The sequence below is a fragment of the Ammospiza nelsoni genome, chromosome 17 (assembly GCF_027579445.1).
Source record: "Ammospiza nelsoni isolate bAmmNel1 chromosome 17, bAmmNel1.pri, whole genome shotgun sequence".
NCBI classification, from domain to species: Eukaryota; Metazoa; Chordata; class Aves; order Passeriformes; family Passerellidae; genus Ammospiza; species Ammospiza nelsoni.
Window position 1 is genome coordinate 17,176,503 of NC_080649.1, and position 140,765 is coordinate 17,317,267.

The following is a 140,765-nucleotide window of genomic DNA, read 5'->3' on the forward strand; positions in this document are numbered from 1 at the left end:
GGAGTGGAACTCCTCCTAGACCTGTGCAAAACCAGCCCCCAGCTCATCTCCACTAACATTGCCCAAGTATGTAGGGTATCTTCACTGCTCCTTTCCTTTAGCTCCTTTCCTCAGCCTGTAGCAGCAAAGTTAATTCAGTGTGTCTTGGCACTCTGTCCTGGCTGTTTGGGACACGCTGGTCCCTCTCACTCAGACAAATGTAATTCAGGTCCAGGCTTCAGGACAAGTTATTTCAGTCCAGCTGTATTTGTCTGGCAGGTGCCTATTGATGCTGTTCATCTGATGATGGCAGAATTTTCTGCTGTTGTAACTGCTGCTCTCTCCTACTCCCAGCTGGGTTAAGTGAAGGGAATCTAGCCCCTGAAAGCATGACAATTGTTCTCTAGACCAAAAATGGATTTGCATAGGGAAGAAAAGTATCAGGATGGGTTGGTTTAAACCCAGTTGTTTTTTTTTGAAGAATACATCTATATACTCCATCTTGTCTTACACAGGCACAGCTCTGGCTACTCATTTCCATCCTTGTTCCTATTCCTCTTGGTAAAGACAGTGCTCACCCTTCTTGGGGGTCTTTTTTTCTCTTTGGAAAAGGAGGAAAACAGCTAAGGACTCATCTCTGCTTTCTCCTCCCAGCAGCTGCTTTTTCCCTTTCTCCAGGGAAAGGTGCCTGACAATGTGGCTGTCAAGGGACTGAACCTGCTCTAATGAGAGCTGTACAGCACATGACATTTCAGAAGTCCACCTGTTACTTAGAGAAATGGTCTGGATCCTGGAAGAGTTGATCAGAGCCTTGCACTTCTCCAGACACTGCCTCTGAGACAAACAAAAGAAAACTTAGATCTCTTCCGGCCATAGTTTTGGCAAAATCATAATTGCCTTCAGTACTTGAGGCAACTGTATAGAAAACTGGGCTTTGTAAACATCTGCTTCCATTCAAAGCAAAGGTACTCTTTAGCATTATTAAATGGAATTGATTTAATGATTTATAGATGGAGAGAAATACCATAGGAACCATTCAGTCCCCAGCCAAACCTCCTAAAAACAGAAGAAAATCTTTGAACCAGCATGAGGCTGTGCCACCATTCCAGTGAGTGGCCCACAGGAAAACAGTGAAATTGTGCAAGCGAGTGCTGACCTGACAGAAAGGATCACTTTCATCTTTGACATTGCTGACTGCTACAGCCACTCTTCAAACAGGGGCATTTGAATCCAGCTTTCACATTGCTTGCTCTCTTCACAGATTTTTGATTATTTTGTCCTGAGAATATCTGACAGCCACAAGAAAGTGAAGCAGAGGGTGCTGGACGTGCTGGCTGAAATCACAGGAGCCCTGAAAGATGCCTTGAACCCGGTGATCATTGGTTTGGTGGAAAGAATAACAAAGAACCTGAACTCAAAGGATCGCAGGGTTCGTGGGGCAGCTGTGAAAGCACTGGGAGAATCCATTGCTCATTTGGGTAAGGCTGAGCCCTGGCAGGGACTCTCCTCAGCTTCGTCTCTGTCTCTCCTGCACAAGAGAGCGCTGAGTGCCTTGGCAGCTGCTCTTGTCTGTGGAACACTGCAGCTGACACCCACCAGAGGCTGTGCAGGTGCCGTCCTTATGCACCATCCCCAACAGGCTGGAATGGGATCAGCATTTCCCAACAGTCCCAGGAGCCCTTGACTCTGTGCTGCTTGTCTGAAGAGCAAGTCCTGGGCTACAGCTCTGCTACAGTTCAGGGGCAAATGGGGTTTGGAGTTTGCTTGGGCCCCGTCTGACTTCCCAAATGAACAGCTTTGCTGTTGGCATGAAGGGACACTGACCCATCAGAGCTTCTGCAGAGCAGCCACCTGGAAGGTTCTACATTAGAGGCATTAGCTGCCTATTTTCCACTTTTCTTCTTTGTCTTCTGTTTTCAGAGGGGAACTGATGATTCACCAAGTTCATTTCTTTAGAACAAACAGGTATAAACCCAGCTGTCAATGATGCCTTGTTCCATATGTTGTTTTGCATGGGGCAAGATGGCCACAGCAATTAACTACATAGGCAAGGGCTGCTCCAAATTCCTTTGCCACACAGATTTATGTCAGCTCTGAGAATGCTGCACTGGGGAAATATGCCTGAAAAAAGGAGTGTTGAAGAGGCAGGTCTTCAAGGGGAGCTTCCACTTTCTCCTCCCCAGCTGCCCTGTGAGCTCAGGAAGTGCCTGACTCAGTGCCTTTCTGTGTCCCAAGTATGGGGCTCTTCCTTTGTGCTCGGGGATGCAAAACCTTTTCACTGCTTCTATGTGACTGAACTCCTGAGGTCCCTGATGTAAAATGTTTTAACACAGCTCCTGCTACAGCAGACAACTTTGGATTTACAACTGTGAGAGGAGAGCATTTCTTTTGGAATTTAAACCCTGCCAAGTAGGCTGGAAGGAAAGAAGAAAAGGATTCAAAACCCAGCAGAAATGTACTTTATTTCATAAAATGGGGTTGGCCCTGCCCTTTCTCCTATGACCTGAGCAAAGTGAGCAGAAACGTGTGTTTCCCTTGTAGATAAAGTGTCCCTGCTGAAAGAGTTCAGCTACCAATGGAATCACCTGAGTGGCCAAGCCCTGCTGGATGTCACCGAGCGTATCACAGGTTTGGCCTCCCCTTCTGAGCCCAGAGCTCTTCCCAGGGAGCATTTACAGGGAATGCCTGTGAGCAGACAGCAGAGCAGCTCCTCCAAACCAGGAGGTGCTGAGCGTGTCCCTGCTGCCCCATGGCCAAGGCAGGTGGGTTTGGCAGGTTTTCCCTGGCTGCTGCAGGGCTGGGCAGCACCTGAGATGGGGGCAGCGCTCGGCCTGGGGCTGAGCTCTCACTGGGGCATCTCAGAACCACCTCCAGCAAAGGGAGGGCTAAAAATGCCCCAGCTGGCTCCTCTCTGGGGAGCTCAGGGACATCTGTGATCTTTGGGGGGAAATGGTGGCCAATGCTGTTTCAGGGCATCTGTTTGTTTTGTCCTCACAGAATTCTTGTTTTTCTCTTGGAAAGTTTTGAGGCTGAACCGTGCAGGGCCTGGGGGTCACAGCTTAGGCCAGAACTCAACAGAGGTACCAGAGGCACGGGTTTAGTGCAAGGCAGCCTCTGGGGCACAGGGACAGAAGCAGAGTGCTGAGGCTCCTGCCTGTGCTGCCAGAGGGGCCTTGGACTGAGCCTTTCAGGGTGTGCAAACAGTGTCTGCCCGGGTCAGCACTGTCCAAAATGCTACAAATGCAGCTGATAATTGGTTCCTCAGAGGAGCTTGCTATGTCAGCAAGAGCCAAGGAATGGAAAAAGGATAATCTCAATATATAGCAGAGAAGATGATTGATAGCCTTGCTTCAACTGGGGCGAAATCCACTAATTTTGCCAATTTCTTTGAATGTAAGGTTTAATACACTTTGTGTCTTCATTAGGAATCGCTAAAGGGCATGTTCTGAGATTGGGAATGTCAAAGGCCCTTTAAAGAGCATTTGAATAAAGTAGATCTCCAGCAATAGGGCATTTAGTTTAGCAGTTCTTTTGATCTCTTTTTCAAATAAAGGAATAAACCATAAATTAGGACTACTTTAGAAAAAGCAGATGTTCTCTCTGAGATTTAGCAGGACCGGACAGCTGTTCCTCACATTCAGTAGTCACCGATGTCTTTAATTGCATTTAAACTGAAATGAATTCCCATTTTAAAATGGGTACCATAACCCTTTCCTGCTTAGCAGAATTGGTTTTGGGTACTTGCAGGAGCTCTTTCAATGTTGATGTCTGCTGGTGGATTAACAGCATAGAGAAAATGAAGTCTCTTCCCCCACAGAATATTAAATGGCTGCTAGATAACATTTTGTCTGATCAGAAAATAGGAATGGTCTGCAGAGCATTTCAGGTTTTCATCTCTTAGCCAAATCTGCCTGTTGCAAGGAGCCTGTTGCTAGTAAGCTTTTGTCTATGTTTGATACAGTTCAGTTAGGAAAATGGGCAGAGAGATTTCAGATACAATGTGAGAAAACACTCGTGTTTTGGTTACCTTTCAGTCGCCTGTGTAGCATTTTTCTTTCTCTATGCCCCTATTTGAGTGGACATGATAGAAAAAAATGCCATTAAGATTGAGAGGGGAAATGGCATTAAAATGTGGAGATGGCCAAATGCCAAGGCAATGGGGTCTGGGTAATTCTCTAGACATGCCCTGAGGTTTGAAACAGCTCTTTGTTGGAAGCCCCAAAAGCATTCTGCCAAAGACCCCAGCTGGCCACTGATGTTTCTCATCCAGCTGTCAGGCAGCAGCCATCTCTGGTGGGCTGGAGTTTTGAGGTGTGTTCTAATCCTGCCCTTTGCTGTGTGCCACTGAGCACAGGGAAGAGCCAGATTAGACATTTGGCACTTGGCATCAAAGGTACAAAAATGGAATCATCCCTTTTATTAGAAATCTCTCCATTTCCTCTCTATGGTGCATTTCCAAATCTTCAGTGTGGGTTTAGACAACTTCTTAATGGAAATCAAAGGCAATTGGACATTTCATTCATTGTTCATGCAGAGATTGTGAAATAATTTAGTAAAGGTAGGAAGTCTGCCGCAGGGACAAGGGCTCTGGTTGGAGCAATTAGTGCTGAGGGGTTGGTGGTTCTGTTTCCAGGATGATCAGCTGCTTTACCCCTTTCTGGACCAAGGGGCTCTGGGTGCTGTTTTGCTGCTCTTGGCCAGAGAGGCTGGCAAGAAGCAGAAGCAGAGGCAGATCCTTGTTGCAGGGAGGCTGGTGGGTAAGGAGCTGTGTCTCTGTCCCGGCAGTGCTTGTGCAGGGGGTTCATGCCAGGAGCCCTGAAGTCGCCCAGCGCGACGCCCTGCCCGTGCTCTGGTCCTGCCTGGAGAACAAGGCGCTGCCTGTGCGGAGCGCCAACGTCCGCACCGTGGCCACCAAGCTGGCCTCTGCCCTCTGCAAGGTGATGGGCACCCAGCTGAAGGAATGTGCTGCCAGCAAGCCTCCACATGTGCGGGAAAACCTCTCCAAAATGCTGGGCTGGTGAAGGCGAGATGTTCTCCAGAAAGCTGAGGAAGCGCTGAGTTGGACACCTCTGGATTTGCCTTTTGAGCTGTGCCAAAAATGACAAAATCCTAAGGAAGGGTGTGCATCTGCCCCTGCTCTCTCCATCACATTTCCTAGTCATGGCATGGGGGGCCTGGAGCAACTCCAGATGGAGGACAAGGTGAAGGCAATCATGGCTCAGCCTCACACAGAGGTGAGGGGGGAGCTGGGCCAATCTCTGCTGGCAGGAAGGGTCTTGTGGCAGCCCAGAGAGGCTGTGCACATTGCCAGGGAACAGCTGTGCCCTGCATGTGCCCCTGCAATGAGCTGTGCTGCTGCCAGTGCCCCTGGAGCTGTGGGGCTGCTGAGCTGTGGGGCAGGCAGAGGAGCAGGAGGGTGCATGTGCAGCTGAGCCATTCCTGGGGAGCACAGGGCTCTGGGCTCCCTGCTGTCCCAGGGCAGCCCAGAGGCCAGGCTGGGCCTGTGCCAGCTCTGGGCAAGTGGCTCAGGGTTTGCCCTGGCCTGCCTCAGTGTCTGCCAGCAGGAGCATGTTTCCCTGTGCAGCTGTTTACACATCTCCAGGAAATGTGTCCCATGAAATACAGAGCTTCAGATGCTTTAGGTTTGAATGGTGGCCTCTGCTAAACTTTGCCTCTCTGTTAAACTTTGTGTCTCCATTTTGCACATCTGGCTGGTTACAGTCTTACCGAAAAGTTTTCTCTGGACACTTCTGATATTCTCTCACCCACAAAGTCCTCGCCTCCCGTCCAGAAGAGCTCTCTTTCCTCCCAGCTCAGGAAGAAGCTGCCGCCTGTATGAAGAGTGTTTGAAGAATAGGATTGATGTCTTAGGCTTCATAGTTACAGCTGTACATATGTTCTGATCTTTAGATACAGTTCTGAATTAATGTGTTTTGATTGTATCTTTAAAATTTGATGACACACTTTTAATTGTATATATTTTATTTTGATGATGAAAAAAAAGTAAAAAATAAATAACATTTAAATAAACCAGGAGGAGAATGTGAGACCATGACCTGCTAGCCTAGAGATTATGGGAGTGCAGCTCACTCGATGTGCCAGTGTCTCACCACATCCTTTCCTCATTGGGCCTCTCCTCTTCCTCTTTGGCCATGTTTTCATTGTGTCATTTGTGCTGCCGTTTTAAACTTGTCATTGTAACAGGGCCACACATTGACATGTTTGGGGGACAATGGATCCAAAAGATCCTGTCTAGTCAAAGGTTTCCTACCTAGGTGTGTTCTGTGCTCACTAAAGGCCTGAGCAAAGAAACCAAGAGCAGTGTGCCCAAATCCCAAAGCTTTGCTCCTTTGCAATCTCCCACAGATCTGGCTCACAGGTGTCTTCAATCACAATTCCATAGGTAAGAAGAGGTCATGTATTTCACTGGGAAATGATGCACTGCTTTGGCAATCACCTGTATGTATATTTACCCGGGACAGCAGTGCAGCTGTGTTGTTTGCACCTTGTTTGCAGAAGGATGAGTGCCCTGGGAGGCCAATAACAAGTGACAAGGGTTCCTCAAATCTGCACTGCAGCCTGGGCGCCATTCAGCCCAGAGCTAGGGGATCATTTGTTCCCAGGGACCAGTGCTTGCCAGTGGAATGAATTCCTACACAGCCGGAAGAAGCAATTCTGGATTCAGCTCCAGCTGTTGGTGGGCTGCATGATCATTGACAATGCTGCCCTTCCAGAAATTATTCTGCAGTTTCCTTTCATAGTAATTTGAAGCTTTTAAACTTCACATTTCAATGTGATTTACCTTAGGGAAAAACACTTCTGGGCCCGGTGCAAACTTAAACCTTTTGACAGCAAAGTCCTCAAGGTTGCCAGCTTCTGATGTCACACAATGTCACCTGGCTGCATGTGTTTGCTTAGCTCTGGGTCTAGTCCCGGCCTAGCAAAGCCCAGGCAGGGTGGCACATTGCAGGGAAAATTGGTCCATGAGCTTCTGGGGTTGCCATCAGCAGCAGAGTGAATGTGCCCTTTGGGGATTCCTCTGGAGACAAAATTAAGGACCTACTCCATGCCACAATATTCTCTTAGATCTTTCTAAAATATCCTGGAAAAGGCTGTGAAACTTCACATCTCCTTGCACAGCCACTGTTTGAATAGGGGCATTTTTGTCCCTCCTCAAAGTCATTGCTCTTGCACACCAGAAACATGAACATCCACCAACAGGAATGATGCATGGTCCTGCTGCTGCTGCTGCAGAGGACTGGGCAGTGCAGGCCTGGGTATTACCAATATGAGCACTTAATTAGCATTTCATGCCCCTTCAAGCTGTCCAGATCCCAGGGCTTTTTGTTTCAAAGCAGCCACTGCACCATCTCTAGGGAAGAACAGGAAATGGGAAATAGCGACTGCCAGCCTTGCAGGGGTGTGGGGGAAAACCTGAAGTGTCTGCATCAAAAGATGAATGTGAAGAGTGTAATTGCCAGAGCAAACGCTTTGTTAGGATAGCAGGAGCAGTTCTTTACTGCATGCTTGCATGAAGATCATTTGGGATCTCTTTTTTATGTCTCATGCAGAAAAGGGACTCTTAATAATACCATGCTACTTAAACCAGATTGGGATGTAGCTCTGTAGTGGTTCACAATGAAGCAGACAGCCTGCTGTGTCACTGCCAGCCCTGCTGAGCCTGCAAGGGACTGTAGTGTATCCCATGCCTGTTTTGCCTCCAAGCAAAGCTTGGTTTTCCTTATTAGTGTGGAGTAAATACAAGAGTAATAAAATGGACAATTAAACTGGCCACTTTGGAGGATATGCTCATGCTTTTGCATGTCAGTCCAGTACCTCATGCTCCCACGGCTTGTTACTCATCATGAAATATTTTAACAAAAAAAGTCAGCTCTCATGTTACATCTGAATAAAACTGCATCAGATCATCAAGAATTCTGCTGTCAGGAACAAGACAAGAGCCTTCCGACACTCACTTGCAGCTGTCCTGGATTGCTGCAGCCCTTTGTGCAAAGCTGCTGCAGACAGAGTGTTTGGAGTTGGTTTGGGCCTTTATGAAAGATCTGTGGAGCAGTGTGCAGGGCTCTCCTGGCAGGAAACTGTTTGTCCAAGCCCAGGGACACGGTGCCGGCAGGAGCGGAGCGGCCCCGCTCCCAGCCCGAGAGTCTGTGAGCTGAGCCACGCCGGGGAGACAAGGCAGCGAGGGGCTCCAGCCCAGCTGCTTCACTGCCCTGCCCGCTCCATGGAGCTCTGCCGTGGGAGAAAGCCGACACTGGATGAGTCCCTGAGCTTCCATCAGCTGCTGGAACTGCTCCGTGACAGCTCCTGTTCTTCCGAGAGAGACCCCGGCGCCTTCTTGGAACGCGTGTCATGGGGGATTCTGTTTGATAATAAACTGTTGGGGGTTTGCCACTTCCATCCATTAGTAATAATTTCCTATTGCTGGAAAGGGATTGTTGGCACACTTTAGAGGAGACGACTTATTGCACAATATCCTGTTTGAAGTTGTCTCAAACTGTGTGAGACAGATGGCTTCACACAGGAGCATCCCCAAGGCTGCTGAGGGGAAGGCACAGAGGAAGACAAACCCAGTATTTCTGAGGGAACTCCTTGACACAAACCCAACCTGAGCTGTCAAACAGCAGACCTGATGTTTTGAGACATGGGCCAAAGGGGAAACCTTTCAGTGTGTTTGGTCCAGGCTGGGCTATGCTCGAGGCAAAGGTGTGTCAGAGTGTTGGATAATACTCTTTTCTTGACCTAGAGATGGGGCAACTGAGAGGTGTTTTAAAAACTTTTATTCAATCTTCAGTCTTATGAGAAGGGTGAGACAATACAGATGTTATAATTCATGCCATCACCATCAGAAGCCAGCTACTTCCTAATTATAATACATTATAAGCGTTTCTTGGTCTTTCAGCCTTTTGCCATGCCATGTTGTAGATGCCTTAAAGCCAATGATTTAAAAATACTCTTTGTGGGTCCCACTACAATGCATCTTTCATAGCTCTGTTTTTCCAAAATCTTATTTGCAAGGCCATCTTTTGAAACTTTTTTCCAGCTGCATTCCTCTCTCAACAATATCTGTCCTATTCCATGGAAATTTTTAAGTTACCATGTGGGATCTCAGCACCTCAGGATGGAGGTGCAGAGAGGCCGAGACCACCCTTGGGGGGCTCGGGAATCCTGGAATGTTGCCAGAAGTGTCTGGTGGCAGGATTTTGATCCTACACAGGAGATGAGACCTGTATGAGGACTGGGAGGATTCCACTGGGTGAATGGTGAAGGGATAAGTTAGTTAAAGTGTAAAACACAGGGTTTAGGATTTTGGTACAGGGGGGTCTAGAGAAGTAAGATGGAGGAATTGGGGCGTGTCCTGTCCTTCTTCTTCTTCTTCTTGGCCTCCATCTTCTGTGGTGGTGGTGGCACTTTGGGATTGGTCATTACTAGAAGTGCACCGGTTAATAAGAGTAGAAAGTATTGGAGAAAAATTATAAATATTGTACACGTAACTTAGGGTATAAAGATAAGTGACCGCCCGGGGGCTTGGGGAGTGTGCCCATGGCTGACTTGCTGTGCAGACCTCTGTCGGGCTGAAAGAAAATCTTTTAGATAAACAATTAATAAACACCAAGACCGAGACAAGATCAGAAGTCTCTCCTCGTCCTTTGAAGCGTCGGCTCTCCAAGGCCATCCCTGGGCCTTTCCAGGCCACCTAAACAGCAACACAGAAAACCTTACATTACCATTTTATGTCTCAAGATTTATATACTGATTCATACTTTCTGGGCCTTCTATTAGGCCCTAAAAACTTTCTACAAACCCATTTCCCACATCAATGCACTTGGCTCCTTCTCTCCTCATTGTGCCTGGCAAGCACAGGAGCCCAGAGCTCCTGCAGAACCCATCACAGCACTCAGTGGGAGCAAACTTGTGTCCAGTCCTCACCCGGAGCTGCGGTGCCCGGCATTCCACCACACTGGAATGAGGAACTGTTCCTGCTCTTTCAGAAGGAGCTAAGGAGCTTTGGCCTTCAGATCAATTGTCTGCAGGCTCCTGCAGTGCCTGGTGCTGCTCCCTTGCCAGCGGCACCCCAGGCCAGGGGGGCACATCTGGGCTGCTGTGTCTGGCTCTGGGGCTCCCTGTTCTGGGCAGTGAGGAGGAGCTGCAGAGGCTCTGCAGGACTGACAGGATGGGCTTTGGGGCTGGCAGGAGAAGCTGAGGGACCTGGGCTGCTGGAGCTCCTGAAGAGGAGGCCCAGGGCTCGTCCTGCAACTGCTCCAAGGGTGGTTTCAGAGAGCCCCAGAAGCAGCAAGGGTGGAACAGGCCATGGAGATCATCAAGTCCACCCTGTGCCCTGACACTGTCCTGTCTCCCCTGGGCCTCCTCTCCTCCAGGATAAACAACCCCAGCAGCTCCCTCAGCCACTCCTCAAAGCTCTTGTGCTCCAGACCCCTCTCCAGCCTTGTTGCCTTTCTCTGGACACGCTCGAGCCCCTCCATGTCCTTCCTGAATTGGGGGGCCCAGAAGTGGACACAGCACTCGAGGTGCTGCCCAAGCAGTGCTGAGCACAGCGGAAGAATCCCTGCCCTGCTCCTGCTGGCCACACCATTCCTGATCCAGGCCAGGAGCCATTGGCCTTCTTGGCCACCTGGGCACACTGCTGGCTCATGTCCAGCCTGCTGTCCATCAGTGCCCCCCGGTCCCTTTCTGTCTGGCTGCTGTCCAGCCACTCTGGCACCTTGCTAAAGGAGGGAGGCAGGGAGGGAACGGGTCCAGATCCAATCCTTCCTGAAATGTGGTGTTTGCTGGCACTGCCAGTTCCCACATCTTGGTATTTCCCTATTCTGGTACAGCCCAAGTGCAGCAACTTGCTGGCAAAGAAAGCCAAAACCAAGCAAAGACCTGGTACCTACAGCAACCCAATCTCGGGTTTGCTGACACCGCCAGTACCCAGATCGGGAATGGTTCAGATGCCTGCACAGCCTAATTCCAGCAGTTTGCTGGCACAGAAAATTAGCATCTAGCAATTTCTCAGTGCCAGCAAAACCTGGCTGCAAAAAATGCAGCAATTTTCTGGAAAGAAGGCCAGAACCCAGCAGCTTCCCGGCGCTGCCACCAGCACCGCCCAGGTCTGGTGTTTGCTGGGCAAGTGCCCAAATCTGGAAATTTCCCAGGGCTGGCACAGCCCAAGTCCAGCAATTTGCTGGCACAGAACGCCAAAATCTGGCAATTTCCTGATGCCAATACAGGTGCCCAGACCTGGTGTTTGTTACCACTGCCAGTACTCAGATCTGGAAATTTCCCTATTCTGACACAGCCCAAGTGCAGCAATTTGCTGGCACAGAAATCCAAAACCTGTGGCAGCTTCCTGCTACTGGCTCTGGCACCACCCCCACATCTTGTGTTTCATGTAACCAGAACCCAGATTTGGAAATTTCTCAGTGCCAGCAGAGCCCAAATCTGGCAGATTTCTGTCGCCGGCGATGACACCACCCAGATCTGGTGTTGGCTGGCAGCGCCAGCGCCCAGATCTGAAAACTTCCTGGTGCTGGCACAGCCCAAGTCCAGCGATTTGCTGGCACAGAAAGCCAAAATTTGGAAATCTGCAGGTTCTGGCACCAGCATCATCCAGCTCTGGTGTTTGCTGGGACCACCAGTGCCCAGATGTGGAAATTTCCCGATGCCTTCACAGCCCAGGTCTAGCAATTTGGTTTTAGCTAGCTTAGGAAGCGAAGTTCCTCGGACTGTGACTTGTCTTTCTCTTGGAATTGTTTAAACCTGCTCTGGACTGAAAACCCAGACAAACACCGGCAGCAGCTCACACCTGTGGCCCACCAAGCTCTGGGACGCTGCATTCCAGCACCAGAGGGACTTAGAAGAGACCGAGTGAGCCAACTACAACCCACAAAAAGGACTTTCTGAATGTGCCATCTCTTCAGCACTGTCAGAGGTTTTATTTAATATTATTCATTTTTCATGCTTGTGAATACTTTACTTGTTAAATAAACTGGGGTTTTTTTCACTTTTCTCAAGGGAAGTCTTTTCCTGAACTAGTAGGGGGAGGGGCCGCTTGAACTTGCTTTCTAGACAGACCGAATGAAACGATGCAGGTTTTTGGAGATTTCCTCCCAAAATTTGCCCTAAGCCAGCACAAACAGTCATCATGCAAATTTCACCAGTGCCGTAATTTCCCGGTGGCAAATCTTGTGACAGAAGCTTGACCTTGTTCTCCATGAGAGATTCTTGGGAAGAGCAGACAGGAGAAGATTCCTGGAAAACTGAAACAGCTTTCCAGAAGGGAAATGAAAATGAAAGAAACAATCCAAGATGTTTTCCTCTATTTATTTCTATGCTCCCCTTTTCTATGTTGCATCCCAGTAATTCCAGATGCACCTGACCTCTAAGATTGGTGACTTAGTGATTTTTAGACACACTAAAATACTATGAGGCACACACAGTTTCCCTTCCCCTGTTTTTACAGGAAAGCAACACTGGAGGTGTCAGTGCAGTGCTGGGCTCAAGTAGGAATCCTACCCCAAGGGAAGGTGGCCCGACAGTGTTTGACGCTCAGCAAGGACAATGCACAGCAGCGAGCGAGGGGATCGCTGTGCCAGCGTGCAGGAGTCAGGGCTCTGCATCCGGGCTCAGCGCTGCAAAGTTCCCGTGTTTGGGCAGACGGAGGGGCTGTCCCCGGGGCGCGCGGGGCTCGAACGTGGGGCTCGTGGGGCGAGCGGGGAACGGACACGGGGACGAACGGCCCCGGTGCTTCAGTTGCAGCGGCGGCAGCGGCGGCAGCAGTAGCGGCGGCGGCGGCGGCGGCAGCGGCGGCAGCAAAGAGATATTTTGATTACTCTCTCTCTTCTCTCTTTCTTCCTCTCTCTCTCCCTTTCCCGCTGTCGGGCACCCTTCTCTCGGGGTCCCTTGTCCGGCGTCCCTCTCCTCTCCCCTCCTCCCTCTCCCCTGCAGGGCCGGGCCATGCCCCCGGCCCGCCCCCGGCCCCGGGCGGGGCTGCCCCGTGCCCGGCCCCGGCCGTCCCGCCGCGGTCTCGCCTCCGCCCGGCTCTGGCCGTGCTGGCGGTGGCGCTGCTGGGCGGGCATCGGTGCCTGGGGCGGGGGCGGCACCGCCGCCCTTCGGCTCCGCCTGGCCCGAGCCCGGCCCCGGACCCGACCCCGACCCCGGCCCCGGCCACAGCCCCGGCGCCGGCGCCGGCCCCGGCTCCTCCCGGGGCCCGCGGAGCGCACACGCGGCGCGGCCGCTCCCGCCGCCTCCACTGCGGCTTCCCCGGCCCGAGCTCCGCCGCTCGGCAGCGCGGCCGCCGGCCCCGAGCCTCCCGTGCCGCATTCCCGGGAGCGGACGCCCGGGCATGGCCGGCCCGGGGCGGGTGAGGGGCGCTCGGGGGCCGTTGCTGGCCCCGGGCCGAGCGCTGACAGCCGCGTCCCGCCCGCAGGGACGGCGCAGGAGGCCCTGCAGGAGCGGTACCGGCTGGGATCGCTGCTGGGGCGCGGCGGCTTCGGCAGAGTCTTCGCGGCCACGCGGCTCTCGGACGGCGCCCCGGTGAGCGGCGGGGCCGGCGGCGGGCGCAGGAGGAGGGGATGGAGGAGGAGGAGGGCGGAGGGCGGAGGATGGGGCTCGCAGTGCGGGCGGCGAGCTCACCCCGCTGCTGCCCTTGGCTTGCAGGTGGCCATCAAAAGGGTGCCACGGAACCGCGTCCGGCACTGGGGCGAGCTGGTGAGTGAGCGGGGCCAGCAGCCGAGGCTGCCGGCCGGGGAGGAGCCGGGGCCCGGCACGGTGGGAGCCGCCAGGACGCCCCGAGGGAGAGCGGGCGTGGGGCCAGCGCAGGGTGCAGAGCATCCCGGGCTGGCTGAGGGCTTCCCCAGGCCTGGCACGGCATCGGCCCCACTGACGGCGTCGTGCTCCTTCCGCAGCCCGACGGCACCAGCGCACCCCTGGAGGTTGTGCTGCTGGCCAAGGTGTCCACTGGCTTCCCCGGTGTGGTCCAGCTGCTGGAGTGGCTCGAGCTCCCCAACTGCATCGTGATGGTGCTGGAGCGGCCAGAGCAGTGTCAGGACCTGCAGCGTTTCATTCGGGCACGGCGGTTCCTGCCCGAGGAGGAGGCGCGGGAGCTGTTCCGCCAGGTGCTGGAGGCCGTGCGGCACTGCACCAGCTGCGGGGTCCTGCACAGGGACATCAAGCCAGAGAACATCCTGGTTGACCTGGACACCGGGCAGGCCAAACTGATTGACTTTGGCTGTGGCACCTACCTGCAGGACACAGTCTACACTCACTTTGCAGGTGAGCCTACACAGGGCTGTGCTCCCGCTGCTGACATCTCATGGCCCAACATCTCCCAGCCCAAGCTGGCTGTGGCAGCGGGGATTCTCCCTTTTGCTGCCAGTCAGGGCACTGAATCTTCAGCTGAGTTGCTTTAGAGCGGGGCTGGGTGGGCAGCCATCTTCCAGCCCTGCTGGCAGCCTTTGCCAGCCACTCTGCCCAGGACTGGGACTGGGCTGGGGCAGCCAGCCCGACCAAAGCAACCGTGGGTGGGGGTAGCAGAGAGGGAGGGCGGAACCTGTGCCCCAGCCACTTTGGTGTGCAGATGAGAGGAAGGGCTTGGACTGCTCCACTCGCCCTGTTTCCCTTGGCTTCATAATATTTTTGGGGCAATGCAGGCAGGGAGGATATGGGCAGGTTTTTTCCCCAGCATGGAGTGGGTTTTTCCTTTGCATGTCATGGTCGGGCCTAGCCAGGGCTGCCCTCTTCCAGCACCACAGGCTTCTTTTCCAACCCTAACTTTGTGCACAAGTCCCAGGTGCTGGCGAGAGGGCAGTGGTCACCCTGGGTGCCCCTGATGCAGCCCCTGCAGGCGCAGGGATGCTGGGGCCAGGCTCTGGGAGCAGCAGCATCCCCCTGATGAACTCCATCTGTATTCCATAGGAACACTGTCGTACAGCCCCCCGGAATGGAACGACTTTGGCTGGTACCATGGCGAGGCAGCTACCATCTGGTCCCTGGGCATCCTGCTGCACCAGATGGTCTGCGGGGAGCACCCTTTCAGGAGGGGCCAGAACCTCAGCTGGGGCCAGCTCCCGCTGCCACAACGGCTCTCTCAAGGTGGATCCTCTTGTCTGGGCACGGGGGGAATGCCAGTGCTGGGAGCCAGCAGCGGGGTCGTGGGCATCCCGCTCTGGCAGCTGCTGAGGAGGTGGCACATGTCCTGCTCTCCTCCAAAACAGGGAATTGATGGGAAAGTTTAGGCCCAGCTCTGAGCACATCCAGCATGGCCTGGGCATGGGAATAGTGGGGCAAAGCAGACAGGAGCCTTCTCTGGCTGACCTTCAGTTTCTGCTTTTTCTCCCCAGAGTGCAAAGACCTGATCAGGTGGTGTTTATCCGTGAACTCCTTGGACAGACCCACACTGGAAGACCTGTTCTGTGATCCTTGGATGTGGGATATTCCTCTGCCATAGAAGAAGGGAGAGAGCCACAGGCACACTTTGATCCAGAGCCCTGGTAAGTTCCTACTCCACATGTGCCTTGGCAGTCAGAAGCAAAGGAACCCAGAGCTTTTTGTGCTGCCAGTGTCACTGCACCGGGGTCATGGGATGGGAACACGCAGCCCTTGTGCTGGAGCTGAGCTGCTCTGCCCAGCACTGGTGGCCGCCATCCCAGCTGGTTTTGCTTGTCCTGGTTTCCTGACAGCTGGGGCCCTGGGCAGAGCCCTGAGAGCCTGGTCTGCCCCCAGGGAAGGAGAAGGAGCCCCTGGAGAAGCTGTACCGGGTGGGGATGCTGCTGCTGCTGCTGCTGCTGCTGCTGGAGACAGCGAGGGAGACATCAAGGATGACAAGCTCTTCCTCAGCCTGGCCACGGGAGGCTGAAGGTGATGGACTTTGATTCTGGCACCTTCTTCAAAGCCAAACTCCACAGGGAATTTGCAGGTGAGTCCCCACCCAGGGAAATTCTGCCAGATTTGGGCATTGCCCAGCATGGCGGGGAACCAAAGGCTCCCCCTTTGCTGGGGCAGATGCAACTCATTCTTCAGTGGCTGCCCAGCTGCTTTTGGCAGGGCTGGGGCATGGGCTGGGGTGGGTACGAAATGGGAGTGGGCTCCTGGCCCTGCCAACAGCCCCCAGCACCCACTGTGCCCCGGGCTGGGGCTGAGGCAGCGAGCCCGACACAAACAAACCCCATTGTGGGAGCAGAGGTGGGACTCCAGAACCTGTGCACAGCTGCTTTGCTGTCCAGGCAAGGAAGGGCTGGGCTGCTCCACTGCCCTTGTTTGCTTTGGGGTCACTGTGATTTTGGGGGGCAGTGCAGGGGGGAAGAGAGAAAGTGTGGGTTTCTCACAGCCATGGCTGGGTTTTTCCCTACCATGTAGGGGTTGGGCCTTCCTCAAGGGCCTGACAGAGATAAGAGTTTTTACCGTTTTTCTTTTTTTCCCTTTTTGTCTCCAAACTCTTTTCAATAATGTGTTGTTTGTTATTCCAGAGGAAGCATTTGAGGTGGTCCAGTGTGGATGGGGAAGTGCTTGAGAGCAGCTGTGGCGTGGATGGGCCATGCCCTTGGAGAAGGCTGAGGCCATGGTTTGGGAGCAGCTTTTCTTGCAGCCGTGGCTGGCGTGAGGTGGGTCCCTGTGTGCTTGGCAGGGTGGGATCAGAGCTTTTGGGAGCTGGCAGCGAGCACAGGAGCATCCTGCTCTGGGCAGCTGCTGAGGGCTGGATGTGCCCTGGCTGGCTGCAGGCTGGGCACATGTGCTGCCCTCCTGCTCTGTGCCAAAGGCAGCAGGGATGGGCAGCTCTGGGCACAGCTCTGGGCACAGCCAGCATGGCCTGGGCACCGCAGGCCTTGGCACAAGGGCACAGGAGCCCTCAGCTGACGGGCGGTTTCTGCTTTCTCCCCTTGCAGCCGGGCTCTGCGGGTGCTGAGGCTGCTCTGGGCTCTGCCAGGGCTCTGCTGGGCTCAGCCCTGGGCCCAGCTGGGCTGGCTCTGCCCTCACATTGCTCTGACAGCTCTGCATCAGACGAGCCCGTTGCGAGCACAGCGCCTGAGCTTTCTGCTTTGGCAGGTGAGTGAGACTCTGCTGCAGGCCCAGAGATTGCAGCTGGGGACACACATCCAATTGGCAAGGACCCAAACTCTCCACAGTCCCAGCTGAAGGTTGGCATCTGTACAGGGTGTTTTGTCTGTCCCATTCTTCCTTCTTGACTGGCTGGAATTGTGCAATTGCACTTTGTTCCTCCTCTAGCAGTGCCACGAGTGGGCCAAAGCTGGCGAGTGGACCGTGCTCCTGAGGCAGTGCAGTCTGGAGCTGGTGGATGGAGAATTGCCCTTCTGCACTTCCAAACCAGAGCAAAAAGCCGTAAGTGGGACTTTGTGACTCTAAGAAACTCCTGGCAGTTTCAAAGGGAATGTGCAGCTCATTCGCAAGGTGAGAAGGAAGGTCATCTTCTAAAAGATTTGGGCTTTGACAGAGTTTCCATTCCCAGTCCTGCTTGGAGCTGGAAGGGCACAAAGCAATTTCCTCTTGCTTCGAGCACAATTTCAAATACCAGTGTTGGGAACAAAGCCCAAAATCTTTTAAGAGGCTGCTGAGGTCAGTAAGATGGATCCATGCCATCAGCACATTTACAATGTAAAGAACTGAGTTCTCTTTTGAAAAAGATCATTTATCTCTTAATGCAAAGAATGTATCTTTGCATTTATGTTTTGGTTTTTTCACTAACATTGTGTTATGTTTTTTCACTAACACTTGGATTTTACTCTTATCTTTTACAATTTACCTATTTTTTTCCTTTTTCCTTTTTTTTCCCTCTAAATAGAAAACATGTCTTACAAAAGGAATGTCCTTTGCTCCTGGTTCCCGTGTGGAGCAGCTCCCTTCCTGCTGGCTGAGCTGCTCAGGCAGAGCCCGGCAGCTCCTGGCCCTGCAGGGCTGAGGCTTTTCCCCGTTGCTGGGCACAGACTGATGGAGCAGCACTGCTGAACACGGGCACACACAGAGGGACCAGCAGCAGCTGCCTTTGGTCACCTGAGGCTCCAAGGCCCAAATTCTGAGGAGCCAGAGCTGGAAGAGACTGGCAGGATCTGATCCCTGACTCTGGGCCAGGGCTGCACAAATGACCCCACAGCAGCAGCAGCAGCAGCAGCAGCAGATGGAGCTGACTTTGAGCACAGCCCCTGCCCCTCTTCCCTCCCGTGTGCAGCGGTGTCACAGCAGCCTGAGGCACCTGGGAGCCCCCAGGGCCAGCAGGGACTGGAGATGGCAGCCCTGGGCTCCTGGAGGCTGTGCAAGGAACGGAGCTGGGCACTCCCTGTGCATGGGGAGCTTCCAGATGGAAAAGGCTGCTGTGCCCAGGCAGCTGCAAGGGCACAGAAAGGAGGCTCTGGATCACTGGATCTGTGCCAGTGCCACAGTCCTGGGCAGCAGCCAGCGAGCCCTGGGGGAACAGAGAGCACAGCAAGAGGGACAGAAGCAGGCAAGGGCAGAGACTGGAGAGAGCCAGGCCTGGGAGCAGGAGCAGCTGCTCCATTGCACTCTTGGAGAAAGCTCTTGGCTGGTTCAAAGCGCTGAAAGGCGTGAAGGGCAGAGAGAGGCCACAGCAAACAATGCTCCTGTTTGCACAGCCTCCCCTCTCCGTGTCCCAGAAGGAATTGCATGGACTGTGTTCTTCTCTCTGAGCCATCTCGTTCAGCATGAGCAGCTCAGCACCAGGAGCTGAAGCCTCAGGCCACAGGAGCTGGGCAAAAGGGAACTTTTGGAGCAAAGGAATGCTGCTAAAATAGCCCCAGCTGAATGCAGTGGATATAATCATGGAATCACAGAATCCTTTCTGTTGGAAAAGCCCTCTGAGCTCACCCAGTGCAGCCGCTCACCCAGCAGTGCCAAGCCCAGCACTAAACCACGTCCCTGAAGTGCCAAGGCCTGGACACGAGCCCTGAGTGAGGCCTGGACAGCAGGCCCTGAGCCAAAGGTGGCCTCTGGATGAACCTTCCAAGCAAAGGTTATCTTTGTATCTGCTCCCTAATGAAATGTGCATGGTTTTTAGCACTGAGATAGATGTAGCCACTCATTAGTGAAACATGGATTGGCCTTTGTGTATTTAGAAGCCAGACAAGGCCATGAAATCTGACATCTGGCCTTGTTTGGGGCTGTATGGTCAAAGTCACCTCCCTTGGTTCCTCCTTGAGCCCTGGCCAGGCTTTGGGAGGGACCCAAGAGGAGGATGAAAGCAGATGTTGCCACACTAGCAGTGCTGTCAGTTTGTTCATTCAGCACTGTCAGAGCTGGGCCCTCTCCCAGCGGGGTTGGAGCCTCACCTGGGGCTGGAGGCACCTGCAGGAATTCCCAGTGCCCAGGAGTGGCTCTGCAGCCCTTGGCTGTGACAGCTTCCCCAGCTGCTGTGTGGGTCTGGGGGATGGTAAAGGCTGAGGGTAAATGCTGCTGGATCTTTGTTAATCACTGCTGCAATCTTTGGTGGGGATGGTTGGGTGCATTGCTGAGCTGCTCCTTTTGTGATTCTTTGCTGCTCTGAACTGCAGGAAATGACACTGTTTCCTTCAGCTGGAGTCTGTGTCTGTGGTGCTGACCCTGCCCACTGGTAAAACAAAACGGGCACAGTCTGGCCAGATGCCAACAAAATGTCACTTGTTCAGTGTCAATGTGAGGAATCAGTCCCATCAGAAATTGCCAGCTGGGAAGCCCTTCCCTGGAGTTCCCTGGCTCTGGAGTGGGCTGAGGTTGGAGCCCTGTGGGAGTAGTGGGGCAGTCGGGTAAAAGAAGCTGCACCCCTGGATGGCTTCAAATGCATCCAATAATTGCATATGGAAAAGGAAAGAGTACATAGGAAACAGCACCTTCAGAAGGAACAATTATGGTTGGAATGCTCCCACATGGAGCAAGAGAAGAAGGTTTTAGTCTTGAGCTCTGATGCATTTGTGCAAGTGAAATATCTATATACATAATAATTATATATGTATTTATAGTATAATAAGACTTCAATATATCTATTTTTATATATTTATTTATGTCTGTATCTATCTATATTTCTATATCACTATCTATGTATAAAATTATATAATAATGTGAAATAGTGCTGACAATACTAATTTGGTAGCTTTGGCTGCTCAGGGATGTAACACTAAATACTCTACAGAACAGGATTCGCCAGGACCCTAATGTCAGTGGTCAACTTTTTGAGATTGTATACAATGAAAAAGGGAGAAAGGGAGGAAATTGGCTATTTTTGCAGGGTTTGCTGATACTGTGATGCAGAGTGCTTTGTCTGTTCTTGTGAAAAATACAGTGATTTTGCCTGCGGGGTTTTTCATGTACCAAATTATGCACAAGCTGCAGGATTGGTTGCATGGGTGAAGGGGTTGTTAAAAGAGCAGTTGGAAAAATGAGGAGATGGGAACCTTTGCCCATGGAGAACCCATCTCCCAGATGTGCTCCATGCCCTTCACAATGGCCCACGGGGGAAATGGAACCCCCTGGCTGTGCACGGCTGCCCCCAGTTTGCAAATCCAGCCATGGGCAGTGAGACTTGGGCTGCCTGGGAAATTGTTCTGGCTGTGATGGCCCCTGGCAGGGCCAGCCCAGAGGCTGCAGGGCTGGGCCTTCATGCATTGGAATTCATTAGGAAAAATTCAAAGCAAATGAGAGCTATCAATACTGAAACAGGAATTCAGATTCCTTCAGGACACTTTGATTTGGTAACTGCTCCCTTGGAGCTTGGCCTTGCAAAGTGTTCCTGTCATGGCAGGAGGAAATGATGCAGAATATCAAGGAGAAATTACAGTAATTCTGTAAACAATAACAAACAAGATTGGATTGTTCAACCCCATGACAGGGTAGCACAATTACTGATTTTGCAATTTTAAGAACGATTGTGAAAACAGGAGATCCACCTCCAGTCACCACCATTTGTGGAGATAAAGGGTTTGTGGGCAGCAGCCCTAATAATGGAGCCAGAGTGTGGGTCCAGAGGCCAAAAGGCCCTCCCGAGGCAGCTGAAGGAGCAGCTCCTAGGAAAGACAACTCTGAGTCCTGAACCCTGGGCAGGAACAATGGGAATGTGTCCCTGCAGCCAAGGATTCTGTGTGAGAACAAGTAGATCTGCCAGGATATGGTTTTACACATCCTGCCAGAGCAGATCTCCCTGTTTCCCCCAAGGGCCCCTTTGGGAAATGCTCTGATCCACCCGGCTCCATGGGAAAGCTGCTGTGACACTGAGGGACTTGCACAGGAATTCCATCCAGGAGCCTGGGTGCCCCTCAGGGACTGGGACCCAGCCCCTTCCAGCCAGAGGGGAAAGGGCCCCCCAGGCCTTGTTAGCCACAGACAGCATGGGAAAGCTGAACAGCAAAGGGCCTGGGGGCATTATTCTGGAATTAAAAAGGTGCCAGCTCCAGGCACAATAGAATTCTTGTTCCTAACTCAAATGAGATTGAAAAAATAAGAATGAAGAACAGTGTCACTAAAGTACTACTGATGTCTGTAAGGTGTACGTTTATAATCAGCCAGAATCTTTGTCTGCCACAAACACCTCTGGTGTTTCACCAAGGGATTGGTCATCAAAATGTAATGATGGGTTATGATGTATTGCTGAGCTTCTTTTGTAATTCTTTGCTAATGATGATGAGCTTTGCTGAGCATATCCTTTTGTAAATCTCTGCAGCTGTGCATGATATAAATGACACAATTCCTTCAGTTGGTGTCTGTGTCTTTGGTAGTGACCCTGCCCACTGGTGAAACAGGGCCCCCTCTTGCCTAAGTGTTCCCTGGGAAGGCAAAAGCCCTCCCTCCAAAATTCCCCCCTTCCTCCCTGTTCCCCCCTTCACACCCTGAGCATGATGTGCTCTGCTCTGGGCTATGCCGGGGGTCAGTTGGGGTCCCCTGTCCTGGCTGTGTCCCCTGCCCAGCTCCCCCGCAGCCCCAGCCCCTCCCCAGCGTGGCTGGACGAGGGGCAGGACAGGCCTTGGCTGTGCTGCAGCTCAGCAAGAACAAAACCATCTCTGCGTGCTGAGCCCGTGCTCAGCACCCGGCCCAGCAGTGTCTCAGTGCCAGGGGCTGTGCCCTCAGTCCCTGCCAGGGGTTTCCATGGCAACTGCCAGGCCAGGTGACCCAGGTGTCCCCCCAGTGCCGGTTGCCATGGAAACAGTGCCCAGCCCTGCCCCTTTCTGTCTGGCTGACCTGGCCTTTGGCCCTGGCAGTGCCGGTGGCTGCTGGTTCCTGGTGCCAGAGCGGCCAGCGCGGCACAGGGCAGGTGGCCATGGCACAGCCCCCAGCAAGGGATCCCCTCTGGCTCTGGGCACTGACACCAGCCCTGAGCAAGGGACCAGGGCAGCTTCCCATGGCCATCAACCATCACAATGGGGCCGGGCATTGGTTGCCATGGCACCAAACCAAGGACCGGTCCCCGTGGACGTTGCCATGGCACCTGGTGGCACCAACGAGTGTCACTGCAATTGTACCTGGAACAGCCCTGGCACCGCTTTGTCCTGAGGGTTGCCATGGCAGCTGAGGACAGCAACAGCTGGGGCTCTGCAAGGGCCCTGGGGCAGAAGGGAAGGAGCAGCAGAGCAGGGGCTGATCCATCCCCAGTGCGCTGCACAGCCCAGGGCAGCATCCCAGAGCGTCCTGATGGAGCTGCCAACAACATCCCCCCTCTGCAGCCCTGGCCTCTCCCCCAGCTCACACAGGTGCCCCATCCTTGCAGGCACAGACACGGCAGCACTGGCTCAGCAGCCCCTGTTTGCATTGCACACAGCAGGGGCAGCACCACCATGCTGTTGGTGTGGGGACATGAACCTGAGGGAGCTCAAATGCCATCAGCCCCTGGGGCCAGCAAGGGCTGGGGGACACCAGGGAAACCACTCAGCTTTGTCCTGGCCTCTGCACTCAGCCAGAAAGTTTGTTCCCATCAGCTGGGAGTTTTCTGTGCCACTGCAGATGCTGTTGCTCAGTGCCAGGGCTTCCTGGCAGCCACTCCCAAAATGCCCTGAGCATTTCCCTTGCTTCACCTTGGCTTTCTTTACTCTTCCTGATACAAATTTCTTCTAATTCCCCACCCCAGGGGACACAGAACTGGAAACAGCACTCGAGGTGCTGCCCAACCAGTGCCCAGCACAGGGAAAGAATCCCTGCCCTGCTCCTGCTGGCCACACCATTCCTGATCCAGGCCAGGAGCCATTGGCCTTCTTGCCCACCTGGGCACACTGCTGGCTCATGTCCAGCCTGCTGTCCATCAGTCCCTGCAGGTCCCTTTCTGCCTGGTTGCTCTCCAGCCACTCTGTCCCCAGCCTGTAGTGCTGCAGGGGTTGTTGTGGCCAAATTGCAGGACCCGGCACTTGGACTTGTTAAACCTCACCTTGTTGGATTTGGGCCCTGGATCCAGCCTGTCCAGGGCCCTGTGCAGAGCCCTCCTACTTCCATCCTCTATCAGATCCAAACTCACACCCAGTTTGGTGTCATCTGCAGATTTGCTGATATTGGACACAATCCCCTCATCCAGACCATTCCATGCAGACATTGGAATCCACGCTGGCTGGCTCTGACCCCTCGGCCATCCTGTGGGTGCCCTGTGATGGCACTCAGGGTGATCTGTTCCATAACCTTGCCGGGCACCCAGGTCAGGCAGACAGGCCTGGAGTTCCCCAGCTCCTCCTTCCAGCCCTTCTTGGGGATGGGCTCACACTGGCACCTCCAGTGCTCTGGGACCTCCCTGGTGAGCCAGCACTGATGATAAATGATGGAGAGCAGCTTGGGGAGCTCATCCACCAGCTCCCTCATCCCCCTGGGATGGATCCCATCTGATCCCACACACCTGTGAGCATCTGAGTGGCTCAGCAGGTCACCAACTGCTTCCTCCTGGATTCCAGGGGCTGTTCTGCTCCCTGTGCCCATTTACCAGCTCAGCAGAGCACTTGTCCTGAGGACAGCCTGCCCTAATATCGAAAATTGAGAGAAACAAGATGTTAAGTAGCTCTGCCTTCTCCTTATCTTTAGTTACTATATTCCCCACTGCATCCAATAAAGAGTAGAGGTTTTTCTTACCCCATGTTTTGCTATTAATTTAATTAACGCCCACTGAAGGCCAAAACAGAAAAGAAGGACTTACAAACACACTGGAATGGAAACACCGTCAAAGGAAATCCAATTGGAGGAGAAAAAAATAAAATTTTGGGAAATTGAGTGACTCAAAGGAAATGGCCCGGGATTATATCAGGTGCAGAGCAAAGGAGCAAAACATGCCAAAACTAAGCTCACACATGTTGCAAAAACAGGGGAAAAAGTCAAGTCCCAAATTTTCTTTTTTTCTCCTCCAATTGCAATTCCTCTGATGGATCTCCATTCCAGCCTGTTTGTAACTCCTTCTTTTCTGTTTTGGCCTTCAGTGGAGATCAATTTTGGCAAGCTTTGCTGCATATGCCTGCACTTAATGGCGTATGGCCCGCCTGCATTTTGATGGCTTTGACTTTGGGAAAGATTTTTTTCTTTTTTTTTTTTTTTTTAAGTATCCATGCCATGTCCCTCATATTATGCCCCCTAAGTTGTGTCTTCCTCCTTGACTTTTTCCCCTGCTTTTGCAACATCTGTGAGCTTAGTTTTGGCATGTTTTGGTCCTTTGCAATGCAGCTGATTTCCTCGCAGCCTATTATTTTAAGACACTAAAATTCCCAACTTTCTGCTTTTTTCAATTGCATTTCATTTGAACCTATCTCCTTTCCAGAGTCTTTGTAAGCCTTTCTTTTGGGATTCGCAAGATTCCTTTTCCCTTCCCGAAAGGAAATTTCATTTGCTTTCGGGAAGAGAAAAGGAATCTTGTGATTTCAATGGGGACTAATAGAGGAATCTTTGGTGCATGTCTTTGCCCTTGATGGCATGCCATGCCTTTTGATGGCTTTGACTTTGGGAATGATTTTTTTCTTTTTTTTTGTTGTTTCATGAACTGTCCATGCCATGTCCCTCATATCTTCCCCCCTAAGTTGTGTCTTCCTCCTTGACTTTTCCCCTGCTTTTGCCACATCTGTGAGCTTAATTTTGGCATGTTTTGCTCCTTAGCAATGCCCCTGGTATAATCCCGGGCCATTTTCTTTGAGTCACTCATTTTCCCAAAATTTTCTTTTTTTCTCCTCCAATTGCAATTCCTTTGGTGGTATCTCTATTCCAGCATGTTTGTAAGTCCTTCTTTTCTGTTTTGACCTTGCTGGGACCAGCCTTTTTTGCCTTATTCCCCAGTGACCTGGCAGAAGGGACGGAGTGTTCCCTCAGCATTTGCTGATGGGACAGAACTGGGAGCTGGGGCTGAGGCATCACAAGCCTCTGCTGCCCTTCAATGAGACCTGGACAGGCTTGAGAGTTGAGCAGAGAAGGACTTATGAAGTGTCATTGGGAAAAGCCTCTAGAAGAGCTTCAGGCTTTGTAATTACCAGGCAACAGAAGTGTTTTAGTATAGTGGAGTCTATAACGTTTTCTTTTAATGTCCACTCAGGAAAACCACTGCTTCTCTGTATGTTCTTTGTATGTACATCAAGAAAGCCTTTGAGAGAAACATGAAAGAATTCAAAAACTTCCCCTGATATTATTTGAATTTTCACGATTTTCTGGAATGCCGGGAGAAGTGTAAGGATGCTAGAAGCAAAGTGAAAGCAAATCAATAAATTTTTAAAGAATCAGAACTATTTCTAGTTTGTTCCTTGAAGAAGTTGTCAAACAAAGTCACTTTTGCAATCCTTTGAAAGATCTTATAGGAAAAATCATTGGCCAAAAGTGCTGCTCTGTGTTTCTGAACAGCAACATGCATTTTGTGTTGATGCAAGGTTTGTACCAGGGTTTGGGGTTTTTGTGTGTGTGTGCTTTGAATGCGAGTCTTTGCAGGACTATTAATAATTAGACCATGTACTGAAGAGAACATGTTACTGTGTTGTGCTGTTCAGTGCTGAAGAGGGTTGAGACAGAGCAGGTAGCTCTGTAGCTCTGTGTCTGTGTGTGACTTGCATGAGCAGCACGGGAGCAGTGCCCAGGGCCTGGAGAAGCAAACGGGTTCCCGGTGCTGAGGACAAGGTGTCCAGAGCTCGGGATTGTCTGGCCAAGCTCTTCTGGCTCCTTGTGCTTCGAGCCCTGGCCGGGAGCCCTGCAGAGCCCCAGGTGCAGCTTCCTAACTTCCCCCCTCTTCCTCTGCCTCCTCCCTGCCTCCAGGGTAAAGGCACCCCCTGGCATTGCACTGGCTGTGCCTCCCTCCTAGACCAGTGAAGGGATCGTTTCCCAGCCAAGGTGGCTCTCCCATGGAGACAGGAAAATGGGCAAACTCCTGCTGCCCCAGCATCAGGCAGGTGCAGGGTGTCCTTGCCTGTCAGCCCCTGCCCTGCTTCCCAGAGATGCCACTGATTGTTCCAGAAGTCATGGATCTGCATTTCCAGGAGCATGTTTGCAGAGACACGAAAGAGAAAAATTGACAAGAATTGTTTGTGCTTCTCTTCCTGATTTTTTCCAATGTATTTTCTAGTAGGAAAGCATGGACCAAACTGGCAAAGTTCCTATAATGTAGGAAAAGCATCCTCCTGTATTTGACTTGAGTTGAGGACAGTTGCAAGCTCTCCTGTCAAATGTACACAGAAAATTCTCAGTGAATTTGCTGTCTTTCTGCTGAGTCAGTATAAAAGATGAGGTTTCTCAGAAGCTTAATACTAATTTTTCCATTTATATGGAAAGTCAAAGTTGTTAGTTCATATGATGGCAGGATAACGGAGGCAGCTGTGGTGGTGTCCAGGTTTATCTCCTGTACCCAATGGTGATCAGCAGCAGCATCAAATCAGGTTCATCTTAGTTTTCTGCAGACAGGTCTTGATGAAAACATCAGTTCACGTAGAGCAGGGTTAGAATCCCTGCAGTGCAGTTGACTCCGCACGGGCTCTCTGGGCCACCGCCTGCCAGGGGCAGAGATTTCCCTTGGCCGGGGCCGGAGCCCTGGCGTGGCAGTGCCTGAACAGCACCTCCCTGCCTACAGTGCCACCCTGGCTGGCTGCCCCAGGGCCTGGCATTTGACCCTGCACTTGCTGCAGGAGTCCCGGCCCTGCTTACACCCTGAGCAAACGCTCGGACCCATCTCAGAAGCTCGGTGCCCGAGGGGGCCGCCACAAGTGGTTGCCAGGGACCTGGGGCCATGGCTGCCCTGATTTTGGGTACACGGCGCTGATGTCAGAGTGGCCATTGTGACCTGTGCCACCAAGGCCACAAAAGGGAACGCGGGGCTCAAGCCGAGTGTCAGTGCGACCTGACAACGGGAGGAGAAGGTAGGGCGGGGATGTGGCTGCCCAGGGACCAGAGGGGCCCCACACCTTGGGGCTCTGGGCCTGTGCTGCAGGCTCACCTGCCTCTCCCTTCCCAAAATCACAGAATCAGCGGAGGAACAGCCAGAGGACACTGCAGTGTTCCTCAAGGCGACGACGGGAGGAGAAACAGACAGGAGCAGGGCTCACGCAGGGCTGAGCAGGGAGTAGAGCCTCGTGGCTCTGGGCCTGTTCTGCAAACTTCCCCCCCCTCCCTTCTTTCTCCCATAGAGAGAGAGGAACAGCACCTCGAAGTGACCACGTCCCTCGAGGAGACAGACTCAACGTAGACAGCCGCCATGTCTGACAGAAAGCAGGAGGGTCCTGGTGCCAGGGAGCCAGGTGAGGGCAAAGCAGCCCTCTGACAGCCTGGCCCAGGGGCTCTTGTGGTAGCAGGCAGCGTGGGGATCAGAGCAGAAGCAGGGGGAGGGAGGAGCTGCTCAGCCATGCTGGGGCTGGGAGCCTCCTTCCTGCCCAAGTGGGACCCAGCTGGGCCAGGGGGCAGCTCCTGGGACAGCCGTGCCCACAATGGCCCCTGCTCTGCAAGGCCTCCAGCCCTGCCCATCAGCCAGGCAGGGACAGAGCAGCCTTGGGGCCGATGCTGCTGCAGGTTCAGAGCCCCGCAGAGCTGCTCATGCCCGGTGCCATTGGCTCTGTCCCCTGCAGCCTGCATGCTGTGTCGCCGTGCCGAGGCTGACCCGGACACGTGCGGTGACAAACTGCAGAAGGGTGGGCTCTGTGCCCACGTGTTCTGCATGGTGAGTGGCTCCGGGCGCTCCCTCCACCTTTGCAATGGGCAGCTCCTGCCGCCCTCTCCTCATCAGCTTCTCCCCTTGGCTGCAGTTCTTCGCCACTCTACTATTTCAGCAAGAGACGGACCGCGGGGGACTCATGGGCTTTCTCCCTCGAGATCTCCTAATTGCAGTGCGGCGGGCGGCACAGAAGGTGAGAGCCTGACAAGAGCAGGGAGATTTGTGCCTGGCGAGGTTTGCCAGAGCTTAGCCCAGACTGCAGGGAAGAAAGGCCGGCCCAACAGCTGGGACAAAGTCTGGCTCCCAGCAGCTCTGGCACAGAGGCCCTGCCACAGGAGCCTCCCTCCTCCAGCTGGTGGCTCTGTGGGCTGGGAGCCGGCAGTGGCCACGTCCTGCGCCCTGCCTGAAGCCCTGGGGCTGCCCGGGGAGGCCTCGAGGCTGCTGCTGCTGCTGCTGCTGCTGCTGATGCAGCTGCTTGGCTCTTTCCAGCACTGCTGCGTCTGCGGCCAGAGCGGGGCAACCATCATGTGCTGCAGGGAGCACTGTGACAGATGGTTCCACCTGCCCTGTACCAAGGAGGGCGGCTGTGTCAATGTATACGTTACTCCGTTCAGGTACCTCATCTCTCTTTATGGCCACCTCTGGGGAATGATCCAGCATTTCTCACTTTCCCCATCCCTTTGCCCCCAGCTCTTTCTGCCCTGAGCACCGTCCAGAGCAGGTGGTGGAGGCGATTCCTGAGCCAGACACCGTTTGCCTCATCTGCCTGGAGCCTGTGGAGGACAGAAAGACCTTCACAACCCTGGTGTGCCCAACGTGCAAAAGGGCCTGGTTCCACAGGGACTGCATCCAGGTAGGAGCCCTCCCCTCAGCCCCGGGGCACAGCAGGTGCTCAGCAGCAGCAGCAGGGCCTCACTCACCCTGCCTGTGTTTGCCCTGCAGGGACAGGCCTTGCGCGCTGGTGCTATGTATTTCCAGTGCCCCCTGTGCAGAGACAGTGGGGAATTCCCTGTTGAAATGTTCATCCTGGGGATCCGAGTCCCCTTCAGGTTGGTGTCCTTCTGCCTGGCCCACCAGCCAGGAGGGTGCAAGTGCTGTGCTGTGCCAGGCCCTGCCCCAGGAGCCCTGGCCCCGCTCTGTCCCGTGAGTCTGGGCTTCAGCTTCACCCCCAACTTGGAAAAGTGCTGGAGAAAGAGCTGGGACACCCCGGACCTCCGTGAGGGAGAGCAGCAGAAATTCATCATCTCTTCCTTTCTCCATCAGACAGCCAACATGGGAGGACAACGATGCCTTCGCAGATCTAGGAGTGAGGCACGGCCAGTGCAACGCCAAGGATTGCCTTTACCCCGGAGGCAGGGAGAAGGCAGAGGAACAGGGGTAAGTTGGGAAGCTGCACCTGGGGCTCTGCAGGGAACCTGTGTCTCGGCAAGGGCTCAAAGTGGGAAGAAGCAGAAGTGCTTGGCTAGACAACCACGTGCTGGTACACTTTGTTCTCAGTGCTATGAGCTTGTTTGCCTCCCCAGGCCCTGGCAATTGCTCCTGTGCTCCTCCTGTGCTGCTGAGGGCACCCACAGGCACTGCTCTGGCCTGAGGAACAGCACACAGAGATGGGAGTGTGACAGCTGTGCTGGGCTCGGAACATGTATGAGTCAAAGTCCCCGGTGTCCCTGGGCTGGGGGCAGTGCCCAGGCCGGGCTTGGCAGAGTGCAGCATCCACTGCTGGAGGGCTGGGGGCACTGCTCTGGCCTGGCCTGGCCGGGGCCTGGGTGATCTTTGACATTCCTGCTTGCCCTTACAGCCTCCAGGGATGAGTCAGAGCTCAATGGCCCCAGGCCGGCCAGACAGTCAGGACTACAATCTGCTCATGGCTGGTCAGAACCTGAGGCCATCAGCCCCAGCTCCCACAGCCCTGTGCCATTGGTGCTGGTTTCCCCACCTCCATCTCCAGAGACGGGCAGCCACAGCAGGCCCCAACACGCAGCATGGCAGCAGGCGCTGCCATCTTCCTCACTGGACACCAGCAGCATCAGCAGATCAAGGGCAACGTGCAGCACGTCCCCTGACCCTGAGGACAGGGTCCATTCCAGACGTGCTGGGCCCGGCCACAGGAGAAGCTCCTCTCGCCGGCAAAGTTGCACCCAGAGTCCACCTGTCCGGTCCAGGAGTCGCCGTGACAGGAACAGTAGGACAGGGCCAAGGGCTGAGAGGCCCAAGCAAAGGGAGACACCATCACAGACATCCCCCAGATGCAGGCGCTCCCGCCAGCAAGGCTGGGCCCAGAGTCCACCTGTCCGCTCCAGGAGTTGCCATGACAGGAACAGAGGGACAGGGCCAAGGACTGAGAGGCCCAGGCATAGGGGGACATGGTCAGGGCCATGCCCCAGATGCAGGTGCTCCCGCCAGCAAGGCTGGGCCCAGAGTCCACCTGTCCGCTCCAGGAGTCGCCGTGGCAGCAGCAGTGGGACAAGGCCAAGGACTGAGAGGCCCAGGCGTAGGGGGACATGGTCAGGGCCATCCCCCAGACGCAGGCGCTCCCGCCAGCAAGGCTGGGCCCAGAGTCCACCTGTCCGCTCCAGGAGTTGCCATAACAGGAACAGAGGGACAGGGCCAAGGACTGAGAGGCCCAGGCGAAGGGAGACATGGTCAGGGCCATGCCCCAGACGCAGGTGCTCCCGCCAGCAAGGCTGGGCCCAGAGTCCACCTGTCCGCTCCAGGAGTCGCCGTGGCAGCAGCAGTGGAACAAGGCCAAGGACTGAGAGGCCCAGGCAAAGGGAGATATGGTCAGGGCCATCCCCCAGACGCAGCCGCTCCCGCCAGCAGCGCCGGGCCTCGACTCAAACTGTGCGGTCCAGGAGTTGCCAGGACAGGAGCAGGAGGACAGCAGCGAGTGCTGAGAGGCCCAGGCATAGGGGGACATGGTCGGGGACATCCCGTAGGAGCAGCCGCTCCCACCAGCGACGTCAGACCTCAACTGGGACCTCCAACAGCAGCACGTAGCGCCGTCATCTTTTCTTTCTAGGCCGTGTGTTCCTTGCCGGAAGTGAAGGGGAGAACGGTCAGTGCAGGGACCCTGAGATGTGCAGCTCTGTGGGCAAACCCAATTAGTTCTTGATGTTTCTACTGGCAGGAAGAAGTCTGGGCTAAATACCTTGATTTCTGTGTAACTGTATTCAGTGAAAAGTCACTTAAAGATGTGGCTAATTAGAAAGGACTCTTGTTCCTGCCTTTAGACTTCAACCTCAGATGTTTCCCCACTGCTTACCCTTGATAATGAACCACTCCTTAATGGGCTTGGATATGCTTAGGGAGACATTCAGAGCAAGGTGGCTCTTAGGGAAGCTGTGTCCGAAAAGGACGTGTGCTGTGTTGCTATCCTTGAACAATCTCATTTCAGTAAAGCCAAAAAAAGAAGAAAGAGAGTGAGACACTGCCTCATGTGTCTGAAGACAACTCCTACACCATTGCTGCGGAATTGAAAGAGGCCTTTCAAAGAACAAACCAGAATAGACGGTATTTCCTCCGTCTATTCTGGTTTATTCTTTGAAAGACCTTCAAAGAACAAACCAGAACAGACTGAGGAAATACCCTGGGACAAAGAGGATGCACAGGACTCTGCCCCAGATGACCATTTGGGACCTTTGCCTGAGGATGACGCAGCTCAGGAGACGAGTTACTTCAAGTTTTCTTCTTTCTTTGGAGTCACAGAGGAGCTGGGCATCAAAGAAGGTAACAGCAGAACCCATCTAACAGTGCCATTGCTAAGGAAGAGCTTCTGGCAGGCACTGTAGGGCAATATGGTGTAAAAAAGGTCAGGATGCAGGGGATTTTCAGCAACAGAAGTCAGTAATTAGGCAGAAGCATTTTGATCTTCATTTTTGCTTGCCAGGGTTGTGGTAGATTATTGAGAGGTGCCTCATGCTTGCATCTCAGGAATTCTGAAAGGCATGCTTTGAGAAGGCATTGGGGGTTTTTGCTGAGTGGTGAAAAAGCTTGTTCTCATGCCCTGAATTCCTCAAACAGGGAAAAAGGTGACACACCAGTCATATCAAGTTTCATAGGAACTCACAAGGCTTTTAAGGAAATGTGCGGTAATGTAGAGGGAGGAGCAAAGTCCGAGAGCTGGCCCCAAGATCCATGAACATTCTGTTTGTTACTGAATTCTACTCTTGGACCTTTAGAAAAAGGAAATGGAATGACACATGATCATTGGGGTGTCCTAACCTTAGATAAAATGAGGCCGTCTGAAATGAAGATGAAACAACATTAACTCGAGTCCCAGTCATGTAGGAGAGAAAAGAAACCCCGTGAAGTTACCCAAAATATTAAAAAACCCAACACAACAGTACAAAGCAATGAGCCCCCCAGACTTGAGCTGAACTGAGAAGGTATTCAGTGTCTTCTGAATGCAATGAGAAATGTTTAAGAATACATAAGGGATCCCTGGAACAAAGTGGAAAATACTGGAGCAGAAATGTAGCTTAGAAAATCTGGCAGGGGCAGACTCTGTCCTTCCTAAATCTCTCTTCTCCACTGTAAGTATTTCACTTGAAAGGAGGCATTTTTCCTGACAATTAGAGCAATAATCTGGTTTTGACTTTTTTTCTCTATTGGTGCTGTCATTGCAGAGCCTCACGCGCTTGGGACAATAAAGCCGGTAAAAGCCACATGGCAAGAGGATCCACGTTTCCAGGACAGCAGTTCTGAGGATGACGATGAGCCTGAGATGTCAGAAATTGAACAGGACCAAGAAATGCAAGTTCCATTTCTCTTTGTTGTCTACTTGGCTGTAGTAGTTGGATGCTGTGGGAATATTAATAGCAGCACTCAGGGAATGGGAAACTGACATGTCACACCTCTGAGCAATGAAAGTCATCTTGGAAAACCATTTGTGCTGAACAGAGTCAAAACTCCCAGCAACCCATTGGATGTGAATGTGAATATGGAAAGAAAGAGCAGAGCACAGGAAATTAACTGGGTCATTTTGGTTTGACCAACTCCAAACTGAGTTTGGCCAAAAGCCAAAGACACAGTCAGTTTTCTCTTTAAAAGAGGATTTGGAAAATAAAAAGATCTATTTGGTTTCTAGGGAATAAAGCTTTTCAGTGTATGGCATTTCTCTGAAGCACTACAGGATTAACTTGTGTTCATGAAATTTGATAGTACAATTTAGGATGCTCAAATCCCTTTGTCCTTTTCTAGGTTTCTTTCTTTACCATGCACAGGAAGTGCTAGAGTTTTGTTTTTTTTTGTTCTCCAAAGATGATGAACACCTAAGAGGTATGATAGAATTTCTTTGTGCTCTTTTTTTTTTTTTCCTTTTAAAGCCTTCCTGTAATTCAGTGAGGAGGAAAAAATGCTTCCTAGTTGTCAAAGTTTTCTAGTCAAAATTTGCCACCCTCACTTGTGATCCAAGTTATGGTAGAATCCCGTGAGAAAGTCCTGGCAAAATGAAGGTCAACCAGATTTCTGGCTTTCTTTTCTTTCAGACAATTACCGAATAGGAATCTGGACTTTTAGAGTTTACCAAAAACTTAGTCACTTGACAGCTTACGTAGACATTTTGGATCCTTTCAGGTATTTAAATCATCTTTATCTTTTTCCTCTCTTTCTGGTGTTACCGTTAGGAATGTTGAGTGTTCTTGTCAGCCACATATGTCCCTGTGGTTCTTTGTTCTAATGAATCTGGGGTTTCGCTTCTGAATCCAGTGAATTTTGTATTTAGAAACAAAGAAAACAACATCCAAAGGAAACATGCACAGTCCCCAAAACCTGCACAGGCCACCAAAACAGTTGCTGGTTAGATTTTGTAGAATAGAATCTTAAGACAAGCATAAAGGATGTGCCTTCCATGAGATTGATTCCATAACTCTGCTGAAATGCACTGCTGTGTTCACACAGTTCCCGGCCTGCAATCTTCCAGGCAGCCTGATTTACAGCGTGTGTTGAAATGGAGAGCTCAGGCCTCAGTTCTGGGGGAAGATGTGGGGTGCTGGTGCTGAGCTTCTAATGCAACAGCTACAATTTCAGTGCAATTCAGATTGCAGCATGTTGAGGAAAAGTGCTGCTGCCTTTGATTGTTCTTAGCACACCAGGCTGCAGTAGGGAACATTTCTGCTGGAGCCAAGGTGTGGTGGGGGAAGAGAACAGGAGGGATGTGAGGATTTCTGATTTTAGTGCTGTGTTGGTCAAGATTGTTAGAAGCAGCAGCACAATCACAAGTGTTTAAGGCTATTAATTGGTTGTTTCTTTTGTGCAGAGGGTCCACAGTTATTTTATAGATTAGTAGAAGTCAGTGAAGAAAAAGAGGGTTAGGAAGACAGACGTAGATTATTGCTTGAGGTGAGTATGGAACATCTGTTCCCTGGTAAGTCCAGGTGAAAACTGAGCATGGGGAGGGATTGCAGGTATGAATGTGCATGCAAAATTAAGTCAGGACCTCGAGAAGAGCTTTAAATTTGTGATGAACAGGGAAGATAAGATTTTATGTAGCGGTGTGTATAACATCCTGTTGTGTGGTCCAGTCAGGTAAACCACTACATCTTTATATGTTACAGGAACAGCTACTTAAGTGTATGTAAGGATAGTGAATGTAGAGACTTCTCCTCATAGTGGATTCAAGAACTTCTCTTTAGAATTTGTTAGATTTTCATTATTTTCTGGAATGCCAAAGGAAGCATTAGCATACCCTACAGGAAGTGCAAGCAAACCAATAAAGTTTTTACTGATTAGAAGCGAGTCACGTTTGTTCCTTGAAGGAGTTGCCAAACAAGGTTACTTTCAAAATGCTTTCAAAGGTCTAACAGGGATCAATATCAGCAAACCCTGTTAGGTCGTGTTTGGGAGCTGGGGCTGAGGCTCTCGTGCCCTGGGGAGCCACGGGAAGGCTCCAGGCCTGAGTGTGCGGCCAGGCCGGGGCCATTGAGCTGCAGCCCATCCCTGGTGGATGCAAGGGCAAGCAGGAATGCCAAGGGACCCCAGGGCCGGGCCAGGCCAGGCCAGAGCAGTGCCCTCAGCCCTCCAGGAGCGGACGGGCTCTGCCAAGCCCAGCCTGGGCACTGCCCCCAGCCAAGGGACAGGCGGGTGCTGTGCCCGAGGACTGGGCCCAGAGCAGCAGAGCTGTCACAGCCCCAGCTGGTTCTGGTCTGCGTGCGGCCCAAGCAGGGCCCGTGGGTGCCCTGGGCAGTGCAGGAGCAGCACAGGAGCAGTTGCCAGGGCCAGGGGAGGCACAGGGCTCAGCCTCGGCACGGCGACACAGCATGCAGGCTGCAGGGGACAGAGCCAATGGCACCGGGCATGAGCAGCTCTGCGGGGCTCTGAGCCTGCAGCAGCATCGGCCCCAAGGCTGCTCTGTCCCTGCCTGGCTGATGGGCAGGGCTGGAGGCCTTGCAGAGCAGGGGCCATTGTGGGCACGGCTGTCCCAGGAGCTGCCCCCTGGCCCAGCTGGGCCCCACTTGGGCAGGAATGAGGCTCCCAGCCCCAGCATGGCCGAGCAGCTCCTGCCTCTCACTGCCTCTGTTGTGATCCCCACGCTGCCTGCTGCCACAAGAGCCCCTGGGCCAGGCTGTCACAGGGCTGCTTTGCCCTCACTTGGCTCCCTGGCACCAGCGCCGTCCTGCTTGCTGCCAGACATCGCAACTGTAAGCAGATAGTCCCTTTCCAGGAATGACGCAGTCACCTCCAGGTGCTGATCCTCTCTTTCTGTGGGATAAACAAGAGCTTGGGGCGCTGCCATGGCAGGGCTTCCCTCAGCTGTCGGCACTTCCAGCCCGGCTCTGCCAGGGGCTCTGGCAGCGCCACGGCGCACGGCAGCTCTGGCATGGCAGCTCTGCACTGCAGCCTCGGCCAGCAGCCAGATCTGCGGGCTGGGACTCCGCAGCGGCCGCACGCTTCTCCCAGAGCCCGAGCAGCGGCGGCTCGCTCCCAACACCGAGCCGGGAAGGCGTCGAGGGACAGCGCGGGCTCGGCTCTGGGCACGAACCGCCCCGCCCCTCACACCCGCCCGCCCTTTCCCGCCCTCTGGCCCCGCCGCGCGGCGCCCGCACTGTCATGGCGGCTCTCGCCCACAAGGCGGCGCCCTAAGCCCTGCAATGGCGCCGCGGACCTTCTGGCGCTCTGGAAGGCGCGGGCCTGGACCTGTTGCAAACTGGGCCCTACGTCCCATTTCCTGAAGAAAACATGTCCTGTCATGCCTGGGCTGTCCATGCTTCCAAGCCTGATCAACAGGAAGAGACATTTAACCTGTGACACACATAGCAGCCTACAAGCTCGAAGTGATGGCCAGGTGTTAGAAAAGCAAAGTAGTTGTTGCTAGAATTGTCTTTAAGACTCAGGGCTGGGCCCGTTTCACTGATCTCAGACCCAGAGGGAGGTTGACAAAGCTTGGGAAGAAGGATGCCCACTGATAGTGGACACAAAGGATGCAGAATTTAGGGGCCATAAGGACATCTGCTAGAACTGCCAAGTTAAGGAAAACAGTCCTAAAGTCGTCTCAGCAAATATGCTGAGCTGAGCACCAGCTGGGTAAAAAAGAGTGTGATGTTTGCAGGCAATGGGACTTTGGCACCCAAATTATCCTGGGCCTGGCCATGGGATGGTTCTGGTCACCAGAACACATGAAAAGACAGCATAATGCAAGCCCTGGGCATTGTGCTTCATAGAACCCAGACAAAAAAGCTGGGAAGACTGTGCTGGATTCTTGTGTGGTATCTACCCCTTCTGTTCCTTCTTCTTCTCAAAATATATTGTAAGCCTGACTTAAAAAACTTACTTAGAGCCATGGTCAGTGCCATATTCTGAAAACTTACAGCTGACTTACAGGTTTAGTATCTCACAGAGCAGGTTTGAGGCCCTGGAATTGGAGGGACAGACAAGTGATGAAGTGGGCAAAAGTCCTTCTGGAATAGAGGAGCACCTAGGGCAGGTCAGGCAACACCATGCATGGTGAGCACCTCTGTTCCAAGGGAAGGCAGGGTCCCTTCAGGCCTTCCCAAAAGCATCTCAAGGGAAGGTTTCCATCTCCCCTGCCCTGTTTCCTTGACTTTAGCTGAATCTTTCTCTCACTGAAAGACAGGAAGCTCAGGTGTGTTAGGAGAATACTGTCAGCATTGGCAGCGGTGAACAGTCAGTGTGAAAAACACCAATCACTTGTTTTTAAAATTTTAAAAGTTTAATAGTAATAAAATAGTTATAAAAATAGTAACACAATTAGAGTAATAACAATTTGGACAAATTGAATTAAGACAATATGAGACAATAAAAACAAAGAGTTACGGATGTTCGGGTACCTTTTTCTGGGCATCAGGAGCCTGAAAAAGGACCCCCATTAACAAAGGATTAACCCTTAAGAACAATAGCCTGTTGCATATTCATACACTTCATACATGATGCATAAATTCCATTCAAATACAGGATTCTGTCTGGTCACTGTCAACTTCTTCCTTCTAATCCTAACAGCGCCTCCAAGGTGAGAAGAAGTTTGTTTCTTCTGATAAGAAGGCAATAAATTCCCTTTCTCTGAAAGATCTAGGTGTCCTGTGGCTGCTATCTCGCTGCAAGCCCTTTCTGTTAAACAAAGCATCTTACATAGCATAGTTTCTATTTTTATAACCTAAAACTATATTTAACACAGTGCTTAAGAAAATTAATACAGCATTGCTTTCTAACACAACACATATAATATTCATTTTAATATTTGCGAAAAGCCAATCATAAAATACATGCATTTTTCACAATCCCCACTCCTGTTCTTTGTAAATCATTTGGCTTGAGCAATATTTTTTTCCTACTTATATCTTCTGGACTATGCTGGTAAAATAAAACACGGGATTACACAAGAAAGAAATATAAAAACAGTTGTAACACAAATGAAAGATCGTAATTTCTTCTAATACATTACCCCACCAGCTAGATTTTAACATTGTTTTCTAATTTTTGGACTGGTACCTGGGTTATTATATGCATATATATTTTTCTTTTTGATTTCTTTTGCTTTTGCTAGAATGACTTTTCTGTGGTCATCAATTTTCAACGATCTGATATATTGAACTTTCCACAAACACCCCCTTCTTTGGCCAATAAATAGTCTAAAGCGAACCTTTCTGATACCCTACTTTTTTTGTTTGGCTTAGCTGACTTAATTTTAACTCTAATGCCTGGGCAGCCTTATTTGCTATCATTTCTATAACTGCTTGGAGTCTTGTAACACAATTCAACAGATAATTTGGAGTCAATACAGAGTTAGATTGCTGTGCTGGTTTTACCTTTTCCTTTATTATTTGGGTTTTTTTTTTCCAAATCTTGAACCGCATCTTCAAGATTAAATTTAAAACAAATCCATCTCTCTCCTTTTGGACATTCAGTTCTAAATCTATTGCCACTTTTTCTTAAGTTTCTTGTAATCCAATAATTTACTCTGTTTTGCCTACAAGTTCTTAATTTGGATGGGTTATAACAGTGGCTGTTGACATAGGTGTGTGTAATAAAGGAGGAACTTTGGTTTCTTTCTATGTGATGCGTTCTGTAGCATTTGTGACACAATCCTGCTGGTATCCCGAAAGGGAAAAGGCAACAAATGAGTGCCAGAAACAGGAATAACAGAGGGCCAGTACGGCTTATACTCCCACCTCCCATGCCTGTGAGGCTGCAACCCACAGCAGGTGTATTTGATCTTCTCGGTGGCAAAATACAGAGGCCAATCTGGTCTTGCCCTCTATTTCCTTGTCACTTTCTCTTAACTAATTGCTAGGCAAATTGTTTTTGACACTCTTTAACTGTGGTCTCTTACTGTTCCTCAGGTATCTCTCATTTAACAGGCACTAATAATTCCCATCCACAAAACCAAGTCAGTACTTTAACACTTTTTGCAATAAGAGCATAAATTTTGCGCATCACAACACTAATTACTCTTACAATTTAAGCATTTACTTATAACCCACCTAGCATGTCCAGTATTGGAATGAATCAAGTAAAGTTTACTGATGGAAATAGTAATTCCCCTTCTCCCTTGTACAATTCTAGGGCTAAGGTCAGAATACAAAAACATTCTTGATCTTTCTATCTGAGGTATTCCTCCCCCAAGGAGATGTTTTATTCAGGTAGTGCTCAAAACCAGTGATATAAGCATTATCTTATTTCTTAATTCAGTGTAATTCTTTGTACATTTTTTGGATCATTTGGGTTTTCTCAAACCATTACCACTCAGTCCCCATTGGAAAGTCAGTTCAGTATCACCCGGTTTAAATGTGATAGTCCCTTCCTCAAGTTTCTTCACAAGTCCTTTGATTCTGCTGGCATGAATTCACTCTCTTTCCGTGATTTTGATCGTTGCTTCAGTAGTACCTGGAAAGGACTTCTTAATAGCATAGTAATAAAAGAAAGATAATACTGCATTAACTTTTACTATTCGCTTTCCTTCTAAACTTTCTGGGTTTAGCTAAAAGCTTTCTCTACAGCAGCGTCTTCTTCTTCAGGAAAAAAGCCTTCTCGTTAACGGCAAACAAAACACACAAAAGAAAAAAAAACCAAAAAACTTATTACTTAAGAAAAACAAACCGCTATGTGAGGTTTGGAGAGTCATCAATCTCCGCTTTGATTTTATCTTTGAGTGCTAGCCCCTCTCCCCCTCTCTTCACGGCCTTGCTGTCAGTGCTGTTCTTGGCCCTTCCCCCGGTGCGGCCCCTTGGCTGCAGGGCCGGAGCCGGGGAGAGCAGCCCCGGGCATGGGGACCCTGGGGGCTGCCCTGGGTCTCTTTTGCCCTCTCTCTCTGTCTCTCTTCTTCTCTCTCTCGGCCCACTTCCCGGGCCGACGCTGCCATCCTGGGCTCGGGACCCCGACAGTCTGGGAGCCCCCCGGTAGCTCTGCCCCGGAGCCAGCCCGCTCCTGGCCGCAAACCTGTGTCCTCTGCTGCCAGCACCGCCCGGGGCACCTCCATGGATCGGTCCCTGCCGCAGCCCCCGAGACCCCGCCGCTCGTAGGGAGCGCTCAGACACCTTCCAGCCTTGACAACCCCAAACTTGGCGTGCCCAGGTGCTCCTGACAATCTTTCTCTTTCTCTAGGCAACTTATCCTCTTTTCTCTTCAAGGAGGGCCCGTTCTGCTAAGGCTTTTCCGGACCCCAGTGTGGCATTGAATAACCTCTTAACAACCATGTGTTAAGACACTTCTCTGCCTTTCATGCAAAAAACTTACATTCACACTTCTGCTCTCTTCGAGCACCAAGATGTCATCACTTCACATTCTAACATCTCAGAGTTTCCTAACTACTTCTCTACTTCAACTTCTCTCTTTCTTCTCTCTCAGTTGTAACCCTTATGGGGTCGATATTTATTCTTCCCCTATTTCTTTCTCCAGCCCAAACTTCTTTGTTGATTTTTTTTTCTTCATCCTCTTGGCTTAATTTCAAAACTCTAGCTGTCATTTTCTTATTTTCTAATATAACTCTTACTCTTAATTGCACTTGTAAGACTCTTCCCAATAAATTGCTACCTGCCCCTGGGACCAATAACACATCTCCCATCTAAATTTTAGTTTCTTCCCTCAATTACCACATCTTTAATGACCAGAAATGTAAAACTTCCTCTTTTTGCCCCTGTTACTTTCACTATATGTTTGCTCACACTATAACCTTTTGGAACGTTTAACAGGCAGGTTTTCTCTGCCCCTGTGTCTATAACAAATTCCAATTCTTCTTCTTGGGGACCCACTTTTAAAGTTATCACAGGCTCCTGATGGTATTTGTTCCCCCCCAAAAAAATTAGAGCCTATGACTTTTTTTTTTTTTTTTTTATGGGCCCATTTCTTTAAAGATTTTCAGATCTTCTGCTTACTTAGGACCATTTTCCTTTTTCTCTAAAGTTTGTTTATCTATTTAGTTGGAGTTTTTTCTTTCCCCTCTAAAAGCTGTCTCTCAAAAATCTTTTGTTTTCACATTTCGCCTTTGATATGCTGTCTCATTTATTCTCTTGGTTATGTAATTACAATAACTGTTCATGTGTTTACTCCCCTCCTCATTATTTTAACCCCATTCAAGAGGTACAGCTGGCATTTTGTCTTCTCTGGGGGTCCCTGTGGATTATCGTTTTCTTAAGCTTTTATTTCAGTTGCTCTGATTAATTGCTTTTCTTCCTGAGAAAAATATTATTTTCATTACCAACCACATCTCTTCTCAAGTATACATGTTTGGACCTAAAAGTTGGTCTAATTGTTCAGCTATGCCTATGGGATTCTCCAAATATCTCTTTTATTTATTTCTTAAAATTTCAGACCTCAGACAAAGTCAAAGAAGCATTTACAAACTCTGATCCATCACCCCCCTTTGAGAACCTCTCTTAATGGAAATAGACCAATCTCTTTATCCCATTCTTTTTGGATTTTTATCTTCTACAGCCTTTCTCACGTATTTTTAGGAAGAATCAGGAGAGGGCTTTCTTCTAACTGAATTTTTAGTGCTTCAATAAAGTGATTCCTTTAGAGAGTTTCCCTGAGCAGCCGGAGTTGTTGTTACCAAGGGAATGGAGATCAGGGCAGGACGGGGAGACTCGGCCCAGCTCAGGGTCTGGGGGCTCCAAAGGCGGGGTCTGCAGCCGGGATGGCCCGAGGGGATCAGCACAGCTCAGGGTCTGGGGGCTCCAAAGGCGGGGTCTGTGGTTCGGATCGCCCGAGGGGCCGTTCCGGTGCAGGCCGAGCTGGAGCGGGGATCGCCCCCTCACGGCTCACGGTGGCTGATCCGGCAGAGACAAAGCCGGGACTGACCCCGGCTGCAGCGGCGGGAGCCGACGGAGTCAGGGCAGCCGGGGATGGGACAGACGGGACCCCCTCGGTGCGATCAGCGCGGTAACCACGGTGCACACGGCAGGACAGGCCCCCAGCCCCGGCAAGAACGCGGGCCAGGCGGCCGGACCGGGACAGACGGACCGGGACAGACGGACCGGGACAGACGGAGTGTGCCGGAGCCGGCACAGGGGCTGGGAGGGCTGGTGCGAACGAGTGGGGGAGCGAACGGGAATGGATGAGGTAATTTGTTCTCAGCTCTATACTTTCCCCGTTTTGCTTTTTGGATGCTTTGAAATGGTCGACGAGCTAACTGACGACCTTCTCATAATGTTTTTCTCATCACCCTTTTATTTATCTTTTGGCAAATTATACGTGTTTCAGGTACTTGTTTTTTTTTACTCTAAAAGTCTCAATGCACCCATAGTTCTTTTTAAAAAATGATCACACCTAGCCTGTGTATCCCACCGGGCTTTCTGCTACTCCCTCGTAAGCGTTTTATTATCTAATTGTCTTCCATATCAAGATGTTTCTATTTCCCCGATTTATCTTGTTTGCCACGGTCTTGTTTTAATTCCCCCCCCCCCTTTTTTTTCTTCATTTGGAGTTAATATTAACTCTTTCAGCTCTATTTTCTGCTGCATCTTTAGCTTCTTGATCTGCCAATTATTTATTTTATTTCTTCTTATTTCTAGGTCTTTACCTTTTGGTGTCCTTTAATATGTACTATTGCTATCTCTCTTAGGTAATTTTAATGCCTCTAAAACCTCGAAAATAAGTTTCTCGTGTACTAACCTTTTTCTTCTTTAATTAAGCAATCTCCCTTTTAAAATTTTTCTTAAGGTATGTGCTACTCTAAAGACATACCTTAAATCAATATATAACTCTTTTGTGTTAAATTTTCTAATGCTGTTTTTAAGTATATAATTCACAAGTTTGCATGTTTTTTCTCATCAACTTCTGCATACCCTGTATTTTGCAATGAGTTGTATTTCTGTTTGTTAACATAACTCCCAAAGTGCTGTCTTGGGGTATTTCTGTTGGTAATTTTTTTCTGCTTTTCTTTTCCTGTATCCACCTTACTGAATTTCTGTCTCATTTTTCAGTTTTCTATCTATTCGTCCCCTGCTTCTGTTTTTCACTTTTTACTAACAACTTAAATACCACTTTTCTTTCAACTACTTACACCCAGAAAAAAACCCTTTTTCTCACACTGCTTTTCAATACAATCCACCTCCCTCCAAGGAGATATGGTAAGGCTTAAAATGCACAATCGACATTACCTATACTTTCATTCATCTACATTCACTCACTTTTATTTCTCATTCACTTTCACACATTCCTTCACACTCTCAAGACACAAAGTGGATCCTTATTGCTAGAAAATCACAGGTCCTTGTGGCCCCCTCTTTTGCTTTGGGGTTTACCTCCAGGTCTCAGTGTCACCAGGCCCCCTAGAAGGGCCCTGACTCTGGCTGCCTCTGGTGTCTGTTCACCTGTGAGGCTGTCTGCGTGTCTTTCACACTCTTCAGCTACGGCCCCTCACACGCCCAGGGAACGCTAGCCTGGTTCGCAGGTCACTCACTCCTCTTCGGCCCAGAAGCCCCCACCCACCCGGGAGCTACAGCCTGGTGTGCAGGTCACTCACTCCTCTTTCCGCTGCCTCCCCCTTCCCACCCGCCCGGGAAGTTGAGGCTGACTCTGTGTGTGTCTCACTCTCACACACCACAAAACAACAATAAGGTACCTTTTACTTTCACATCACCTATTACAAGTTTAGGTGTTACTGGCCAGTCCCGATGCTATTGGATATCCCTCAACCCAGCTGTGTTATCCAACCTCAAATGCTCTTGGGCAATTTTTCCCTCAATCCTGCTGTGTTGTCCAACCCCAGATGGTCTCGGGTAATTTTCCTTCAATTCAGCTGTGTTGTTCAACCCCAGATGCTCTTGGGCATTTTCTGTCCCTCAACCCAGCGGTGTGGTACAACTACAGATGCTCTTTGGCATTTAATTTGTTCTGCTGTGTTGTCCAACCCTGGATGTTCTTGGGCATTTTTTTATCCCCCAATCTAGCGGTGTTGTCCCACCCTGAGTGTTCTCGGGCATACCCTCACTCTGACAGAATTCTGCTCAACCCTGCTCTCGGATGCTCTTGGAATATAAGTCCCTCAACCCAGCAGGTCCTGTTTCCTAGTGGATTGGGCTAGGAAACCTTGCTCCCCACCTCCGAGGGGTCCAACCCCTCCCTGAGACCCAGTCCCAGTTACTCCGGGGGATTCTTTCACTCTCTTATGAGTCGCTTTGTCTCTTTACTGGCCGCTTTTCCAGCGAAAAGTCGGAAACGCAGCATGGGAGACTCCGCACTCACTGTGCAGGTCTGGGACAAGCAGCCCTCCTCTCATTCACACGCATTCATCCCCCGTGCCTGTCCCCCCCAGAAGTACTTACCAATCCTTTTCCTTCCCGGGTTCTTCGTGCGCACTACTACTCTTAGGGGGCAAATTACAGCAGTTGTAGGGAGCCTTTTCCCGTTCTCTTTGTTTTATTGTCTCCTTTTGTCCACAGATCGTAACCTGCGTCTGTCGGTCACTTCAGGGGAAGCAGAGCGAGGCTGCCAAAGAGGGCAGGGCGCGCCTTCCCCACTCTGACTCTCCTAAAGCACCGGCAGCGAGGTGTTAGCAACCATCCTCTGCTACCAAATTGTGAAAAACGCCAATCACTTGTTTTTAAAATTTTTAATGTTAATAAGATGGTTATATAGTAACACAATTAGAGTAATAACAATTTGGACAAATTGAATTAAGACAATATGAGACAATAAAAACAAAGAGTTACAGACGTTCGGGTACCTTTTCTGGGCAGCACGAGCCTGAAAAAGGACTCCCGGTAACAAAGGATTAACCCTTAAAAACAATAGCCCGTTGCATATTCATACACTTCATACATGATGCATAAATTCCATTCAAACACAGGATTCTGTCTGATCAGTGTCAACTTGTTCCCTCTAATCCTAATAGTGCCTCCAAGGTGGGAAGAAGTTCGTTTCTTCTGATAAGAAGGCCATAAATTCTTTTTCTCTGAAAGATCTAGGTGTCCTGTGGCTGTTATCTCGCTGCAAGCCCTTTCTTTTAAACAAAGCATCTTACATAGCATAGTTTCTATTTTAACAATTTTTATAACCTAAAACTATATTTAACACAGTACTTAAGAAAATTAATACAGCATTGCTTTCTAATACAACACATAATATTCATTTTAATATTTGGAAACGCCAATCATAAAATACAGGCATTTTTCACGCCACATTTCTGGACATCAGGGCTCCCTGCACCCTTTTCCTGGCCATCCCATGGCTCCCAGCCTCCAGACTGGCCATTGGCTTGACCCTGGGATGCCCTGGAATGCCTTGGTCCCCCATTCCTGCCTTTTCCAGCCCCCAGCCCCAGCTTTGTGCAAAACCAGAGACCCCCTGAACTCCTCATTCTCAAACATCCCCGGTGTCCCCACCCTGGTCTCCCCTTTTTGAGAAACACTGGACTCCCCTTTCCTGGGCTCAAGGACCCCCTGGAACTCCCTTTTACCTCTCCACATCCCTGCCCCTGTCTCCTGTCCCTCAGTTGTCCCCTGTCCCTCGGCTCTGTGGGGCCAGGGACAGCAGCAGGACCCAGGGCAGCCCTGGGGGAGAACAACCCTGAGCCCCAGCTGGACCAGTTCCCCCCAGGTCACTCCCAGCATGGGCCCTGTGGCTCCCAGTCACCCCCAGGATGGTCCCAGTCACTTCCAGTTACACTCAGGATGTTCCCAGTATCATCCCAGTCACTCTCAGCATGATCCCAGTATGATCCCAGGTGTTTCCATTCACCCCTACTATAGTTCCAGGCACTCCCAGTATGGTTCCAGTCCTTCCCAGTATGATTCCAGGATGAACCCAGTCACTCTCAGTACGGTGCCGTTTGCCCCCAGTATGGTCCCAGTCACTCCAAGTCACCCAGTAGGATTCCAGTCATGTCCAGTAGGATTCCAGTCAATCCCAGATACTCCCAGTATTATTCCAGTGACTTCCTTTATGGTTCTTTTGTGATTCCAGTCACTCCTGGTCACATCCCAGTTGTCCCTAATGTGTTTCCACTCACTCCCAGTTGCTCCCAGTAGCTTCCGGTATGATTCCATTTGCTCACAGCCACTCCCAGTCACCTCCAGCATGATTACAGTCACTCCCTGTATATCCCAGTTGCTCCACCATGGTCCAAATTGCCCTCAGCCTGCTCCTAGTCACTTCCAGTATGATTCCAGAAGGATCCCAGTCACCCTCAGTGTGGTGCCAGTTGCTCCCAGTATGATCCCATTTGTCCCAGCATAGTTCCTCCCAGTGTGATCCCAGTTGCCTCTAGCACAGACCCAGTCCCTCCCAGTATGATCCTACTCTGATGCCATGATGATCCTAGTTGCTCCTAGTATGGTCTTGGTTGCTCCCATTTCCTCCCAGTCTGATCCCAGTTGCTCCCAGTGGCCCCTGTGTTATGTTTTGGAATGGGAGGAAATTTAGGGAAGTGATGCAAAGTTTTTTGTGTATCTGACAGTCTGTTGAGCTGCTGAAAAGCTAGACGTGCTTGTGTGAAACCCACATGGTAAAGACCAAAAAATTCAGAAACTTTTTTTCTTTGTTGGTTGGCAGGGAGCTGCTGGGTTTGGCTTCTCTCTGGGCTGGGCTGGGCTGGGCTGGGCTGGGCTGGGCCGGGCTGGGCTGGGTTGGGCTGGGCTGGCAGTCTTGCTGCAGGCGGGGCTTCTTTTCTATTTTCTGGGCTGCTTGCTGGCTTCTCTCTCCATGGGCTCTGGTTTGGCCGGGCTGGGCTTCAGCAGCTGCCGGGCAAGGAGACAGGGGAGGCTGCGGAGCTTTAGCCAGAGCAGGGCTGGCTGTGGCTGCGAAGATCTCGCTGTCAGGCTGCTGCTTCTTCTTCTTAGCGTGGCTGAGACCAGAGACTTCTGTGGCTGGTGCAGAAAACTAAACACTAACTATAAAGCTGATCTGAACACAACTGAGCCACAGCTTTCTGTTACAAGTTATTGGTGGGTTAGGTAGGCCTCATGCGTGATGTTAAGTTTTTCAGTACTTCAGTCTTCTTCTGAGTGAGAGAAAAAAACAAAATGCAAGTATATAAAAAACAATATGAAGACACTCAAGTCAATAAAGAAGAAGTTCAGTCTTAGATGAGAGGGCTGAGAAGATGCTTTGTTTTTAGAGCTGAAATCTTCTTGTAAGCTGTAAAGGAGAGGAATAGTGGATCTGTTTTTACTAACAATCTGTGGGTCTGCTCGTAGATAAAACTAGCTCTGGAAGATAAAAGAAACAATGGGAAGGATTCCACTGATCGATGAATGGAAAAAGATATTTGCTTTTACAAATACACTTTAGGTTTGCAGATAAACGAAATAAGCCATTGAGAAATGAAAGAAACAATGGGGAAGAAAAACCCCTAAACTCCGTAAGAATTAAAAACTAAAAGGGAGGGTTATACATTAGAGGGAAATCTTCGGTGTCAGGCATATCAGGGCATCTGTACCTCTCAAGCACCTCAGCCAAGGGGAAAGAGAGAAGGGAAATGTGGCCAGGAAATTAGGATAAAAAGAAGGCTGCATCCTCCAAAAATTCAAGAGATCCCAGGGGAATGCCCCATGGCCTCTCCCTTTCTTGGAATAAAGCCAGAAAGGACTCCTCTGTCTTCTTTGTGAACATAAACCTCTGGTGTTTCTGGATTAATTTTCCTAACAACAAGAAAATACTCCTTTTCTTCATAACGCATAAAACTATAAGGAGATTAAAGTATTCAAATTGATATCAAATAAAGGCTTCTATGTTAAAGTAAGCAGACGTTAAAATAGCTGTAATTCCATGAGAAGTTCGAACAGAGAAAGAGTAGTCTTGTGCTTCAAAAAACGAAGAAGGGGCTGGGAAAAGGTTGAGTTGGTGCCAGATAAAGGGGGGGGTCTCAGTACTGAGCAAAGGGGTAAAATGGCATCTGGGTTCTCAGGAATGGAGGTGCCAGGGGGGTCTCAGGGTCATGGGAATGGGGGGGGTGGGCAGGGACGTGGAGAGGTAGAAGGGAGTTCCAGGAGCTCCTTGAGCCCAGGAAAGGGGAGTCCAGGGTTTCCCAAAAAGGGGGGACCAGAGTGGGGACACCCGGGATGTTCGGAAAGGGGGAGTTCAGGCTGTCTCTGCCTTTGCAGAAAGGTGTGCCTGGGAAAGGCAAGAATGGGAGACCAAGGCCTTCCAGGTTGTCCCAGAGTCAGGCCTACGCCAAGTCTGGAGGCTGGGAGCCATGGGATGCCCGGGAAAAGGGGAGCAGAGGGTCCTGATGTCCAGAACAGGGGGATTCAGGGGGTCCCTGTGCAGGCTAAGGGGAGCAGGGGGGTCCCGGTGCTGGCAGTGGCGGTTCAGGGTCCCGGTGCCGGGGGTCCCACTCGCCCCTGGCCCCCCAGGAGCGCCCTCAGCCCCAGCGCTGGAGCCATCGCGCTGCTCCTCCTCACTGCCAGTGTGATCCCAGGATGATCCCAGTAGAACTGAGTCACCCAGGAGCTGCTCCCAGGATGATCCCAGTACAGCCCAGTCACTCCCAGTCCTGGCATCCCCCCAGGCCTCTCTGCGTTCCGACCTGTCCTGGCTCCATCCCCGCCCCTGCCGGGGGCTGCGAGGGCTGCGGGAGCGGAGGAGGACGAGGAGGAGGGAGGGAGGAAGAGGCGGAGCGGGGGAGGAGAGGGGGAGCCAGGCGGCTCCGGCGCTGCCTGAGCTTGCAGCAGCCTCTTGTCCCCTCCTGTCAGGGAGTTGTGCAGAGCCAGAAGGTCCCCCCTGAGCCTCCTTTTCTCCAGGCTGAGCCCCCTTCCCTGCTGCCTCAGCCCCTCCTGCTGTTCCAGCCAGGGTCGGATACTAGTGCTGCAAAGAGCAATGTACAGACCTGGCATAGGTGCCTTTGTCACCACATTTTAACCTTTCATTGGTTACAGAAAGACTCTTGGGAAGCCCCAAACTGCAGTCAGTCGCTGCAGTGACAATGTCCTTTGCAAAGCCCTGCGGCCCGGCCCGGCCCCGCACTCGGCGCCGCGGTTGCCCGGTAACCGCGCCCGGGCCCTCAGCGCCTGTGACAGCGGCGCGGCCTCAGCTGCCTGAGAGCGCGGCCCTGGCTGGGTGTGCGCAGCCTGGGCTCCTGCAGGCGGCTGCACCGGGCCATTCGCCGGGTGAATTGTCGGCGTAGAGAATTGCTAAAGGTGCAGAGCATTGGCCTCTGCGAAAAGCTCCGCAGCGTGCAGAACACTGGTGTCTGCTGGGGAGTCCTGAATTTCACTTGAAGGTAAAGACCGACTAAAGTTGAACTTTTTGGTTTTGTTTCATCTGTGCTCTGAAAGAGAATGCCAAATGGAAATAGAGGATGTGATCTTCTGGCACAGTACTTCAGTGACATGTACACCTGAGAGGATGAACAATAAATGGACTACTGATTGTGCTTTTTTTTACTGAAGAAATGCAACATTTTCTAAAGATAGTAGTCTATACATTTTTTTTTCCTATGGTTAGTGCTTAAACTGCTTAAAGGTGAATGAGTTCTGTTCAAGTTTCAGTGGATTTTTATCATCTGGGTTTTAAAATTTTTAGGGAGATGCCTCTGTATTGAGGTGCAAAGGAGACCATATGCCAAAGTCAATGGTCTGGATTTTATGGAACAGTAAATGTGAGGGAGAAAGAGAGAGAAAGAAAAGAAAAAGTGGGAGGGGGATGGAGGTTGGGAAGGGGGGGAGGAGAAAGAGAGTGACAGAGAGAGGTTTAGTAGAAAATATCACCATTCCCTGGATCCCATTGGCCTACCATTAAATCCTCTTCTGGTCTTCTGTGTGGTGAGGTCTGGCAAAATTTAAGACTCCAATGGATTAATGCAGATTTGGGCAAGGTGATACCTTGCCCAGGTACCTCCCAGGAGTGGGGCAAGTTGGACTGTGTCTCTTGCTACTTTCAAATAATATAAAATCTTTAGCACCCGTATATCCTTTGAGTCTGCCATGAGTTGGGTTCTGGATTTTCAGATTTGTTCTGTTAGCTTGCATGCCCTGCAGTCGTCTGGTGCGAGGCCTCAGGAATGGGTCTGGAGGCACTGTGGAGGTCTTTGCTGGGAGGTTTGTGTGCAAACCTGGCCTCAGCAGAAGAGTCTGTGGCTCTGACTTCCCCAGCCTGAACCCAGACAGAGCTGATTTTCAGGACAGCTGCTGGGTTTGGCTTTGTTGTGGATAGGTTTTTCTCCTCAGCCTTGTTCACTTCTCCCCAGACCTGAGCTAATGTCACCTTGATCTTGTCTCAAGTTCCCTTAGGCAGCTTAACTCACAGTGCCAAGTTCCAGTCAGGAGGCATTTTCAGGGCGGGGTGGGCTTGGGTGGTCGCAGCTTCTTTATAGAGTTTTGTCACAATGGGCAGAAAGTCCTTTAGAATGATATTTAAGCCATTAGCCATAACATTCCAGTCTCTCATTAGTCTCTCAGCTGTGAGGAGCAGCTGAGAGAGCAAGGGTGCTTTAGCCTAAAGAAGAGGAGGCCCACTCTAGCAATTTTTGAGTAATATTTTCGAACAGCTTTGTCTGTTCGAACTGTTATTAATGTTCAGATTTTTAGCTCCAGATCTCAGTATGATCTAACTTTGAATTGCACAAGGTAGCCATAGTGTTCAAAAAAAGTCCAACTAGAGGCCTAACTATACTAGCTGCTTACACCAAACAAGCACTTAGCTACTTTCAAGTAATGTAAGATTTTTAGCACCAGAATATGCCTTGAATCTGCCATGAATTGGGTTGTGGATTCTTAGAGTTCCATTGTTGCTCCTTCCAGTTTTGTTGAGGCATTGTCGCTCACCTGCGACATCGTCCCTTGGAAATGGTGTCTGGATTGCCAAAGAAGACACCGACCCCTCGTCTTTTGTCCAGGGAAGGGCTGAAGCCTAATACTGTGAGTACCCCCTGGGGCTGTGTTAAGGCTGGCACTGCCCTGGTGTCCCTGCTCTCCCTGCCCCTGTTGTCCAGCAGTGCTGTGAAGCTGCAGAGCCCCTGCCCAACCCTTTGTGCTGTGCTGCTGTTGGTGGGGCTGTCCTGGTGCAATAGGGAACATTGTGGGATGCTTCAGCTGTGTCTTGCCTGGCTGTGCCAGCAGAGCCAAGTGAAACCAATGTACAGCTGAAGGCCTGAGCATGTGTTCTGTCCCTTTCCCTGTGCCACAGGAATTCCTTCTGTCAGGCTGGGCACCACTCACCGGTGCTGCTCTGACCATGCTGCCCTTGGGCACCTGGGCATGCGGGGGGGGGGGGAAGCTCAAACTCTGCCCAAAGCCTTGAGAGCCACGGCTGGTCCCAGCTGGAAGAGCTTCCAAAGCAGCTGCTCTCTCCCAGCTCCTGTGTGGGCACAGATGCAGGCCTGCAGGCAGCGCTGGAGCCAGGGCTGCAAAGGTCCCTTGCTGTCTGCAGCTCACTTGGCTGAAGATGCCCCACTGCTGAGGCTCTGTCAAGGAGATGCCTCTGTTTTCTTCTGTGGAGGGCTCTGTCAGCCCAGACAGAGAAAACAATTCACAGGGAGAACTAAAACCTAGAGACATTGCTGTGCACCTCACTCTTGGTACAGCGTTCCTTTCTTGCATCTCTTGGACTCATCCAGCAGCAATATCTCCTTGCTGTGAGTTCTGGGTGTTGTGCAGGGATGGAGTTCAGGCAGTTCTGAGAGCTCCTCCCCATTCTCTGGAAAGGTCACTGCCTCAATCCAATGAAACGTAAGAGGAAACAAATGCCCAAAGAGCAGAAGTCCCCAACCATGTCCCATCCAGTCATGGAGAAGCCAATGGGACAGAGCCATATGGCTGGAGTATGTGTGTTCCACTCTGTATTATTAATTCACTGATGCTAAGTATTTCAGCAGGAAACTCCCAGGGCTTCCAGGAATGTCCTAGTGGCTGTGATCACAAGTTATTCACCAGTGCCACTTGTTCAAGAAAAGCCTTTCTGAACAAGCACAACTCTGAGGCTCTAGCTGGTTTATTTTTGCCTTTCAGCTGCTTCCCTGTAAGTTCCAGAGGGAGAAGTTTCTCAGCAGGAAGAAGGAGGCCAGCACTGGGGGGAGTATTCTGCCCAGAATTGGCCCATTTCTAGACAGGAGTGAGACTCGCCCAAAGGTAGCCTTTTCCTGCTCTTTTCCTTTCTGTTTCACATGAAGTTTGAAGAGGGTGTGTGCTTGTGACAGGCTTGCCTCCAGCAAAATACCTCAGTGTCCAGGTCCTGCTGTCATTGCAAGGGGCTGGGAGTGGTGGACTGGGAGTCCTGATCTGCACTAAGCCAACACAAATACCCTCTGCTGAAGCTGCTGGGGTGTGCTGGAGTGCAGCTGCCATTGCTAAAACAATGGGAGGAAGGCTGGGGACACAGAGGCCCAAAATTGCCCTTTGCCATTCTCCTGCTGAAGGAGCCACCTCTTGCTTTGGTGTGGTCACCATCAAATGCTCGGGGTCACAGGATTCCCTGCAGAGTGGCAGCGTTGGCCTTTGAAGGCCAAGGATCTGCAGGAATTCCTTCAGATGGAACAAAACAAATTGCATTACTGCTTTGGGCTGGAACAATGTGTTGGAGCCTGATGGGGTGTTAGATTTTGCAGGCTGCCAGATGTACAGGGGACTGGCCCTGGGCAGAGGGGAGTGGATGTCCTTTGTCTGGATCAGTGCCTACTCAGAGGTGTGTTTAAAGCTGCTTTTCTGGCAGGACTAGCTCGGTATAAAGCACAGTCCAAACGGGTAGGTGACTGAGGTGGGCTGTTGAGCAGGAAATTGGCAGCAAGAGACACAGAACACAATCCAGGTTAAGGATTGTCCTGGAGAGGGGCCTTGGGAACACCTCAGGGAAGGGCACAGCTAAGGGACAGTGTGCTGCAGCCACTCCCTTCAGTGGCTTCAGCGGAATGTGTCTGCTGTGAAGTCACAGAGGGGGAGACCTGCTTGTGTCTCTGCGGTGACAGCAGTGTGGCTGGAGAAGGCAGACAAAGCAGGGCAGAGTTTTCTCCAAGCAATGTCTCTGCTCCAGAAGCATTTGCTGTTGTTGTGTCATTCCAGACGTGCCTCTACAATGACATGAAATAAGGTTGCAGTAATGACAGGAAAGCACCCATTTACAGGCCATTGAAAAAGGAGATACCAACTCTGCTTTTACCCAAGTTGCTGAGAAAATAACTGAAACTTATCCTCATTCAGCATTCACCTCACTTGTCTTTTTATTTTCAGCTCATTTGTCTTTTTATTTTTGCCTTTTCCTCTCTTTGGAGCACACTAACTTTTAAATACAATGAAAAGGAACAAAATCATCAAAGCAAAAGAAAAGTGTTTCTTAGTAAGGATTCAGCTGAGCTGGGGATGTCTCCCTCCCTGAGAGCCAAGCGCACACACACACCCTCTGAGAAAATGGCAATCTTTGTATCCCCTTTGTACCCGGCTGGGGCAGTCCCTGTGCCCTTTGCCATTGGATGGGTACTCAGGAGCTTCCATTCTCTACTGAGCACCAACTTTTCTGTCCGCTCCCTTCTCGTCCTCCCTCCTTTTGGTCAGGTCTTCAACCCTGCCCCTCTCACTGTGACACTCAACAAACCAACCTGAACAAATGCAAACCACAAATAACACACAGAACCAACAAATTCCATTCTTTTGCTTAATAACCTTTTGGCTTCAGCCAAATGTCACCTCATCTCTCACACCTGCTCTGGTCCTGTGCTCTTCTTACTGAAGTCTAAGTTCTAGAGCAAAAAAGATATTTGCAGTTGTGTGGGCCTCGGTTTCCCTGTCCCAGAGTAAAAGACATCCCAAATCCTTTCCCATGGAGTCTCCTGTAAATTCATGGGTTTTACTTACTCCATGAGTGCTCAGTCAGTGCCCCAGAGCTCTGTGACCGCATGGGCACAGGGCTGTGTTTTAGGAACGTGCTGCCTGGCATTCTGGAGAAAGAAACCTGGAGAAATCCATGCCAAAAGAGCAGCTTGGCTTGAGCCTGCTCTGTGTGGCCCAGCAGCTGTGGATGAGCTCAGAGCAGAGGTGGGGGAGCCACTGTTTGCCCAGTGTGGGCTGGGCAGACGTGCTCCCTCAGAGTCTGTACTTCACTGGGGATCAGTGGAAGATTCTCCTGCATGAACCTTCCTCACAGCAGCTGAAGCTCTCCCTGCTCTCTCTCCTCTCCAGCTGCCATCAGCTGCCCCAAAAGAGAGCTGGTTTGGGGTTTCCCCACCAGAGCTGGTATTTCAGAACTTTGTCGCTCGGGAGGTGTCGGAAATGGTGCTGTCTCTCATGAATAAGGAAAAGGTAAGTGCTGGCACCCAGAGCTTTAACGCTGTGCTGGAAGAGGAGAGTGCTCTCATTCCCTCAGTGTAGAGCAAAGCAAGTTATGTGCTGCAGCACATGCAGAAGAAAATGTCTCAGCACCTTCTTCTGCAAGATGGTGGAAATCTTCCTGTGCTGGGAATTGTCCCCAGATTTTGGCCAGGCGTTGATGGTGTCTATCCCAAAGGAGTTTCCTTCTCTTGAAAGCTCTGGATTGACTGGAATGTTGAGGGCTGTACAGTTCTTACCTGCTCTCATGCTTTGCCTTGGGTCTATAGCACACCCTGTGTGTCCTTGGTTAATCTTGGCTCCTGGTAGGAATCTCTGCCTCTCTCAGCCAGTTTGGCTCCCTTTGTGCAGCTCACAGGCAAAGCTCAGGGGCTGAGCCTTCTGCACTTTATGCTGGAATCACTTCTCATTAATGGCATTGGCCCAGCAGGAACCGTGTTCTGCAAGAGCCCTGCAATCAGAGTGATGGAGCAGAAGCAGTGAGAGGCCTTCAGGTGCCACTTGAGGCTCCTGCTCAGCTTCATCCAGCTCTGCTCAGCTTTTCCAAAAGCAACACAGTGCTCTGCTTTCCCTTTGCAGAAGCACAGCACATCCAAAGCCATGTGCTCCTGGAGGTTTCCACCTTCACCTGAAGAAATTGGCATTGTTTTGCAGTTTCCCAAGAGAGCTGAGAGGGAAAAGTTGAAAATGTCAATTGTGTTCCACTGTAAAGAGGAAAACTTGAGACCATTTGAATTTCAGTCAGGGAAACATTTTCTCAAGTGAGGCTTGTGCCAAGAGTGGGCTGGCAGGAGGAGAGAGGAGGGAGTCCAAATCATCTGGTTTAGACTTTTGGAGAGCATTTTGGTGCTCAGGGGTTGATGATATCATTGTGCTAGAAAATGCATGTGTGCTGTGTCTGTGTACCCCAGAGGGCCGAACCTGGCCTGCTGGTTGCAGGCAGGAATGCCCAGCAGCCCAGCTTGCCTGCACAGGCAGCAGGAAGCCCCGGAGAGCCAAGATTGGCTTTGCATACTGGAACCACACTGTCAGTCAGTGCTGGTCCTGTTTCTCCAGGCAGAAAATGCCTCTGAAGCCCCACGGTCAATAGACACCGCCTGTGTTTCTGTCACTTTTGGCAAGCTGGTTGCTCTCATGGTTTTATGATTCTTGCTTGCTGCTTTGCTGCCCATTTAAATTCTCTTTGCCATCTTCTTGTTTTAGGGATTGTCTTGCTGTGTTCATTCCTTCTTTTGCTTTTCAGGTTTGCTTTTATTCCCAGTAAGACCACAGTGTTTGGTCTCCTGTCTTGCTGCTCTGCCTGCCTGACTGTATCCCCAGAAGGTCCCTACCCAAACCTGATCTGCTGGAAGGGAATTTCTTCCTTCCCCCACAGAAATGTGCTGGTTTGCTTTTAGGTAGCACATTCCCCCTCAGGAACATGACCACTTCATGGCTGTGTGCAGGCAGAAGCCAGCAGGTTTTTTGGCCTTGTTGAACATGCAGGTGACTTGGTTCAGGTGCTGTGTCTCCATCCTGCTGGTGCTGACCTGCTCGGCCCTTCCTTCCCAGCAGGCACTGCCCTACTGCCCCTGGCCAAAATGCTGGAGCCAGAGAGAAGGGATTCAAGTTCAGTCTTGTGAATGATGTGCCTGTGCCTGCTCAGCTGGAAGTGCTTTGGAAAAGGGGCAGGGGAGGGATGTTAGCAGGGCATGGACAGGTCTCCCCTTGTCCTGTTTCCACAAGTGGCAAAATCATAATTTCATGTCTTTGCTGCAGTTTCTTCACGTGGTGAAGGTCTCCATGGAGAGCTCACCTTACTTCCAGCTGGTGAGCTCCAGCGATGCGTACCGTGCCGTGCCGCCGGGCGCCTCTGCCCCTGTGCGCATCCGCTTCACCCCCAGCAAGAACAAGGTGAGGCTGGAGGAGCCAAAGCACACAATGATCTCCACAGCCATTGTTTTCCCTGCACTCTGGCTCCAGCCCATTGCATGCTGTGAGCTGGGCTCCAGGTGTGGGCAGACAGCCTGCAGCCAGTCACACCTTGGCACTGCTGGCAGGCACTGCAGCCAGGCCTGACAGGCTCTGCTTGCCCTCCCTGCACACTGCTGAGCATTGCCAAGGGAAGATGCACGGGAAACAGGATGAAAATGACAGAGGGCTGTTGATAGATGTTGGGCCATCTCTAGGTCCAGTGGAAGGGGTTTCATTCTGATGGAAAACACCGGAGGAACAAAGAGGTCAGAGAGCTTTCCTCCTTCCTGGACTGCCAACAGCTTCCCTGCCTGCCCCTGGGCTGGAGCACAGCCAGTGCTTTTTCACCCCCTCTGTTGTGCAGCCTGTCAGCTGTGCTGTCCCAGAGCACAAGTGAGCATGGCACAGCTGCAGGGCCAGGGCAGAGGATGTGCTGTGCCCGTGAGCCCGGCCTGGCACAGGCACACTGGGCCCTGGGTGCCCTTGGTCAGCAGGAGGTTGCTGAGCTGCAGGGCACTTGGACACCTGCCTGAAGGAGCTGGTGTAGGGCAGGTACAAGCTGCAGGCAGAGCTGTGAGCCCAGAGCCCGTGGCAGTGACACTGCTGGGGCTCTGTCTTCATGCCTGTCCCTGTGCTTGCTCTGTCAGCTGGCACCCATTCCGTGCCAAAGGTGCTTTTGTGGGGAGGTTTGAACAGCAGTGCTGAGGCCCTGGCAAGTCTGATCTCAGTGCTGGGATCTGGAGGGTTCATGTTCTGATCTGGAGGCTTGTTCATACAGAAGGGTTGAGGGCATGGCATGGAAGGGAGGAAGCCTTGCAGGGAAACAAAGAGAGGCCCTTTCCAACAGCATCCTGCTACCTCTTAGCACCGTTCTTCTCCTGACTTGGTTGGACAGGCAAAGTTAGAGGGGAGTTATGAGCCAACTGATGTTTCTGCACCAGGCCAGAGGTGCAGGATGTCTTTGGGTGCAGCTGTTTTCTCCTCTTCCTTTTGCTGCTAAGAGTTATTTGAACACTTTGTCCTATTCTCAGACAGTGGGAATATAGAAGCCTAAAGAGCAATGCCCTGTATTCCCCAGCTCCATGTTGCTTAGAAGGGGCTTAGGAATTCTTTAACATCATTAAAGTTTAGAGTAGAAATGATGGTGGCCTAGGGCTGTTATCTGTATGACCCAAGTGACACAAGAGCTGAATGCCACTGAGACGGATTTTGCAAAGTGCGCAGGTGCCTTTAAAACGTGACATAGCAGTAGAACTTAGTGTTCATTTGAGGGTGCAATAGGTAAATGGATGCCCTTGAAGGGGTATAGGAAATGGTTTTTCTTCTGCCATGGGGATGGCATTAAATGTCCTGTGCTGAGCCAGTTTCTTTTCCTGCAGGATTATTGCCACGAGCTGGTGTGCCTCACTGCAAGGGAAAGGATCGTTGTGCCAATTCGGGCCATTGGTGCCCGAGCTGTGCTGGACTTCCCTGCCCAGCTGGACTTCTCCAAGTGTCCAGTCAAGGTCAGCACCCAGCAGACTCTGCTGGTGCACAATGTCGGTGCCCGGGCAGCTCGGTACCAGCTGAGCACGCAGAGGTGAGGCAGCTCATCTGTCCCTGTGCAAACAGCTTTGGGTGAGAGCAGAGTTGGGAAAGAGCTACAGAAGGAACCAAGCACCGGATCTGCTGCCCTGCAGCCTGGCTGGAAGTGAGCAGGATGGAAGGCATCTGCTCTTGCTTTCAGTGGCCTTGGAGCTTTCTGTGTCCCAGATTTCCTGGAGGCTGCTGGAACATGTTGGGAGCTGGCTTGCACCCTGCTGAGCACAAGCAGCTTCTGAAATGCTTCCTCAGCACTGTCAGCCAAACAGAGCCATTCTCTGGGGGGCCACAGGCACGTGGCTTTGCAGTGGTCCTGGAGGGGACCTCTGGAAATCATCTGAGCAAAGACACTGCTCAAAGCAAGAGCAGTGTCTGGGGGTTGCAAGGTGCCATTGGGAGACATGGACCTGACTTTAGATGCCTTACAAGAAAACAAACATGTCAATGGACCTAGTATAAAAGCAGAAGAAAACAACCTTTTAAAACCCCCTCCATACCTTATCTTTTCTGCCTGTCAGGTGCAGTAGTGATTCATTGAGAGGATGGATCTAACAGGATGAGAAGTGTCTTAAGGAGCAGCTGACAATTAACAGAGAAAAGCCCAAAATTTAGCTTTCCAGGCCCATCTCTTGACAGCGATTTTAATTTGGTTCTTACAGTGTCAGGGATGTCTCCTTCACAGCTCTTCTAGCTGTGGGCTCAGGGAACAGTTTAGTGGTGTTGGCCGAAATTCAGAGGAGTTAAGTTTAGCTGTGGAGCTTGTGTCTTTGGGTCTTGGGGAGCCAGGTGTGTGTGAGAGATGACTGCTACAGCAGGGACAGAGGAGTCTGGTGGGTAGAGCCCAGGGATGGAGGTGATGCGGGGGCTGATTTGCACTCAGTTTTTCAGTCCTGACACCTGAGTCCTGAACTTGGCTGGATCCTCTTCTCCTGATAATTTGAAAAGAAGAAGACACCTTCTTTCTCAGGCAAGCCCTGAAGTCATCCCTGGAATGTTATTCCCATCCTGCCACCTGAAGGCAGGAGCATGTAAGATGGGGCAGGAGTGGGAAGGGAATGGAATGGAAGGTAGTGCTGAAGCCTGGCCAGGGATTCCCCTAACTGGCAGCTTGTCTATTGCGGTGAAATTTCTGGCCAAAGACTAAGAACAGAATGCTGTGCCTTGCCCCCAGCAGGCCCTGATCCCCCCAGCCCCAGCAGAGCTGCAGCAGTGCTGGCATCAGCCCCGGGGCAGATGCAGGAGCACGAGCACTGATCTGGCTCTGGGGCTGCTGGGGCCTTGTCTTTCCTCCCCTCCCTCCAAAGTCTCACGTCCAGCACATGAACATTGCTGGCCCAAGGCTTCTCCATCAGTCAGCAGTGATGTCCTCACCAGTGGCAATGGGAACAGGTCAGCCCATAATTACAGCAAGAGGTCCTGAATGAGCAGAACCTGAAGCGAGTTCATCAGCTGTTACTACTGACATGAACAAAGTTCAGCTTGCCAGATGTTCTCTTTGCTTTTGTGTGTGATGCATTCATCAGCAAAGTCCCCAGAACACATTTGAAGTGACAGATTGACCAGCAACAAAGCACCAAGGCCAGGAACTTTTGTTTCCTCACTGGGGCTGTAGAAGGGCACAAAGCCCAGCAGCTGCTGGGCAGAAGCACATTTCCCCTGAGCTGTCCCTGAGCATCAAAGCACAGAGTCTTGTGTTTATCAGGCAAGAGCTGTTTACCTGGTGACTAAATCCTGATTGCTCCTGTTAAATCCAAAGTGCACCAACGCATCTGCATCATTATTTCCAACACATTGCACAGAGTTTCTCTGCTGGGCCAAGCAAACAGTTACCAGCCTGCATGACAGCCCAGAGTCCCAGACTGCATTGCTGGTAAACACACAGAAACCTCCGGTTCTGCTTCCTTGATGTGCTCCTGCTCATGGTGCTCCATTTAGCTGGGATTGGACCCTTCAGACTGTAAATGGCATCGTCCTTTTGGGTTTCCATGTCACTGTATTGCTCTAGTCTGCATTTGCACTCTTTCAGAGTTTTGATTACTCCTCTTCTTAGAGCAGCTTTCATTGAAATGCCTTTAAAAGTTGCCCTTTTTAAGCTAAATCATGATGATTTCAAGGTAAAATAAACCAAAGAAGCACACTGCAAATTCAACAGGAACTATTCCTTGGTCTTCAGGGAAAAGTTCCTTCTCCCTGTCTGATTCCTAGGCTGTAATCTCCCAGGACAGGGAGTGCCCTACCATTTGCATCTCTTGAGATGGGATTTGTAGGCAGCAGGAAAAGAGAAATTCCTGAGGCAGTCAGTGTCAAGTTGTGCATGCAAATAGCTCTGAACCCTCTCTGTGCTTTTCACAAACCAATCTCTGATGGGATTGCTGGCAGTGGGAGCCTTGAGCCTCATTGCAGAGAGCTGGATGCAGAGTATGGGGAGCTGAGGCCATTTTACCCCCAGGGTCTTGTGAGGGCTGGATCTTGTCAGCAGTGGCTCAGTGGCTGTTTGTGATCCTGTCTGTTCTGTCTCTTGTGCTGCCTGTGCTTGGTTTGCTCCCTGCTTGCCCAAGGGAGCTGCAGTGCAGCAGGAATCTCATGGCCAGGCGTCCCCAAGCCTGACCCCTCTCTCTGTGTTGCAGTCCTTTCTCTGTGGTGCCGGCCACAGGAGCTCTGGGCGCTGGTGACACCGTGCAGGTGACAGTGGCATTTCACCCGCTGGCCAGCGGTGCCCATTGCGGCTCCCTGGCCGTGTGCTGCAGCTCAGGTGAGTGCTGGGCCCTGCAGGGCACAGGACAGTTCTGCACATGGCTCCCTGCTGTCCCATCCCCTGCATTGCCTCCAGAGGTGCCTCCCCTGTTCAGCCTTACCCCAAAGCAAACTGAGAACTCCTTGGTGTTTAGGGGCTTGAGAAAGGCAAAGATTTTTGACTGCTGTTTTGCTGGGACTTGCTGAGTGGAGGAAGGAGGAACTCTGATTCTCCACTACCATGTAGCTATGCCTGGGTGAAGTTTTATTTGGTTCCTGGGCAGTGCTGTAGGTGAGGTCTCCATCAGACTCTCTCCAATGCAATGGATTTCTTGCACACCTCTGTCCCATATGCTGCTTCTCCATTGGCTTGTCACAGGCCCTTTTTCTGTGTGGCCCTTACACATAGATGTAGTTTCTGCCTAACAACATTTTCAGGCCCTCAAGTTCCTTTTTTGTGACAAATCAAAACGAATTTTTCCCTGTCCCCATTTCCCAGGCTGTTCAAGCTGTTGCAAACCTCTCACATCTATCTCCCATTTGATTTCTAGACTGAGGGATCCCATTCAGTAGAATGTAGAAACTGCTCTGTACTCACTAATCTTTCCTTTTGTCCCTTTCTTATTTGATTTGAAATGCTCCAGCTTGGTTTTTCAGATCAGAACAATATAAAATATTTAAAGTCTGATGTGCCTGTGGGTTTGGACAGGGAGATGATTTTCACGGTGCTCATTCTGTAGTGGTTTGTCACATTGCAGAGCCAGGCTGGTTGTGTTTCCTCACCTGTGTCCCCTCCTGCTGTGGGCTGTCACTTCACTTGTTCCTCTGGGCCTCCTTTTGCTGCCCACCTGCCCCCAGGCATATTTGCTGGTCAGCAAGAAGGGATCCAAGGGATCAGGAGAGACAGGAGTCTCCTGGGATGCCCGGGGAGAGCCTGGGCAAGGCGGGACTGAGCAGGGCTCCTCAGCCCTGTCACCTGAAGGACTTGGATGCAGAAATCCTGGTGATCTGAGTGGGTCACCGGAGCACATGGACCAATCTCCCTCTCCATCCTGTCCCCTTGGGGCCAAATCTCTACAAACACCCTCAGAAATAAGGTGTTTTAGGAGGTGCCCAGGACATCCTCACGCTGTACACACAGAGCTGAAGGATGTGATCAATGGGGTGGTCCACAGAAGTGTTCCTTCAGCGCAAAACTGGGACACTTTCTTCTGTGCCCTGTGCTTTGCTCTGTCCCTTGTGCTTCCATCAGCCAGTGAGCTGAGCAAAGACTCCCCTTTGCTTTGTTCCAGGTGAAGAAAGAATCCACACAAAGCTCCAGGGAGAAGCTGTAGATATCAACGTTGGGCTGAGCACAAATTCCGTGGAGCTTGACAAGACTTTCACCACCATGTCAAGCCACAGAACCCTGTTCATTGAAAACAGGAGTAACATCACAGCCCACTTCCAGTGGAAGGCTTTTGCTACTGAGGAAGAAGAGAATGAAGCGAAGAGGAGGTTGGTTTGAAAGATGCATTTCAGTGAGATACAGGCCCAAGACTGAAACTAACGTGTGGCCTCAGGGGATGTTGGTGCTTTTGAATGGTTTAGGCCAAGTGAACCATGCCCAGCACTGGGGTGTGTGTCCCTGGGCTTCAGGAGCTCAGCACTCAGCATTCCAGGTCATTTATACTCCAACCAGGGATGGCATTTTGGGAAGGAAAGGTTGATTGGGATGACTGGATTTCCTCAGGTTCTAATTGGGCTCTTGTCTCTCTAACCTTCTTTCTACATGATCTGGCAACATCCTTAGACATTTCCTGAGTTGCCAGTCCCTCTTTCCAAAGGTGATACACCCTCTTTTTTCCCTTTAGTTCCTTCAAAATCTCCTTGCCTTGCGGGCTGGTAGTGTGTCCCTGTGCTGCTGTCAGAGAGGTTTTGTGCTCTCAGAGCAGAGAGGATTTTTTGTGAGAGAAGATAGTGCAGGATCCTTTCCCTCTCAGGACATTCTAGTGCCATGCACTGGGATGGGATCCAAAAAGCTCTGGCTCATGAAAAGGTCTCTCCAGGAGTTTGCTGTCTCCCTCCTGCACAGCAAAGTTCCTTCCCCTCTCAGAGCCTCTGTTTTCATGCATATTGCATATAAAAACTTGAATGTCCCTGAAGGGATTCAGTGCCTGAATTCATCAATTTCCTGTGGAAGTGCTCTGGGATGCTCTTGTGAAAGGCAGAGTAGGGAACGGGGCAGGTCCAAACTGGAAGAAACAAAGAGTGATGCTGGTAACACGTAGCTGCAAGCCAGCTTTGTCTCCCCTTGCCAGGGAAATGCTGCAGTGGGTGCTCTGTGATCTTTCTGTGCCCCCCCGAGCAGCTCAGTGGGAGGAAAAGCCACTAGAAATGGCTGGTTGATTCTCCCTCAGCTGTGGCAGAGGCTTTGAGGCAGGAGGCTCTCTGGAGGGATGCTGGCTTTGCAAACCTCTGCTGAGCTTGCAAGTGTGGAGTGAAACTCCCTGCTGGGCCAGGGAACAGCAAGTTGTCCTCTGATCCCTGTGGGACCCTCGTGGCTTGGGCTCAGCCTTTGCTGGGGAGCTGCTGCTGCTGCTCCTCCTCAAGTGCTTTGCTCTCCTGTGCTCACACATCTCTCTGCAAATCTGTGGCTCATGAAACCATCTGCTGGCCTTGTCTCTCCCTGGGGCTGCAGGCAGTGTTTGCTGCGGCCGCCCAAAGAGGTGTCCCAGGAAAACTTCCCAGAGGAGAAAGAAACAGAGAAGGTGAAGGGCTTTTGTGGGGATCACAGTGCCCTCCTGAGCAGCATGGACCAGGAGAAGATGGTAAAGGTGCAAGAAGACCCCATGCTGTTCTCTGATGACATTTTTTTCCTTGAGCCAATGATAAGTGATAGCTGAGAACATTCTCTTCCTCCTCCTCCTCCTCCTCCTCCTCCCATCCACCCTACTCCCTACACCCACCCCTTCCCCAGCTGTGGTCACTGGGCAGATCCTCAGCTGGCCCCATGTGCTGGCAGGGAGGACATGGAGTTTCTGGTGAGGCTGCAGGGCTCGCTGCTGAAAGCATTTGTGCCCTGCAGGCTCCAGGCAGGGCTGGGAGCCTGACAAAGCCCAGCTCTGCTGCCAGGCTCGAGCTCAAGGCACTGCCTGCATGCCCTGTCAGTGTCCCAGGGAGCAGTTCTTGTAGGCAGGGGCTCCCCCCACACGTGGGGCTCAGCAGAGGCTGCTGGAGCACTGCCAGCTCACACACTGACCTGAAGCTTGCAATTGTTCCCTGGCAAAAGGAGGCCAAATTCAGCCCAAGGTTCATGACAGAAATGCCCTCCGGTAACCATGCCTTGCACTATTTCTGAGTGTCCCTTCCAGTGTCATCTGTGAGCCTGGACACCAGGGTGGAAGGTTGAAATGGGCCTTTGGAGTTGTCCTGCACACAGGGACAGAAAACCTTTTCCTTTTCTGGTGGTGCAAGCAAACTGCCACATGCTCCCATCAACCAGAGCCTTGATTCTGAGTACTGGCATTGTGAGAGATGATGAATGCCTGGTTTCTGCACAGTGGAACATCCTTCTCATCTTGGAGTAAACCCTAGAATAATCCCAGCCTCTGCTTTCTTTCAGTAGAGGTTAAACTAATATTTTTATTTCCAAGGAAGGGGATCATGTTCTCTTCTTGGTTACAGCTATGGTCCATCTAAGGCCAAGAGCCAGCAGGGCACAGTGGCAGTTGCATCCCACTGTAGCTGACAGCAGCATGATGTGCCCAAGAGCTTGTGTCAGAGCAGCAGGAATATTGTGGAGAGTGGGAGCTGATCAGCTGAGCATTGAGAGCTGTGTTGGGCTGGGTTTGGAGTGTTTCCTTGGCTCCTTGTGCTGTTCACTCATCACTGATGCTCTAAACAAAGGCTTACAGGAGGGTGGTGAAAACAAGCAATGTGAAGTTTGCAGAGCAATGTTTTGCTGTCTCTTTCTGCTGCAGGAGGGAGAAATCGGGCCGAATTATTCAGCTGAAATCAAGGTGACCTTCAAACCCCTGGAAGCACTGGAGTATGGAAGTGTGGCTTACTGCAGCATCTCAGGTGCAGCTCCTTTGCCCTGCCTCTCTCCCCCTCAGTGAAGCCATGGTGCCAGCCTGAGCCCACTGGGCTCCCATGGAAGTGCTGGGAAGGGTCCCTGGTCAGCAGGGCAGTGCTGGCACATCCCCCCTGGCCCTGCAGCTCCCAGGGAGTCTCCCGTGCCAGGCCAGGGCTCAGAATGCTGTGTGTGCCTGAGTGATCCCAGAACAGCCCAGGCAGTGCAGGGAGAGGTTTTCATGCCGTGGCTTTGCCAGCATTCCCTCAAAGGCCAGAGAGCTCCAGAGCAGAACAGCTTCAGTGAACAAGCACTCAGCCCCTGCAGGCCCCTGGCCTCCAGGATGGCTCCATTTGCCATGGATCCATCATCAGGAAGCAGGAGCTGAGTTAGAAATGGGCTCCCTGAGCCTGGACCACCTCCAAGTGCCCAGACAGCAGCAGAGCAGAGGGGGCTGAGCCCACTGAGCCCGGGCTGTTGGTAGAGGGAGCAGCCTTGGCCAGCAGCTGCTTCTCTCCCTGTGTGGCAGTTGTCACCTTGCAGCTCTCAGTCTGTGGCAATAGAAGACAGTGCTGAGTGTCACAAGGGGAGCACTTGGGCAACAAAGTCCTGTGCTCCTGGGCCAGGGAGTTTGGCAATTGCCAAACTCTGTAGGAGCTTTGTGCCTGCACTGAATGGATTTCAAAGCTCCTCTAGGTGCATGGGAAGGAAACCACAGAATCACAGTATGGTAAGGATGGAATGGACCTTAGAGATCATCTAGTCCCAAGGCCCCTACCATGGGCAGGAACACCTCCCCATAGAGCAGGGAGCTCCAAGCCCCATCCAGCCTGGCTTGGAACACTTTCAGGGCTGGAACCTCCACAACATCCCTGGGGAACCTGCTCCAGTGCCTCACCACCCTCACAGGGAAAATTTCTTCCCGAATATCTCACCTAAATCTCCTTTCTCTCCATTTCTACCCATACCTCCATGGCCTGTCACTACAGGCACCAGAGATGTTTTAAACTCAGCAAACTGGTGGCTCAAATTGGAAAGCAGCCCAGGGAATGGGTTAGAAATTGCAAGTCAGCCTCAGGGGATATGTCCTGAGGGAAGAGAAGGGTCCATATCTTCTCCTGCAGCATCAGGAGCTGGTTGCATCCAGCTCAGAGTCAAGGTCTAGCACTGAGGCAGCCTGGAAAATCCAGTGGAGCAGAGGGAATGATTGTACTGCAATGGACATCTCTCCCCAGGCTGTGAGAGCAGGCTGCCCCTGCAGCTCAGAGGGGAAGGCCAAGGACCCTTGGTTGAACTCAGCTCTCCTACTCTGAACCTTGGGAACGTTTTCGTCAACACCCCCCATGTCTGTGAGGTGAGCAGCAGGGCTTGGGATGGATCCTGATGGCTCCTGAGGCAGCAGCAAGCCTGGTGCAGCTGTGGACTTGCTGCCAACCTGGGCAGCTGTGAGCAGGGAATATTTGATGGACTGCTCAAATCTGGGGGGTCACAAAGGTGTGTCAGTTGTTCCTGAAGCCCCAGTCCCTGCTTTTGGGCAGCCTTCCTTAGGGATCAGCTGGGAGGCTTCCTGCAAAACAACCCCTTGGCACATGAAACCAACACTGGCTCCCAAAGCTGCATGTTCAGAGGCTTTTGTGGCAGTGCCAGACACAAGGCACCTTTGGACTGGGCTCTGCAGAAGCAGCTGCACCAAAGTGGCTGCCTTTGAGCTTCAGCCCACTGCCAACAGCTGCCAGCCAAGTGTCTTCTGCTTATTGCTGCAATCACAGGAAATCCTTGGGAGTTCTCTCCCTTGCTGACCAGTCCCTCACCACACTTCAGCCTCGGTGCATCTCTGGCTCTAGAAAGAGAAAAGTGTTCCTGGGAATAAAGCAAAGGGGTTTTCTACCTATTTGCCTCTCCCCCAGTAGAGTCAAGCTTGCAAAACTTCATGAGGCACTGCATCATGGCAGACACTTTGAAAAGCTTGGCTGTGGATGGGAAAGACACGCTCAGTTTTGTCACCAAAAGATGGTGCTGTCTGCACGTTTTGATGCTGATGCCTCATTCTCAAGGTATTGTTTTCATGGTCTGGGAAAAGGTGAATGAGCAGATGGTGCTGTTGGAGCTGTGCTCACTGGGGCAGCAGCAGCTCTGGGGTGATTCCCTAGGCAGCTGCAATCAGCCCACGTTGCTCTCAGCGCCAGCTCTCAATGTGCTTGGTGCTGCTGGGCAGAGGGGCACTGCTCTGTGCCCATGGGATAAGCCCAGGGTGACTGCAGTTCTGTGGAGTTGCCACTGCTCTGCATGAAAACCCAAAGGCAGAACTTGTCCTGTTGTATCTTTGGACTTGTGCCATTCAGCAGCACAAAGCATCTTCTGCCTTTTCTGGGTGTTCATTGCATCATTAGACAATAACTCACAAGAAGGGAAGATTCCACACGTATTTCCATTTTGCTTTCTTGCTGCTGCAGGTGAAACTGATGAACCAAGGAGCTATTGATGCTCCCTTCACCTGTCTCCCTTCAGCCACCAACCTGGGCTTGCTCTTCAAGTTTGCCCCCGAGGAGGGCATCATTGCAGCAGGTGGGAGCCAGGCTGTGCAGATCTCCTTCAGTGCTGGGGAGCTTTGAGGAGGAGTTCCAGTTCAGTGTGGCTGGATCTCCTGTGCCTGCCATCCTGACCATCAAGTAAGGACCCTGGGAGCTGGGTGGGCACATCTGTGGCTGTCTCTGGGACATCCCCCACCTGCCTCCTTTTGGGGTGGAGCAGAGGAAAAAGGTGTTTCCTGAGGTCTGAATCTCTGCTCTGCCGCTGGCATTTCTTTAGTGTCAGGCTGCCTCCTGCCCTGTGTGGTAGCCGGGAGCTGGAATGACTCGTCCCTGCAGGGATCTCCCTGTGCCTTGGGCCATGGCAGGCAGTGGGATGGATCAGCTTTGGGCAGCAGCTGCTCTGGGATGTCCCACCTGAACACCCAGCAAGGCCCCCAGGGCTTTGCAGATGGGCCAGCCTGGCTGATTCTGCAGCAGCAGCAGCAGTGTTTGTAAAACCTTGTGTGAATAATCCCTGCCAGATGGGCAGCAGCAGCCTCAGCTCACCTCTCATGGCCATGCTGTGGGGCACAAGCTGTGCCCCCAGCTCCTGTGCTCAGAGGGCTCTGGTGCCTCCTTTGCACAGCCAGCAAAGCGCTGATGTGGGAGTCAGGAACTGTGCCAAGGACTTGGGCACCATCCCGTGGGCTGGTGCCATGGCAAGAGACAATCCTGGCCCAGCCACAGGGAGAAGGGCGGATCATAGGGGAGGCAGAGCTCAGTGCTCAGCACCACAGCAGCGTGAGGCCTTGTCCCTGCCAGCCTGAGCCATGTGCTGCAGGATAATGGAGTGGAAGCAGGAGAGCTGATGCTGGCTGCTCTGCAGCTTTGGAGCTGGGCTGCTGCTCTTGGGCGGCACTGGCTCAAGGCAGTGAAGAAATGAAAGCAATCTGCACTGGATGATACCAATGAGATAAGGGAGACGGGTAAAGAAGAACAAGGAAGCTATTCCTTAGCAAGAGAAAAGTGGTGAGCAGGTGCGCCCATAGTGGAGAAACAATGATGCTGCCTTTGTTTTTGGAGGAAAAGTGCTGCTTTTTTCATTTGGAAATCCAGAGGGAACCTTTCACCATCAAATAATTGATTCTCCTCTGTCCCTCCCCCAGAATGGCCATGGGGTGTTTGTGCATAAGCAGCTTTCTCCTTGAGCAGGGGCAGGTGTCTCTTGTTGAGATGTGCAGAGCAGAGCCAGGGGCAGTCCTGTGAGTACAATAGAGGACACAGTTCACTGGTTCTTGATTTTGAACCAAAAGGCAGAGTGGGCACTGATTGGTATCAACCATGAAATCAACTGGTGAATGTTGTGCAGCTTCAAGTGCTGATTTCAGTGGATGTTGGTGGCTTTTGGAGTGTGTCTGCTGAGTTCAAGGGCAGGTGAGGTGCTGTGCTAGATTCAGGACAGCCAAGTTTGGTTGTTGAAGCTCTTGCTCTTGGCTGTGCCAGCTGGTGCACTGCTGACAAGCTGGTCCTTTCCTGTAGGATTCATCTGTGCCCTGGGTAGAACTGTTGCTGCTCTTTTCAGAGGATGTTTGGCAATGCCCTGGATTCGTGTCTCAGAACAGTGTCTGTAATGATTGTGTGGGTCAAACTCTCTTGAGAAAGCTCCTCCATGGGAACAGCAGTTGCAGCTCAGAAGGAGCAAAGCAGGGAAGCTGTGGCTGGAAGGGCTGCTTACAGAAGTTAGTGGGGACACCTTGATGTCCATGCCATTGCAGATGGGGAAACTGAGGCACGGAGCCATGTCTGGGTGTGTGTTCAGGGTCCTTCATGGGACCCCCAGCAACCCGGGGGCTTCTCCTGCCTGCCCTGTGCCCAGAGCCCATCAGGGGCTGTTGGCTGCTGCCCCTTGGCTGGAGCTGCCTCCTGTGCCCAGGGCCCTGTGCTGAGCACACGGGGCTGTGTTGGCTGGAAACCCCGGGTGCCCTGAGCCCGGGTTTTGTGCCCCCGAGCCACGACAGCCGCACCTTTGCAATGCCTTTAACCGAGCCATTGCCTGCTCTGTCCTCGGCCTGCAGGGGCAGCGTCACTGCACCGAGTTTACACTTCGACCTCGCTGAGCTCGACTTCGGGGACATCTCCTTTGGTGAGTGTTCCCTGGGCTGGGACACAGCCTCAGGGATGTGTGCCTTCCAACAGAAAAGCATCCCTCACTCCTGCCCTGCCCCAGCAGCCTCTTCAGGCTGTGAACTGCAGAGCTGCTGCTGCTGCTGCTGCCTCAGGGGTCATTTTGCCATTGTGACATCCAGTGGAAGCAAGGAATAGAAAGGCAGAATTTTCTGGTGTCTCTGTGCTGCTTTAAAAGACAGATGTCTGCCAAGGAAGGTGGGAATCTTGCTGCAATGGAAAGATGAGCCCCTCCCTCCAAATGATTATCGCTTTGAAATGACAGGGCTCCCAGGCAAAACTGTGGGAAAAGGAATAACAGTTCTTTGCTAGACTGTCTCAGGAGAGCACAGACAAGAAGGCAAGGACAGACATTTCCCAGATGCCAGGTCCTGTTTTTCCCCTTTGGTGGAGGTCTGGTGACAGCAGGAGGAGCTGTGGGCTCTGGCAGGGCAGGGATCCCCCCCAGCCGGTGCGGGAAGGGAAGGGAAGGAGGAAATGCTCCTTTTGCAAAGCCCCAGAGGGCAGGGGGATGCGGGCAGTGCCCAGCAGCAGCAGCAGCAGCAGCAGCGGGGCAGGCAGGCAGGGTCGGTGCCAGCGCTGAGCTGCAGCCAGGGCAGCCCCGGGCCAAGCACAAACCTCCCGCAGCAGCAGCGGCCGAGCTGCGACCCCCGAGCGGGAGGAAGGGAAGCTCCGCTCCCTGCCCAGCCTCAGCTCCCACTGCACAGCCGCCCACGGCATCACGCCACAACTCCCAAGAACCCCCAAGGGAAAAGCCCAGCCCAGGGCCAAAACCCCCCAAAACCCCCCAGAACCCCTGTCCCCCTTCCCAGACCCAGGGCAACGTTCACTGCCAAGCCTAAAGCCAGAACAATGAAGTTCATGAACTTCTGAAGGAAACTCATTGCCTTTCTTGAGCTGCTTCTTCCCCAGCCTGCATCACCACGGAGACGCTTGTCAAGTTGACTTTGGAAGGAATGAAAGAAGAAAGGCAACAGATGGAAATATGGGTGTGAAGCAGGAGACTGATCCTGTTGAATCCAATTTCATGCCTAAGGGCTCTTTGGCTGAAGGCAGCTGTTGTATCTTTGCTTCTTTGTAACTGTTGACTGTTGTCTGCATGTGCTGGCCTCAGTCTCGTTGGAGGTTTTGACATCTGGGTTTGTCCTTTTTGTGCCTCTCTTGCCTCCCTGCTGGAGTCCCTGCTGGAGCTGGCAGTGGTCACTTGGATGGGCACAGAGAAGCTCTGGGCTGCAGCTGCAGTTGTTTTTCCTCCCCATCTGTGTCCCAGTGACTCCTGGTGAGCAGGCCTGGAGAGAAGTCTCCTCCCCACAGAGCTGGCCCGCCCAGCCAGATGTGCAGTGCAGAGCAGGCTGTGGCTGCTCTGCGCGCTCTGCAGGACATCCCCACCATGAGTGGCTGTATCTCTGGCTTTGCAGGATGGAAAGCAAATCTCAGAGCCAAAGTGAGGTAAACCCTTGCAGGCAGCACTCTCAGTGAGCAGCACGGCTGTGATGTCCCTGTTTGTGGGCTGAGGTGGGACCTGGTTCCTGATTGCTAATCTCAAAGCAAGGCTCGGCTGTGCCCCCAGCTGAGTGGGCTCTGAGCTGTCACGTGCTCAGTCTGTTTGGCCCAAAGCAAGAGATGCCTTAAGGATCCTGCAGAGAGAAGCTGCATTAGGGAGCATTGCATCACGTTCTAGTTGCTGATCCCATCCTCACTTTCTTTTGCTGTAGCTTCTTCTCACTGACAACTCACTCTTTATATGTCTTGAAAAAGGTGGGAGTGTTGGCAGGCTGAGCAGGGAATTGGACAGCTTGAATTCTCAGAGTAAATGCTGGGTCTGGGTGCACACTCATCACTGAGAGAGAACTGGTGCTGGTTTGGGGCAGGTGAGGGAGCTCGTCCCCATCACAAAGAGAGAAGCTTGCAGTGTTCAGCAGGGCTAGGAGTGGGCATTTTCAAGGCTGCAGTCTGGAATCTGTGTCAAAGGGAACTAAGTCACGATTAATTCCTCACGCAGCTTCTGGGTGAGCTGTAGTTCAGAAAATAAAGAGCTCCACTCCAATGCCACTTGGATCCTGCCAGGATCTTGCCCCCAGGATCATGGCCTGCTGGGGGCCTGAATGGATATTTGTGTCCTTGCCCAGGCTTTCCCTACACGCAGCGCTGCCGCCTCACCAACAGCTCCGCGGTGCCCCTGACGTTCCAGCTCCTCATGTCGGACGATGGCACGCAGCCGGCTGTGGACAGCGTGGATCAGATCCGCAGGGACACCGACCTGGCCTGGAGCAAGGGAATCCATTTCCGTGTGGAGCCCAGGGAGTTCACCATCAATCCCAGCGGAGGCACCATCCTCCCCCAGGGACACCGGGACATCGAGGTACGGCAAGAGCCCAGCCACAGCCGCTGCAGCACCAGGGCTGGAGCTGCACTGCAGGGTGGGAGGGCTTTAGCTCTGGTGCCAGCTTGGAGCATGCTGGCACGGAGAGATCTGCACTGCTGGGAGGCCTCTGCTGGCTGGCTTAGTCGGGATGTTCCTCAAGGAGCACTGTTTGCTTTCCAAAATCATATGCTGAGCTCACAGACCTTATGGTCAAGGCCTGAAACCATTCTTGTGTTTTTGAGAGCAATTGATTTGATTGCAACGGGGCAGAGCAAGGATGAGGGCAGAAGGTGGCTGTTAGAGAGATGTCATTGTATCAAGCAGTGAGCTTTTCTTCTTGGTGTCATTTCCCCCCTCCTGGGGAGCAGAATGATTTGTGTTCATTGCAGGAAGCTCCAGTGGAGACAAAAAAATCTGCAGCCATGTGTAGCGGTTCAAAGTTATTGTATTGATTCCTTGTTAAGTGGTTTGTTCTGTTGTACCCCGTGTTGTCCCCGAGTTAGTTTACCCCTGGGTTTTAGCCTCCCTCAAAGCTGTCCCTCATGCCATTCCCTGCCCCTTGTTCCAGCTCTTTCCCTGCCTGTCAAACCCAGCCCCTTTTGTTCCCCAACTTTCTTTGCCAATTTAACCTGGAGCCAATCCCTGTCTGCAACGCCCCTTTTGGAATTCCCCTGTGCCTGGAGGTCCCATTGGCCCAAGTGAGCCATCCTCCCCACCCTCCTACCCAAAGTGGCCCCAGACACTTGATGTAATCCCCTCAGTGCTCCCCTGAGGATTCCCTTTTGGTTTGCTGTTTGTATCCACCCCCTGATTTGTGTCTGTACAAAAGCCCTTGCACAGGAGTGTCCAGGGCTCTTTTGGCTCTGATCCTTTTGCTTGGAATAAACCTTTCTTGTGTAATTTCAAGACACAGATCCTCCTCCTTTCTCCTGTGCCTGGTCCCGTTGGTGGCTTGTCTCTTGCAGTGTAGAGCAAGAGGCTCTGAGGGTTCTGCCTGTGGTCAATGCCCACCCTGGGGCAGTTCTGAGGGTTCTGCCTGTGGTCAATGCCCACCCTAGGGCAGTTCTTAGGGTTCTGCCTGTGGTCATTGCCCAGCCTGGGGCAGTTCTGAGGGTTCTGCCTGTGGTCAATGCCCACCCTAGGGCAGTTCTGAGGGTTCTGCCTGTGGTCATTGCCCAGCCTGGGGCAGTTCCCCACTCCTGGCGTGGGGCCGGAGTTCTCAGAGCCAGCCCGGGCTCGGGGTCCCAGGGCAGCCATGAACTGCCCAGCACCTGCTGGGCCACACTTTGCCCTCAGCCTCCTGCTGTAAAGCTGAACTCATTGTGCTCAAGTCAGATTTCCTCGGCATGGATGTCTTTGTAGTCAGATGAGAAATTGGCCCCTTAATTTGAATGCAGTGGTGCATGGAGCTGTAGTCTAATGTTTTAATGTAGCTGACCTGTGCCCTGATAGCAAGGTGTATTTAACAAATGTGGTATTGCCAGAAGGCTTCTGTTACTCTGAGACTGTGCTCTACACATGGAGCAGCAGAAGAATGAAGGGCAAATCCTCCCTCAGGAACTGGAGGATATCACCCGTGGGTAATGAGCTTTGGGAAGGAAGAATTGACTGTTCTTCTCTTCCACCAGGTGACCCTGTGCTCCAACACGGTGATGGAGTTCTACCGGAGATTGCTGGTGGACCTGGAGGGTATTGGCAAGGGAGTGGCATCCCTGATCATCACAGCCAGGTACCAGCCCTTGTCTGGCCTCCCCCAGGCACTGCCTTGCCCAGGCTGTGCTGGCTGCAGCTGCCAAGGAGAAGTGCTGCTGAATGCCCTCATGTTGTGCCAGCTGGACACGAGAACAGCAGTGCTTGGGCAGCAGCCCGTGGTGAAAAGCACGTTTGCTCGCACCCCAGCACGGTCCTGGGCCCTCTTCTAAAGGCACCAGGAATGATATCATTGATTGGCCTTGTTTTTGGTGCTTGAGGTGGAACAAATTTCCTGAGGGCCTCCTCTCCTTCAGGCTGCAAGAGGTGGAGTTGTGCTGGCTGTGAGCACCGTGCACTGGTTTGGGCCACACCAAGCAGCTGCTGAGAGTCAGGCTCTGCCTCTGTCCATGAGGGCACATGGCAGAGGGGAAGTGGCTCCCAGCAAGAGTGGGGAGGGCAAGGTGTGACAAGGGGAAAGCAGCCCTTGATGTGGCAGGTCAGCTCCAGTTTTTGTCCTTCCCTCTGCTTCCCATTTTGAGCTTTAATGTTGTCAGAGTTGAGAGCAAAAGTCGTTGTTGCTGCAGCAGAATTCCATGCTGCTGTGCTGCTGTGGGTGTCAGTGTGATGCCCAGAGGGATGCAGCTCCCTGGTGCTGTTCCCTGTGCCAGGCAGAGCCATCCAGGCAGTGCCTGGGCTGCCACTGTGTACAGCAGGTGGAGCTGGGGCCAGGCAGTGCCTGCAGCTGTGCAGTGAAGGAGCCAGGGAGCTGCAGGGCCTGGCAGGGGCTGATCAGCCCCTCTGTGGGGCAGCTGCTGTCTCGTGCCCTCCAGGGCTGGGGCAAAGAGCTGAGTTCTCAGGCAGGGCAACAGCACCATGGCAGAGAAGGGAGTCAGTTTTACTGAGACCCTGGAGCTGTGTGTTCCTTGAGCCTTAGGGAGCACTGATCCTTGTTGGGAAGGCTCCCCCAGAGCTCGTGGGTCACTGGCACTGTTGCAGGAGTCCTTGCAAGCCTTCTTGGGTAAAGGAGGGGCTGAGGCAGCTGTGGGGCAAAGTGCTCTGCCTGGGGCACTTGGCAGCCTCTGGGTGCTGCCTCTCAGGGTTTGCCCCTCCTTGACAAGACGTGGGAGTGGGAAGAGGTAGAAGGCAATTTATCCCTGTAGGGCTCTTCAGTATGCATTTGACAGTGACCAATGGGTTCTGCTCCATTTCACAGTCTTTGGGGGTAGGCATTCTCCATTCTCTCAGTATCTCTGATTGTCCTGGGCTCATCTCTTTGCCCAGATGACTCGTTCCTGAGCTCCAAGTGTCCTCCCCAGTGGTGCTGTGTGATGAGTGCCACCTGAAGGTGCCCTACGAGAGGAAGATCCTCATTAGGAATCCCAGCCACCTTCCTGGCTGCTACGGGCTTATTCCCCAGGTTTGGCATCACATCCACCTCCTCCTGTCAAATATTCCTGAGGAGATTATTAGGGGAACAAAGGGTTTGGATAAGAGCTTGCTGCTTTCTATTCAGTCTTAAAGATCTGCTGAGAACAGGATCCTACCCAACTGTAAACTTGAGGAGGCAGTTTAAGCTCCTGAGGAAACAGTTGATGCTCTAGTCCTCAGGGTGTTTTCCTGTGGGAGATCTTAGAGGGTTGTGAAAAGCTGCTGCACCCACAGACACCAGTGCCTGTGCTGGCAGCCTCCTTGCAGGATCCCCTGGGAGTGCTAACCCTACAATTCTTGCATCTTGTTTGTGCCTTTGACCTTTGTCCTGGGGAGCTTTAAAGGTGTGTGTAAGTTGCTGTTGTGGTGGATGTTAAGGAGCCTACAGTTTCTTGAGAGGTCCCTCTGAATCTGCGTTTCATTGTGTCCCCTCCAGAAGCGCAAGGAGGACTCTGCTGTGCTCTACTCCAGCCCCAAGCCCTGTGGGATTGTGCAGCCCCAGAGCACAGCAGAGATCCCAGTTGTGGTGGCAGTGCAGGCCCTGGGCACTCATCGCACCAACGTTCTCATCGGCGTGTTCGGGGATGAGAGAAACCCCCTGGTGAGGGCAAGGGGAGATGTGAGCCTGTGTGCAGCTGCTCCTGGCAGGGTGCACAGGGACAGGGATTCTGCCGGGGAAAACAGGCACAGGCTGCTGGGGAGAAGGACAGGAGGGACGGGGGCACAAACAGCTCCTGCCTTAGAGGTGGGAATCTCAGTGTCTGACACAGAATGGAGTTGGGCTAAGCTGGAATCCAGGGGCATTTGAGGTCATTATTCTTTCAAATGCTGGTAACTTTGGAAACATCTGTTTGAAAATGTCATCTCTCTGAGCGCAAGAGACGATGTCAGAAGTCTTCTGGGAACCTTGAGCTTTCTGTAAAAGAAAGGAAAGCTGGCATTTGAAGAGTGGTTGCAAGGACTGAAACTTCGATTAAAACATATGGAAATGGCAATGCCAAATTCCCTGGATGGCACCAAACATCTGAACCCGGGCCATCGTGGCACTGCCTGTAAATCAGCGAACAGGAAGGAAAGGCAATGCAGGCTGTGCCAGGGAGCCTGAAGTTTGAGCAAACAGTTGCTTTTGACTATCAGGCTGCTTCCCTTAAAGAGGAGGGTTTCTCCCCACCAGAAGAACCAGTTGTTTAACTGTCAGGCTGGTCTTACCTAGAGATTTCTTGCAAAGATAAAAGCTTTCGGACAGTAATTTTTAGTTTGAAAGGTTCTCTTAGCTTAATCCTTTTCAATTTGGAGGTGAACATGTAATTTTCTTTTTCCCCAAAAGCCCAGCATTTCAGCTGGAGAGTGGTAGCTGTCCCTAAAGAAATAACTTGAGCAGGGTTGAGCTGTTGAAGGTTTTTTAGGCTTATCTGTTGTGGTTTGTTTTGGGTTTTTTAAAATCTTTCTTGCTTGCTTCCTGGAACAGAGAGCACAATTACGGAGCTCAGGACGGCTGGCAGAAATCTCCCCAAGCCCAAGGCTGGCAGAGCTTGGCAAGATCCCAGCACCACAGCCTGTGTATGTATGGATGGAAGGATGAATGGATGGATGGGGAATGCGACCTGAGTCGCCTGGGAGTGTTGTAAAATGTCAACCAACCCCCCAGCGGTGTCAGGGGAACATTCCTGATAAATCCCTGGTGGAGCTGCAGAGTTTCTGGCCTTGGGCACTGGGTGGGCTGTGCTGGCTGGGCACTGGCTGGGTCTGCCCCTCGGTGTCTCCAATCTCACCTTTTTGCTGCCTTCTCTGTCTTTTCCTCTCCCACTGTGCTTTTTGCATCCCCACCAGGTGTAAATGCCTGTCCTCTGTAATTGCTCAATGCGAGCAGTTGCAGCTGCTGCAGCACCTCAGTGCCATCCCTGGGCTGCCTTTAGAACAGACCTGCCCCAGCCTGGATTGGGAAGGGCTGGATCAAACCATTTCTCAGTCCAACGAGCCAGCACCCAGCCAGGGGCTGCATCCTGGCCAGGAGCTGCTCGTGCAGGTGTCCCTCCCTCCCTCTCTCCCACTGCAGGTCCCTGTTCATAGTTATTTATTTTCCAGAGATGAGCTCCACCCACCTAAATTCAAACCCCAGCCACCAAAGGAGATGAGAACCAGTCTGGATTGCCCGGCAACTCGATGGAGGCACTTCAGGACTGGGCAGGAGGAGGCAGCCAGAGCCCTGTCCAGGTTTAGACCAAATCTGGGGAAGAATCCCCCGAAGAAGCTGCGGTGGGAAAAAAGCAGATCCAATCGGCCCCTCCCCCCAACTGGTCCAGCAGGAAAAAATACCTCCCTGGAGAAAGGTGCAAAAAAACCTGTTTGTTAAACAATAAAACCAAAACAATATCAAACAATGAGACCCCTTGCCACTCTAAAAAAGATGACAAACTGAGAAAAGCCCGTCCCTGGGTTGCAGCTCACTCAGTCTCTGATCAGTCCCTCCGGTGCTGGAATTGTCGCAGGCCAGGCCCGGCCCGGTGGGCCACAGGTGCAGCTGCAGGTGCTCTCCTGGGGGTTCAGTCCAGAGCAGGTTTCAAGAGGTCCAAAGAAAAGAAAATACACAGTCCAGGGAACTTCTTTGCCTCAGCTAGCTAACACTAACTAAAAAGCCAAAGAAGAGCTCGGTCCCGCTGTCTGTCCGCGACAACAACAGTCCAGGAGCAGGAATGTGGGGGAGTGGAGTGCAGTGTATGAAAACAAACTGCGCGCTTCTTCTCTCCCCCCTTCACTCTCTGGAGCACTGTTAAAGGTGCAAAACTTATTATTCAACATAAACAGAATGAGACGATTGGGGATAAAAGCATCATATGGTCAACCCAGGACATTCCACCCCTTATCCCCATATCATCTGCTCACTACTAAAACTAATATAAACTCTAACTCTACAAGTACATACATGATACATCCATTATACAGCTATACACAGACAATGGTAATAACATTCAGCAAACAGTGATATTTACAGAGGTTTTATCCAACATTCAGATCTCCCTGAGGTACACATCGTGTTCTTCCATCTTTTTGCATTATCCACCACGTGCAACCTGGTCCCTGAGCAAAAACAACCCCACGAATGGGTTTGTCTGTATTCGAGGCAGGATTAATCCAAACTGTCTTCCCTAATAAACCTCTGACATGTACCACTGGGACTTTGTCTCCATCTACTCTGTGCAAAGGCTCAGATTGGGCAGGGCCCACTCGGTTAGTAGAGCCTCGGGTGTGAACTAACCAGGTGGCTTTTGCCAGATGCTGCTCCCAGTTTTTGAAAGATCCCCCACCTAATGCTTTCAATGTGGTTTTTAACAGTCCGTTGTACCTCTCCACTTTTCCTGCAGCTGGTGCATGGTAGGGGATATGGTACACCCACTCAATGCCATGTTCCCTAGCCCAGGTGTTGATAAGGCTGTTCTTGAAATGAGTCCCATTGTCTGACTCAATCCTCTCAGGGGTACCATGTCTCCACAGAACTTGCTTTTCCAGGCCCAGGATGGTGTTCTGGGCTGTAGCATGAGACACAGGGTAGGTTTCCAACCATCCAGTGGTGGCTTCCACCATGGTCAGCACGTAGCGCTTGCCCTGGCGTGTCTGGGGCAGTGTGATGGAGTCAATCTGCCAGGCCTCCCCATACTTGTACTTGGACCACCGCCCACCGTACCAGAGGGGCTTCACTCGCTTGGCCTGCTTGATGGCAGCACACGTCTCACAGTCATGGATAACCTGAGCAATACTGTCCATGGTTAAATCCACCCCTGGGTCTCGTGCCCACTTATAGGTGGCATCCCTGCCCTGATGGCCTGAGGCATCGTGGGCCCATCGAGCTGGGAATAACTCTCTTTTATATTGCCAATCTAAGTCTATCTTTGACACCTCTATCTTTGCAGCCTGGTCTACTTGCTCATTGTTTTGGTGCTCCTCATTGGCTCTACTCTTTGGGAACGTGAGCATCCACATGGCAGACCTTCACAGGTAGCCTCCCTACCCTGGTAGCAATGTCTTTCCACTCTTCAGCAGCCCAAATTGGTTTTCCTCTACGCTGCCTGTTAGCCTGTTTCCAGCTCTCCAGCCATCCCCACAGAGCATTGGCTGCCATCCATGAATCAGTGTAGAGGTAGAGCTTTGGCCACTTCTCTCTCTCCGCAATGTCCAGGGCCAGTTGAACAGCTTTGAGTTCAGCAAGTTGGCTTGATCCACCTTCTCCTTCAGTGGCCTCTGCCACCTGTCGTGTGGGGCTCCATACGGCTGCTTTCCACTTCCGGTTCATTCCCACAATGCAGCACGAACCATCAGTAAAGAGAGCGTATCGTGGATCTTCTGCTGGCAGTTGGTTGTATGGTGGAGCTTCCTCAGCCCGCGTCACTTCTTGTTCCCCTTCATCAGCGAGACCAAAGTTTTCACCTTACGGCCAGTTTGTAATTATTTCCAGAATCCCAGGGCGATTCAGTTTTCCAATACAGGTGCGCTGTGTAATAACAGCAATCCATTTGCTCCATGTAGCACTGGTGGCATGGTGCGTAGAGGGAACTTTTGCTTTGGACATCCACCCCAGTACTGGTAGTCGGGGTGCCAGGAGGAGTTGTGCTTCAGGGCCTATTACCTCTGAGGCAGCCTGGACTCCTTCATAGGCAGCCAAGATTTCCTTCTCTGTGGGAGTGTAGTTGGCTTCAGAGCCTCTGTAGCTTTGACTCCAAAATCCCAGTGGTCGGCCTCGAGTCTCCCCAGGCACCTTCTGCCAAAGGCTCCAGGACAAGCCATGGTTCCCGGCTGCAGAGTAGAGCACGTTCTTCACCTCTGGTCCTGTCCTGACTGGGCCAAGGGCCACTCCATGAGCGATCTCCTGCTTGATCTGTGCAAAGGCTTGTTGCTGCTCAGGGCCCCAGTGGAAAGTGTTCTTCTTAAGGGTGACCAGGTAGAGAGGGCTCACGATCCGACTGTATTCGGGAATGTGCATCCTCCAAAAACCTATGGCACCTAGGAAAGCTTGTGTTTCTTTCTTGCTGGATGGTGGAGACATTGCTGTGATCTTGTTGATGACATTGGTTGGGAATCTGACACCGTCGATCTTGCCACTTCACTCTTAGAAACTGGGTCTCTCAGGCAGGTCCCTTGACTTTGCTCTTCTTGATGGCAAAGCCAGCTTTTAGGAGAATCTGGATGATTTTCTCCTCTTTCTGGAACACCTCTGCTGCTGTCTTCCCCCACACAATGATGTCATTAATGCATTGCAGGTCTTCTGGAGCCTCACCCTTTTCCAGTGCAGCCTGGATCAGTCCATGGCAGATGGTGGGGCTGTGCTTCCACCCCTGGGGCAGTCGGTTCCAGGTGTACTGCACGCCTCTCCAGGTGAAGGCAAACTGAGGCCTGCATTCTGCTGCCAGGGGAATGGAGAAAAATGCATTGGCAATGTCTATAGTGGCGTACCACCTTGCTGCCTTGGACTCCAGCTCGTACTGGAGTTCCAGCCTGTCCGGCACAGCAGCGCTCAGGGGTGGAGTCACTTCATTCAAGGCACGGTAGTCCACTGTCAATCTCCATTCTCCTTCAGATTTACGCACAGGCCAAATGGGGCTGTTGAAGGGTGAGTGGGTCTTGCTGAGCACCCCTTGGCTCTCCAGCTCACGGATCATTTTGTGCATGGGGATCACAGCATCTCGATTCGTTCGGTACTGTCGGCGGTGCACTGTTGAGGTGGCAATTGGCACTCGTTGCTCTTCCACCTTAAGGAGACCTACTGCAGATGGGCTTTCTGACAGTCCAGGAAAGCTGTTCAACTGCTTGACACCCTCTGTCTCTACAGCAGCTCTTCCAAATGCCCATCTGAGTCCCTTTGGATCTTTGAAATACCCACTTTGGGGGAAGTCTGTGCCTAAAATGCATGGGGCCTCTGGGCCAGTCACAATAGAGTGTTTCTTCCACTCATTTCCAGTCAGGCTCACCTCAGCTTCCACCAAAGTAAAATCCTGTGATCCCCCTGTCACACCAGCAATAGAAACAGACTCTGTCCCCACATGTCTCGATGGGATTATTGTACATTGCGTACCAGTGTCAACCAAAGCTTTGTATACTTGCGGTTCAGATGTGCCAGGCCAACAAGTCCACACAGTCCAAAAAACACGGTTTTCCCCAGCCTCTACCTGACTAGAGGCAGGGCCCCTCTAAGCCTGGTTATCCTTCTTTCCCTAGGCATATGCCTTGGAGGGTCTTTCAAGGGGATCAAAAATATTGTCTTTATCATCATATGTGACAGTTCGGTTACTGGCCACTGGAGCTGCTTCCCTTTTGCAACTTCCTCTCTGAGTCTTCAGTGCGCGCACCCGTTGTGCCAGAGCAGCGGTAGGTTTTCTATGCCATCTCCCCATGTCTTCTCCACAATCACGCAGGTAGAACCACAGCTCAGCTCGTGAGGTGTTCCTTCTCTCGCCATCTGGGGAACGCCTGCATTGGGTACCAGAACCTCTGATCAGTACTGCCGAGATTTGGAGAAAGCCCTCTTTAATCTCCTCTCTCAGTTTCTTGTGACCCTCCTCCGTCTTGTCTTCTAATTTTTGCAGACATGTTTCCACTGCTGCGATTCTGGCGTGTGTTGGGCCATGCACAGCACCTGCATATGCTCGGAGCTTCCTTGCCATATCCAGCACAGTCTCCTCACCATCATCCTGCTTCATTATGGCTAACGCAGAAGCGTATTCTCGTGGCCCAAGTCGTACAAGTTCTCTCCACATCAGAGATGTGCATGGTACCAAGTCTGGATTTACAGTGTTTCCATCATCTGAGAAGACAATCTCAGCCACTGCCATTTCCCTCAAGCGTTGAATCCCTTGCTCTATGGTTTTCCACTGGGTATGCTGCATATAGAGATGGTCTGTGCACAGGTATCTTTGTGCTACACTTCTTAGGACCCGTTCCCAGAGGCTGTGAGGGTTAGCCCTGCTCATCATTCCTTGGTCAATGACAGGATCCTGTGACAGGGATCCCAAATGCCTGGCTTCAGTGCCATCCAGAATTGTAGCCTCGCCTGCAGCATCCCGGAGACGGACCAACCAACTAATTATGGATTCATCAGGTCGTCGGGTGTAATCTTTCCGTAAGCCACGAAGGTCCTTCAGGGAAAAGGACTCAATATTTGCCTCTGATCTTGCACCTGCTGCTTTGACTCCTGATTTTATGTCAGGAGGCATCAAGGTTTCTTCTCCTGTATTACCATCATCATCATCATCCACTGGTTGATTAGATTTTTCTGTGCATTTCCCACTTCTAGTACTGGTAGCAACAGCCATGGGTTTAGATGCTGGCTTAGGTTCACTATCTGGTTTGGCTGCTGGCTTTGAGCCTGGGCTGTTGGCTACAGCTTGAGTGACTGGGATAGCTGATTTATCTCCCTGCCCCCCTGCCTCTGTCTGCTGCCCTACACTATCTAACAGAGTGTGATAAGCATAGGCCAGGGCCCAGCTTATTGCAATGAGCCTTTTCTCCTTAGAATCATCATGGCACTTCTCTTTTAGGTATTTCCCCACCTCAACTGGGTTCTGAATTTGTTCCCATGGAAAATCCCAGTCTACAGCATCAGAAAATTCCTTCAGGGTTTGGCTTATATTTTCCCATTGTCCACACCACTCAGGATTTTTCATGCCTGCATCTGCTTCTGGGTCAGGGGAGGGAGAAATAGGAGAGTTTTCCTTGGAGAAGCTGACTCAGATCCTACAGGCCTGTGCTGAGTGTGGGATTTTTTGCCTTGTTTCCTTCCCCATGTAAGATGAGGCTTTTCTCTGCATCATCATGGTAACACCTCCAGCTTCCCTGCCAGAGCAAGCTGGGATGATGCTGATCTCCATGGAGCCTCTTCCCAAGGCAGCCAGACTCCCTGTTTGCAGGGCTCTGCTTTCACCCAGAGCTGCTGTTGCACTGCTGGCCCTGGAGCTGCCTGACAAAGGCAGACTTTGCAGAGGGGCTGTCTCTTCCTGCCAGCATAGAAAATGGCTTGTTTTTCGGGTGCCAGCACCAAGTCCTGAGCACCCTCACCTGCCTCGAGGCTTGGAGGGATTCAGGTGCTCCCTGGACGTGGCGCACACTGCCCTGGGAGCAGAGAAGGCAAGAGGGAATCTGTCTCCCTTGCCCATTGTCAGTGTGGCAAGCAGGGCTGGAGCTGCCAGTGCCACTGGGGGCCCTCAGCATTGGCCACAGAGGGGCCTCCCATCCCTGCAGGCCATCGCAAAGTGCTGCTGGAGCAGCTGCTTGTTGGAGAGGCCGTGCAGGACACGTTGCAGGGCTGCCCAAGGATGCTGTGCAGCACCTGTGGAGGGCACTGCTTCCTATGCAACTCCTCAGGTGCTCCACAGGAAATTTTTGCAGGAGCTTTTGCTGTAGCACCTTGAGAAAGCAGCATTTAAATCAGAGAGAGAGGGGAAGAGCCTCAGGAGTCAGATGAGCTGGGCTGGACTCCTTCCCTCAGCTCCAAGAGCTCTCACTCTGAGTCTCCTCCTTTTCTAAAAGCAGGAAGTTTTTAAACTTTGTAATGGCAAGTTGGGCATCAGAGAGAATTTCTGCTGCCAGGAGCCATCCCAGTTCACTTCCAGCTAATGTACTAATTATTGCATTGAGCTGTGAGTATGGGAGAAGATTTTCCCCATGGTCCCTGCACTGGTCAATGGCATGGATGCAGGATGAGGTGAGGGTGATTCTGGCAGTGTTTGGGGAATAGGCCCCTCTGGCTACAGCTCCAAGATGCTCTTCTGCATCCATTTCCAAGCTCAACACCTCAATCTCTCTTGTCTTCCATCCAGGCTTTCAATATCCTGCCACTGCCAGGTGCGCTGCAGCCAGGAGAGAGCCAGCAGGTCTCCTCCACCTTCTCTGGCCACCTCACCACCACCTGCAATGTCCCGAGCTGTGCCACATGGAGGGAGGCTCCACCTCTGAGGTGCTGGTGACCAGGGTGGCCTCACGTGTCAGCACCTCCCTGAGCCCCCAGGAGATCAACTGTGGCTCTCAGGCCCCTCTCAGGGACAGGTGAGTCAGCCTTCCGTGGGTTCCTGCTCTGCCATGGGTTATTGTCCCTGCAGGGCTTCCCTGCTCCAAGGCCTCTGAGCTCAGAGGAGCTGCAGAGCAAAGGCCAGCAGCAACACAGGGATGGCCACTCTGAGCTCCCTGGCAGCCAAGAGAGGAAGGACCTTCTTCTGTTGAGACAGAACATCTTCTTCTCTATTTGAGTGCTGAGCCCTGCTGGCTTAGCAGCTCTCTGCAGGGAGCTGGGCTCTGGGCTTCCCTTGGCACCGCCTCTAGAGGTGTCTTGGAGTCCATGGTGTTGAGTGGCATCTTCTTCATCATCTGCCATCTTCACCAGAACAGTGGGACTGTGGTATGGGCAGGCATGGGGCACAGAGCAAACCTTGCTTTGGGTCCTGCTCCTGCCACAGATGAAATCTTTGCACTGCTGATCTGCCAGGGTTCTCCTTATGGTGGCACAGCAGCCAGAAAAGCTCCTGGGCTTTAGGCTCCCCTGCAGCTGCAGCCGTAGGCAAGCACAGGAGAAGCTCAGCTCCAGCAAGGCAGCCCAGCTCAGGACACACAGGCCAAGTGTGGAGCTGGGAGTGGAGGTGCCTAAAGCACGCCTGTGCATCAGGACTTCTTCAGGCCAGGCTGAAGTTGGTTTCATGGGGAGGAGACGGACGAGGCTGCTTCCAGTGGTTTCCATGGCAGCCAGCACTGGTTTGCTTGGTCCCAGCTGGGTTCCAGCAGGAAATCTGCCCGACAAGAGCCTGTCTTGCAGGAGAGGAGTTCCTGCAGCCTTTGCTTTCTGACTGATAGGATTGTTCTCATGAAGGAGCAGGCTAGGAGTTGTTAAAACCAAAGATCACGGGCAGAGACTCTCTAACTAATTAAAGTTAGACAGTGGGACGTTTATTAACACCGGCGGGTGGCACCAGAGCTGTCCCTAAAAGGCGTGACCGCGCTGTCCAAGGTTCTTTTCCCTCTCTTTATTTCCCAAGATCTTACACACAATACATCTGCACAACCCCAGCACCTCCCATCCCTGCTCTGTATTCAAATGAGGTCATTGGTCCTTCACTCCTGTGCACTTCTTCCCTTGAATTGGGTTGGTGGTCTCAAATTGGCTCAGTGGTCTTAAGGGATGAAGTCAGGAATGTCTTCATCAGGTCTCTGTGACCCTCTGGCACCATCCAAGGTCCCCAACTTAGTGATTGATTGACATCAAGCCCAGGTGCTAACCATTGTTCTCCTGGTTTCAAGATGTTCTTATAACAGTTCACTTCCTCCACTTCCTTCTAGAAAGAAGCTCCTAATGGTAAACAATAGAACAATCAGCTCCAGCTTAAGCATCTCATAACCATTAACCTATGGTCTGCCTATCTAACTTACATCCTGATCAATGGGAACTGCTTCTAACCCTCAGCTGAAACCTGAACTCTTTAAAATCATGCTTCAGCTGTGCCCAGGGAGAAGGGGGCTGAATGAGCTGAGTAAGAACTGTAGGAGAGCTAAGCAGATTTCAGCAATCTGTGCTCTGCTTTAAACTGGGAAGCCAAGAGACAAAGGGCGTTTCCAGGCACCAGTGCAGAGAGCTGCTGGATCAGCCTTTGGCAGGGGCTGAGGGGTCTGGCTGTGCCTTCAGAGGGAGCTTGCACAGTCAACACCTTATGATGGCAAAGCTCAGGTTTGGCCGGTCCTGGAGGTCCCCTTCCACCCATGCCCTCACTTGGGATGTTCCCAACCTCTGTGGGTTGAGGAGAATTCACGGAAATGGCCTCAGGGTCAAGGAATGAAGTGCAGGGCCAGCCAGGACGAGGGAGCCCAAGGTTCTGGTGGGACTCTCAGCCATATTTTCTGTTTTGTCTGCACAAGGGAGCTGAAGGAGCCAGCTCAAAATGTCGAGGAGGAGGCAAAGGCCTTAGAGGAGGAAGAGAGGAGGAAGGAGGATGAGAGGCAGAAGAAGGAAAAGAAGAGTGTCTCTGTTGGGAAGCAAGCTCCAAAACCAGCGAAGGGGAAAACCAAGACCCGGGAGAAGAAAGAAGCCCATGCAAAAGCATCAGCAAGGAAGGAAAGCAGAATCCCAGAGAGGAAGGAAAGCAAAATCCCAGAGAGGAAGGAAACCAAAATCCCAGAGAAGGAAACCAGAGCGCCAGAAAAGAAGGAAACCAAAGCCCTAAAGAAGAGCAAAACCAAAGCCCTAAAGAAGGGGGGAACTGCAATCCCAGAAGAACCAGCTGAGCTGGAGAACTCTTTCCTCTTTATTCACAAAACTCATTTTACACAGTTTGACAGACCTCGTGTGCAACATTAGTTAGTTCATAGATTTCTTAGCAGTTCTTCTGTTATTGGTTAATAAATTAGATTTTACTTGTGCATCAAACCTCTCTATTGTACTGTTTACCTGTTCTCTTCACTGATTCTCATGCGACAAATCCCTTGTTGCAGGTGCATTTGTTTTTCACCCTCAGAATAGATGGTTCACAAAGTCTCATTCTCAAAATAGCTTCACATGGGAACTTGTAACTGCTTAGCTGCACTCAGAATATGTTCTGCATATTATGCTATTAATAAGGCAGAACAAGGCCTGATTTCAAAAGGCCTTTCTTTTATCATTATTCTACCTGTCTATGACATCTCCCCCTTTTTGTTCATTTAAAAAGGCTCCTATGTTCTGATGTTGAAACAGCTCACTCTTGTGAGGGTATTATCTCATCACAGTTGTCACTGGTTATCTGTTAGATATGGGATAAGATAGATAAAAGACCAATTACAATCAACAAAACTTAGCAAATTCTATCAAGTCATTGACACAGGGTTTTGCAGCATGAGAAAACAAAAGAATGATGTCCAATGTCTCTTAGGGAAATGGAAAGAAATGACCATTGTTTCCAATGAGTTGAGAAGGATGAGAAAGTCTATGAGCTGAAAATGTTGATCTTTGACATCACTGAATGTCCTCCTGGGCGCTGGAACAGGGAATAACTGCAGAAGGTTCGTAGGAGCACTGTACCATGAGGATGCCATGAGGCTTTTGTTGGCAAATTGCCTCTGTCAGTTTCCAGCCACAGCCATGTCTTGGCAGTCCTCCTTCTGCTCCTGCTCTGGCCACAAAGGCTGCAAGGTGATGAGGTTATTTCTCCTTTCACTGGGCCTCATTTTTTCAGAGCTGATCAGTATCTGATGGAATGAGCAGGTGACTGCTTTGAGCTGCTGATGATAAAACACAGGCACATCTTCTCCTGAAGTTAATGAATCAATCAGGCTTCACTGTGGTACACGCAATTGGGATTTAGATGTGATGATCTTTTTTCCAAATTTCTCATGTAAATATTGCATTATTTGAATGTTCTTAAGGTGTTCATTCCTCTTCTATTTTGTTTTTTAAGAATGAGATGCATGTCTTTTGTTATGAGTATGAAACAACACCATAGCAAAATATTACATGCAGTGGACAAGAAACTTACAGCAATTAGGAATAATTTGGATACAACAATCAGGGATATTTCAAATAGCAGACAAAGCTAACAACATAGATGGAATTAGGTAAATAGCAATCTCTGAAATAATGTACCATCACCTCAGTGTCTGCAAACAGCTGACAAAACTCGATTCAGTGGGGACTTGGATAATTATTTCCAGGTAATAATTCCCAAGCTCCCTTTAAAAATCGTTCAACTGTCATGTCTAGAGGGTCAAATTGCCAAGTCAAAGCAACTCAAATCTAGCTTTGATGAAGAAAACATCTGGGTCTGTTGGCAAATTCCCATCCAGGTAGAGCTAAGGCCTGGCCACCACCCAAGCTTTATGTTGGACAGAATTCCTTAAATGTAATTTAAAACAAGGCTCTTGAGAACAGCACTTAGGAGTAAAGGTCTAGGGGTGACAGACTAATGAACCATCCAAAAGCTGTCTCCTCCAAAATTTCCTCAGCACAGAGATGCTTTAAACCCAGCAAACTGTTGGAGTGGTTCTGTAATAATAATTGGGGCTGCATCTGATTATTTAGAGTAGATGCCACAATACCATCAGTTTAGAGGAGACTTCCGACAAAGCTGAGATCTCACTTCTTGGAACTGTGAAAAATACTTAAAAATGATGAGAGAGCACTGGGTCAAACCGCAGAGCCACAGTGTGAAGCCCAGCTAGAGGGGTAGTCTGGTCTGAGAGATACATAAGCAGCTAGGGAACAAAAGGAGGATCTTGAAATGACACGTGTCTTGTAGATAACTACACCAAAAGATGGTAAGGCATATGGAAAGCTGGCTATAAAAACAGTAATACAAACATTTATATATTTATGACAGAATAAATGTATCATAGGAAAACACTGAACACCTCACTAGTAAAATTGATGATACCTCAGATTAAATAACACTCAAACCTGATAGAAATTTATTTGGACAGCGCTAGAGCTTAACAAGAGGAACCTAAACTCAGCCTTAAAAGGATTTCAAATTAGTAAACATAATTTCATTATCACCTTAGTAGAACAAAAAGTGCGCTCAAACGAACTCAAAGTTAATTCCTACTAATACCAAACATAACTGGATCCATAAAACCTGGAATAGAACATTGTTCAAACTTAGTAATACTGAAACTTAACAGAAATAAAATCTACCAAAATTAACCAAATAAAAATTTGCCTTATTTAATTTAACAGAACAAAACTGAGCATTACAATATTGGGCTTTATTTTAACAGAGTTAAAATGAACATCCTTAAAAGTTACAGGTATGACATGGTGTAATTTTGTCTAAGGTTATTAACACAAAAAGATTACTTCAAGGTGAATAAGCCATAAGTGAAATAACAGCATGATGGTGTACTGGAGGGATTCAAGTTGTTACAAGCATATTAGAATTATTATTAAGTAATTATTAATAAATCAGTTATGAGAAAACCCATGGTAACTGCAAATTCCATGGAAACAGAAATTCAGTTAGACTTTTTAAAGTGCAGGGTTACTGGAAAATAAATATAATAATGTGCAATTTAACATATTGCTGAACAACCCAACAGCTTTTTGTGACTGTATCTGGCATCATTTTATATGGCAAATTTGTTAGCATTCTTGTTAAAGAAATCAGACCATGTTAAAATTTGATAGGTAATAAGGCATTGCATTTACTGCTTTTCAATATAGTTGATATTTATCCATAGGGATAGTTACAGGCTTTGTTAATTGCTCATATGTCTTTTTGGTATGTGTTTTTTGCCTGGCCAATTTCTGGCCAATTGTTTTTCAGACGTCTCAAGTAAAATTTGACACAGGATGTGGCGTTGGATGACTCCAACAGGTCCACTTCTTGGGATTCCTCTAGAGCATTGGGCAGCATTTTTGTCCACCTGTCCCAAGCATCTGCCAGGTTGGGTCTCTTACCTGTGGTGCAGAGGAGCTCCGAGTTATAGACCGGCCAGGCATCTGCTACCAAGGTGTCACGGTTTGACACAATGCCACTTTGGCACAATGCCAATGCCCCCAGGAAAATACATTCTCCCTGGTGTCTGCTGTGAGATGGGACCAGGAATAGAGCAAAGCAGGCTCCAGCTTAGGAATAAAAAGGAAAAAAAACACTTTATTAACTTAGAATATATAAGAGAAACACACAGAACTCAGGACGAAAACCTTCCAAATATTCCTCCTCCCCCCACCAAATTCCCAATACATCACAGTAAGCAACACCTTGGACTCTCAATTCAGATAGTACCCCTCAGATCACCAACTCTCAGACCATCACCACCCTTTAGATAATCAATTCTGAGTTCATCAAGAAGAGAGGAGTCCCTCTTGTGCCATAGGCTTCCCCTGGAAACACATTTGAGACCTCTTGTGTTTCCATGTTACACGTGGCACCGCCCGGAGATCATTTGCCATCTTGACATCTTCCTTCCGTGCCCAGTGCTCTCACCACTGCACATGGACCTGAGCTGCTTCCAGCATTCCTCTTTTAAGGATGCTTTGCCCAGTTCCAAAAAAAGCGCAGTCTCTCACTTTTGGGACACCTGTCACCCCCAAATTCACCCCCTGGGTCCGATGGGTCTTGAGAACAGAGATCTTCTTCCCTGAAGACAGAGGGCACCACCACCCTCCTCACCCGTCGTCCCTGTTCACGCCACTCCTTCACATAACAACACCACACTCTCTTGGCTCCAAAATTGCCTCCCCCAAAATGCAGTCTCTGTGTCACAGGAGAAATGGTTCTGTCCATGGCTATACAAGAGAAGTCCAGCCAAAGGCCAATCCATCATCTCCTCCCACCTAGGATTTTTCTCAACTCTTCTGATATCTTTCACTTGCAGGGACTTTCATCACACTTGTCCATTTCCTTCTATTTCATCTCAATCTCTCTTGTCATTCAGATCCAGAAGGATCTGTATTTGTAAGGTTTCATCATCCAAGAAAAGAGTTCAAATCTCAGGCTCTGCCTCTCCAGGACTCCCATGCTGGCCCTGCCGGGCACCTGCTTCCTGCACCCTTGCTGCACGCCCCCCTTCTCCTTCAGCCGCGCTGCCAGCACATGATATCAAATTTCAAGGTGGCACAAGCATAGGCACAGGCTCTCTCTCTCTCTGTCTCGGGGGCCGGGGGGCTGCCTGCTGCCTCTCAGTGCTCCTCCACCCTTCCATCCTGCAGGGGCCTTCACCTCCCCTCTCTGTCCAAGGCCCCGGCCTACCTCACCCGGCCCCATGGCTTCCCCTTCCCTGCCCAGCCCGCAGCTGGGCAGGGGAGCTCTGACCTCTTTCACCCACCGGAACCAAAAGACAGTTTTCTTGGCAGTTCTTTGCTTTTAACCCCCTGTGTTCTCACAGGCGTATCCATGTCCTCAGTGGCCACACCACATGCCAATATTCAAATCTGAGCACTATTAGTTTGACTACAGCATATCCCAGAAAACTTACTTCCTTTCAAACCACGACAGGTCCATTTACATATTGGGATTAATTGTCCAATTACAGCCTCAGGTTATGCAATCCCATCCTTCCGGTTTGCTCTCCTCAATTCACTGGTTTTGGCGCTTTTTGGGCCTGAAGCTGCAACAGTGTCCAGTTCTGGGGCTGGAAAAGAATTGTTTTGTCTAACTACACTGTGAAGAAAACTTGCTAACACTCTGTATGAAGTCCAGAGTTACAGACTAATGCAGTACAGAATCTGGAAATATGCCAGCTAAAACTGAAGGCATCAGCCTGTTCCATGTTCCCTTGGTTCCATGGGGATCCAGAGCATCACAATGGCTGCTTGTTCCCATGAGGTTCAAGAGTGTCACCGTGGTGTCCTTGGACCCACCTGGTCACAACTGATCCATGGTTCCATGAGGTTTCCGAGTGTCACCGTGGTGTCCTTGGACCCACATTGTCACAATTGACCCAAGGTTCCATGAGGTTCCCCAGTATCACCATGGTCACTGTCAGAGGCTGGATGAGATCAGTGTCCTGAGACACCATGGGATGAGCTGTCAATCAGTCACACAGTGGGGACAGTGCTAACCCAGCCCTGATTGCCTCAGCGATCAGAAATCCCACTTGGGGGGAGGCCCACAAGGGCCCGGGGGCTTAAAAACACAGAGCACAAGGTGAGCCCCTGGTATGGACTCTGCCTTCTCCTGGGGTTTGTGTCTCACCCACACTGGAACCCTAGGAACTGATAGTCATGTGTGTGTCTTTCTATGGAGCTTCTGTCTTTCTGTTTCTCTCTCTTTCTTCTCCTTCTAATGGTCTTTATATGCAACATTTTTGGGTACCTCAACAGCTTACATATTTAAAGGTTTTGAGGTTAAATGAGCTAAGTTAATGAAGTTGCTGCTATGAAAAGTGTTTTCTGTGTAATTGGAGGTTGCATTAAATCCTCTTCCAAAGTTTCTTGGTTTTTTGCACTTTGCCAGTAGAATTTTGTGTCATTTTGACCTCTTGAAAATATCTGGCTGGTGTTTCTCCTGTGCACCAAACTCGAGTAAAGGAGCCTTTGGTTACCTCCAGCATTTCAGTGTTCTGGGCTGTTGCACCCCACAGGCTCACAATGGGCTCTTGTTTCCACACTGGCCCCTTGGTTCCATGGGCCCCAACAGTGCCACAATGATCCCCCTGGTTCCGCAACTTCCCACAGTGTTGTAGAGAATTCATTGTTAAAGGAGTTAATATAAAGTTCCAATGATAGTTATAGATTGTTTGCTTAATGTTTTATAGTTATGTAAAGTTCCAATGTTAGTTATTAATTGTTTGTTAAAGGTTTTATAATTATGTAAATCCCCTTACCATTGGGTATTACCGCCGCTGCTCCCACTCTCGTCTAAAATGGCGAACCATCCAAGACCTTAAAGAAGATGATTATGTCACCTAATAAGCAAACATGAAACTCCCATAAGACTTAGCAGAAAAGGATTACATAACAAAAACCTCTAGAACAATGAAGCACCATGCAAATAAAGAATCAAAATAACACCTCTAAACAGAGAGAAACTTGAGACAATATCAAAGACACTGGTCAGAACTTTTTGCCTACGTCACCCTAACCAGAGTGGGCCAAGAGCAGTATAAAGATTATGAACCTGAAACCAACAGGCGTCTACTCAGAGACTCTTATGAGGAAAGACCCAGCTCTGCTGGACGATGGAGTTGACCTCCTCCTCCTCCTCCACGCCGTCTCGGGAGGAGCGGTGGTGTGCGCACACCCCCATGGGTCCCCTACCTAGACTGTTTCCAGTAAAGCTGAAATCACTAAAGAGCTGGTCATGTGCCATTCATAACAGTCTTGGGGACTGGTCCAGGCCAGACCACACCCGAAGAGGACTGAGGGCCTCCGCGATATCTGGCCCTATCTGGACCGGTCGGCAGCAGCCTAGGACCAGTGTGGAGGAGCATCGGTGAGTAAAGGCGGTGGCAGAAGTAGGAGGCAAGCGAAAGAAGTGTGTGTGAGACGGGGCCCAGCAGCTCGGAGCCCGAAGCAGCTGTGGCCCTCCGAGTACCGCGGTTCCGGACTCCTGTGAGGAGACCGGCCAGAAACAGAGGGAAGCAAGAGAAGCCTGAGTGAGTGAGACGCCTCCCAGGGGAATAAGGTGGGCTCCCCGTCTGGGCGTGCGGAGGAATAGAAACGTGAGTGGCACACAAGGGGTCGGCCTTTCCCCTTAAGACTTGGTAGGTGCCCTCAGGGTGTGCTGAGGGTGGCAGACGCATTGGTGAGTTGGCACGCAAACCCCGAATGGAGCTCCGGGTGCGTGGAGGATCGGGGCAGTGTGAGTCGCGCACAATCCCTGCAGTGGGGGGACACGGGTTCCTACCAGGGTTTAGGGTGCCCCGAGTACAGCGGCAGCACTGAGTAGAGCCAAGAGGGCTCCAGTGCCCAGGGTAGACTGGCGGTGCTGGAGGTTCAGTGTGCCGCGGTTCAGGTAGAAACCGTAAACCCACTGGAGGCCCCTGGAGGGATTGGGGTCACAGGGCAGGGCAGGGCTGGCCTCACAGGGCAGGGCAAGGCTGGACCTGCCCCTTCCTCCCCCCCACACAAAATGTTTAGAGCCAACAATCTCCTCCAGTCTGTCAAAACGGGCAGTGTTGGAGGTGAAATCCCATTTGTGGCCATGGGCACCTGGCTGAGAAGGACAGTTCTTTTCCATGGGAAGGAAAACACAGAGCCCCAAGGTTTGGAAGGCAGGTGACAGCCTCAGCAGGCCAAGGCCAGCTGGACTTGTCAGTAATAGCACAGTTTGGATTTAGGGAATTTTGGAGGTGGAAACCCAATCTCGGCCATGGGCACCTGGAAAAGCAGGACAGTTCTTTCCCATGGGAAGGAGAGCATGGAGCCTCCCTCAGTGTTTTGGGGACGGATAAGAGGTGACCCTTGTGAAACCACTGCCAGCCAGACTTGTCCTGAAAATACTCCTATGGGAAGAATCCCTGGATATAAAGGAAATTTGGAGGTGAAATCCCACTTCTGGCCATGGGTGCCTGGAGCAGAAGGACAGCTCTTTTCCATTGGGAAGGAAAGCACAGAGCCCCAGTGTTTCGGCAGCACATGAGAAGTGACACTCAACATGCACAGGTCAGCTGGACCAGTCAGGCAGTCCATGGGAGGCCAAACCAGCCAGAGCTGTTCTGTGTTCCCTTGGTTTTATGGGGCTCCATAGTGTCACAATGGTGCCTTGGATCCATGGGGCCCCGCAGTGTCAGAATGGTGACTTGATTCCATGGGTTCCAGCAGTGTCACAATGGCCCCTTGATTACAAGAAGACCTGCAGTGTCACACTGGCCCCTAGGTTCAATGGGGTCCCACAATGTCACAGTAGCCGCTAGGTGTCATAAGGCCCCACAGTGTCACAATGGTCCCAAGGACTCCATGAGGCTTTGCAGTGTCACAATGGTCTCTGTGGTCCCCCAGGCCCCACTCTGTTCCGTGAGGTCTGCAATGTCACAATGGACCTTTGGACCCTGGGGGTTTGCTGTGTCTCAATGGTCTCCTTTGGTTGCCCAGTGTCACAATGGACCATTGATGACAGGAGGCCACTCTGTGTCACCCTGGAGCTTTGATTCCATGTAGCCCTGCAGTGTCACAATGGTCTCCTTTGGTTGCCCACTGTCACAATGGACCACCGATGACATGAGGCCCTGCAGTGCCACAATGGACCTTTGGTTCCATGCAGCCCTGCAGTGTCACAAAGGCCTCTTGGTTTCACAAGGCCCCACGATATCACAATGGTCTTCCCAGGGTCACAATGGTCTCACTGATTCCATGAGGCCTCACAGCGTCACAATGGTCTGCATGTTTCCATGAGTCCCCTGAGTGTCACAATGGTCTCTGTGTTTCTGTGGTACCCCTCAGTGTCACAATGGTCCCTTGGTTCCATGAGGCTGTAAAGTGTCTTAATTGTTTTTGCATGGTTCCGTGAGGCCTTGCAATGTCACAATGGACCTTTGGTTCCATGGAGTCTCGCAGTGTCACAATGGCCCCTTGGTTCCATAACACCCCAAAGTGTCATAATGGTCTCCATGGTTCCATAAGGCCCCACGGTGCCACAATGGACCCGTGGTTGGAAGGGGCCTCTCAGTGTCACAATGATCCCTACATTCCATGGAGCCACACCGCATCAGTACAGTCCCCTTGGTTCCATGAGGCTCAGCAATGTCACAGTGCTCTCCATGATTCCATGAGGCCCCACAGTGTCACACTGGTCCCTTGGTCTCACACGGCCCCACAGTGTCCCAATGGTCCCTTGGTGTCACAGGGCCCCACAGTGTCACAATGGTCCCTTGGTCTCATAGGGCCCCATAGTGTCACATTTGTCCCTTGGTGTCACAGGGCCCCACAGCGTCAAAATGATCCCTTGGTTCCATGGCCCTGTGCTGCTGCATTCCCCCCTCCCCTTCTCAGGCCGCCCTGCCAGCTGAGAAATGCTCCTTGGGCCTCGGCCTTGGCCAACAGCCCCTGGGCTCAGCTCCTCTCCAGCTCATCACAAACACTGTCTGCTCCAGGCACTGCTGCTGCCCAACCAGCTCCTGGTTCCTGTAGCAGCAGCCCTGGGAGCTGTTTCTGTTCCCTTAGTGGCACAACATCCCTGTTCTCACACTGCCAAAGAAAGCTGTTGGTGCCAAGTGCGGCCAGGATGAACCATTGCTGGGACTGAAGCCCCTCTCTTGGGGCCCTGCAAACAGCGCTCCAAAAGGAGCCCTTGGAGCTCTCCTGGGCCAGCCACTCCCTCTGAGTGGGGCCTCTCCCAGCCGGGAACTCTCCCGTTTGCTGCACTCGGGGATCCTGAACAACGACGGAGCCTGGGCCGATCCCCCCACTCCTCCAGGGTCAACCCTTTGCCCTTTGCTGGGAGATGCCAAAGCATCAGCAGTGAGCATTGCCTGCCCTCAGGGGAATTGCTCACAGGTGCCTTGCACTGACTCTTTGTGTCTGTGTGCGCACACGAGTGCCTGTGCTGGGGAAATGTGGCAGAAATGCCACAGAACTCTGAGGGGTTAGAGTGCCTTGGATAGCTGAGTCAGTCAGGCCTGTAGCTAAGTTAAATCACACGATCTACATGAAGATAAATGCTGCTAAGAGTTGTTCTTAGTTGCTGAGTTGTTACCTTTAATATAAGTTATAAGATAAGTATTGTAAAGTGTTATTCCTCTGTTAAATTGCAAAGTCATAGGTTTAAGTTAGGTTAAATGCCGTTAGACTCTGCTCTTTTGCTAAATTGTGAAGTTGAAAATATCAGTTAAGATTAAGGTATCAGTTAAGTCCTGTTGAGTTTGAGCTCTGTTAAGCTTTTAGGCCGTATTCCTTTGATCCTTGCCCTCACTGTCGTTGTGTCACACACACACAGAGGGACAGTTCTGGTTTAATTGCCTGGATTCTGTTTGGCGTTGTTGTTGCTTTGTTTCCCTGGTGTGCCTGAAGTGTCCAGTCAGGAGCAGAGTGACTCTTGCCAAGGAACTCTGTGCTGCTGTCCCTTAATATTAAATCTGGTTTTTGCTGATCCCTTGCTGGGGACTTTTTCAGCGCTCTCAAGGCCTTGTTTGTAGCAGGGTGAAGGAGCCCTGTCCCAGGCTCTGGCCCTGGGGGACACGGGGACGCTGCCGGGGGGTCCCTGTCCCCCTGTGTCACCCCCAGGGCCCCGGCCCCCATCCCCGTGTCAGGCTCTGGGGTCGATCTCGTGGAACATCCTCTGGGGGAGGCTGCGGGGCCGGGGGACCCGGGGGGACAGGGGACCCCGCTGTGCACGAGCAGGGTTGGACTGCTCTGGGGGGAGCTGTGAGCGGGGCTGGGGCAGAGTGACCTCCCCGGGATGAAGCAAAGTGAAAATTTTCCAGGGTAGAAATCCATTTTAATTTAGGTGAAATGAACATTTTTGAGTTGAGTCTGTGGTTAGAAATCGTAGTTATTTAGCCAGACTGCAAGGCCTAAGCTCAGTGAAGTTACTTCAGCGAAGGACAGAGATAAAGCAGAGGAGACAGAAGATGATAGAGAGAGACAGGGATTGCTGTAAGGGCAAGTCAGCCTGACCTCGGAATTCTTTCTGATAAAAAAGAACTGGTGGTAAAAGTCGCACAAAACCTATAAAAATGAATATGTATGAACCCATTGTGAAACTGTATGCATATGTATTGGAGAGGGGGATAAAAGGAGATCAGAAGTTCTCAGAGGTACGCATGCCTTTTTGAGGAGAGTTTTCTCCGCATGTGTCCGGCGCCGTAAATAAACATACCGAGCTTTACAACTTTTATAAAGTTGTGAGGTTTCTTCTTTTCTCTGCAAAACAGGGGACCTCACACTGCCCCTGTGATGTCACATAGCCCCTGTGATGTCACACTACCCCCTGTGAGGTCACACAGCCCATGTGATGTCACACAGCCATCTCTGTGATGTCACACAGCCCTCTGTGATGTCACAGAACCATTTTATGTCACCTTGTGATGTCATACAGCAGTGCTGTGATGTAACACAAGAGTGATGTCACAAAGTCACCCTGTGATGTCACCATCTGTTCTGTGATGTCACAGCCTGCTCTATGATGTTACACAGCCACCAGGTGATGTCACAACTCACTCTCTGATGCCACAGAGCCACCCTCTATGATGGCAGACACTGCTCTATGGCCTCAGACCCTACTCTGGGGTGTCACAGCCAGCTCTGTGATGTCACCACCCACTCAGTGATGTCACAAAACCCTCAAGAACTCAGTTCTATTGAAACACTGAAGTTCCTTGTACTTTGAAGAGATCCCTGTCAGGGACACAACTGAGAAAGTGTCCCCAGGCCCCAGGCAGAGCAGAGAACTGGAGGCAGTGATGACAGGTGGGGACAAAGAGAAGCCAGTTCTTGGTGCCCTGGGGCACAGCAGCAGGGTCTGTGCCACCAAGGGCTGTGAGGAGACACCTTGTCCTGAGGCACGGGGGCCTCCTGGCACAGCCCCAGCCAGGCTGGGCACTGTCAGCCCCTTGTCCTGCCCTCTGCATCCCCCCCTAGCCCACATCCCATGGCCTCAAGGATCTGCTGGAAGGAGTCCCTGGGGAGCCTTGCTCAGCAATGGCCCTGGGGGCTCCTGAATGCTCCCTGCAGGGACTGCAGGTTTTTCAAAGGACCTTTTTTGGGTTTGGCTTTTGCCTTGGAGTCTCTGAGAGGTTTGTGCAATCATGGCCTCCAATTTTCTGCTGTAATTAGTCCCTGCAGAGGCTTTGTCAGTAACAACCCTCAGTGGGGCTCATTAATGCCTTGAGATACTCAAGGTTTTTAAGGTACTTTGGATTTTCCTTCCCACACTGAGTGTCTGAAAGGTTTCTGTGCCATCCTGGCCACTAGTTCTCTCCTCTAAGGAGTCCATGAGGAGCCTGTGTTGGAGAGGGACCTCAGTGGGAGCCATGAATGCCTGGAGACACTCTGGGTGTTTCCTCTGTGACTCCTGGCAAGGTTTGTGCAATCTCCTCCCAGGCCCTGGGGTTCAAGGGCTCAGCTCCAAATGCACCACGGAGCTCATTAGGATCAGGCAAGTCCTGACAAACCATGGCTCTGCCTTGATTTCCCTCTGCTCTCATGCAGTTCATCAGGAAGGTTTCTGTAGTGGTTTTGGGTCACCAATTTGAGATTTCTTGGCCAAAGCATCAATTAGTGTGGTGTGGTGTGGTTGGGTAATTACGAGTGCACTCACTAGAATACATTTACTCATTTCCTGCTGTGAGATAGGATTAAGAGAAAGGCAAAGTAGGCTCAAAGCTTTAAAAGGGTATAAAGAAAAGTTTGTCAATAGTAACTAAGAGTAATAGGAATTCAGAACACTTCTCCTCTCTCTACACCCTTTTCTTTCTTACTGACAATCAAAAGAGACAAAACCTAAAATTTTCAGTTTACCACCTCTAGAATAGTCTTTCTTCGGTTCACTTAGGGAGAGGAGTCTCACTTTCATGCCATGGAGACTTCTCTATAAGAAAACAGTTCTCTTGTGGTTCTCAATTCCCATGAAGAGCAGCTGCCGTGAAAATCTGCAATTGTGAATCCCTTCCATTTTTCCACAGCTTTTCCCAAAGCTGTGTTTATGGGTCATGTGAACTCATGGGGTATTAGTTTAAAGATGAGCTGTTGAAGAGCAAAGGTTCACTTCATCTATTTCTGAAATCATCTTCATCCCTGAAAATAGAGATCTTCTTCTCCTGTGAGGGCACAGGGTCTCATCACTCTTTTCTCTTTCTCTGTGAAGCTTCTCATGGGATCACAGCTACTTCAATATTTGCTTACTTTAGCATGGAGGCCTTTGCTGAACAAGTCATCTCTCCATAGTTTTCAACGTGTTATAGGGAATAAGAGAGTCTAATGTATCAATTACATCCTTCTCCATGGCTTTACAAGAGGATTTCAGTCCCAAGATCAAGGTATCTCCTCATCCCTCCCATCTGGGACTCAACTTGCTCTTCAGGGATCTTGGTGTCTTCCTGTTGCTCCTCTGTGTGCCTGCACTTTGTCCTTTTCTCTCACTCGATGGAGGATGGAGGCACTGAAAGAGTTCATATCTCACCCGGGGCCTGCAGATGGTTCCATGACCCCGGCCTGGCTCGGTGCTTGCGGCCGGAGCTGTTTTACGATGGAGGTTTCTGCAGCGGCTGCGCTGGGGCTGCGTCAGGATGGGCTGCGCTGGGGCAGGGCCAGGATCTCAGCAGCCAGGCCAGAACACAGCAGCAGCAGCACGGCCGGGCCGATGGCTTCTCCTCCCCCTGCCCGGGGCTTGCGGCTGAACCCCAACGGTGGCAGAATCTTGGTGGAGCCGGCCCGGCCTGGGGCTGCTCCTGGGGCCCGGCGGATCCTGGCTGGGCCCAGGCTGGTGGCGGGGCAGGGCTCAGCAGTGCCCAGATGGTCACAACTGCAGCCATGGCCCGGCCCGGCCTCAGCCCCGCGGCCTCCCCTGCCCTGCCCGGCAGCCGATGGGGCCTGTAATGGGTTAAAACTTCAAGTTTGTTCATCAAAACTTACAAAGTTATTCCCGTAAGACTGTTGCACCACCTCTAGTTTGTTTAAGTAAATTTCTAGACTTTAAAGGATAAGGAAGGTGAAACCAAAAGGCAATAGGTTTCACAAAGATTTGTTTATCTGTTTAGTAAACTGTTAATATGGGTGGGGGGTTTGCTATGATTGATAACACAGTATCAGCTTATCCGCTCAGTAAACCTAGGATTCCAGGAACTCAGCAGATTGAGCCTAAAAATTCCAGGAATCAGACAAAGGAAAATTACCAACCTTCATCTTCAGAACCCGGGAGGTGGACTATAACCACCTAAACACAAAAGAAGAATACGCAGAGTACTACACATCAACCCGGAAGAAGGAATGTATAAGAACTCCACGGAAAATCAGAAGAGTGCGGCAGTGGCGGAGCGGAGACTCCCCTGTTGCCCAGCGCTGATTTGCTTATTGCCTTGCCCGCTCAAATCAATAAATTCTCAATTGGTTTTACTTGGCAAATTGTCGTCTCAGTTTATAACAGGGCCTGGCGGGGTCCCTGGGAAGGGGCCCGGCCCCACGGCAGGAGCCGCCTGGCCCGGCATGGCTGCGATGGTGGCTGGGTCAGACTGGTTACCTCTTTGCCAGCCAGAGGGGAAAGAGAACCTCTGTCCTGGTTTGAAAAGGAAGTGAGTTTTTTATAATGCTGTGGTTAAACCAATAGGTAATCAGATTTGAATATTGGCACGTGGTGTGGCAACTGAGGACATGGATACGCCTCTGAGAAGACAGGGGGTTAAAAGCAGAGAACTACCAAGAAAACTTTATTTTTTTCTGGTGGGTGAAAGAAACCTGTTAGCTTTGTCTGCTATTTGAAATATTCCTGATTGTTGTATCCAAATTATTCCTAATTGCTGTAAATTTCTTGTCCACTGCATGTAATATTTTGCTATGATGTTTTGTCGTACTCATAATAAAAGACATTCTTAAAAAACAAAAAAGAAGAGGAATGAACACCTTAAGAACGTTCAAGTAATGCAATATGTACATGAGAAATTTGGAAAAAAGATCATCACATCTAAATCCCAATTGCGTGTACCACAGTGAAGCCTGATTGATTCATTAACTTCAGGAGAAGATGTGCCTGTGTTTTATCATCAGCAGTTCAAAGCAGTCACCTGCTCATTCCATCAGATACTGATCAGCTCTGAAAAAATGAGGCCCAGTGAAAGGAGAAATAACCTCATCACCTTGCAGCCTTTGTGGCCAGAGCAGGAGCAGAAGGAGGACTGCCAAGACATGGCTGTGGCTGGAAACTGACAGAGGCAATTTGCCAACAAAAGCCTCATGGCATCCTCATGGTACAGTGCTCCTACGAACCTTCTGCAGTTATTCCCTGTTCCAGCGCCCAGGAGGACATTCAGTGATGTCAAAGATCAACATTTTCAGCTCATAGACTTTCTCATCCTTCTCAACTCATTGGAAACAATGGTCATTTCTTTCCATTTCCCTAAGAGACATTGGACATCATTCTTTTGTTTTCTCATGCTGCAAAACCCTGTGTCAATGACTTGATAGAATTTGCTAAGTTTTGTTGATTGTAATTGGTCTTTTATCTATCTTATCCCATATCTAACAGATAACCAGTGACAACTGTGATGAGATAATACCCTCACAAGAGTGAGCTGTTTCAACATCAGAACATAGGAGCCTTTTTAAATGAACAAAAAGGGGGAGATGTCATAGACAGGTAGAATAATGATAAAAGAAAGGCCTTTTGAAATCAGGCCTTGTTCTGCCTTATTAATAGCATAATATGCAGAACATATTCTGAGTGCAGCTAAGCAGTTACAAGTTCCCATGTGAAGCTATTTTGAGAATGAGACTTTGTGAACCATCTATTCTGAGGGTGAAAAACAAATGCACCTGCAACAAGGGATTTGTCGCATGAGAATCAGTGAAGAGAACAGGTAAACAGTACAATAGAGAGGTTTGATGCACAAGTAAAATCTAATTTATTAACCAATAACAGAAGAACTGCTAAGAAATCTATGAACTAACTAATGTTGCACACGAGGTCTGTCAAACTGTGTAAAATGAGTTTTGTGAATAAAGAGGAAAGAGTTCTCCAGCTCAGCTGGTTCTTCTGGGATTGCAGTTCCCCCCTTCTTTAGGGCTTTGGTTTTGCTCTTCTTTAGGGCTTTGGTTTCCTTCTTTTCTGGCGCTCTGGTTTCCTTCTCTGGGATTTTGGTTTCCTTCCTCTCTGGGATTTTGCTTTCCTTCCTCTCTGGGATTCTGCTTTCCTTCCTTGCTGATGCTTTTGCATGGGCTTCTTTCTTCTCCCGGGTCTTGGTTTTCCCCTTCGCTGGTTTTGGAGCTTGCTTCCCAACAGAGACACTCTTCTTTTCCTTCTTCTGCCTCTCATCCTCCTTCCTCCTCTCTTCCTCCTCTAAGGCCTTTGCCTCCTCCTCGACATTTTGAGCTGGCTCCTTCAGCTCCCTTGTGCAGACAAAACAGAAAATATGGCTGAGAGTCCCACCAGAACCTTGGGCTCCCTCGTCCTGGCTGGCCCTGCACTTCATTCCTTGACCCTGAGGCCATTTCCGTGAATTCTCCTCAACCCACAGAGGTTGGGAACATCCCAAGTGAGGGCATGGGTGGAAGGGGACCTCCAGGACCGGCCAAACCTGAGCTTTGCCATCATAAGGTGTTGACTGTGCACGCTCCCTCTGAAGGCACAGCCAGACCCCTCAGCCCCTGCCAAAGGCTGATCCAGCAGCTCTCTGCACTGGTGCCTGGAAACGCCCTTTGTCTCTTGGCTTCCCAGTTTAAAGCAGAGCACAGATTGCTGACATCTGCTTAGCTCTCCTACAGTTCTTACTCAGCTCATTCAGCCCCCTTCTCCCTGGGCACAGCTGAAGCATGATTTTAAAGAGTTCAGGTTTCAGCTGAGGGTTAGAAGCAGTTCCCATTGATCAGGATGTAAGTTAGATAGGCAGACCATAGGTTAATGGTTATGAGATGCTTAAGCTGGAGCTGATTGTTCTATTGTTTACCATTAGGAGCTTCTTTCTAGAAGGAAGTGGAGGAAGTGAACTGTTATAAGAACATCTTGAAACCAGGAGAACAATGGTTAGCACCTGGGCTTGATGTCAATCAATCACTAAGTTGGGGACCTTGGATGGTGCCAGAGGGTCACAGAGACCTGATGAAGACATTCCTGACTTCATCCCTTAAGACCACTGAGCCAATTTGAGACCACCAACCCAATTCAAGGGAAGAAGTGCACAGGAGTGAAGGACCAATGACCTCATTTGAATACAGAGCAGGGATGGGAGGTGCTGGGGTTGTGCAGATGTATTGTGTGTAAGATCTTGGGAAATAAAGAGAGGGAAAAGAACCTTGGACAGCGCGGTCATGCCTTTTAGGGACAGCTCTGGTGCCACCCGCCGGTGTTAATAAACGTCCCACTGTCTAACTTTAATTAGTTAGAGAGTCTCTGCCCGTGATCTTTGGTTTTAACAACTCCTAGCCTGCTCCTTCATGAGAACAATCCTATCAGTCAGAAAGCAAAGGCTGCAGGAACTCCTCTCCTGCAAGACAGGCTCTTGTCGGGCAGATTTCCTGCTGGAACCCAGCTGGGACCAAGCAAACCAGTGCTGGCTGCCATGGAAACCACTGGAAGCAGCCTCGTCCGTCTCCTCCCCATGAAACCAACTTCAGCCTGGCCTGAAGAAGTCCTGATGCACAGGCGTGCTTTAGGCACCTCCACTCCCAGCTCCACACTTGGCCTGTGTGTCCTGAGCTGGGCTGCCTTGCTGGAGCTGAGCTTCTCCTGTGCTTGCCTACGGCTGCAGCTGCAGGGGAGCCTAAAGCCCAGGAGCTTTTCTGGCTGCTGTGCCACCATAAGGAGAACCCTGGCAGATCAGCAGTGCAAAGACTTCATCTGTGGCAGGAGCAGGACCCAAAGCAAGGTTTGCTCTGTGCCCCATGCCTGCCCATACCACAGTCCCACTGTTCTGGTGAAGATGGCAGATGATGAAGAAGATGCCACTCAACACCATGGACTCCAAGACACCTCTAGAGGCGGTGCCAAGGGAAGCCCAGAGCCCAGCTCCCTGCAGAGAGCTGCTAAGCCAGCAGGGCTCAGCACTCAAATAGAGAAGAAGATGTTCTGTCTCAACAGAAGAAGGTCCTTCCTCTCTTGGCTGCCAGGGAGCTCAGAGTGGCCATCCCTGTGTTGCTGCTGGCCTTTGCTCTGCAGCTCCTCTGAGCTCAGAGGCCTTGGAGCAGGGAAGCCCTGCAGGGACAATAACCCATGGCAGAGCAGGAACCCACGGAAGGCTGACTCACCTGTCCCTGAGAGGGGCCTGAGAGCCACAGTTGATCTCCTGGGGGCTCAGGGAGGTGCTGACACGTGAGGCCGCCCTGGGCACCAGCACCTCAGAGGTGGAGCCTCCCTCCATGTGGCACAGCTCGGGACATTGCAGGTGGTGGTGAGGTGGCCAGAGAAGGTGGAGGAGACCTGCTGGCTCTCTCCTGGCTGCAGCGCACCTGGCAGTGGCAGGATATTGAAAGCCTGGATGGAAGACAAGAGAGATTGAGGTGTTGAGCTTGGAAATGGATGCAGAAGAGCATCTTGGAGCTGTAGCCAGAGGGGCCTATTCCCCAAACACTGCCAGAATCACCCTCACCTCATCCTGCATCCATGCCATTGACCAGTGCAGGGACCATGGGGAAAATCTTCTCCCATACTCACAGCTCAATGCAATAATTAGTACATTAGCTGGAAGTGAACTGGGATGGCTCCTGGCAGCAGAAATTCTCTCTGATGCCCAACTTGCCATTACAAAGTTTAAAAACTTCCTGCTTTTAGAAAAGGAGGAGACTCAGAGTGAGAGCTCTTGGAGCTGAGGGAAGGAGTCCAGCCCAGCTCATCTGACTCCTGAGGCTCTTCCCCTCTCTCTCTGATTTAAATGCTGCTTTCTCAAGGTGCTACAGCAAAAGCTCCTGCAAAAATTTCCTGTGGAGCACCTGAGGAGTTGCATAGGAAGCAGTGCCCTCCACAGGTGCTGCACAGCATCCTTGGGCAGCCCTGCAACGTGTCCTGCACGGCCTCTCCAACAAGCAGCTGCTCCAGCAGCACTTTGCGATGGCCTGCAGGGATGGGAGGCCCCTCTGTGGCCAATGCTGAGGGCCCCCAGTGGCACTGGCAGCTCCAGCCCTGCTTGCCACACTGACAATGGGCAAGGGAGACAGATTCCCTCTTGCCTTCTCTGCTCCCAGGGCAGTGTGCGCCACGTCCAGGGAGCACCTGAATCCCTCCAAGCCTCGAGGCAGGTGAGGGTGCTCAGGACTTGGTGCTGGCACCCGAAAAACAAGCCATTTTCTATGCTGGCAGGAAGAGACAGCCCCTCTGCAAAGTCTGCCTTTGTCAGGCAGCTCCAGGGCCAGCAGTGCAACAGCAGCTCTGGGTGAAAGCAGAGCCCTGCAAACAGGGAGTCTGGCTGCCTTGGGAAGAGGCTCCATGGAGATCAGCATCATCCCAGCTTGCTCTGGCAGGGAAGCTGGAGGTGTTACCATGATGATGCAGAGAAAAGCCTCATCTTACATGGGGAAGGAAACAAGGCAAAAAATCCCACACTCAGCACAGGCCTGTAGGATCTGAGTCAGCTTCTCCAAGGAAAACTCTCCTATTTCTCCCTCCCCTGACCCAGAAGCAGATGCAGGCATGAAAAATCCTGAGTGGTGTGGACAATGGGAAAATATAAGCCAAACCCTGAAGGAATTTTCTGATGCTGTAGACTGGGATTTTCCATGGGAACAAATTCAGAACCCAGTTGAGGTGGGGAAATACCTAAAAGAGAAGTGCCATGACGATTCTAAGGAGAAAAGGCTCATTGCAATAAGCTGGGCCCTGGCCTATGCTTATCACACTCTGTTAGATAGTGTAGGGCAGCAGACAGAGGTAGGGGGGCAGGGAGATAAATCAGCTATCCCAGTCACTCAAGCTGTAGCCAACAGCCCAGGCTCAAAGCCAGCAGCCAAACCAGATAGTGAACCTAAGCCAGCATCTAAACCCATGGCTGTTGCTACCAGTACTAGAAGTGGGAAGTGCTCGGAAAAAACTAATCAACCAGTGGATGATGATGATGGTGATACAGGAGAAGAAACCTTGATGCCTCCTGACATAAAATCAGGAGTCAAAGCAGCAGGTGCAAGATCAGAGGCAAATATTGAGTCCTTTTCCCTGAAGGGAAAGATTACACCCGACGACCTGATGAATCCATAATTAGTTGGTTGGTCCGTCTCCGGGATGCTGCAGGCGAGGCTACAATTCTGGATGGCACTGAAGCCAGGCATTTGGGATCCCCGTCACAGGATCCTGTCATTGACCAAGGAATGATGAGCAGGGCTAACCCTCACAGCCTCTGGGAACGGGTCCTAAGAAGTGTAGCACAAAGATACCTGTGCACAGACCATCTCTATATGCAGCATACCCAGTGGAAAACCATAGAGCAAGGGATTCAACGCTTGAGGGAAATGGCACATCTGAACCGCAAGTATACAAAGCTTTGGTTGACACTGGTACGCAATGTACAATAATCCCATCGAGACATGTGGGGACAGAGTCTGTTTCTATTGCTGGTGTGACAGGGGGATCACAGGATTTTACTTTGGTGGAAGCTGAGGTGAGCCTGACTGGAAATGAGTGGAAGAAACACTCTATTGTGACTGGCCCAGAGGCCCCATGCATTTTAGGCACAGACTTCCCCCAAAGTGGGTATTTCAAAGACCCAAAGGGACTCAGATGGGCATTTGGAAGAGCTGCTGTAGAGACAGAGGGTGTTAAGCAGTTGAACAGCTTTCCTGGACTGTCAGAAAGCCCATCTGCAGTAGGTCTCCTTAAGGTGGAAGAGCAACGAGTGCCAATTGCCACCTCAACAGTGCACCGCCGACAGTACCGAACGAATCGAGATGCTGTGATCCCCATGCACAAAGTGATCCGTGAGCTGGAGAGCCAAGGGGTGCTCAGCAAGACCCACTCACCCTTCAACAGCCCCATTTGGCCTGTGCATAAATCTGAAGGAGAATGGAGATTGACAGTGGACTACCGTGCCTTGAATGAAGTGACTCCACCCCTGAGCGCTGCTGTGCCGGACAGGCTGGAACTCCAGTACGAGCTGGAGTCCAAGGCAGCAAGGTGGTACGCCACTATAGACATTGCCAATGCATTTTTCTCCATTCCCCTGGCAGCAGAATGCAGGCCTCAGTTTGCCTTCACCTGGAGAGGCGTGCAGTACACCTGGAACCGACTGCCCCAGGGGTGGAAGCACAGCCCCACCATCTGCCATGGACTGATCCAGGCTGCACTGGAAAAGGGTGAGGCTCCAGAAGACCTGCAATGCATTAATGACATCATTGTGTGGGGGAAGACAGCAGCAGAGGTGTTCCAGAAAGAGGAGAAAATCATCCAGATTCTCCTAAAAGCTGGCTTTGCCATCAAGAAGAGCAAAGTCAAGGGACCTGCCTGAGAGACCCAGTTTCTAAGAGTGAAGTGGCAAGATCGACGGTGTCAGATTCCCAACCAATGTCATCAACAAGATCACAGCAATGTCTCCACCATCCAGCAAGAAAGAAACACAAGCTTTCCTAGGTGCCATAGGTTTTTGGAGGATGCACATTCCCGAATACAGTCGGATCGTGAGCCCTCTCTACCTGGTCACCCTTAAGAAGAACACTTTCCACTGGGGCCCTGAGCAGCAACAAGCCTTTGCACAGATCAAGCAGGAGATCGCTCATGGAGTGGCCCTTGGCCCAGTCAGGACAGGACCAGAGGTGAAGAACGTGCTCTACTCTGCAGCCGGGAACCATGGCTTGTCCTGGAGCCTTTGGCAGAAGGTGCCTGGGGAGACTCGAGGCCGACCACTGGGATTTTGGAGTCAAAGCTACAGAGGCTCTGAAGCCAACTACACTCCCACAGAGAAGGAAATCTTGGCTGCCTATGAAGGAGTCCAGGCTGCCTCAGAGGTAATAGGCCCTGAAGCACAACTCCTCCTGGCACCCCGACTACCAGTACTGGGGTGGATGTCCAAAGCAAAAGTTCCCTCTACGCACCATGCCACCAGTGCTACATGGAGCAAATGGATTGCTGTTATTACACAGCGCACCTGTATTGGAAAACTGAATCGCCCTGGGATTCTGGAAATAATTACAAACTGGCCGTAAGGTGAAAACTTTGGTCTCGCTGATGAAGGGGAACAAGAAGTGACGCGGGCTGAGGAAGCTCCACCATACAACCAACTGCCAGCAGAAGATCCACGATACGCTCTCTTTACTGATGGTTCGTGCTGCATTGTGGGAATGAACCGGAAGTGGAAAGCAGCCGTATGGAGCCCCACACGACAGGTGGCAGAGGCCACTGAAGGAGAAGGTGGATCAAGCCAACTTGCTGAACTCAAAGCTGTTCAACTGGCCCTGGACATTGCGGAGAGAGAGAAGTGGCCAAAGCTCTACCTCTACACTGATTCATGGATGGCAGCCAATGCTCTGTGGGGATGGCTGGAGAGCTGGAAACAGGCTAACAGGCAGCGTAGAGGAAAACCAATTTGGGCTGCTGAAGAGTGGAAAGACATTGCTACCAGGGTAGGGAGGCTACCTGTGAAGGTCTGCCATGTGGATGCTCACGTTCCCAAAGAGTAGAGCCAATGAGGAGCACCAAAACAATGAGCAAGTAGACCAGGCTGCAAAGATAGAGGTGTCAAAGATAGACTTAGATTGGCAATATAAAAGAGAGTTATTCCCAGCTCGATGGGCCCACGATGCCTCAGGCCATCAGGGCAGGGATGCCACCTATAAGTGGGCACGAGACCCAGGGGTGGATTTAACCATGGACAGTATTGCTCAGGTTATCCATGACTGTGAGACGTGTGCTGCCATCAAGCAGGCCAAGCGAGTGAAGCCCCTCTGGTACGGTGGGCGGTGGTCCAAGTACAAGTATGGGGAGGCCTGGCAGATTGACTCCATCACACTGCCCCAGACACGCCAGGGCAAGCGCTACGTGCTGACCATGGTGGAAGCCACCACTGGATGGTTGGAAACCTACCCTGTGTCTCATGCTACAGCCCAGAACACCATCCTGGGCCTGGAAAAGCAAGTTCTGTGGAGACGTGGTACCCCTGAGAGGATTGAGTCAGACAATGGGACTCATTTCAAGAACAGCCTTATCAACACCTGGGCTAGGGAACATGGCATTGAGTGGGTGTACCATATCCCCTACCATGCACCAGCTGCAGGAAAAGTGGAGAGGTACAACGGACTGTTAAAAACCACATTGAAAGCATTAGGTGGGGGATCTTTCAAAAACTGGGAGCAGCATCTGGCAAAAGCCACCTGGTTAGTTCACACCCGAGGCTCTACTAACCGAGTGGGCCCTGCCCAATCTGAGCCTTTGCACAGAGTAGATGGAGACAAAGTCCCAGTGGTACATGTCAGAGGTTTATTAGGGAAGACAGTTTGGATTAATCCTGCCTCGAATACAGACAAACCCATTCGTGGGGTTGTTTTTGCTCAGGGACCAGGTTGCACGTGGTGGATAATGCAAAAAGATGGAAGAACACGATGTGTACCTCAGGGAGATCTGAATGTTGGATAAAACCTCTGTAAATATCACTGTTTGCTGAATGTTATTACCATTGTCTGTGTATAGCTGTATAATGGATGTATCATGTATGTACTTGTAGAGTTAGAGTTTATATTAGTTTTAGTAGTGAGCAGATGATATGGGGATAAGGGGTGGAATGTCCTGGGTTGACCATATGATGCTTTTATCCCCAATCGTCTCATTCTGTTTATGTTGAATAATAAGTTTTGCACCTTTAACAGTGCTCCAGAGAGTGAAGGGGGGAGAGAAGAAGCGCGCAGTTTGTTTTCATACACTGCACTCCACTCCCCCACATTCCTGCTCCTGGACTGTTGTTGTCGCGGACAGACAGCGGGACCGAGCTCTTCTTTGGCTTTTTAGTTAGTGTTAGCTAGCTGAGGCAAAGAAGTTCCCTGGACTGTGTATTTTCTTTTCTTTGGACCTCTTGAAACCTGCTCTGGACTGAACCCCCAGGAGAGCACCTGCAGCTGCACCTGTGGCCCACCGGGCCGGGCCTGGCCTGCGACAATTCCAGCACCGGAGGGACTGATCAGAGACTGAGTGAGCTGCAACCCAGGGACGGGCTTTTCTCAGTTTGTCATCTTTTTTAGAGTGGCAAGGGGTCTCATTGTTTGATATTGTTTTGGTTTTATTGTTTAACAAACAGGTTTTTTTGCACCTTTCTCCAGGGAGGTATTTTTTCCTGCTGGACCAGTTGGGGGGAGGGGCCGATTGGATCTGCTTTTTTCCCACCGCAGCTTCTTCGGGGGATTCTTCCCCAGATTTGGTCTAAACCTGGACAGGGCTCTGGCTGCCTCCTCCTGCCCAGTCCTGAAGTGCCTCCATCGAGTTGCCGGGCAATCCAGACTGGTTCTCATCTCCTTTGGTGGCTGGGGTTTGAATTTAGGTGGGTGGAGCTCATCTCTGGAAAATAAATAACTATGAACAGGGACCTGCAGTGGGAGAGAGGGAGGGAGGGACACCTGCACGAGCAGCTCCTGGCCAGGATGCAGCCCCTGGCTGGGTGCTGGCTCGTTGGACTGAGAAATGGTTTGATCCAGCCCTTCCCAATCCAGGCTGGGGCAGGTCTGTTCTAAAGGCAGCCCAGGGATGGCACTGAGGTGCTGCAGCAGCTGCAACTGCTCGCATTGAGCAATTACAGAGGACAGGCATTTACACCTGGTGGGGATGCAAAAAGCACAGTGGGAGAGGAAAAGACAGAGAAGGCAGCAAAAAGGTGAGATTGGAGACACCGAGGGGCAGACCCAGCCAGTGCCCAGCCAGCACAGCCCACCCAGTGCCCAAGGCCAGAAACTCTGCAGCTCCACCAGGGATTTATCAGGAATGTTCCCCTGACACCGCTGGGGGGTTGGTTGACATTTTACAACACTCCCAGGCGACTCAGGTCGCATTCCCCATCCATCCATTCATCCTTCCATCCATACATACACAGGCTGTGGTGCTGGGATCTTGCCAAGCTCTGCCAGCCTTGGGCTTGGGGAGATTTCTGCCAGCCGTCCTGAGCTCCGTAATTGTGCTCTCTGTTCCAGGAAGCAAGCAAGAAAGATTTTAAAAAACCCAAAACAAACCACAACAGATAAGCCTAAAAAACCTTCAACAGCTCAACCCTGCTCAAGTTATTTCTTTAGGGACAGCTACCACTCTCCAGCTGAAATGCTGGGCTTTTGGGGAAAAAGAAAATTACATGTTCACCTCCAAATTGAAAAGGATTAAGCTAAGAGAACCTTTCAAACTAAAAATTACTGTCCGAAAGCTTTTATCTTTGCAAGAAATCTCTAGGTAAGACCAGCCTGACAGTTAAACAACTGGTTCTTCTGGTGGGGAGAAACCCTCCTCTTTAAGGGAAGCAGCCTGATAGTCAAAAGCAACTGTTTGCTCAAACTTCAGGCTCCCTGGCACAGCCTGCATTGCCTTTCCTTCCTGTTCGCTGATTTACAGGCAGTGCCACGATGGCCCGGGTTCAGATGTTTGGTGCCATCCAGGGAATTTGGCATTGCCATTTCCATATGTTTTAATCGAAGTTTCAGTCCTTGCAACCACTCTTCAAATGCCAGCTTTCCTTTCTTTTACAGAAAGCTCAAGGTTCCCAGAAGACTTCTGACATCGTCTCTTGCGCTCAGAGAGATGACATTTTCAAACAGATGTTTCCAAAGTTACCAGCATTTGAAAGAATAATGACCTCAAATGCCCCTGGATTCCAGCTTAGCCCAACTCCATTCTGTGTCAGACACTGAGATTCCCACCTCTAAGGCAGGAGCTGTTTGTGCCCCCGTCCCTCCTGTCCTTCTCCCCAGCAGCCTGTGCCTGTTTTCCCCGGCAGAATCCCTGTCCCTGTGCACCCTGCCAGGAGCAGCTGCACACAGGCTCACATCTCCCCTTGCCCTCACCAGGGGGTTTCTCTCATCCCCGAACACGCCGATGAGAACGTTGGTGCGATGAGTGCCCAGGGCCTGCACTGCCACCACAACTGGGATCTCTGCTGTGCTCTGGGGCTGCACAATCCCACAGGGCTTGGGGCTGGAGTAGAGCACAGCAGAGTCCTCCTTGCGCTTCTGGAGGGGACACAATGAAACGCAGATTCAGAGGGACCTCTCAAGAAACTGTAGGCTCCTTAACATCCACCACAACAGCAACTTACACACACCTTTAAAGCTCCCCAGGACAAAGGTCAAAGGCACAAACAAGATGCAAGAATTGTAGGGTTAGCACTCCCAGGGGATCCTGCAAGGAGGCTGCCAGCACAGGCACTGGTGTCTGTGGGTGCAGCAGCTTTTCACAACCCTCTAAGATCTCCCACAGGAAAACACCCTGAGGACTAGAGCATCAACTGTTTCCTCAGGAGCTTAAACTGCCTCCTCAAGTTTACAGTTGGGTAGGATCCTGTTCTCAGCAGATCTTTAAGACTGAATAGAAAGCAGCAAGCTCTTATCCAAACCCTTTGTTCCCCTAATAATCTCCTCAGGAATATTTGACAGGAGGAGGTGGATGTGATGCCAAACCTGGGGAATAAGCCCGTAGCAGCCAGGAAGGTGGCTGGGATTCCTAATGAGGATCTTCCTCTCGTAGGGCACCTTCAGGTGGCACTCATCACACAGCACCACTGGGGAGGACACTTAGAGCTCAGGAACGAGTCATCTGGGCAAAGAGATGAGCCCAGGACAATCAGAGATACTGAGAGAATGGAGAATGCCTACCCCCAAAGACTGTGAAATGGAGCAGAACCCATTGGTCACTGTCAAATGCATACTGAAGAGCCCTACAGGGATAAATTGCCTTCTACCTCTTCCCACTCCCACGTCTTGTCAAGGAGGGGCAAACCCTGAGAGGCAGCACCCAGAGGCTGCCAAGTGCCCCAGGCAGAGCACTTTGCCCCACAGCTGCCTCAGCCCCTCCTTTACCCAAGAAGGCTTGCAAGGACTCCTGCAACAGTGCCAGTGACCCACGAGCTCTGGGGGAGCCTTCCCAACAAGGATCAGTGCTCCCTAAGGCTCAAGGAACACACAGCTCCAGGGTCTCAGTAAAACTGACTCCCTTCTCTGCCATGGTGCTGTTGCCCTGCCTGAGAACTCAGCTCTTTGCCCCAGCCCTGGAGGGCACGAGACAGCAGCTGCCCCACAGAGGGGCTGATCAGCCCCTGCCAGGCCCTGCAGCTCCCTGGCTCCTTCACTGCACAGCTGCAGGCACTGCCTGGCCCCAGCTCCACCTGCTGTACACAGTGGCAGCCCAGGCACTGCCTGGATGGCTCTGCCTGGCACAGGGAACAGCACCAGGGAGCTGCATCCCTCTGGGCATCACACTGACACCCACAGCAGCACAGCAGCATGGAATTCTGCTGCAGCAACAACGACTTTTGCTCTCAACTCTGACAACATTAAAGCTCAAAATGGGAAGCAGAGGGAAGGACAAAAACTGGAGCTGACCTGCCACATCAAGGGCTGCTTTCCCCTTGTCACACCTTGCCCTCCCCACTCTTGCTGGGAGCCACTTCCCCTCTGCCATGTGCCCTCATGGACAGAGGCAGAGCCTGACTCTCAGCAGCTGCTTGGTGTGGCCCAAACCAGTGCACGGTGCTCACAGCCAGCACAACTCCACCTCTTGCAGCCTGAAGGAGAGGAGGCCCTCAGGAAATTTGTTCCACCTCAAGCACCAAAAACAAGGCCAATCAATGATATCATTCCTGGTGCCTTTAGAAGAGGGCCCAGGACCGTGCTGGGGTGCGAGCAAACGTGCTTTTCACCACGGGCTGCTGCCCAAGCACTGCTGTTCTCGTGTCCAGCTGGCACAACATGAGGGCATTCAGCAGCACTTCTCCTTGGCAGCTGCAGCCAGCACAGCCTGGGCAAGGCAGTGCCTGGGGGAGGCCAGACAAGGGCTGGTACCTGGCTGTGATGATCAGGGATGCCACTCCCTTGCCAATACCCTCCAGGTCCACCAGCAATCTCCGGTAGAACTCCATCACCGTGTTGGAGCACAGGGTCACCTGGTGGAAGAGAAGAACAGTCAATTCTTCCTTCCCAAAGCTCATTACCCACGGGTGATATCCTCCAGTTCCTGAGGGAGGATTTGCCCTTCATTCTTCTGCTGCTCCATGTGTAGAGCACAGTCTCAGAGTAACAGAAGCCTTCTGGCAATACCACATTTGTTAAATACACCTTGCTATCAGGGCACAGGTCAGCTACATTAAAACATTAGACTACAGCTCCATGCACCACTGCATTCAAATTAAGGGGCCAATTTCTCATCTGACTACAAAGACATCCATGCCGAGGAAATCTGACTTGAGCACAATGAGTTCAGCTTTACAGCAGGAGGCTGAGGGCAAAGTGTGGCCCAGCAGGTGCTGGGCAGTTCATGGCTGCCCTGGGACCCCGAGCCCGGGCTGGCTCTGAGAACTCCGGCCCCACGCCAGGAGTGGGGAACTGCCCCAGGCTGGGCAATGACCACAGGCAGAACCCTCAGAACTGCCCTAGGGTGGGCATTGACCACAGGCAGAACCCTCAGAACTGCCCCAGGCTGGGCAATGACCACAGGCAGAACCCTAAGAACTGCCCTAGGGTGGGCATTGACCACAGGCAGAACCCTCAGAACTGCCCCAGGGTGGGCATTGACCACAGGCAGAACCCTCAGAGCCTCTTGCTCTACACTGCAAGAGACAAGCCACCAACGGGACCAGGCACAGGAGAAAGGAGGAGGATCTGTGTCTTGAAATTACACAAGAAAGGTTTATTCCAAGCAAAAGGATCAGAGCCAAAAGAGCCCTGGACACTCCTGTGCAAGGGCTTTTGTACAGACACAAATCAGGGGGTGGATACAAACAGCAAACCAAAAGGGAATCCTCAGGGGAGCACTGAGGGGATTACATCAAGTGTCTGGGGCCACTTTGGGTAGGAGGGTGGGGAGGATGGCTCACTTGGGCCAATGGGACCTCCAGGCACAGGGGAATTCCAAAAGGGGCGTTGCAGACAGGGATTGGCTCCAGGTTAAATTGGCAAAGAAAGTTGGGGAACAAAAGGGGCTGGGTTTGACAGGCAGGGAAAGAGCTGGAACAAGGGGCAGGGAATGGCATGAGGGACAGCTTTGAGGGAGGCTAAAACCCAGGGGTAAACTAACTCGGGGACAACACGGGGTACAACAGAACAAACCACTTAACAAGGAATCAATACAATAACTTTGAACCGCTACACATGGCTGCAGATTTTTTTGTCTCCACTGGAGCTTCCTGCAATGAACACAAATCATTCTGCTCCCCAGGAGGGGGGAAATGACACCAAGAAGAAAAGCTCACTGCTTGATACAATGACATCTCTCTAACAGCCACCTTCTGCCCTCATCCTTGCTCTGCCCCGTTGCAATCAAATCAATTGCTCTCAAAAACACAAGAATGGTTTCAGGCCTTGACCATAAGGTCTGTGAGCTCAGCATATGATTTTGGAAAGCAAACAGTGCTCCTTGAGGAACATCCCGACTAAGCCAGCCAGCAGAGGCCTCCCAGCAGTGCAGATCTCTCCGTGCCAGCATGCTCCAAGCTGGCACCAGAGCTAAAGCCCTCCCACCCTGCAGTGCAGCTCCAGCCCTGGTGCTGCAGCGGCTGTGGCTGGGCTCTTGCCGTACCTCGATGTCCCGGTGTCCCTGGGGGAGGATGGTGCCTCCGCTGGGATTGATGGTGAACTCCCTGGGCTCCACACGGAAATGGATTCCCTTGCTCCAGGCCAGGTCGGTGTCCCTGCGGATCTGATCCACGCTGTCCACAGCCGGCTGCGTGCCATCGTCCGACATGAGGAGCTGGAACGTCAGGGGCACCGCGGAGCTGTTGGTGAGGCGGCAGCGCTGCGTGTAGGGAAAGCCTGGGCAAGGACACAAATATCCATTCAGGCACCCAGCAGGCCATGATCCTGGGGGCAAGATCCTGGCAGGATCCAAGTGGCATTGGAGTGGAGCTCTTTATTTTCTGAACTACAGCTCACCCAGAAGCTGCGTGAGGAATTAATCGTGACTTAGTTCCCTTTGACACAGATTCCAGACTGCAGCCTTGAAAATGCCCACTCCTAGCCCTGCTGAACACTGCAAGCTTCTCTCTTTGTGATGGGGACGAGCTCCCTCACCTGCCCCAAACCAGCACCAGTTCTCTCTCAGTGATGAGTGTGCACCCAGACCCAGCATTTACTCTGAGAATTCAAGCTGTCCAATTCCCTGCTCAGCCTGCCAACACTCCCACCTTTTTCAAGACATATAAAGAGTGAGTTGTCAGTGAGAAGAAGCTACAGCAAAAGAAAGTGAGGATGGGATCAGCAACTAGAACGTGATGCAATGCTCCCTAATGCAGCTTCTCTCTGCAGGATCCTTAAGGCATCTCTTGCTTTGGGCCAAACAGACTGAGCACGTGACAGCTCAGAGCCCACTCAGCTGGGGGCACAGCCGAGCCTTGCTTTGAGATTAGCAATCAGGAACCAGGTCCCACCTCAGCCCACAAACAGGGACATCACAGCCGTGCTGCTCACTGAGAGTGCTGCCTGCAAGGGTTTACCTCACTTTGGCTCTGAGATTTGCTTTCCATCCTGCAAAGCCAGAGATACAGCCACTCATGGTGGGGATGTCCTGCAGAGCGCGCAGAGCAGCCACAGCCTGCTCTGCACTGCACATCTGGCTGGGCGGGCCAGCTCTGTGGGGAGGAGACTTCTCTCCAGGCCTGCTCACCAGGAGTCACTGGGACACAGATGGGGAGGAAAAACAACTGCAGCTGCAGCCCAGAGCTTCTCTGTGCCCATCCAAGTGACCACTGCCAGCTCCAGCAGGGACTCCAGCAGGGAGGCAAGAGAGGCACAAAAAGGACAAACCCAGATGTCAAAACCTCCAACGAGACTGAGGCCAGCACATGCAGACAACAGTCAACAGTTACAAAGAAGCAAAGATACAACAGCTGCCTTCAGCCAAAGAGCCCTTAGGCATGAAATTGGATTCAACAGGATCAGTCTCCTGCTTCACACCCATATTTCCATCTGTTGCCTTTCTTCTTTCATTCCTTCCAAAGTCAACTTGACAAGCGTCTCCGTGGTGATGCAGGCTGGGGAAGAAGCAGCTCAAGAAAGGCAATGAGTTTCCTTCAGAAGTTCATGAACTTCATTGTTCTGGCTTTAGGCTTGGCAGTGAACGTTGCCCTGGGTCTGGGAAGGGGGACAGGGGTTCTGGGGGGTTTTGGGGGGTTTTGGCCCTGGGCTGGGCTTTTCCCTTGGGGGTTCTTGGGAGTTGTGGCGTGATGCCGTGGGCGGCTGTGCAGTGGGAGCTGAGGCTGGGCAGGGAGCGGAGCTTCCCTTCCTCCCGCTCGGGGGTCGCAGCTCGGCCGCTGCTGCTGCGGGAGGTTTGTGCTTGGCCCGGGGCTGCCCTGGCTGCAGCTCAGCGCTGGCACCGACCCTGCCTGCCTGCCCCGCTGCTGCTGCTGCTGCTGCTGCTGGGCACTGCCCGCATCCCCCTGCCCTCTGGGGCTTTGCAAAAGGAGCATTTCCTCCTTCCCTTCCCTTCCCGCACCGGCTGGGGGGGATCCCTGCCCTGCCAGAGCCCACAGCTCCTCCTGCTGTCACCAGACCTCCACCAAAGGGGAAAAACAGGACCTGGCATCTGGGAAATGTCTGTCCTTGCCTTCTTGTCTGTGCTCTCCTGAGACAGTCTAGCAAAGAACTGTTATTCCTTTTCCCACAGTTTTGCCTGGGAGCCCTGTCATTTCAAAGCGATAATCATTTGGAGGGAGGGGCTCATCTTTCCATTGCAGCAAGATTCCCACCTTCCTTGGCAGACATCTGTCTTTTAAAGCAGCACAGAGACACCAGAAAATTCTGCCTTTCTATTCCTTGCTTCCACTGGATGTCACAATGGCAAAATGACCCCTGAGGCAGCAGCAGCAGCAGCAGCTCTGCAGTTCACAGCCTGAAGAGGCTGCTGGGGCAGGGCAGGAGTGAGGGATGCTTTTCTGTTGGAAGGCACACATCCCTGAGGCTGTGTCCCAGCCCAGGGAACACTCACCAAAGGAGATGTCCCCGAAGTCGAGCTCAGCGAGGTCGAAGTGTAAACTCGGTGCAGTGACGCTGCCCCTGCAGGCCGAGGACAGAGCAGGCAATGGCTCGGTTAAAGGCATTGCAAAGGTGCGGCTGTCGTGGCTCGGGGGCACAAAACCCGGGCTCAGGGCACCCGGGGTTTCCAGCCAACACAGCCCCGTGTGCTCAGCACAGGGCCCTGGGCACAGGAGGCAGCTCCAGCCAAGGGGCAGCAGCCAACAGCCCCTGATGGGCTCTGGGCACAGGGCAGGCAGGAGAAGCCCCCGGGTTGCTGGGGGTCCCATGAAGGACCCTGAACACACACCCAGACATGGCTCCGTGCCTCAGTTTCCCCATCTGCAATGGCATGGACATCAAGGTGTCCCCACTAACTTCTGTAAGCAGCCCTTCCAGCCACAGCTTCCCTGCTTTGCTCCTTCTGAGCTGCAACTGCTGTTCCCATGGAGGAGCTTTCTCAAGAGAGTTTGACCCACACAATCATTACAGACACTGTTCTGAGACACGAATCCAGGGCATTGCCAAACATCCTCTGAAAAGAGCAGCAACAGTTCTACCCAGGGCACAGATGAATCCTACAGGAAAGGACCAGCTTGTCAGCAGTGCACCAGCTGGCACAGCCAAGAGCAAGAGCTTCAACAACCAAACTTGGCTGTCCTGAATCTAGCACAGCACCTCACCTGCCCTTGAACTCAGCAGACACACTCCAAAAGCCACCAACATCCACTGAAATCAGCACTTGAAGCTGCACAACATTCACCAGTTGATTTCATGGTTGATACCAATCAGTGCCCACTCTGCCTTTTGGTTCAAAATCAAGAACCAGTGAACTGTGTCCTCTATTGTACTCACAGGACTGCCCCTGGCTCTGCTCTGCACATCTCAACAAGACACACCTGCCCCTGCTCAAGGAGAAAGCTGCTTATGCACAAACACCCCATGGCCATTCTGGGGGAGGGACAGAGGAGAATCAATTATTTGATGGTGAAAGGTTCCCTCTGGATTTTCAAATGAAAAATGCAGCACTTTTCCTCCAAAAACAAAGGCAGCATCATTGTTTCTCCACTATGGGCGCACCTGCTCACCACTTTTCTCTTGCTAAGGAATAGCTTCCTTGTTCTTCTTTACCCGTCTCCCTTATCTCATTGGTATCATCCAGTGCAGATTGCTTTCATTTCTTCACTGCCTTGAGCCAGTGCCGCCCAAGAGCAGCAGCCCAGCTCCAAAGCTGCAGAGCAGCCAGCATCAGCTCTCCTGCTTCCACTCCATTATCCTGCAGCACATGGCTCAGGCTGGCAGGGACAAGGCCTCACGCTGCTGTGGTGCTGAGCACTGAGCTCTGCCTCCCCTATGATCCGCCCTTCTCCCTGTGGCTGGGCCAGGATTGTCTCTTGCCATGGCACCAGCCCACGGGATGGTGCCCAAGTCCTTGGCACAGTTCCTGACTCCCACATCAGCGCTTTGCTGGCTGTGCAAAGGAGGCACCAGAGCCCTCTGGGCATAGGAGCTGGGAACACAGCTTGTGCCCCACAGCATGGCCATGAGAGGTGAGCTGAGGCTGCTGCTGCCCATCTGGCAGGGATTATTCACACAAGGTTTTACAAACACTGCTGCTGCTGCTGCAGAATCAGCCAGGCTGGCCCATCTGCAAAGCCCTGGGGGCCTTGCTGGGTGTTCAGGTGGGACATCCCAGAGCAGCTGCTGCCCAAAGCTGATCCATCCCACTGCCTGCCATGGCCCAAGGCACAGGGAGATCCCTGCAGGGACGAGTCATTCCAGCTCCCGGCTACCACACAGGGCAGGAGGCAGCCTGACACTAAAGAAATGCCAGCGGCAGAGCAGAGATTCAGACCTCAGGAAACACCTTTTTCCTCTGCTCCACCCCAAAAGGAGGCAGGTGGGGGATGTCCCAGAGACAGCTACAGATGTGCCCACCCAGCTCCCAGAGTCCTTACTTGATGGTCAGGATGGCAGGCACAGGAGATCCAGCCACACTGAACTGGAACTCCTCCTCAAAGCTCCCCAGCACTGAAGGAGATCTGCACAGCCTGGCTCCCACCTGCTGCAATGATGCCCTCCTCGGGGGCAAACTTGAAGAGCAAGCCCAGGTTGGTGGCTGAAGGGAGACAGGTGAAGGGAGCATCAATAGCTCCTTGGTTCATCAGTTTCACCTGCAGCAGCAAGAAAGCAAAATGGAAATACGTGTGGAATCTTCCCTTCTTGTGAGTTATTGTCTAATGATGCAATGAACACCCAGAAAAGGCAGAAGATGCTTTGTGCTGCTGAATGGCACAAGTCCAAAGATACAACAGGACAAGTTCTGCCTTTGGGTTTTCATGCAGAGCAGTGGCAACTCCACAGAACTGCAGTCACCCTGGGCTTATCCCATGGGCACAGAGCAGTGCCCCTCTGCCCAGCAGCACCAAGCACATTGAGAGCTGGCGCTGAGAGCAACGTGGGCTGATTGCAGCTGCCTAGGGAATCACCCCAGAGCTGCTGCTGCCCCAGTGAGCACAGCTCCAACAGCACCATCTGCTCATTCACCTTTTCCCAGACCATGAAAACAATACCTTGAGAATGAGGCATCAGCATCAAAACGTGCAGACAGCACCATCTTTTGGTGACAAAACTCAGCGTGTCTTTCCCATCCACAGCCAAGCTTTTCAAAGTGTCTGCCATGATGCAGTGCCTCATGAAGTTTTGCAAGCTTGACTCTACTGGGGGAGAGGCAAATAGGTAGAAAACCCCTTTGCTTTATTCCCAGGAACACTTTTCTCTTTCTAGAGCCAGAGATGCACCGAGGCTGAAGTGTGGTGAGGGACTGGTCAGCAAGGGAGAGAACTCCCAAGGATTTCCTGTGATTGCAGCAATAAGCAGAAGACACTTGGCTGGCAGCTGTTGGCAGTGGGCTGAAGCTCAAAGGCAGCCACTTTGGTGCAGCTGCTTCTGCAGAGCCCAGTCCAAAGGTGCCTTGTGTCTGGCACTGCCACAAAAGCCTCTGAACATGCAGCTTTGGGAGCCAGTGTTGGTTTCATGTGCCAAGGGGTTGTTTTGCAGGAAGCCTCCCAGCTGATCCCTAAGGAAGGCTGCCCAAAAGCAGGGACTGGGGCTTCAGGAACAACTGACACACCTTTGTGACCCCCCAGATTTGAGCAGTCCATCAAATATTCCCTGCTCACAGCTGCCCAGGTTGGCAGCAAGTCCACAGCTGCACCAGGCTTGCTGCTGCCTCAGGAGCCATCAGGATCCATCCCAAGCCCTGCTGCTCACCTCACAGACATGGGGGGTGTTGACGAAAACGTTCCCAAGGTTCAGAGTAGGAGAGCTGAGTTCAACCAAGGGTCCTTGGCCTTCCCCTCTGAGCTGCAGGGGCAGCCTGCTCTCACAGCCTGGGGAGAGATGTCCATTGCAGTACAATCATTCCCTCTGCTCCACTGGATTTTCCAGGCTGCCTCAGTGCTAGACCTTGACTCTGAGCTGGATGCAACCAGCTCCTGATGCTGCAGGAGAAGATATGGACCCTTCTCTTCCCTCAGGACATATCCCCTGAGGCTGACTTGCAATTTCTAACCCATTCCCTGGGCTGCTTTCCAATTTGAGCCACCAGTTTGCTGAGTTTAAAACATCTCTGGTGCCTGTAGTGACAGGTCAAGGAGTAATGGGTAGAAATGGAGAGAAAGGAGATTTAGGTGAGATATTCGGGAAGAAATTTTTCCTGTGAGGGTGGTGGGGCACTGGAGCAGGTTCCCCAGGGATGTTGTGGAGGTTCCAGCCCTGAAAGTGTTCCAAGCCAGGCTGGATGGGGCTTGGAGCTCTCTGATCTAGGGGGCAGTGTCCCGGCCCACGGCAGGGGCCTTGGCACTAGATGATCCAAAGGCCCATTTCAACCTTCCACCCTGATGTCCAGGCTCACAGATGACACTGGAAGGGACACTCAGAAATAGTGCAAGGCATGGTTACCGGAGGGCATTTCTGTCATGAACCTCTGGCTGAATTTGGCCTCCTTTTGCCAGGGAACAATTGCAAGCTTCAGGTCAGTGTGTGAGCTGGCAGTGCTCCAACAGCCTCTGCTGAGCCCCACGTGTGGGGGGAGCCCCTGCCTACAAGAACTGCTCCCTGGGACACTGACAGGGCATGCAGGCAGTGCCTTGAGCTCGAGCCTGGCAGCAGAGCTGGGCTTTGTCAGGCTCCCAGCCCTGCCTGGAGCCTGCAGTGCACAAATGCTTTCAGCAGCGAGCCCTGCAGCCTCACCAGAAACTCCATGTCCTCCCTGCCAGCACATGGGGCCAGCTGAGGATCTGCCCAGTGACCGCAGCCGGGGAAGGGGTGGGTGTAGGGAGTAGGGTGGATGGGAGGAGGAGGAGGAGGAGGAGGAGGAAGAGAATGTTCTCAGCTATCACTTACCATTGGCTCAAGGAAAAAAATGTCATCAGAGAACAGCATGGGGTCTTCTTGCACCTTTACCATCTTCTCCTGGTCCATGCTGCTCAGGAGGGCACTGTGATCCCCACATAAGCCCTTCACCTTCTCTGTTTCTTTCTCCTCTGGGAAGTTTTCCTGGGACACCTCTTTGGGCGGCCGCAGCAAACACTGCCTGCAGCCCCAGGGAGAGACAAGGCCAGCAGATGGTTTCATGAGCCACAGATTTGCAGAGAGATGTGTGAGCACAGGAGAGCAAAGCACTTGAGGAGGAGCAGCAGCAGCAGCTCCCCAGCAAAGGCTGAGCCCAAGCCACGAGGGTCCCACAGGGATCAGAGGACAACTTGCTGTTCCCTGGCCCAGCAGGGAGTTTCACTCCACACTTGCAAGCTCAGCAGAGGTTTGCAAAGCCAGCATCCCTCCAGAGAGCCTCCTGCCTCAAAGCCTCTGCCACAGCTGAGGGAGAATCAACCAGCCATTTCTAGTGGCTTTTCCTCCCACTGAGCTGCTCGGGGGGGCACAGAAAGATCACAGAGCACCCACTGCAGCATTTCCCTGGCAAGGGGAGACAAAGCTGGCTTGCAGCTACGTGTTACCAGCATCACTCTTTGTTTCTTCCAGTTTGGACCTGCCCCGTTCCCTACTCTGCCTTTCACAAGAGCATCCCAGAGCACTTCCACAGGAAATTGATGAATTCAGGCACTGAATCCCTTCAGGGACATTCAAGTTTTTATATGCAATATGCATGAAAACAGAGGCTCTGAGAGGGGAAGGAACTTTGCTGTGCAGGAGGGAGACAGCAAACTCCTGGAGAGACCTTTTCATGAGCCAGAGCTTTTTGGATCCCATCCCAGTGCATGGCACTAGAATGTCCTGAGAGGGAAAGGATCCTGCACTATCTTCTCTCACAAAAAATCCTCTCTGCTCTGAGAGCACAAAACCTCTCTGACAGCAGCACAGGGACACACTACCAGCCCGCAAGGCAAGGAGATTTTGAAGGAACTAAAGGGAAAAAAGAGGGTGTATCACCTTTGGAAAGAGGGACTGGCAACTCAGGAAATGTCTAAGGATGTTGCCAGATCATGTAGAAAGAAGGTTAGAGAGACAAGAGCCCAATTAGAACCTGAGGAAATCCAGTCATCCCAATCAACCTTTCCTTCCCAAAATGCCATCCCTGGTTGGAGTATAAATGACCTGGAATGCTGAGTGCTGAGCTCCTGAAGCCCAGGGACACACACCCCAGTGCTGGGCATGGTTCACTTGGCCTAAACCATTCAAAAGCACCAACATCCCCTGAGGCCACACGTTAGTTTCAGTCTTGGGCCTGTATCTCACTGAAATGCATCTTTCAAACCAACCTCCTCTTCGCTTCATTCTCTTCTTCCTCAGTAGCAAAAGCCTTCCACTGGAAGTGGGCTGTGATGTTACTCCTGTTTTCAATGAACAGAGTTCTGTGGCTTGACATGGTGGTGAAAGTCTTGTCAAGCTCCACGGAATTTGTGCTCAGCCCAACGTTGACATCTACAGCTTCTCCCTGGAGCTTTGTGTGGATTCTTTCTTCACCTGGAACAAAGCAAAGGGGAGTCTTTGCTCAGCTCACTGGCTGATGGAAGCACAAGGGACAGAGCAAAGCACAGGGCACAGAAGAAAGTGTCCCAGTTTTGCGCTGAAGGAGCACTTCTGTGGACCACCCCATTGATCACATCCTTCAGCTCTGTGTGTACAGCGTGAGGATGTCCTGGGCATCTCCTAAAACACCTTTTTTCTGAGGGTGTTTGTAGAGATTTGGCCCCAAGGGGACAGGATGGAGAGGGAGATTGGTCCATGTGCTCCGGTGACCCACTCAGATCACCAGGATTTCTGCATCCAAGTCCTTCAGGTGACAGGGCTGAGGAGCCCTGCTCAGTCCCGCCTTGCCCAGGCTCTCCCCGGGCATCCCAGGAGACTCCTGTCTCTCCTGATCCCTTGGATCCCTTCTTGCTGACCAGCAAATATGCCTGGGGGCAGGTGGGCAGCAAAAGGAGGCCCAGAGGAACAAGTGAAGTGACAGCCCACAGCAGGAGGGGACACAGGTGAGGAAACACAACCAGCCTGGCTCTGCAATGTGACAAACCACTACAGAATGAGCACCGTGAAAATCATCTCCCTGTCCAAACCCACAGGCACATCAGTCTTTAAATATTTTATATTGTTCTGATCTGAAAAACCAAGCTGGAGCATTTCAAATCAAATAAGAAAGGGACAAAAGGAAAGATTAGTGAGTACAGAGCAGTTTCTACATTCTACTGAATGGGATCCCTCAGTCTAGAAATCAAATGGGAGATAGATGTGAGAGGTTTGCAACAGCTTGAACAGCCTGGGAAATGGGGACAGGGAAAAATTCGTTTTGATTTGTCACAAAAAAGGAACTTGAGGGCCTGAAAATGTTGTTAGGCAGAAACTACATCTATGTGTAAGGGCCACACAGAAAAAGGGCCTGTGACAAGCCAATGGAGAAGCAGCATATGGGACAGAGGTGTGCAAGAAATCCATTGCATTGGAGAGAGTCTGATGGAGACCTCACCTACAGCACTGCCCAGGAACCAAATAAAACTTCACCCAGGCATAGCTACATGGTAGTGGAGAATCAGAGTTCCTCCTTCCTCCACTCAGCAAGTCCCAGCAAAACAGCAGTCAAAAATCTTTGCCTTTCTCAAGCCCCTAAACACCAAGGAGTTCTCAGTTTGCTTTGGGGTAAGGCTGAACAGGGGAGGCACCTCTGGAGGCAATGCAGGGGATGGGACAGCAGGGAGCCATGTGCAGAACTGTCCTGTGCCCTGCAGGGCCCAGCACTCACCTGAGCTGCAGCACACGGCCAGGGAGCCGCAATGGGCACCGCTGGCCAGCGGGTGAAATGCCACTGTCACCTGCACGGTGTCACCAGCGCCCAGAGCTCCTGTGGCCGGCACCACAGAGAAAGGACTGCAACACAGAGAGAGGGGTCAGGCTTGGGGACGCCTGGCCATGAGATTCCTGCTGCACTGCAGCTCCCTTGGGCAAGCAGGGAGCAAACCAAGCACAGGCAGCACAAGAGACAGAACAGACAGGATCACAAACAGCCACTGAGCCACTGCTGACAAGATCCAGCCCTCACAAGACCCTGGGGGTAAAATGGCCTCAGCTCCCCATACTCTGCATCCAGCTCTCTGCAATGAGGCTCAAGGCTCCCACTGCCAGCAATCCCATCAGAGATTGGTTTGTGAAAAGCACAGAGAGGGTTCAGAGCTATTTGCATGCACAACTTGACACTGACTGCCTCAGGAATTTCTCTTTTCCTGCTGCCTACAAATCCCATCTCAAGAGATGCAAATGGTAGGGCACTCCCTGTCCTGGGAGATTACAGCCTAGGAATCAGACAGGGAGAAGGAACTTTTCCCTGAAGACCAAGGAATAGTTCCTGTTGAATTTGCAGTGTGCTTCTTTGGTTTATTTTACCTTGAAATCATCGTGATTTAGCTTAAAAAGGGCAACTTTTAAAGGCATTTCAATGAAAGCTGCTCTAAGAAGAGGAGTAATCAAAACTCTGAAAGAGTGCAAATGCAGACTAGAGCAATACAGTGACATGGAAACCCAAAAGGACGATGCCATTTACAGTCTGAAGGGTCCAATCCCAGCTAAATGGAGCACCATGAGCAGGAGCACATCAAGGAAGCAGAACCGGAGGTTTCTGTGTGTTTACCAGCAATGCAGTCTGGGACTCTGGGCTGTCATGCAGGCTGGTAACTGTTTGCTTGGCCCAGCAGAGAAACTCTGTGCAATGTGTTGGAAATAATGATGCAGATGCGTTGGTGCACTTTGGATTTAACAGGAGCAATCAGGATTTAGTCACCAGGTAAACAGCTCTTGCCTGATAAACACAAGACTCTGTGCTTTGATGCTCAGGGACAGCTCAGGGGAAATGTGCTTCTGCCCAGCAGCTGCTGGGCTTTGTGCCCTTCTACAGCCCCAGTGAGGAAACAAAAGTTCCTGGCCTTGGTGCTTTGTTGCTGGTCAATCTGTCACTTCAAATGTGTTCTGGGGACTTTGCTGATGAATGCATCACACACAAAAGCAAAGAGAACATCTGGCAAGCTGAACTTTGTTCATGTCAGTAGTAACAGCTGATGAACTCGCTTCAGGTTCTGCTCATTCAGGACCTCTTGCTGTAATTATGGGCTGACCTGTTCCCATTGCCACCGGTGAGAACATCACTGCTGACTGATGGAGAAGCCTTGGGCCAGCAATGTTCATGTGCTGGACGTGAGACTTTGGAGGGAGGGGAGGAAAGACAAGGCCCCAGCAGCCCCAGAGCCAGATCAGTGCTCGTGCTCCTGCATCTGCCCCGGGGCTGATGCCAGCACTGCTGCAGCTCTGCTGGGGCTGGGGGGATCAGGGCCTGCTGGGGGCAAGGCACAGCATTCTGTTCTTAGTCTTTGGCCAGAAATTTCACCGCAATAGACAAGCTGCCAGTTAGGGGAATCCCTGGCCAGGCTTCAGCACTACCTTCCATTCCATTCCCTTCCCACTCCTGCCCCATCTTACATGCTCCTGCCTTCAGGTGGCAGGATGGGAATAACATTCCAGGGATGACTTCAGGGCTTGCCTGAGAAAGAAGGTGTCTTCTTCTTTTCAAATTATCAGGAGAAGAGGATCCAGCCAAGTTCAGGACTCAGGTGTCTGGACTGAAAAACTGAGTGCAAATCAGCCCCCGCATCACCTCCATCCCTGGGCTCTACCCACCAGACTCTTCTGTCCCTGCTGTAGCAGTCATCTCTCACACACACCTGGCTCCCCAAGACCCAAAGACACAAGCTCCACAGCTAAACTTAACTCCTCTGAATTTCGGCCAACACCACTAAACTGTTCCCTGAGCCCACAGCTAGAAGAGCTGTGAAGGAGACATCCCTGACACTGTAAGAACCAAATTAAAATCGCTGTCAAGAGATGGGCCTGGAAAGCTAAATTTTGGGCTTTTCTCTGTTAATTGTCAGCTGCTCCTTAAGACACTTCTCATCCTGTTAGATCCATCCTCTCAATGAATCACTACTGCACCTGACAGGCAGAAAAGATAAGGTATGGAGGGGGTTTTAAAAGGTTGTTTTCTTCTGCTTTTATACTAGGTCCATTGACATGTTTGTTTTCTTGTAAGGCATCTAAAGTCAGGTCCATGTCTCCCAATGGCACCTTGCAACCCCCAGACACTGCTCTTGCTTTGAGCAGTGTCTTTGCTCAGATGATTTCCAGAGGTCCCCTCCAGGACCACTGCAAAGCCACGTGCCTGTGGCCCCCCAGAGAATGGCTCTGTTTGGCTGACAGTGCTGAGGAAGCATTTCAGAAGCTGCTTGTGCTCAGCAGGGTGCAAGCCAGCTCCCAACATGTTCCAGCAGCCTCCAGGAAATCTGGGACACAGAAAGCTCCAAGGCCACTGAAAGCAAGAGCAGATGCCTTCCATCCTGCTCACTTCCAGCCAGGCTGCAGGGCAGCAGATCCGGTGCTTGGTTCCTTCTGTAGCTCTTTCCCAACTCTGCTCTCACCCAAAGCTGTTTGCACAGGGACAGATGAGCTGCCTCACCTCTGCGTGCTCAGCTGGTACCGAGCTGCCCGGGCACCGACATTGTGCACCAGCAGAGTCTGCTGGGTGCTGACCTTGACTGGACACTTGGAGAAGTCCAGCTGGGCAGGGAAGTCCAGCACAGCTCGGGCACCAATGGCCCGAATTGGCACAACGATCCTTTCCCTTGCAGTGAGGCACACCAGCTCGTGGCAATAATCCTGCAGGAAAAGAAACTGGCTCAGCACAGGACATTTAGTGCCATCCCCATGGCAGAAGAAAAACCATTTCCTATACCCCTTCAAGGGCATCCATTTACCTATTGCACCCTCAAATGAACACTAAGTTCTACTGCTATGTCACGTTTTAAAGGCACCTGCGCACTTTGCAAAATCCGTCTCAGTGGCATTCAGCTCTTGTGTCACTTGGGTCATACAGATAACAGCCCTAGGCCACCATCATTTCTACTCTAAACTTTAATGATGTTAAAGAATTCCTAAGCCCCTTCTAAGCAACATGGAGCTGGGGAACACAGGGCATTGCTCTTTAGGCTTCTATATTCCCACTGTCTGAGAATAGGACAAAGTGTTCAAATAACTCTTAGCAGCAAAAGGAAGAGGAGAAAACAGCTGCACCCAAAGACATCCTGCACCTCTGGCCTGGTGCAGAAACATCAGTTGGCTCACAACTCCCCTCTAACTTTGCCTGTCCAACCAAGTCAGGAGAAGAACGGTGCTAAGAGGTAGCAGGATGCTGTTGGAAAGGGCCTCTCTTTGTTTCCCTGCAAGGCTTCCTCCCTTCCATGCCATGCCCTCAACCCTTCTGTATGAACAAGCCTCCAGATCAGAACATGAACCCTCCAGATCCCAGCACTGAGATCAGACTTGCCAGGGCCTCAGCACTGCTGTTCAAACCTCCCCACAAAAGCACCTTTGGCACGGAATGGGTGCCAGCTGACAGAGCAAGCACAGGGACAGGCATGAAGACAGAGCCCCAGCAGTGTCACTGCCACGGGCTCTGGGCTCACAGCTCTGCCTGCAGCTTGTACCTGCCCTACACCAGCTCCTTCAGGCAGGTGTCCAAGTGCCCTGCAGCTCAGCAACCTCCTGCTGACCAAGGGCACCCAGGGCCCAGTGTGCCTGTGCCAGGCCGGGCTCACGGGCACAGCACATCCTCTGCCCTGGCCCTGCAGCTGTGCCATGCTCACTTGTGCTCTGGGACAGCACAGCTGACAGGCTGCACAACAGAGGGGGTGAAAAAGCACTGGCTGTGCTCCAGCCCAGGGGCAGGCAGGGAAGCTGTTGGCAGTCCAGGAAGGAGGAAAGCTCTCTGACCTCTTTGTTCCTCCGGTGTTTTCCATCAGAATGAAACCCCTTCCACTGGACCTAGAGATGGCCCAACATCTATCAACAGCCCTCTGTCATTTTCATCCTGTTTCCCGTGCATCTTCCCTTGGCAATGCTCAGCAGTGTGCAGGGAGGGCAAGCAGAGCCTGTCAGGCCTGGCTGCAGTGCCTGCCAGCAGTGCCAAGGTGTGACTGGCTGCAGGCTGCCTGCCCACACCTGGAGCCCAGCTCACAGCATGCAATGGGCTGGAGCCAGAGTGCAGGGAAAACAATGGCTGTGGAGATCATTGTGTGCTTTGGCTCCTCCAGCCTCACCTTGTTCTTGCTGGGGGTGAAGCGGATGTGCACAGGGGCAGAGGCGCCCGGCGGCACGGCACGGTACGCATCGCTGGAGCTCACCAGCTGGAAGTAAGGTGAGCTCTCCATGGAGACCTTCACCACGTGAAGAAACTGCAGCAAAGACATGAAATTATGATTTTGCCACTTGTGGAAACAGGACAAGGGGAGACCTGTCCATGCCCTGCTAACATCCCTCCCCTGCCCCTTTTCCAAAGCACTTCCAGCTGAGCAGGCACAGGCACATCATTCACAAGACTGAACTTGAATCCCTTCTCTCTGGCTCCAGCATTTTGGCCAGGGGCAGTAGGGCAGTGCCTGCTGGGAAGGAAGGGCCGGGCAGGTCAGCACCAGCAGGATGGAGACACAGCACCTGAACCAAGTCACCTGCATGTTCAACAAGGCCAAAAAACCTGCTGGCTTCTGCCTGCACACAGCCATGAAGTGGTCATGTTCCTGAGGGGGAATGTGCTACCTAAAAGCAAACCAGCACATTTCTGTGGGGGAAGGAAGAAATTCCCTTCCAGCAGATCAGGTTTGGGTAGGGACCTTCTGGGGATACAGTCAGGCAGGCAGAGCAGCAAGACAGGAGACCAAACACTGTGGTCTTACTGGGAATAAAAGCAAACCTGAAAAGCAAAAGAAGGAATGAACACAGCAAGACAATCCCTAAAACAAGAAGATGGCAAAGAGAATTTAAATGGGCAGCAAAGCAGCAAGCAAGAATCATAAAACCATGAGAGCAACCAGCTTGCCAAAAGTGACAGAAACACAGACAGGCGGTGTCTATTGACCGTGGGGCTTCAGAGGCATTTTCTGCCTGGAGAAACAGGACCGGCACTGACTGACAGTGTGGTTCCAGTATGAAAAGCCAATCTTGGCTCTCCGGGGCTTCCTGCTGCCTGTGCAGGCAAGCTGGGCTGCTGGGCATTCCTGCCTGCAGCCAGCAGGCCAGGTTCAGCCCTCTGGGGTACACAGACACAGCACACATGCATTTTCTAGCACACTGATATCATCAACCCCTGAGCACCAAAATGCTCTCCAAAAGTCTAAACCAGATGATTTGGACTCCCTCCTCTCTCCTCCTGCCAGCCCACTCTTGGCACAAGCCTCACTTGAGAAAATGTTTCCCTGACTGAAATTCAAATGGTCTCAAGTTTTCCTCTTTACAGTGGAACACAATTGACATTTTCAACTTTTCCCTCTCAGCTCTCTTGGGAAACTGCAAAACAATGCCAATTTCTTCAGGTGAAGGTGGAAACCTCCAGGAGCACATGGCTTTGGATGTGCTGTGCTTCTGCAAAGGGAAAGCAGAGCACTGTGTTGCTTTTGGAAAAGCTGAGCAGAGCTGGATGAAGCTGAGCAGGAGCCTCAAGTGGCACCTGAAGGCCTCTCACTGCTTCTGCTCCATCACTCTGATTGCAGGGCTCTTGCAGAACACGGTTCCTGCTGGGCCAATGCCATTAATGAGAAGTGATTCCAGCATAAAGTGCAGAAGGCTCAACCCCTGAGCTTTGCCTGTGAGCTGCACAAAGGGAGCCAAACTGGCTGAGAGAGGCAGAGATTCCTACCAGGAGTCAAGATTAACCAAGGACACACAGGGTGTGCTATAGACCCAAGGCAAAGCATGAGAGCAGGTAAGAACTGTACAGTCCTCAACATTCCAGTCAATCCAGAGCTTTCAAGAGAAGGAAACTCCTTTGGGATAGACACCATCAACGCCTGGCCAAAATCTGGGGACAATTCCCAGCACAGGAAGATTTCCACCATCTTGCAGAAGAAGGTGCTGAGACATTTTCTTCTGCATGTGCTGCAGCACATAACTTGCTTTGCTCTACACTGAGGGAATGAGAGCACTCTCCTCTTCCAGCACAGCGTTAAAGCTCTGGGTGCCAGCACTTACCTTTTCCTTATTCATGAGAGACAGCACCATTTCCGACACCTCCCGAGCGACAAAGTTCTGAAATACCAGCTCTGGTGGGGAAACCCCAAACCAGCTCTCTTTTGGGGCAGCTGATGGCAGCTGGAGAGGAGAGAGAGCAGGGAGAGCTTCAGCTGCTGTGAGGAAGGTTCATGCAGGAGAATCTTCCACTGATCCCCAGTGAAGTACAGACTCTGAGGGAGCACGTCGGCCCAGCCCACACCGGGCAAACAGTGGCTCACCCACCTCTGCTCTGAGCTCATCCACAGCTGCTGGGCCACACAGAGCAGGCTCAAGCCAAGCTGCTCTTTTGGCATGGATTTCTCCAGGTTTCTTTCTCCAGAATGCCAGGCAGCACGTTCCTAAAACACAGCCCTGTGCCCATGCGGTCACAGAGCTCTGGGGCACTGACTGAGCCCTCATGGAGTAAGTAAAACCCATGAATTTACAGGAGACTCCATGGGAAAGGATTTGGGATGTCTTTTACTCTGAGACAGGGAAACCGAGGCCCACACAACTGCAAATATCTTTTTTGCTCTAGAACTTAGACTTCAGTAAGAAGAGCACAGGACCAGAGCAGGTGTGAGAGATGAGGTGACATTTGGCTGAAGCCAAAAGGTTATTAAGCAAAAGAATGGAATTTGTTGGTTCTGTGTGTTATTTGTGGTTTGCATTTGTTCAGGTTGGTTTGTTGAGTGTCACAAATAGAGGGACAGGGTTGAAGACCTGACCAAAAGGAGGGAGGACGAGAAGGGAGCGGACAGAAAAGTTGGTGCTCAGTAGAGAATGGAAGCTCCTGAGTACCCATCCAATGGCAAAGGGCACAGGGACCGCCCCAGCCGGGTACAAAGGGGATACAAAGATTGCCATTTTCTCAGAGGGTGTGTGTGTGCGCTTGGCTCTCAGGGAGGGAGACATCCCCAGCTCAGCTGAATCCTTACTAAGAAACACTTTTCTTTTGCTTTGATGATTTTGTTCCTTTTCATTGTATTTAAAAGTTAGTGTGCTCCAAAGAGAGGAAAAGGCAAAAATAAAAAGACAAATGAGCTGAAAATAAAAAGACAAGTGAGGTGAATGCTGAATGAGGATAAGTTTCAGTTATTTTCTCAGCAACTTGGGTAAAAGCAGAGTTGGTATCTCCTTTTTCAATGGCCTTTAAATGGGTGCTTTCTTGTCATTACTGCAACCTTATTTCATGCCATTGTAGAGGCACGTCTGGAATGACACAACAACAGCAAATGCTTCTGGAGCAGAGACATTGCTTGGAGAAAACTCTGCCCTGCTTTGTCTGCCTTCTCCAGCCACACTGCTGTCACCGCAGAGACACAAGCAGGTCTCCCCCTCTGTGACTTCACAGCAGACACATTCCGCTCAAGGGAGTGGCTGCAGCACACTGTCCCTTAGCTGTGCCCTCCCCTGAGGTGTTCCCAAGGCCCCTCTCCAGGACAATCCTTAACCTGGATTGTGTTCTGTGTCTCTTGCTGCCAATTTCCTGCTCAACAGCCCACCTCAGTCACCTACCCGTTTGGACTGTGCTTTATACCGAGCTAGTCCTGCCAGAAAAGCAGCTTTAAACACACCTCTGAGTAGGCACTGATCCAGACAAAGGACATCCACTCCCCTCTGCCCAGGGCCAGTCCCCTGTACATCTGGCAGCCTGCAAAATCTAACACCCCGTCAGGCTCCAACACATTGTTCCAGCCCAAAGCACTAATGCAATTTGTTTTGTTCCATCTGAAGGAATTCCTGCAGATCCTTGGCCTTCAAAGGCCAACGCTGCCACTCTGCAGGGAATCCTGTGACCCCGAGCATTTGATGGTGACCACACCAAAGCAAGAGGTGGCTCCTTCAGCAGGAGAATGGCAAAGGGCAATTTTGGGCCTCTGTGTCCCCAGCCTTCCTCCCATTGTTTTAGCAATGACAGCTGCACTCCAGCACACCCCAGCAGCTTCAGCAGAGGGTATTTGTGTTGGCTTAGTGCAGATCAGGACTCCCAGTCCACCACTCCCAGCACCTTGCAATGACAGCAGGACCTGGACACTGAGGTATTTTGCTGGAGGCAAGCCTGTCACAAGCACACACCCTCTTCAAACTTCATGTGAAACAGAAAGGAAAAGAGCAGGAAAAGGCTACCTTTGGGCGAGTCTCACTCCTGTCTAGAAATGGGCCAATTCTGGGCAGAATACTCCCCCCAGTGCTGGCCTCCTTCTTCCTGCTGAGAAACTTCTCCCTCTGGAACTTACAGGGAAGCAGCTGAAAGGCAAAAATAAACCAGCTAGAGCCTCAGAGTTGTGCTTGTTCAGAAAGGCTTTTCTTGAACAAGTGGCACTGGTGAATAACTTGTGATCACAGCCACTAGGACATTCCTGGAAGCCCTGGGAGTTTCCTGCTGAAATACTTAGCATCAGTGAATTAATAATACAGAGTGGAACACACATACTCCAGCCATATGGCTCTGTCCCATTGGCTTCTCCATGACTGGATGGGACATGGTTGGGGACTTCTGCTCTTTGGGCATTTGTTTCCTCTTACGTTTCATTGGATTGAGGCAGTGACCTTTCCAGTGAATGGGGAGAAGCTCTCAGAACTGCCTGAACTCCATCCCTGCACAACGCTCAGAACTCACAGCAAGGAGATATCGCTGCTGGATGAGTCCAAGAGATGCAAGAAAGGAACGCTGTACCAAGAGTGAGGTGCACAGCAATGTCTCTAGGTTTTAGTTCTCCCTGTGAATTGTTTTCTCTGTCTGGGCTGACAGAGCCCTCCACAGAAGAAAACAGAGGCATCTCCTTGACAGAGCCTCAGCAGTGGGGCATCTTCAGCCAAGTGAGCTGCAGACAGCAAGGGACCTTTGCGGCCCTGGCTCCAGCGCTGCCTGCAGGCCTGCATCTGTGCCCACACAGGAGCTGGGAGAGAGCAGCTGCTTTGGAAGCTCTTCCAGCTGGGACCAGCCGTGGCTCTCAGGGCTTTGGGCAGAGTTTGAGCTTCCCCCCACCAACACGCCCAGGTGCCCAAGGGCAGCATGGTCAGAGCAGCACCGGTGAGTGGTGCCCAGCCTGACAGAAGGAATTCCTGTGGCACAGGGAAAGGGACAGAACACATGCTCAGGCCTTCAGCTGTACATTGGTTTCACTTGGCTCTGCTGGCACAGCCAGGCAAGACACAGCTGAAGCATCCCACAGTGTTCCCTATTGCACCAGGACAGCCCCAGCAACAGCAGCACAGCACAAAGGGCTGGGCAGGGGCTCTGCAGCTTCACACTGCTGGACAACAGGGGCAGGGAGAGCAGGGACACCAGGGCAGTGCCAGCCTTAACACAGCCCCAGGGGGTACTCACAGTATTAGGCTTCAGCCCTTCCCTGGACAAAAGACGAGGGGTCGGTGTCTTCTTTGGCAATCCAGACACCATTTCCAAGGGACGATGTCGCAGGTGAGCGACAATGCCTCAACAAAACTGGAAGGAGCAACAATGGAACTCTAAGAATCCACAACCCAATTCATGGCAGATTCAAGGCATATTCTGGTGCTAAAAATCTTACATTACTTGAAAGTAGCTAAGTGCTTGTTTGGTGTAAGCAGCTAGTATAGTTAGGCCTCTAGTTGGACTTTTTTTGAACTCTATGGCTACCTTGTGCAATTCAAAGTTAAATCATACTGAAACCTGGAGCTAAAAATCTGAACATTAATAACAGTTCGAACAGACAAAGCTGTTCGAAAATATTACTCAAAAATTGCTAGAGTGGGCCTCCTCTTCTTTAGGCTAAAGCACCCTTGCTCTCTCAGCTGCTCCTCACAGCTGAGAGACTAATGAGAGACTGGAATGTTATGGCTAATGGCTTAAATATCATTATAAAGGACTTTCTGCCCATTGTGACAAAACTCTATAAAGAAGCTGTGACCACCCAAGCCCACCCCGCCCTGAAAATGCCTCCTGACTGGAACTTGGCACTGTGAGTTAAGCTGCCTAAGGGAACTTGAGACAAGATCAAGGTGACACTATTGTCCCATTAGCTCAGGTCTGGGGAGAAGTGAACAAGGCTGAGGAGAAAAACCTATCCACAACAAAGCCAAACCCAGCAGCTGTCCTGAAAATCAGCTCTGTCTGAGTTCAGGCTGGGGAAGTCAGAGCCACAGACTCTTCTGCTGAGGCCAGGTTTGCACACAAACCTCCCAGCAAAGACCTCCACAGTGCCTCCAGATCCATTCCTGAAGCCTCGCACCAGACGACTGCAGGGCATGCAAGCTAACAGAACAAATCTGAAAATCCAGAACCCAACTCATGGCAGACTCAAAGGATATACGGGTGCTAAAGATTTTATATTATTTGAAAGTAGCAAGAGACACAGTCCAACTTGCCCCACTCCTGGGAGGTACCTGGGCAAGGTATCACCTTGCCCAAATCTGCATTAATCCATTGGAGTCTTAAATTTTGCCAGACCTCACCACACAGAAGACCAGAAGAGGATTTAATGGTAGGCCAATGGGATCCAGGGAATGGTGATATTTTCTACTAAACCTCTCTCTGTCACTCTCTTTCTCCTCCCCCCCTTCCCAACCTCCATCCCCCTCCCACTTTTTCTTTTCTTTCTCTCTCTTTCTCCCTCACATTTACTGTTCCATAAAATCCAGACCATTGACTTTGGCATATGGTCTCCTTTGCACCTCAATACAGAGGCATCTCCCTAAAAATTTTAAAACCCAGATGATAAAAATCCACTGAAACTTGAACAGAACTCATTCACCTTTAAGCAGTTTAAGCACTTACCATAGGAAAAAAAAATGTATAGACTACTATCTTTAGAAAATGTTGCATTTCTTCAGTAAAAAAAAGCACAATCAGTAGTCCATTTATTGTTCATCCTCTCAGGTGTACATGTCACTGAAGTACTGTGCCAGAAGATCACATCCTCTATTTCCCTTTGGCATTCTCTTTCAGAGCACAGATGAAACAAAACCAAAAAGTTCAACTTTAGTCGGTCTTTACCTTCAAGTGAAATTCAGGACTCCCCAGCAGACACCAGTGTTCTGCACGCTGCGGAGCTTTTCGCAGAGGCCAATGCTCTGCACCTTTAGCAATTCTCTACGCCGACAATTCACCCGGCGAATGGCCCGGTGCAGCCGCCTGCAGGAGCCCAGGCTGCGCACACCCAGCCAGGGCCGCGCTCTCAGGCAGCTGAGGCCGCGCCGCTGTCACAGGCGCTGAGGGCCCGGGCGCGGTTACCGGGCAACCGCGGCGCCGAGTGCGGGGCCGGGCCGGGCCGCAGGGCTTTGCAAAGGACATTGGCACTGCAGCGACTGACTGCAGTTTGGGGCTTCCCAAGAGTCTTTCTGTAACCAATGAAAGGTTAAAATGTGGTGACAAAGGCACCTATGCCAGGTCTGTACATTGCTCTTTGCAGCACTAGTATCCGACCCTGGCTGGAACAGCAGGAGGGGCTGAGGCAGCAGGGAAGGGGGCTCAGCCTGGAGAAAAGGAGGCTCAGGGGGGACCTTCTGGCTCTGCACAACTCCCTGACAGGAGGGGACAAGCGGCTGCTGCAAGCTCAGGCAGCGCCGGAGCCGCCTGGCTCCCCCTCTCCTCCCCCGCTCCGCCTCTTCCTCCCTCCCTCCTCCTCGTCCTCCTCCGCTCCCGCAGCCCTCGCAGCCCCCGGCAGGGGCGGGGATGGAGCCGGGACAGGTCGGAACGCAGAGAGGCCTGGGGGGATGCCAGGACTGGGAGTGACTGGGCTGTACTGGGATCATCCTGGGAGCAGCTCCTGGGTGACTCAGTTCTACTGGGATCATCCTGGGATCACACTGGCAGTGAGGAGGAGCAGCGCGATGGCTCCAGCGCTGGGGCTGAGGGCGCTCCTGGGGGGCCAGGGGTGAGTGGGACCCCCGGCACCGGGACCCTGAACCGCCACTGCCAGCACCGGGACCCCCCTGCTCCCCTTAGCCTGCACAGGGACCCCCTGAATCCCCCTGTTCTGGACATCAGGACCCTCTGCTCCCCTTTTCCCGGGCATCCCATGGCTCCCAGCCTCCAGACTTGGCGTAGGCCTGACTCTGGGACAACCTGGAAGGCCTTGGTCTCCCATTCTTGCCTTTCCCAGGCACACCTTTCTGCAAAGGCAGAGACAGCCTGAACTCCCCCTTTCCGAACATCCCGGGTGTCCCCACTCTGGTCCCCCCTTTTTGGGAAACCCTGGACTCCCCTTTCCTGGGCTCAAGGAGCTCCTGGAACTCCCTTCTACCTCTCCACGTCCCTGCCCACCCCCCCCATTCCCATGACCCTGAGACCCCCCTGGCACCTCCATTCCTGAGAACCCAGATGCCATTTTACCCCTTTGCTCAGTACTGAGACCCCCCCCTTTATCTGGCACCAACTCAACCTTTTCCCAGCCCCTTCTTCGTTTTTTGAAGCACAAGACTACTCTTTCTCTGTTCGAACTTCTCATGGAATTACAGCTATTTTAACGTCTGCCTACTTTAACATAGAAGCCTTTATTTGACATCAATTTGAATACTTTAATCTCCTTATAGTTTTATGCGTTATGAAGAAAAGGAGTATTTTCTTGTTGTTAGGAAAATTAATCCAGAAACACCAGAGGTTTATGTTCACAAAGAAGACAGAGGAGTCCTTTCTGGCTTTATTCCAAGAAAGGGAGAGGCCATGGGGCATTCCCCTGGGATCTCTTGAATTTTTGGAGGATGCAGCCTTCTTTTTATCCTAATTTCCTGGCCACATTTCCCTTCTCTCTTTCCCCTTGGCTGAGGTGCTTGAGAGGTACAGATGCCCTGATACGCCTGACACCGAAGATTTCCCTCTAATGTATAACCCTCCCTTTTAGTTTTTAATTCTTACGGAGTTTAGGGGTTTTTCTTCCCCATTGTTTCTTTCATTTCTCAATGGCTTATTTCGTTTATCTGCAAACCTAAAGTGTATTTGTAAAAGCAAATATCTTTTTCCATTCATCGATCAGTGGAATCCTTCCCATTGTTTCTTTTATCTTCCAGAGCTAGTTTTATCTACGAGCAGACCCACAGATTGTTAGTAAAAACAGATCCACTATTCCTCTCCTTTACAGCTTACAAGAAGATTTCAGCTCTAAAAACAAAGCATCTTCTCAGCCCTCTCATCTAAGACTGAACTTCTTCTTTATTGACTTGAGTGTCTTCATATTGTTTTTTATATACTTGCATTTTGTTTTTTTCTCTCACTCAGAAGAAGACTGAAGTACTGAAAAACTTAACATCACGCATGAGGCCTACCTAACCCACCAATAACTTGTAACAGAAAGCTGTGGCTCAGTTGTGTTCAGATCAGCTTTATAGTTAGTGTTTAGTTTTCTGCACCAGCCACAGAAGTCTCTGGTCTCAGCCACGCTAAGAAGAAGAAGAAGCAGCAGCCTGACAGCGAGATCTTCGCAGCCACAGCCAGCCCTGCTCTGGCTAAAGCTCCGCAGCCTCCCCTGTCTCCTTGCCCGGCAGCTGCTGAAGCCCAGCCCGGCCAAACCAGAGCCCATGGAGAGAGAAGCCAGCAAGCAGCCCAGAAAATAGAAAAGAAGCCCCGCCTGCAGCAAGACTGCCAGCCCAGCCCAACCCAGCCCAGCACGGCCCAGCCCAGCCCAGCCCAGCCCAGACACAGAGCAGAAGCCAAACCCAGCAGCTCCCTGCCGACCAACAAAGAAAAAAAGTTTCTGAATTTTTTGGTCTTTACCATGTGGGTTTCACACAAGCACGTCTAGCTTTTCAGCAGCTCAACAGACTGTCAGATACACAAAAAACTTTGCATCACTTCCCTAAATTTCCTCCTATTCCAAAACATAACACAGGGGCCACTGGGAGCAACTGGGATCAGACTGGGAGGAAATGGGAGCAACCAAGACCATACTAGGAGCAACTAGGATCATCATGGCATCAGAGTAGGATCATACTGGGAGGGACTGGGTCTGTGCTAGAGGCAACTGGGATCACACTGGGAGGAAATGGAACTATGCCGGGACAAATGGGATCATACTGGGAGCAACTGGCACCACACTGAGGGTGACTGGGATCCTTCTGGAATCATACTGGAAGTGACTAGGAGCAGGCTGAGGGCAATTTGGACCATGGTGGAGCAACTGGGATATACAGGGAGTGACTGTAATCATGCTGGAGGTGACTGGGAGTGGCTGTGAGCAAATGGAATCATACCGGAAGCTACTGGGAGCAACTGGGAGTGAGTGGAAACACATTAGGGACAACTGGGATGTGACCAGGAGTGACTGGAATCACAAAAGAATCATAAAGGAAGTCACTGGAATAATACTGGGAGTATCTGGGATTGACTGGAATCCTACTGGGCATGACTGGAATCCTACTGGGTGACTTGGAGTGACTGGGACCATACTGGGGGCAAACGGCACCGTACTGAGAGTGACTGGGTTCATCCTGGAATCATACTGGGAAGGACTGGAACCATACTGGGAGTGCCTGGAACTATAGTAGGGGTGAATGGAAACACCTGGGATCATACTGGGATCATGCTGAGAGTGACTGGGATGATACTGGGAACATCCTGAGTGTAACTGGAAGTGACTGGGACCATCCTGGGGGTGACTGGGAGCCACAGGGCCCATGCTGGGAGTGACATGGGGGGAACTGGGGGAACTGGTCCAGCTGGGGCTCAGGGTTGTTCTCCCCCAGGGCTGCCCTGGGTCCTGCTGCTGTCCCTGGCCCCACAGAGCCGAGGGACAGGGGACAACTGAGGGACAGAAGACAGGGGCAGGGATGTGGAGAGGTAAAAGGGAGTTCCAGGGGGTCCTTGAGCCCAGGAAAGGGGAGTCCAGTGTTTCTCAAAAAGGGGAGACCAGGGTGGGGACACCGGGGATGTTTGAGAATGAGGAGTTCAGGGGGTCTCTGGTTTTGCACAAAGCTGGGGCTGGGGGCTGGAAAAGGCAGGAATGGGGGACCAAGGCATTCCAGGGCATCCCAGGGTCAAGCCAATGGCCAGTCTGGAGGCTGGGAGCCATGGGATGGCCAGGAAAAGGGTGCAGGGAGCCCTGATGTCCAGAAATGTGGCGTGAAAAATGCCTGTATTTTATGATTGGCGTTTCCAAATATTAAAATGAATATTATGTGTTGTATTAGAAAGCAATGCTGTATTAATTTTCTTAAGTACTGTGTTAAATATAGTTTTAGGTTATAAAAATTGTTAAAATAGAAACTATGCTATGTAAGATGCTTTGTTTAAAAGAAAGGGCTTGCAGCGAGATAACAGCCACAGGACACCTAGATCTTTCAGAGAAAAAGAATTTATGGCCTTCTTATCAGAAGAAACGAACTTCTTCCCACCTTGGAGGCACTATTAGGATTAGAGGGAACAAGTTG

General features: G+C 51.5%; 3 protein-coding genes across 3 annotated transcripts; all 3 read left to right on the forward strand.

Annotated features, from left to right (window-relative positions):
• Window positions 1-2,001: 2,001 nt before the first annotated feature.
• On the forward strand, window positions 2,002-15,448 carry LOC132080777 (serine/threonine-protein kinase pim-2-like). The gene is made up of 9 exons (XM_059484058.1): window positions 2,002-2,026; window positions 2,521-2,607; window positions 4,056-4,146; window positions 4,790-4,916; window positions 12,949-13,536; window positions 13,660-13,710; window positions 13,908-14,274; window positions 14,917-15,093; window positions 15,342-15,448. Exons 1-9 carry the CDS (start codon window positions 2,002-2,004, stop codon window positions 15,446-15,448), a joined length of 1,620 nt encoding a protein of 539 aa, XP_059340041.1.
• Window positions 15,449-27,607: 12,159 nt separating this feature from the next.
• LOC132080779 (PHD finger protein 7-like) lies at window positions 27,608-29,638 on the forward strand (the record flags this gene model as incomplete). Its single annotated transcript, XM_059484059.1, has 8 exons — window positions 27,608-27,650; window positions 27,975-28,066; window positions 28,152-28,253; window positions 28,550-28,674; window positions 28,751-28,913; window positions 29,003-29,109; window positions 29,324-29,437; window positions 29,584-29,638. Coding segments are annotated over exons 1-8 (801 nt in total), but the record flags the coding sequence as incomplete, so codon positions are not given.
• A 24,509-nt stretch (window positions 29,639-54,147) lies between these two features.
• Window positions 54,148-73,621, forward strand: LOC132080780 (hydrocephalus-inducing protein homolog). The gene is made up of 13 exons (XM_059484060.1): window positions 54,148-54,177; window positions 55,963-56,097; window positions 57,537-57,736; window positions 60,366-60,490; window positions 61,764-61,968; window positions 63,152-63,281; window positions 64,434-64,533; window positions 65,761-65,879; window positions 66,979-67,090; window positions 68,969-69,178; window positions 71,349-71,581; window positions 73,213-73,313; window positions 73,591-73,621. Exons 1-13 carry the CDS (start codon window positions 54,148-54,150, stop codon window positions 73,619-73,621), a joined length of 1,731 nt encoding a protein of 576 aa, XP_059340043.1.
• The last annotated feature ends 67,144 nt before the right edge of the window (window positions 73,622-140,765 follow it).

Excerpts from the sequence above, each read along its gene's own strand:
- LOC132080780 (XM_059484060.1), top strand. The coding sequence starts at position 54,148 with ATGGTGCTGTCTCTCATGAATAAGGAAAAG. Across the intron at positions 56,098-57,536 it reads TCACCCCCAGCAAGAACAAG|GATTATTGCCACGAGCTGGT; the intron begins GTGAGGCTGGAG and ends CTTTTCCTGCAG. Across the intron at positions 64,534-65,760 it reads GGCTTACTGCAGCATCTCAG|GCTGTGAGAGCAGGCTGCCC; the intron begins GTGCAGCTCCTT and ends ATCTCTCCCCAG.
- LOC132080777 (XM_059484058.1), top strand. The coding sequence starts at position 2,002 with ATGGCCACAGCAATTAACTACATAG. Across the intron at positions 4,917-12,948 it reads TGGCCTCTGCCCTCTGCAAG|GGCCGGGCCATGCCCCCGGC; the intron begins GTGATGGGCACC and ends TCTCCCCTGCAG. Across the intron at positions 13,537-13,659 it reads GGCTCTCGGACGGCGCCCCG|GTGGCCATCAAAAGGGTGCC; the intron begins GTGAGCGGCGGG and ends CTTGGCTTGCAG.